This window comes from Puccinia triticina, chromosome 10A, assembly GCF_026914185.1.
Source record: "Puccinia triticina chromosome 10A, complete sequence".
In the NCBI taxonomy this organism is placed as follows: domain Eukaryota; kingdom Fungi; phylum Basidiomycota; class Pucciniomycetes; order Pucciniales; family Pucciniaceae; genus Puccinia; species Puccinia triticina.
Window position 1 is genome coordinate 4,561,294 of NC_070567.1, and position 139,801 is coordinate 4,701,094.

Here is a 139,801-nt window from a genome sequence, read left to right on the forward strand (position 1 = left end):
TAAAAACTCATACCCGCTGTTCAACGCGCTGTCGTTTCAATAGATTGGGAGACAGGTTTGTCTCAATTTGACTTGGCTGGACAAGTCCATGGAGCCTCCTGAGGTGTTCAATCATTGATTTAGTGCTACCAGTGGGGTCTTGTTTGATTGTTTTTTCACAGGTAGCTCCGTTTTTCTTCTTGCTTGCCACTTGACACTGGACTTGATGCTGGTTCAGAACTTTGAAATGCGTCCAGACCCAGCTCTTCTGGGTCTTATTTGAATCGGGGGGGTCAGGTTGGGTTGAGGCGTCTTCCATTTTGACATCCATTTCTTGAATCTTCTATCTTCTTCTGGTTGGGCAGTGGTGGTGAGGTGTTACGGGTATACCCGCGGGAAAGCAGGGTATACCCTTGTCCCGCATGATCCCGTGGGGCATACCCGATACCCGCGGATATTCCCACGGGGATGCCTACGGGCGGGGTAAAAATGGCCCCATACCCCGCGGGTTCCAGCGCTATTCCACAGTTGTTCCGCTTATGCTTATACACATGCTTGTAGCGCGGCCATGGTGCATTGTGGGTCTCATCACTGTCAAACTGCTCCACCCGGTTAGGTTTACTTTGCAAAAAAACAACAAAGTCCCCTTGTGGCAAGGTAAGCCCTGATTACCCCCGACTCAACCAGCAGCACCATCGCCTCCAGCACGCCCGGATCACACACCCAGCCAGCAGCAGCAGCAGCCCCCAGCCAACCACTGCCCAACGTTACCCACTCCCACAGCCCTTGTCTGGCTCGCCCGGGGAGTCCTGCCAATGACGACACCCCCCAGCCAGCCAATCAACTTCTTCTGGACATGGGTGCACATTTTATCCATCCCCACCCACTTTCCGGCCGTACACCTCTTCCGCCAGCGCGAAGAGCTTCGCTTGGCTGACAAAGAATTTTTGTGGGCGTCCAGAGGTTTGAGCTCGGGTCGGGAAGCAAGGAAGGCTTGACCAACCGGGCCGTTTTGCGCAACTGAGTTCTGCGGGCCTTATTGGAGCTCAGATGGAGATGGTCAGCAACTTTCTTAGCCTTCCCCTGAGCAAGGGTGCCCATGATAGACATAATAGGTTTCTCGCCGACGGGACCGGGACCAAATGCGGGCGCCGAGGTGGTAAAGTTAGCTGTTCCAGTTCCAGCGGGAGGGGGAAGGGCAAAGCTGGAGGCGGAGACGGGCAGGTTGGAAATGCATCAATATTCACCAACCGCTTGGCTTCTCTGATCTCCTTTGTTGCCTCAATCCCATCCTTCACTGGTAATTGCAAGTCCATCTACAATCGTCCGGAAAAAAAATCCTTCTGAGGTTAAAATTAAAGCATGTCCAGATTAGGATGGATGGATTACGGACCAGGACAAGATGGAAGCTCCTAGTCCTCCACTCCTCCACTGCTTCTTGACTGTTCATAGCAATGTCGAATTTGACGGACTTTTTGCGCATAAAGGTGGTGAGGATAGTCTGACTGATCCTATTATCTGTAGAAGATATTGACACAAGTCTTAAATATCTGCCCAGATCGTGTGTGCTGCTGTGATGGCGGGCAAGCCAAGCTTGCTGCTGGCTGTGCGTCTTGCTCTTTTCTTTCCTGGGGGGCTGACAGCCTTTTTCCTCTGTGATATCCTTCATTCTTGTTTTTTCACTCCGCTGCTCTCTCTCTCTCTCTGCATGCTTTCCTTTTTTGTGATTGTTATTTTTTCTCAAATTGCACGGCCAAGTGATTGCAATGCAGCAGCTTGGGACCCTGGTGGTACAACTTTATGACATGATCTCCGACAGATTTAGTATGTATGGTGCCCCTTCCTCCGCGAGTGGATACCACAGTGAAGCTCAGGGTGTTGTTACACCCACCAAGGATCCACTTGGAGCCAACCATTTGAACCATGGTGGGGCTGCCGTGGCCCGGGTTTCTTGTTTGTATCACGAGGAGTCCTCGCTGTGCCCACGGAAAGCCCAAGGCTTTTGTGGATTCGTCGAGGTGATCCCGTGGATACCCCCCCGGATCAAACTGGTGGTGAGCACGTGGGCGTGTGGACCAGGAGCCGCTGGTCCGCCCGCTGCACGGGTTCATCGTGGAATCCTCGTGGGTTCCGAGTGATGTCCTCGTGGAGGTACTCCCCGGGTGTACATAGACACTTCATTGGTGTTTACTGAACGTTTTGGCTGAGATGGTGAGCACAACGAGTACAGCAGCAAAGCCAGTTTGATTGAATTCAAAGTTGATTGGAATGACTTCAACTGAACAATAACACAATATGTAGTAATACTCATAGGATGTTCATGAACGAGTACAAAAGAAGGAGAATTCAAGGAGAATGAAGAGATGGGACTAAAACTAAGATTTTGCTTTATTTGAGCCCGCCTTAGGCTTGCTTGAACGAGCTTTCTGGGAAGTTTTAGTTGACTTATTTTTGTCCTTATGTCCGAGTTTATTGAGAGCGGATTTGAAAGGTTTTAGAGTAGCCTGAAGCTCTTGTTTTTTAGATTTTTGAGAACTTAGGATTTTAATCTTCAACTTATTTTGTTTTTTGAGCAGCCTCCTTTCGACTCGTAACTGATTCGCAGATTTGATCCGTTTACGTTCGTCCTTGTCTAGATTGGCGAGTTCTTGAGATTGATCTGGGCCTTTATAACTCGTCTCGATCTCTTTGCTCAAGTCGATCCGCGGTCTGTTGTGTGAATTTTTAGCACCAGACGATGAGGTACTCTGATTGGTAGGGTTTGCTTTCCCCCTTTTATCCGAGCGGTTTGCTGTCGCTGGCTCTCTTGTCCTCTTCAATGCCGATGACTGTCCGCTCGATAGATACTTTTGAAGCCGCACTTTTCGCTTACCAATCGTGAAGCTACCTTCAGGTAAAGCTAGCATTTCTTCCACTGCATCTTGTGTCTGACCGGTCAAAGCAGAGAATCAGCTCTCTGTTGACGTGATCAAGTAAGATTGAAGACTGACTCTCAATAAAACATATGCAAAGCCTTTGGTAAGCGAAGTAGCTTTATCCCTGACCACGCGTACTCTTTCGACCCAAGTAGTTGCCCCATCTGGTGATCCCTTTTTCTCTTCCAAGAGTCGATTCTCGACTGCTTTCCGAATCGAGTCTTCCTCTTCAGCGAAATCCAAACCGCCGATAAACAACGTTCGACGTTGTTCTTTGTAATCGATTGAATGGCCCGGTTTAGTAGAATTCTTGGAGGGCGGTTGAGAGGCGATGTCGCAGCGAAGAACTCGGTCCATGAACGTTGTCCCATCGCTTTTGGTGGCTATCAGTTTAGCCAATTCGATGGCTGACAAATCGTCTGATCCTTGCGAGCTGGTAGGAGGAGGAGCAATGACAACGTATGCCAGACATGACTTGGCCTCAGGATGAATGTTGCCAGTCACGTAGCCGATCTTTCGCTTCTGAGCATCCGTCAGTAGCTTGACCGGTGGCGCAGTTGTTTCGGTCGGCTCCAGTGGCTTGGCCCCTCGACGACCAGCACTCCCGCCCATGGCATCATCGAAAGATGGCCGCGAGCTAGCTTGGGCTTCTTGCCAGCTCTTCGAGCGCTTGGTCCCATGATCGCTTTTCGGAGGTTCGCTTCGTATGGGCGTCGCTAGAGGAATTCCACGAAAGCGGATCGATTCAATCCGAGCCTGCGTCCCTAATCCAGTCTCTTCTTTCAATGGATTCAAAAGATGTTCCGATAGGGCACGAGAGGCTGACTGAAAATTGATTCCGGAGCATATAAATCAGAACAATTTGTTTTCCGCTTTGGCCGTTTTGAAAAATTCAAAAATTACTAACTTTATTCCTAACACACTCGATATGTACATTTCCGACGAAGACTGTTCGAGTATTTTTTTGCTCAGATGTTTCAGGCGGATGACTCGATGTACTGGAAGTATGGGGGCTCTGGACTGACATGTCGGACAGCTTTCTTGTTTGACTTTTTTTTGAAGGAAATATGGTTGGCTGTCGACTCGGGTTCAGCCTCAGAGCAAACGAAGCGCAAGGAACCGGCATTGGTGCGTCCGCGCAGCCCTTAGGTCGCATATGCATGTGACTCGCAGGCAGTTTTCTTTTTGAATTTTGGCCTATGGCATGAATCAAGTTCTTTGTGAAAGAGGAGACACACAATTCTAACCCAACACAGCTCCGCAAAACACGCTTGTGTGATAAAGGAAACTGAGAGGATTTGGGAACATCTTGAGAAAAAAGTAAAAAAAAGGAAGAAGAGAAGGGGAGGAAGGGGGAGTCAACAAGGCAAAACCTCAGGGAATCAATCTGTGCCAATTGTTGAGGGTCTTGTCGAGCCGTTCCGCGTTGAAGCGGATTCTGGGATGTCGCAAATGTGCCCGGAGGGTCACCCATTGGCTTTTAACCTGTGGGCAGAAGTTGATGAAGTGGAAAACCGTTTCCCTAGCCCCACAGTTGGGGCAGAGTGGGTCAAAAATTCTAGCAATGCAGAATAAATGCTTTTTCAGTGCACAACAACCCAAAGCTAGTTGATTAATCAATGAACTGAAGGAAATGTAAGGAACCAAGGGAGTCAATTGTTTGGGGAGAAGACCAGCCATGAACTTTTGGTGAACCTTATTACAATTGCTTTTGGTCATAAGGGACTGCAAGGAGGAGGACTCCAATGCTTCCTTAGCCAATTGGTCTGCCAATTCATTTTCCAGGATATCATTGCGGCCGGGCCGCGGGTGTCAATTTAACTCACAGCACTGCAGTTGTACTTTCTGATTATGTGTGATTGGACAGTACAACTGTGGTGCATTCTTTGTGATTCTGGTGGGTACTTGGCACAGGTACCCCCCTGTTTTTTACCCCAAAATCTGGACACCCGCACCCACAAATGGGTACTTGGTGCCTTTGTTAGACCCCCCCCCCCACTACCAGGGGGGCGGGGATATGAGGCAGTATGAGGTGGCACCCAGGTACCTCCTGGTTTTATGTCCCAAAATGGGCACCCGGCACCTCCTGGCAGGTGCCGGCGGTGCCAGGTCCTAATGGTCATCTTTAATCCAAAGTGATAATGTAACATAATCTCACTCACAATAACAGATATCATAACTTAAATTTCTTTATCCATTTTTGAAAATTGGGTAACAGTACTCACCAGTTATTGGTGACTGGGGGGTAATGTAACTGAAAAAGTTATGTTGCAGGCAGATTTATCCAAATGGATAATTTATCTGCCCACCACTGGTTGATCCAAATTCAAAAAAGAGGTGAATACATCCTATAAGAGCATCCGCATCTGTGGCTAGATTAGCCTGGGCTAACTAGCTTGGATTCCGATTGGAATAGGCTAATCCAATCGGCCATCCGCATGGGTGGGGATTAGTGGGTCCAAGGCTGTTGGAGGTTATGTGTTTAGGTGCCTATATTTTATGTGTTTGGCACCTAAACACATAAAGTTCATGCTAACAAGCATGATGAATATTCATTTTGGGATTAGTCCCAGGATTAGGGGGGTCTAAATTTAGACCCCACTAGCTCCAAACGGAGCTCCGGGTTAAGTTGATCTCCGGTTGATCCAACCCAATGCGGGTGCGGGGTTGAACTAAGTGCCCTAATGCGGGCTAACTTAGTGCCCGGTGCGGATGGTCTAAAGGAGTATGCTTTGGCACACTCCTATAACAGAGTTTGCTTTGGCACACTCCTGTAACAGAGTGTGCTTTGGCACACTCCTGTAACAGAGTGTGCTTTGGCACACTCCTGTAACAGAGTGTGCTTTGGCACACTCCTGTAACAGAGTGTGCTTTGGCACACTCCTGTAACAGAGTGTGCTTTGGCACACTCCTGTAACAGAGTGTGCTTTGGCACACTCCTGTAACAGAGTGTGCTTTGGCACACTCCTGTAACAGAGTGTGCTTTGGCACACTCCTGTAACAGAGTGTGCTTTGGCACACTCCTGTAACAGAGTGTGCTTTGGCACACTCCTGTAACAGAGTGTGCTTTGGCACACTCCTGTAACAGAGTGTGCTTTGGCACACTCCTGTAACAGAGTGTGCTTTGGCACACTCCTGTAACAGAGTGTGCTTTGGCACACTCCTGTAACAGAGTGTGCTTTGGCACACTCCTGTAACAGAGTGTGCTTTGGCGCACTTCAATAAAGGAGTGGGCTTTGGGTCCAAGTGATCATTGCATAATGCACCCATTCAGATGAAAATATTGATTTAGCTTGGAGTGTTCACTTGTGTAAGTGTCCTTGCCCCAAGAAAGCCTTGGCTACATCTTGTCACTATTTTTAGGTGTGATTGATTAAAAGTTGATTAACAAGCTGATCCTTGTAATGGCTGCAGGCAAGGCCCAAGGTCTGCATCAATTCATATCTATGAAAGTACTAACATTTCAGGGTACATTCAATTTAAGGGCACAGAGCTATTGAAAAAAAAAAAATCAGGTGTGGACTGTAACAAAGAAAACCAAGAAGCACAACCTAAGAGAAACTGCACCACAACTTTAAAAATCGGAACTATCATAGCAAACATAATTTTGTAGCGAGTCCATAATCTTGATGATTACTTCAGATGAGACTTGTTCGCTAGAAATCGCCTTGTCGGACGTGGGGATTTTATGCGATGAAAATACCGGCGATTGACGAAGGAGTTCGGCTTCGTGGTGCATCTACGGGGGCCTGGGAGCCGGCTTCAGCCGTTCTCTCTGTGACGATGAAAAGTTTGTATCTCATTAACGCGGTGGGCATTGGACGGACGGCTGAAAGAAACATGGTACTTACCAAGCCATACACCAACTTTGGCAGAATGGGTCACCGGATGGGCCCACTCACCCGCATCCATTCCTATGTTTTTGCTCGTCGATGGCCCTACAGGCGCCACGTTGGTGGGGCGGGGATCCTCCTCGATTTGATGATTACTGAAAACCGAAAATCCGTCGATTCCAGCAGTGATATCGGCTAGTTGATCAGGATCCGTAGCCTTGCCCTTCCCTTTTCCTTTTCGCGCTATTGCCCTTTCGGTCCGACCGCTACTCTTTCGTGAGGTTGCAATAGCGAGTGCCGCACCGCGGCTTCCTCTCCCGCGCAGGCTACTGCCAGCTCTAGAGCGCGTGTTACGCGATGGTCCTTCGTTTGATCCTTGGAGTACCGTGTCGGCCAAGGTGCGCTGAGGGCCTAGGCCAAGTGGATCAGAAACTCGGCTGCGTTTGGGGGTAGGTGCGACACGAGAAGCTTCGTTTTCTTTTGTGGGTTGAGGGTTAACTGCTCTCTCAGATGTGGGGTGAGCTTTTGGTTCTGGTTGGGTCCCAGTGGCTTCTCCTTCAGGGACGTGGTCTTCGTCCATGGTTTTTTCACGAGTGCGCTTGACGTTGCCACCAAATCGGCGTTCGATGAAATTTGGATCTCCCTCGAATTCGCAAAACAAATCCTCTTCGCCGTGTTTCACCAACGCTTTTCCCTTCATCCAGGTCATGGAGCCGTTGAAGTAGGTAACTCTACTTTTGATGGGACCCAGGAAGTGTTGAAAGTCGATATCACGCCGACATCGCCCCATGAATGCATTGTGGGCATTGGTTGATTTCTGAATTTCAATTGAACAAAGAACAAGATGAGTGATAAGTGTTGAGTGTTGAATCGCATATGACAAAAGATTTAGACTCACCGATGACGACTTGGTGAAACCCATGATCGACAATCTACTGTTCTGAGGAATGCGAGGGATAAAACTCGGGGATAACCGTGGATAACTGTGCTGCCTTCTACACTTAAGTGATACGCTTTTTGAACAGCTCAGCTAAAGGCCAAGTTTGGCTACGATGATAAGCAAGATTGTTGGTGCTAAGAAGCCAGAATAGATGAGTTTGAAAAAACACGTTTAGGAAGTCGGAGATGCTACAGGATGCTACAGCTCTGCCACCTTTCTCTCTGTTTGGAGGAAAGCTTGGAAGGGGCAGGGATAGATCAAGCGGCCTGACGAACGACTGGCAGGTGCTCCTATGATATCGACAGCTGTCAGCCGGACAAACCCCGGCGAATTCGCAGGAAGACTCGTCCAGTCAGACTGCTGAACTTCCTGGGCAAGTCCAGACTATGTTACTTTTTAGCGGCTTATAGCAATTGGTGTACACAGAGGAAGCTGTACATACGCTTGGAGGCAGACGCGATGCCAATACAGTCACCTACGGTGGCGGTTTAAACCAGCCCATTGAGGCATGGACCACCCCAGAATCAACGGGGGATGTTTGGGCATGAAGTGTACATTCAGTGTGAAACCGCATACATACCACTCCGTCAAAGCCCTTTGTTATGATTCGCATTCGTTCGCTAGGTTTTCGGGTTAAATTTTGCCCCATCTGTGGGGCAAGGGAAACAGTTTTTCACCTCATGAACTTCTTCCCGAGTGCTCGAGTTCAGAGGAGGTCACTACGAAGACACTTGCGTCTTTTACGGATTCGTTTCAGGGCGGATAGACTCGACTTGGTCTTTGGCAATCGAAAAGCTGATGTGGCTTTGGCAAAATTCTTAATCGACTCAAACCGCTTTTCCGGACAACTTCCTCGATGATTCATCCTCCACACGGTTTCCCTTCATGATCCTCATTCCTTTGTTCCTTCTTTCCCCTCTCTGTTCCCATCCTATCATCACTCTCTTCCCCTTCCTTTCAAAGCACTAGCAGTCCTGTAGTTGTGCTAGTCGAAGTATTATGTACGCCACATGTCACGTAGATGTTACTTAGATTCATAGTGTGCAATGCCATAGGCCAAATTTCACTTTTTTTAAAAAAAGCCCGGGTTTGTGGGCAGGTTAGCTGATGAGGTTGCCTGCAAGTGGGCAAACACATTTGTTTGGTCAGTTTCAGGCTAAAGTGAGCTGAAATGAGTCAGAGACCGCCTTAGCCTGAGGCTAGATTTCAGGTTAAGGCTTGCTAAATTTAGCTGACCTTAGCCTGAAATCAAACCTGAGGCTTTTTGACCTGGGGTTAGCCCGGACCAATGTGATTGCCGTTTGGGTTAAGTTGCCCAAAATTGTCAACTTAACCCAACAAATGTGAATGCTCTTAGGCCTTTGAGATTGGTGGTCTCCAAAATCAGGTGGACAGTGCCAATTCCCCCAAGAAAACCAAGACCTAGTTGTATATAGACTTTTCTTATGTTCTGCCTGACTTGTTACACACATCTCTTCCTCAAAATCCCTTCCATCAGTTGCCTCCATAATTTGTCTTTGTCATCAGTATATTAATCCCAAGATTCCAGAGTCTGCAATACATTACAGATGAACAGATTATAATTTAAATATGCCTATCTCACTATGGAAACCCATGTTGTGGTACATGTTGAGTGAAAAATATGTATGTTGTACATAAATCACTAGCTTTCCCAATACCATATCACAAGGTGTCTGCTATAGAGAATGAAATTTGAGTCTTGGGTACCTGTTGGGACCTGGGTACCTGCTAGTTTTCTTGCCAAAACCAGTACCTCATACAGCACCAGGCACTGCTTGGCTGGTACCAGTGATAATTTTGGCAGGTACCAACCCCCTGCATTATTCTTTGTATTTTGCTCTGTGAAAATAAATCCCAAATTGCCTTTACCTTTCAGACATGAGTAACTACTTATTTATCTCCCTTATCAACAATGATATCATTCTTGTGTTGGTTTTCAAATGTACAGCAATGGCAGAAAAGCTTGCCAAGTTTTGTGGCTGAAATGATTTCTGTATTTTAGCCACAGGCCTGTACAGCCTCACTGTACAGGCAGTCAAAACCCGTTTGGGTGGCTGGTTTTGCTTGACATATTGGATGTAGGGACGGTGTGGTGGGCAAACCGGTAGCAAAAAGGAATTTTCAGTTCAAGAATCTCACCGGCTCCCCCCCCCCCCTCAAGATCAAGACTCTCAAGATCAAGACCCTCAAGACTCAAGTTGCTCATGCTGTCTCTTCCTATCATCCTCTTTTCCTCTTCCCCCTCTCTATTCTCTCCTCCTTCCCTTTCTTGGTCCTAACACAGCTTGTGCTGTGGGTTTTATTTCTTTGCTTTTGGTTTCTGATCTATTTCTTTTATTTCTTTGTCTGGTTTGTGTCATTTCTCTCTCCTTTCTTAGGCTGTGGTTTCCCCTTCTTTCTACTCTATTTTCTATCCTGTTGAGCTTTGTTGTTCTGTTCTGTTTTGATTCTGTTTCCTGTTTCCTTTTATGTTCTTGTCTATTTGGGTTGTGTTGTTTGCGCGCGCACGGCGCGCAAGGAGATGATGAAATTTATGTGACATGTTGTCTCCCCGAGTCCAAGTTCGCAGAACTTGGAGGAGGGGAGCGGCATGGCATTCTGATCCGCCATCTCGAGTCCGGAAGTCTAGAATCAGGAGTCAAGAGTCTTACGAATTCCCCTCCCCCTTCGACTAACCCTTCAACCATCCCAGAATCCTCAACAAAACCGCCGCCGAGAATCCAACCCTCGGCGAACTCTCAAAATCACCCAACCACAAGCTATCAAATTCGAATCCGTACGACTCCTTCGGGACCGATCCGAGAGGGCAGCTACCAGGCATCTTTTCCCCTCCCAGCGCTGCCGCCGGCCTAGCACCGAGCGGAGCTCCATAACGGGCAAGGGGCGAGGGGGGAAGGAGTGGTGAAGGGCCGGATCAAGGTAAAATCACTCCATGAATCCAATGGTGGGGCCCTCGAGGCCCCAAAGTGGAAAATAAAGAAACAATTTTTTTCTTCTGATGGCATTCCTGACGTACAGGAGCCATACAGGCTTTGAGGCTGAAATCAGCGGTCCAAAAGCTGGCCGCAAGCTTTTCTGCCATTGCTGTATGTAACTGTACTATCACAATACCTTTCACTTTAAAAAAAAAACTCAAGAAACTGCTGCCAGTTGACATGCAATATTACAAAGGCGCCTTTGTAATATTGCATGTAAACTCGCAGCAGTTTCTTGAGGCCCCATTTGGCTGCTGTGTTATACAACATAAATGGTCAAATTTATGACGCGCGACCCCCAAGGGTTTCAAAGTTTTGGTGGCGACAGGGGGCAAACTTTGGGTCGCGGCATCATAAATTTAGGCCCTGTTTGGCACCGATATAATCAGCAATATATTTCACAGATTATATTGGTGAAATACCAATGGTGTTTGGCGGAGCAATATATCCAATTTCCTGTAATTACATTACTACCCCTTGATATATCGGCAGCTCAGACCTGGCACACACATACATATCATACACCCTCTCCACCGGTCATGGAGAGGATTGACCGGTGCTCAATGTGTACACCACCTCTTGATGATCTCAATGACCAGTCAACCGGTCATTGAGAAGAAGGATACATACACCTTCTAATAGATGACAGGTCACACAAGTCATCCAGGTGTTGTATATTCCTTCTTGATGACCAGTCAACTGGTCATTGAGAGGTTGGGTTCCTCTGGATGACCGTTTGAACAGGCCATCCCAAAGCCTCTTGATGGCTTGTTTGACCAGTCACAGAGATCGACCGGTTGATCTCGTTGACCGGTCATTGAGATTGATCAAGAGGACTTCAACCTTTCAATGACCGGTTGACCGGTCATCAAAATGGTGAAATCCACCAGAGACCAGTTTAAAGAGGTCAAGTTTCCTGTTTTTGTTTTTGACAACCGGTTGAGCGGTCATCAAGAGGGAGAAGTTCCTGGCAGGGATGACTTTTTGGAATGGTCATCCCAAAGGTGTAAAATCTGCGTCGGACCGGGGTGAAGTGTACATAATAATTATTCCGCATGTACTGACAAACGCTAGCGATATATTAATTTAATTTTTATTTTGGGTGTAATAATCAGCATGTCACAGATTATATTGCTTGTGATTATTTCACTGTAGAGATGCAACGTTTGGACCCGGGCACCCGTTTGTATCCGGGTACCGCCTGTTTTTTTGGCCTAAAACGGACACCCGGACACGCCTGGGGACCCAGGGGGCGGTACCCGGGTACCATGTGCGGGTACCTGCGGGTACCATGTGCTAAAAAAGTACTACTGGGGGTTGATTTCATGCATACTATCATCCTAAATCACTCTACTACTACTATCTCTTTGAACTTTCTCTTCTTCTTTGACAAGTTGGCATTCTTGATCCCTTCATTCCACCAATTGAGAACCCCAGGTGGTATTTTCCCATTCTTGGAATAAAACGCAACCGTCATTCCTCTGCTCACCAATACTCCACTAAGTCGGTGCCTCTTTGCGGTGACATAGCATTGACCAAAACTAAACGCTCGCTCCACGTCAACCGATGTAGCTAAGTGAAACAGAAGTTCAAGTCGGAGTGAGTCAAAATAAAAAAAAATGGATGTAGAAAGAAAAAAAAAAAAACGGACAGACCTGGACAGCTTAATATATCAAGAGCCATATTCAAAAGCCCCCCAAAGTTGCTGCCCCTTGCCTTCTGTTTGAGCCACCACTCAACAGCGTTGACTGGGTTTAATTGATCTAAGATTATGTCCCCTGCAAGCCAATTATTGATGGGGTCAGATGGTGAATTAATTGCGCGCGCGGCCAATGCAGCCCCAAGTTGAGATATGAAACCGTTTTGGGGCTGGAAAGCAAGTCAGTCCCACCCATTTAGCTTGCAAGCAAGTCTAATTTTTGCTTACTGGGGCTATAGTAACCGCCGGGCTTGCATATACTTCTTCTTGAGGTTTATACTTGCTAACCCACAACTCTCGAGTGAGCCTGATCGCCTCGTCAATCCATTCTTGGCTCCAGCCAGCGACTTTAAAGTATTGATCTTTGAACAAGGGATGCAGGACTGAGGACACCAACAATATTATGAGTTTGAGCGTCAATCAAAAGAGAAAGCTGAGGGTTTGATTGGACTTACTCATTGCTATTTGGTACAGAGGCGAGCAGTCAGTTAAGGTGTAGTACTTGTTCGTAAGCTTCACACCAGCCCGGCAAGTGTTCCTCAAAGCAGGGGTGAACTTCTTCTGCAATATGATAGTTGAAAGATGTTCAGTAATCTGGTCAATAAACACTACCACATGGGATAACCGTGCCAAGCCGCCAGTTGATAATTGAAGAGTTATATCAAAAAACAGCTGTAATACAGCCACCAGATCGTTGGCCAACTTGATATCAGTGTTGCTGATTTGGGACGCCCAAGCAATACCGTACTTTTTATCACGCTGCCATTCATAACTGGATAGAGAGAATTCAGAAAATCTATGACATGATGATGGATATGAACTTGACTTACATTGTAGCATGACACCTAACAATCCCTTTGAGTTCCACCTTGCAGCTACATCTCGTTTGATATTGTGTGGTTTTTTACAGTTTTTCTCCTCGCACATTTCGATGAATAAGGATTTCGAGTTTGGTGATTTATTAAGCTTTTGGGTAGAGATGGCCCCGACGAACCCGTCGCGGGTACCTGCTATCCGCTGGCGGGTACCCGCCCATGGTTGGCGGGTACCCGCCAGCGTGTGCGTGTTCGGGTGCGGATGCTGGATTTCTGAGAGAAATCGAGCGGGTACCCGGGTATTCTAGCGGGTACCCGCTCTTGTTTGGGCAGGTGGCGGCTGCCACGACGACCGGAAGGACTGGGGAAGCCTTCCTTCCGGTCGAAGAGGTTCTGTAACCCCTTTGACCGGAAGGATTCCTTCCGGTCGAGTTGGTTTTGTAACCTCTTCAACTGGAAGGAAGGCCTTCCAGTTGAAGAGGTTATAAAACCTCTTTGACTGGAAAGGCCTTCCGGTTGAAGAGGTTACAAAACCACTTGGACCGGAAGGATTCCTTCCAGCCAAAGAGGTTAAACCTCTTCGACTGGAAGGAATCCTTCCGGTCAAAGGGGTTACAGAACCTCTTCGACTGGAAGGCCTTTCCAGTCAAAGAGGTTTTTTAACCTCTTTGAAGGCCCTGCAGTTGAAGAGGTTACAAAACCTCTTCGAGCGGAAGGATTCCTTCCGATCGATTTTGAGGGGCAGGTACCCGCCGGTACCCGCTCTGACTGCCCCAGGCGGTGCGGGTGTCAAACTTTTGGCAAAAAAGCGTGCGGGTACCCGCATCCGAACAGGTACCCGGGTTCACAGGGGCCATCTCTACTTTTGGGCAATTGATTGGAACTGGATTTAGCAAGATGATTAGTGCAAATCTATCATGGGAGTGGCAGAATCCATAGCTGACCTTGGCCAGAGTTTGCTGGCATGTTTTTGAGGTGTATCGATTGTCTTTGTCTTCATCGCTTACATCATCTATGTTGTCAAGATCCAACTCATCCTCGTCCGTGACATTGGCCACATCGGCAAAAATATTGGTTGAGTTCTCTTCTGCATCTCCTGAGTCAGATAAATCCTTGCTTCTGCGGTAACTGGAGGAGAGGTATAAATTTAGCCAAAGAATGCAGAAGAAAAAGAGATAAGCTTACAGTGCAATCTGCTTTCCAGCATCTTCTTCCCCGTCATCCGTCTTGCTGTCGGACATATCTTGAAATTTGTCACCCAGGTTTTTCATCCCAAATTTGCTGCTTCTCTTGGGTCCAAACGGTCTTAGTATTGCTTTGGCAATCAGATTCAGTACATGTGCAAAGCAGCGAATCCATTGGGCCTCTCCTTTGAAATTTGGCCACTTCAGCTTCTTTAACTCATTGATCATGACCATATTGTTTGATGCGTTATTGAAAACTATACCACATATCTGGACAATATATACTCATCAGCTTAGATTGATTGATTAATAAATGTACAGTAGCAAAAATGGAAACTTACCTTGTTTTCAATCTCAAACTTTTCAACAATCAATTGGACTGCTTCCGCCAAGTACTCGCCTGTGTGGCTCTGGGATAACTTGACAAAGTCAAGAGGCATTGCTTCAAAGTGGGGCTTACCGTCATCCCCATTGCAAAGCCGGTATATTAATACTCCAAGAATATCAAATCCGTTTGGAGATTGCCAAGCGTCAACACCGAGATACATTGCTCCAGTATGACTCTGAATATCAATCATATTCAAAGAGGTTAGCTGAAAAGAATCCAGACGCAATAAAAGGAAGAAGTAATGACTAACCTTCAGATCGGATTGCAAGTTTTCTTGAACGGCGGTGTATAGTTGATGAATTGACTTTGAAAGCAATTGACGGGGAGGTAAGTTCTTGACAACCGTTGGGTGCAAGAGACTCTTCAAGCTCGGGTCTTCAAATACGGAAAAAGGTCATGCCAACTCGGCACACCAAATCACACACATTTGTGTGACCTATTGAGGGGGGGCAAACAGTTATATATCATCTTGAGAGGGGGGGAAATCATTAAAACAGCTTACCTCACGCGGGATGATATCGCCAGTTCCCGTGATACCAAATGATGCAAGACTGCGGCTGCCATCAGCCTGGGTCTGTTGCTTCAAGCAGACCGCTGCATGTTTTAGGAGGTTGCTACAAGACGAGTCGGTCGTGGGTTGATTGATTTTGGTTCCACACCTGTGATGATGAACCCTTGTGAGCTAATAAGTAGATCCAAGCTTTCTGAATAGGAAAATAATCACATCTTACATGGATACGCAATCATTCGGCGACCATGCTTATCAAGCTGTTGGGATAAATGCGGAACATGGTAAGATGCGTAACTGGAAGTATTTGCGGTCTTGGCGATTTTTTGGGCTCGGGCTGTCATGTTTGCAAGGTCAGCGGAGTGGAATAAGGCAGAAGAAAAAAAGAGGTGAGGGCTTACTAAGTTCTTCTTGATCAGTCAGTGACCTTGAAACTTGGCTTCCACCTTCTTCCTCATTGACGGAATCCGGTGGGACTTGAAACTGCTCTTGATCTTTTGCTTCAACCTGTTTTGGATCATTTGGAGTGGGGGAAGGGTCAGAACTGGGGAGAGGGGAGGTATTTTGGGCCTTCTTGGGTGGACGGCGAGGCATCAAGGGCGGTTGGATGTGGGTGAATCTGGATATCCAGGTGTTGGATGTTGTGGAGGATATGTCTTTGCCCGACCTCCGTGACAATCCCCCTGCCCCCCAGCGGAGGGGGAGGGGGTTCCACAGCGGGTACCCGTGGCAAACCTGGGTACTGGCAAAAAAACACAAGGAAAACAGGCACCCGGACCCGTACTTGGCACCCGCAGAGGCGGTACCCGCCACCCCGATGAGTACCCGCCCGCGGGTGCTAGGTACCCGCCGCGGGTACCAATATTGAATCTCTATTTCACTGATTAGATTGGTGCCAAACGGGGCCTTAACCATTTATTACATAAAATGTGGCAGCCAGAAGGGGCCTGAGAGTTTTCTTTCCACATTTTTTGCATATGTGCTTTTGGCATTGCAACAGGCACAGCACACCACACCGGTCATTGAGAAGAAACAAATCTCTTGACAACTGGTTGGTGCCGTTCATCAAGATGATTCATCCCTCTCAATGATGGGTACAGACCGGGCATTGAGAGGAGTCAATCCCCTTGATGACTGGTGTGAGTACCCTATAACCCTTTTGATGATGGGACAGAATGGTGTGGTGATTTACATGGGTGGGCGTGGTAGAATGTCCACTCGGCACGGAAAGTGGTGCGCGGATGGAATGCATGGATTGGGAGGACGCGGATTGCAAACCATGGAATTTGGATCAGAGATTCAAACCAGAGCGGATAGGCAGTGGACTGTGGTGGACCAAACTTGTGGACTGATAGCAGTGGCGCGCCAGAACAGCCAAAGCGGGTGGAGCTGGGGTGGAGGTGTCGGTGAGAGACTGACTGGCGGTGGCTAGACAGAGGATGTGGGAGGTCAAGTGTTGGAGAGGAGGGGAGCCTGGGACAATGACATGCGTGAAAACGGACTAGTGCGGGAAAGTGTTGGATCTGTGGAATTGGGTGGGAACAGAGATGCGTGTGGAGGGAAGGAAGGGGGGAGGTTCACGGTTTCTCTTATCTTTTGCTTTTCTATCATCTTACTTACTACTCATCATTGTACTTATAACTTGCGGATGTACTAGATTATCAGAAGAGTTTTACGTGGACTTTTGCTTACGGGATTGTTATTGCAGACTTGTGCTTGCAAAGTGCGGAGCTTTGCCACTTGAGGATTATTACGCCATAGATCAGGCTCAATGCAGAGCACTGAAGGCTAGCCAAAAGTAGCAGTGCAGAGCCAAGACATTGATAACCACTCAGCCCGGACACATATATTCTTGAAGAAGGCAGTGAAGGGGTAATTTCTACCCACTAACCAGCTTTTATTCTCACAACAGTCATCAAGAGGGTTGAGTCCTCTCAATGACCAGTCTGAACCAGGAATTGAGAGGGATGAATCCTCTTGATCACCAGCCAGCCGCTCATCAAGAGGTTTACTTCCTAATGACTAGAGATGGCTCCAGCAAACCTGTCGCAGGTACCTGCTATCCGCTGGCGGGCTTTATCCACAATATAGTGGCGGGTGTTGACCATGGGTACCTGGTTTTTTGCCAAATTCCAGCACCCGCGGGCCAAATGGGTATCACTTGGCAATCCTTATTATTGAACAAAAATTTCACCCTAAAAAAGTTATGTAACCCAAAAGCTCCAAAACTCAAAAATAAAAAAAGTTCCTTTATGTTATGGGGCTGTTGATTTTTACAATTTCCTTTTTACAATGTGTGTACATTGTAAAACCATGAAATTGTAAAATTGCATACCAGCCAAAAATAAATTAAATTTGCAATTTAACCCTGGAAATCAGGGGCCTCAAAAAAACCCCTTGCAAAAATGGAATTGCAAAATAGGCCACAGAGGTATTTATTGTACACAATTACAAATTAATTCTTACCACCACTGGCCATTGTAAAAATGGCTATGGTAAAAGTACATATCCAAGCCCCAAAAAATCAAATTGCAGCTTCTTTTTTGCAATTTGAATAAAATTGCAAAAGAGGTATTGTAAAAGTACACATTCCACCTATTATATGTAAAATTGCAATGCCTTGAAAAAAAGGCCCCAAAGGCCTGAAAAAAAACAAGGCAACACATGATACATTAAGAGGTCAAAATCAGGGAAGGAGAGAGGAGAGAAAATAAGCCAAGAGGGAGGGGAATGGGGAACCACAAGCAGATAAGATCAAGGACAGGGGAAGGGGGGAACAGCAAAGAGATCATGAAACTTGACGTGAAGATCTGCGCGTCGGTACCTTTGACTTGACAGCGCTGATTTTTTCCCTGGCGGCAGCTGCCCTTCAAGCAGCCATGGCCTTCTGAGTGCCCGCGGCCTTCTGAGCAGCAACCACTTCGTCTGAGGGAGCGGAGTTCTGGCTTGGGGTGTCTTTGTGAGATGTGGCCGCAGGTCAATCGCTTGAACTCGAGGCCAGGTTTCCAAGGTCAATGAGGAGGGACTTCCTTGGATTCCCTGGGTTCTGGGCTTGAAACTTCACATTCTTGGCGGTGAAGTGAGCTTTCCAGTTGGCCGCCAAGCGGGCCGCAATGCGCTCCCAGTCCGCACCGCTCAACGGGGCCGGCTGAAATTTGCTGTTGGATATGATTGGCTTCCAAGGGCGACCACGTTTTTTGGCAGGCTTCTTGGGGGCCAACTCTGAAGAGGGGACATTGGGACCCAAGGCCAATGGAGCAGATGCTGCGGCAGGGTCCGGTAGCGAGTCTTGCGGAAGCGGAGGTGGCAACACTGTGGTGGAAGAGGAGGGGTGAGGGGCTCTTGAAGGCTGGCTCCGTCTGGTAGGGGCCTTGGAGGTAGCTCTTGCTGCTGGAGTCGGCTCAGGAGGGGGAGTCGGAATATATCGATTTGGTTGACTGTTGTTCAATTGGAGTCGTATCTTGATTGGTTCGGTGACAGGTTGGCTTGGTTGAGGTGACAAAACCGCTTGGAAGTCTGAATGCAATGACTCCTTGCTGGTAGATTCCTCATCTTCGCCACTGTGGTCTGAGAGATCTTTGCTCCAGTCTACAGAGCACGAAGGTGACAATATATTGTCACCAATGAACTTGGTAGACTTCCTTCTACTTATCACGGGCTTAGGCACAGGGTTGGCGAATGGAGCCGGTCCCGCAATGTCGTCACCCGTCATGTCGCCGTTGTAACTGATATTCAAGAAACGTTGCAAGTACTCAAAGGGGAACCCCAATGAGATTTTTGGGTTGATACGCCGGATCCTCTCATTGCTTTCTTTTACAAAGGTGGCCTCGTCGTCGGTCCATTGTTGAGAGTAGATTAGCCAGCTTGTGTTTGGATGTGCGCCACTGATACTTCCAGGCACCGGGTCGACCATCTGAGCATAGCCGGTGTTTTCTTGATTGTTGTGCAGCCAAACACCAGTGACGCCTTGAATATGCCGCAATACCTTGCCCCAGTAGTGATGGGCACCCCAGTATCCACGCGAGATTAAAGTGTATTCCCCCCCGGATACCGTTGTGGTGGCCAAAATGGTAGTCGGCTTCAGTTTCAATCTTCAAGATCAGCCCTCAAGAAAACCACCCTCAAGATCAAGATTCAAGGCTCAAGATTCAAATCTCAATATCACCTTCCCAAGTCCTCTCAGCTTCCCTTTTTTCCCCTCTTCCTATTTCTCACTTTCCTCTCTGTCTCCTCTTCTCTTTTTCTTGGTCCTAACACAGAACTACCTGTGGATTTATTCCTAGTTGTTTGTCTTTTCTGGTTTTGTTTCTTCCTTGTCTTCCTCAGCCATGTCCATTTCCATTCTTCCTGGTTCCTTTCTCATCTTCTTAATTTGTGGTCCTCATTGGTTTCATGTTTTCAGCTCTTGGTTTTATTTCTCTTCCTTTTTCTTCTTTGTGTTGTCTTTTTTCTTTTCTATCTCTCTGTTGTCTGTGGTGTGTGCGCGCGCATGGCGCGCAAGGAGATGATGACATGTCTGTGACAGGCCTCCAGGAATCCAAGTTCCTGGCGAACTTGGAGGATGGGAGGCCATAGCATTCTGTTCTGATCCAAGGCGGAGGCTATCAGCAATTGATTCTTTTCAATCCGATACTTCCCGATTCTGCGCACAAGCGCCCGATCCCTTTTCCCAAGACATTCCAACAAAACCGCCGGCGAAGATCAACTCTCCGCCGTACCTCAAAAACCACTTCCCAGCTATCACTTCGATTCTTTCGACTCTCTTTTCCGGACCACTCGAGAGGGCAGCCTCTTAGGCATCTTTTCCCCTCCCAGCGCTGCCGCCGGCCTAGCACCGGATGGAGCTCCATATTTGGTCCCCCGAGCCGGGATCGAACCAGCGACCTCAAGATTTACAGTCTCGCACTGTGGTTTTGAGGCGTTTGGCGGTTATAAATTTCCTTTTTTTTCCTTCTCCTTTTTGATTCCCATCCGTTCGAATCACAGAATCTTAGCTGAACCAGCTTGGATTCTTTTCCAAATCACTTCTCGAGGATTCGCGACACGAGGCACGGATTCCTTTGAGGCACTGACAGTGCCTCAGAGCCATCCCATCAATCCTCAGCAAACGATCTCGACCAATCGGCCTCCCCCCTTTTTTGAGTGGATTCCTTTGAGGCGCCGACAGTGCCTCAGAGCCATCTCTCATTCCTCGCCGCCCCACTTCGTCGCAGGAGCCGCTCTAGTCCTCGTTTTAAAGGATCAAGACGTTTCAGGCTCCCATTTCTTTATTTCTTTCTTTTTTTTTCTTTAGGTGTTCAGTCGCGTGGCACAGGAGTAGCAGAAGTAAGTCCCCTCTAATTAGTAGCACCTCCGAAGCACTACTTTTTTTGTCAAAGCATTATTGCCACCGCTGTGAGCCGCCCCTCGATTTCTGCTTGTTTCTCTCATCAGATTCACTCTCAAGATGGACGGCGTCACTGGGAATCCTCCTCGCGTGAGGATGGTCGAAATCAAACCTCAAAACAAGGCATTGAAGTTTTCGGGTTCGGAAGTCGAGCTGTTTCTTGATGACTACGAGCTAGCTGCAGAATTGGACGGCGCGTCTGATTTCGACAAGGCTCGTCAGATCGGCTCGTTTGTTGAGGATGGGGAAACTCGGACTATCCTGGCGACGCTCAATGGCTATAAGCCGCCCGATTGGTCGAAGCTCAAAGCCGCTATGCTGAGCTACTGGGTTGACGTCGACAAGGCTCTGTTCACCGAGAGAGACATCACCAGCCTGGTCGATACGTGGGCGAAGAAAGGAGGTGTTTCGTCGGTATCGGACTATCACTCGTTCCGCAAGGCTTGGGACCCAATTCAAGCCTACCTGGTCTCGAAGAGTCATGTCGAATCGGCCGAAGAGCTTAAGAAGCCTTTTTATCAGGCGTTTTCGGAGGGTTTCCAGGGCCGTATTCGGGATCAGCTCATAAAAGAAAATACTCTGATTGTGACACCCGATAATCGGGCTCGGTTGCCTTCTTTTAAGATTTTGCGAAGCGCTGTCGACACTGTCATGAAAGGACAGATATCTCTCACTTTCGAGGACACAAGAACGTCAGCCCCGGTGGCTTCTCCTTTCCAAGCCGCGAACGATGTGATGAAGAAGATGGGCGAGGATCAGCGCCCGAAGACAACTGATTCCGCGCCTAAACCCGAGCCGTCTATGGAGGAACTCGCCAAGCTTTTCAAAGCCTTCGAGCAGTACATGAAAGGAGAAGGCGGCAAGGTCTCGACGTCGACGGAGCGCCCACCGCTAGTGTGTTATTATTGACATCGGGAGCGCCACGGAACGGCTCGATGCCCGGAGCTCCAAAAGGACAAGGAGGCGGGTCTCGTCGAGCAACGAGGTACAAATTTCTTCCTTCCAAATGGGGCCCTGATTCCCTTCGACCGCAGTCGCCCGATTCGGCATGTAGTTGCTTCTTATCAGCCCTCCTCCTCTTCTGGGCCACCCAGGCCATCGACACCTACTCGCCAATCATCTGCTGCCGCTACGACCGAGTACAAGGCAAGCTGTGGGTCGTTGCAGCCGTGGTACCCCCCAGCGGTATCGTCCCAGTCATTCGCAGGGGTTTATGAGTCCGATCCGGCCGGAAGGAAGCGCCACGAGGACGCTCGACCATACAAGGCTCCTTTGGTACCAGCTAGTCAGTCGAAGCGCCCCCTTCGGAAGGTTCCGAGCGGAGTTGCCGATCCGCCGAGGGTCGAAGTAGAGGACGAACCTGAGCTGTTTGATCGCATCATGAACGATTCTAATCCCGAACCCCCTCTCCCCAAGGAGGGGCCTGCAAGACCGGTCACTCCTCCTAAGAACGCTGGCTCACAGCCTAAGGTGAGGTTTGAGCGCGACGTTAGCCGAGATCACCCAGACGCAGTGGATGGATTCATCAAGAAGATATTCGACCTGCCGGTTTCGACAACAGTGGCCGAGATTTGTTCTATTTCGCCGGCGGTCTCTGATGGAGTCAAGAAATGGGTTTCCCGGCGTCGCGTGGAGGTTGGCTCTGAAGATTTGAAGGTTAACTCCGGAACGCTGGCGGAAGGGATTGACCCTGAGGGCGCTTTCGATCCCAATCTCTACTCGTGTCCTCTTGGATATCTAAGCTGTAGCGTGGGCGATGGCGAAGCAATATCATCGCCCCTAGTGGACTCGGGGTCTCAACTCAATTTGATCTCCGACGCCTTAGCGGTTAAGTTGAATCTTACACCTCGGGTTAATTTCAGTTCGGCGGTCTACGGAATCAATAACCAGGCATGCGAATTGATTGGGATAGCGGAAGACGTTCCCATCCGAGTGGGACGCTCCATAGTGGGTTCCTGCCATTTTTGGATTACTCGGGCAAATGGGCCTTTCATCTTGGGCCGGCCCTTCCTGATGGATTTCAAAGCCACGCTGATGTTCTCCCCGACCGCTGGGGAGCGGATCATCCTCCCGGATTCTAGTGGACGAAACATCGAGGTAACACTCTGTCCGGTCGATAAAGGAAGGTGGGAGCGCGAGTTTCCCTCCCACGGTCGCAAAGGAGTGCTGGTCCATTGTGGCCGCCTCTGCGAGGACTCCGAGGAGGCCCCGCATTTTTTATGAGGGGCGTCGATCCACTCGCCGGCGGTCTTAATGTGGGGCCTCGACGTCCGACCGGCGGATCGACTCCTGCCCAAGAGGCCCATTCTCCTTTCTTCTATTCTGTTCCCTCTATATCCGTTTCACCTCAAGATTCATTAACGAAACACCAAATCCAAAAACATCAAGAAACTCCAGAAAACGCCAAAAATATCTTTTCGACTTGCTTCAATTCGCCGTCTCCACTTCTTTTCAAACCATTTTCTCCCGATCCCTCAAAAATGACCCGGCGGCTTCGCGAGGAGGCAAGCGCGGCGGAAGGTGTACAACATGGGTGTACCGCAGGGGCACAAAGTGTGAAAGTAAGTCCCCTCCAAGTATGCACCTCCTGGGTAGATGCTACCGCGATTTCAAAGACAACACCTTGGGCCACACTCGTGAGCGATTCGTCAGTTTCGTGTTCTTTTTCTTTTCCAGGTGGACCTTCATCCCACCCAATACCCCTCGCCACCGAGGAATTTCCTCCTTCTCCAACTTCGCATCAAGTTCACGTGTCTAGGGAGCAAGACGTTTCATCTCAAGATACTGGTTTCACGCTCTGCAACGAGGATAAACTAGTTTTGTCCTTTGTGACCCTCCGCGATGAGGTTAAACTAGGCCTGTCTGCAAGGACCCTCCGCAATGAGGCTAAACTTCCGAGCCTCTGCGACGAGGATAAACTAAAGACCCTCCGCAATGAGGTGAAACTATTTTCTTCAAATATGGACGTTTGGGTGGATGAGGTGGAAGAACCTGAGTTGCGGAGGGATCGGAGACTAAAAGTAAGTTCTCTCCGATTATGCACCTCCGGGCGTGATGCTCCAAATGTTGTCGAAGCTCTACCTCGCGCCACTGTCGTGAGCCGCTCCCCGCCTTCCGGATTTTCTTACGCAGATAAGGCCCCTTTTGAGGGTTTCTCGGAACTTCGGACGTGGGCGTTGCTCCAGTATGGTCTCGGCAGTCAGTCTCAAAAGGTGCTGTTGGATGCCTGGAAAGCGGGCGAGCATGTGGTCTTTGCCGCCAAGTACAAGCCAGTCTTGAGGAAGATCAAACCCGTCAATCAGCCGATGCCACAGGGTCTAAATCCCCCCCTCCGTCGACCCCCTCTTTCCCGCAATCCTTATCGGCCCTTGCCCCGCTCTTTGGCGGGACCATTTTGCCCCAAAGGCCGCGTCACTGAGGAACAGCTTCAGGTGGTAAATTTTGGTCCAAACGGCTGGCTTTGGCCGGACGAATTGAATCTCATCAAGAATGTGCTAGCCAAGCGTAACCAGGCCATTGCCTTCGACGAGTCTGAGCGCGGACTGCTGAAGGATTCGTATGGCCTCCCTTACATTATCCCGGTCATCGAACACAAACCCTGGCAGAAGAAGCGTATTCCTATACCTGCCGCTAAGCTAGACGAATACACCAGGATCCTTAGAGAGCGAGTCCGCAACGGCTTGTACGAGCAATCCACCTCGTCGTATTCAAGCCCCGTGTTCTGCGTCCTTAAGTCAAACGGGAAGCTCAGGATTGTCCACGATCTTCAACCTCTGAACAAAGTCACCATAAAGGACGCCGGAGTTCCTCCGGCTACCAAAGATTTTGTCGAGTCATTCTTGGGTTGCGTTTGCTATGGACTCGGAGATATCTTGGGCGGTTACAATGAACGCGCCCTTGACCCAATTTCGCGCCCCTTGACGACATTCGATATCCCTCTTGGCAGATTTCAGCTGACGCGCCTCCCGCAGGGTGCCACCAACTCTGTCGCTGTTTACCAAGCACAGATGATGTGGGTCCTGCAGGAAGAGATCCCGGATCACGCTGGTGTTTTCATCGATGATGGGGGCATCAAGGGCCCGGCTTCTGATTACAATAACAAGGCGCTGTCATGGCATCCAGGAGTACGGCGTTTCGTGTGGGAATATGCGATCACGCTGGAGCGCGTTCTCTTCCGGATTGAGGAGGCCGGGCTGACGGTGTCCGCCACAAAACTGGCAGCCTGCGTTCCCGCCCTGGAAATTGTGGGTCACGTCGTGTGCAAGGAGGGCCGGCGGATGGCTAAGAATAAGATCAACAAAATCTTAAGTTGGCCAACACCCTCGGACGCGACTGAAGTTTGCGGATTCCTTGGGGTGGTGGTGTACGTGCGGATTTTCATTCCATCTCTTTCTCAAATTTGTGTGCCTCTGCGTCGACTGACTCGCAAGGATGCGCAATTCGTCTGGACCGAGGATTGCAAGATCACGTTCCAGCAACTCAAAACACTCGTGGGAAGGGACATCGTGTTGAAGAAGGTGGCGTACGGACCCGACGCAGGAAAGCTCAAACTTGCTGTTGATTCCTGCTACCATGCTGCAGGGGCCGTTCTTACTCAACAAGATGACAGCGGCGTTGACCGACCGGCCCTCTACGAATCTCTGCTTTTCTCTGACGTGGAATCGCGCTATTCCCAGCCTAAACTGGAGCTTTGCGGCGTCGCTCGGATTCTCAAGAAGCTGCAGATTGTTTTGTGGGGTCAGCACTTCGAGCTTCTCGTTGACGCGCAGTCCCTCGTGCAGATGATCAACGCACCTAGTCTACCCAACGCCCCGATGACGCGCTGGGTGTCCTTTATTCATCTTTTCTCCTTTGACATTTCACACCGCCCGGGCAAATCTTTTACCATGCCGGACGGACTGTCTCGAAGACCTCAAGGCGACGGTGATTCCAACCCACCTTTGTCAGAGTTTGACAAGGAGGAACCTGCCATCCGGCCTATGTCGACTTTCTCGGTTGCTGCGTTGCCGCCTTATAACGGTTTTCAAGAAGGCTTCTGGCGGCAGTTGGAAGACTATCTGAAGACGTTGGTGCACCCCGTTGGGATGGATGCGGCGGCGTTTCAGGCGTTGAGGAGGAAAGCTTCCGATTTCTTTGTTCAGGCGGGTCGACTCATGAAGAGAGGCAGCCCGCTACCTAGGATCGTGATCACCATCCCGAGCATGCAGGATGATGTTCTTCAGCGTCTGCACGAAGACCTTGGCCATCGAGGTACGACTGAGACTTATCGCCAGGTCGCCGACCGCTTTTGGTGGCCGGCTTTGAAAAAGTCCGTTCATCTGTGGTGCCGCAGTTGCGAGGCCTGCCAGAAGAGAGGATTGCGGCGGCCGGTGGAAATGCGCTACCTGACTGGTGAAGACACTATATTCGGACAAGTCTCAATGGACGTCGTACACATCAAGGCGAGCGGGGCGAAATATCTCATTGTCGCGCGTGATGATTTCTCGGGCTGGGTAGAGGCCAAATTTCTCAACAACATCACTTCGGAGGCTGTCGCCGCCTTTCTGCAGGAGCACTGGACCATGCGGTATGGACTGGCGCGTGCTTACTCGACTGACGGCGGTTCGGAATTCGGCGGCGCCCTGGCAGAGATGCTGAGGTCTTTGCCGGGGCAACATCGGGTTTCAACTCCTTATTATCCGCAGGCTCAGGGAATGGTGGAGCGCGGGCATGCTCCTCTTAAGGCAGCTCTCATTAAATTGGCGGGCGAGTCAGGGAAAAATTGTCGGAAATTTCTCCCGCTCGTGTTGTTTGCTGACCGCATCTCAACCAAGCGTTCAACGGGCTATTCTCCTTATGAGTTGGTCTTCGGTCAGCGGGCAGCTCTTCCAATTGATCTGGATATCGATTCGTTCCTTGGGGTTGATTGGGAGGAGGTCCGTAGTACCTCCGACCTACTAGCGGCCCGTTCTCAACAACTGGAGCGCAGTGAGGACTCTTGGCAGCTTGCTCATCAACGGATGATGAAATCTCGGGCGGATGCCATTCGCTACTGGCAAGAGAAGAATCCCGAACGGTTGCGCGATCCCCTCTTGCCGGGCACTTTGGTTCTGGCCTACAATCGGTCGCTCGAGGTTCAATGGGGGCAGCTATTTGCTCACAAGTGGAACGGGCCTTACCGGATCGTCACGCAAGTCCAGGGCGGCTCATATGTCTTGGCGGAGCTTGATGGGACTGAGCTTAAGCGGCGATTCGCTGCGGATCAAGTCAAGGAGTATTTTCCTCGTGGGGGCATTGGTAACTCAAAGTAAGTTCCCCCTCCTCAGTATGCACCTTGGGTACCTACTACCGCATTTGTTGTAAGCCCTACTTTAGCCACTGTCGTGAGCCATGCGTGGGACCCTTTTGCTTTTTTTCTTTTAGTTGACGGCGAGGAACGGGGCAGTCTAGGGACAGACTGTAAATGGTGGGGTGATGTGGTGGCCAAAATGGTAGTCGGCTTCAGTTTCAATCTTCAAGATCAGCCCTCAAGAAAACCACCCTCAAGATCAAGATTCAAGCCTCAAGATCCTCAAGGCTCAAGATTCAAATCTCAATATCACCTTCCCAAGTCCTCTCAGCTTCCCTTTTTTCCCCTCTTCCTATTTCTCACTTTCCTCTCTGTCTCCTCTTCTCTTTTTCTTGGTCCTAACACAGAACTACCTGTGGATTTATTCCTAGTTGTTTGTCTTTTCTGGTTTTGTTTCTTCCTTGTCTTCCTCAGCCATGTCCATTTCCATTCTTCCTGGTTCCTTTCTCATCTTCTTAATTTGTGGTCCTCATTGGTTTCATGTTTTCAGCTCTTGGTTTTATTTCTCTTCCTTTTTCTTCTTTGTGTTGTCTTTTTTCTTTTCTATCTCTCTGTTGTCTGTGGTGTGTGCGCGCGCATGGCGCGCAAGGAGATGATGACATGTCTGTGACAGGCCTCCAGGAATCCAAGTTCCTGGCGAACTTGGAGGATGGGAGGCCATAGCATTCTGTTCTGATCCAAGGCGGAGGCTATCAGCAATTGATTCTTTTCGATCCGATACTTCCCGATTCTGCGCACGAGCGCCCAATCCCTTTTCCCAAGACATTCCAACAAAACCGCCGGCGAAGATCAACTCTCCGCCGTACCTCAAAAACCACTTCCCAGCTATCACTTCGATTCTTTCGACTCTCTTTTCCGGACCACTCGAGAGGGCAGCCTCTTAGGCATCTTTTCCCCTCCCAGCGCTGCCGCCGGCCTAGCACCGGATGGAGCTCCATGCCGTCAACTTGAAAGGCCAGCTCATCTGGGCCACAAATTCTGCCTGCTTTTGTTCATCGAGAATTGAAGTCAAGTCAATGTTGAAGTAGAGATGAGGAGGAGATTTCCCATTGGGGAAGGATAATGTAGACAATTCTTCCAAACAGCTTCCGGCAATATCATCTGGATTCTGAGGCTTACTGGGTCGGGATTTCTTACTCCTGGAGGTGTTGCAAGTCTGACATTAAAGAACAGAGGTACCCGCTAGCCCTGACAATGCCCAAAGTGTGATGAGCGCCCCCGCATCAGCATAGCCGATGCCGTTGCTGTCAAACATAGCTTGAGTTATCTTTAGCAAGGCCAATACGCGATCAGATCGGGGATGATTTATTGGCTTGCTGTGTTGCTTGCGGGGGCACGAAAAGACTCGATGTTCTTCCATTGCAAACAGTGTTTGCAAAGCTTCCGAGGAGTTGGCCTTTGGGTCCAGCAGGATTTCCATGAAGAAATCTGCTGACGAGTACTCCCCGGCGACGAAAGAGGTGGGATGTAGATTGCGAGCCGCTTCGAATAGCTGGTTTGACCCGCGAGTAAGGATTGTCTTCAATGATTTGTTCCCAACTAGCTCGTTTGTCGATCTGGAGGCGAAGTGGGAGAGAAGAATGTGGAAAAGGTCGTTTTTTTTGCCGCCCGGGGATCGCAGCCAAAGGGGCGTGTATACCGCATAGAAGGAATCCAAAAAAGCAGCCAGCCAGCATTGGTTTTGCCTGAGGGCGTTATTCGAGGCGGCGTAGGACGCATAAGTCGTATGCGCCGCCCGGTTGATGTTTTGGGAATTTCGCGGCCTTCCAAGCTTGGCCCGCTTGTTGGGACCATCCAGGAGAGCCTCAGTGGTGTCTGGTGGCCGGCCATCATTCATTGCTGCCCTCTGTTGCTTGGTTGGTTTGATCCAGCCAATCAATTGAGCTATGCTCTTCTGGTCCTTGGTGGTAATCCCATATCGGATCGGCACCCCACGCATCCTGAGGGAGTGATTGGTCTCCAAAGCTTTAACAAAGGCGTAAAGCTCAGAAAAGCCGGCCAACATGCTCTTTTTACCGGAACTACATGGAGAAACACAGTATTGTTAGATTGATCTAAGAGATAAAGTGCTGTAAAGCAGACAAGATAAGAAAAAAACGACTGACCTAAACATATAGTACACGCAATGCATGCTCTCCTGAGCATTTGTGGAGCTTGGAAGACCATCTTCGCCGTTGGGCGAGTCCTCGAGCATCTGGCAAGTCCTCGAGCATCTGGCAAGTCCTCGAGCATCTGGCGGCGGCTCGGAAACAGCATGGACTCGACGTCCGCCATCGTCCACCAGTCAAGCCACGCCTTGACCTTTGGGAACCAGCGTCGCATTTCGTTGATCTTTTCGTCGTGAGTAGGACCAGTTGGGTTGCATGGCTGCAACAATGCCAAACACTTAGCTTCAAAGAGCGCCTAGAGAGAGGGAATGCCCGGGTTAGCGTTCATCCAGCCTACAAGAGCAAGAAAGGGGAATAAAATCAGCAATCCTCACCTGCTCATCAGCCATTATGACCGCCCGGTTGCGCTTCACCCTTGTGATCGACTGTCGGAAGTGTTCCCAACACCCCTTGAGCCTGCGCTTGGCTTCCTCGGGGTCCGTTTCGCCAAATACTTCCATATAGGCCGCAATGAAACCCCTCTGCTGGGCTTTTGAAAAATCAACAATGCTTTGAGCAAGGCCCTCGCGTTTGTGTTGCAGGAGTGAGGGAATCAGGAATTGACGGAAAAGAATAGAGAAATGGATGGTGTACTATGCTTCGCTGAGCCCTCGGATCCAGCTCAGCTGGACTGGTATCCACCGACCGATGTTGTCGCAGTACATTGAGGTTGTAAGGAGATATCCGGAAGCAAAAAATCAGTAAGTTACGTCCGAGATCAAACCTCCTGAGTAGAGTTTCCTGCCCTCCTTGCTACGATCAAACAAGTGTTGTGACATCCAGTTTGTCTGGAACGTAATATGCTCTTTGCCACGCTTGCAAGCAATGGAGATGATATCCATTCCGTTCCTGCATTCAACAAAATAAATCGGATTCTCAGTGAGCAAATAATCCGAGTAAAAAGATAGTCAGGGGACTTACAATTGCCATTCAAACAAATTGTGCATGAATTTGCCGCCACCATCACTGCCCTTGCTGGATCCGAAATCCATTTGCTGAAGAATCTGTTGGCGAAGATGGCGCAGCCGGTCGGAGTTCCCCAGTGACTCATGAATGTTAACCACACTGGTGGTAGGTTCGCCTGGCGCTGTTATATTACCTATCTGATGGACCAAAAAAAAATGTCCAGTCCAGTGAGCAAGTGAAATGCCGATCCACAGGCGAAAGATTAGAGAAGGAAAGCAAATAAAGTTGAAATAGAAGATACAGACCTTGAGCTGGAGGGCAGTGGCCTTTGGGTTATTCTTGACGGTCTCTGTTAAGTCCTTTTTCGCCAATGGGTCGGGTTTCTTTGAGGAGGGCCATCAATGGTTGTGGAAGCCACGGTGTCGGAGGAGCCCCCAGCCGGTTTTTTTGTGATAGTCAAATCGGCAATGTGTATCTGAGCAACTTTCCCAATAAATCTTGCCTGAGCAACAACCTGCAAGTCCTTTGCAGGTTGGGTTACTGCACAATTGACCCAAAAAAGATCAGAACAGTGGTAGCCGCGGAACACATAGGGGACGCCTTGGATCCAACTGACCTGCTGAGGAACTCCTCTATTTTTCCATGGCCGGTCAGTGGGGGGCCCGCGTAATCACACCCGTCCTGATTGCACAGGAGAACACCAAGACAGTAAATTCGAATAACCCGCCACTCGTCCGACTTGGCGCCATTGCTGCTGCGCTTCGAGTAACCAACCGCTCCAAAGTTTGCAAACTCGCCGTTGATGGGGCGGACAAATACCGTCGATCCATTTGGGTATAGGGGATACCCCTGCCTGTCCAACACGCAGCCATGGTTGATGTAAGTTGAGAATCCCTGGTCCATGGCGACCGGGAATTGCCAGTTGGCAACGTCTTTGGGTTCTGCCAATGTCGGGTCTTCAGGGCCGCCAGATAGTTGAGGAGGGGGTATTTGCTGGAGGGTATCACTAGCTGGGTTGGAGAGGTTAGTACTAGGGGGAATGGATGGTGTGGAGGGTGTCGTGGTGGGGGGATCAGGGTCAATTGGCCGGGTGGGATGGAGGATTTGCATGGAGATTTTTTTCTTGCGGGGCATGGGGAAATGATTCCGATGACCAAATGCAAACAAATAAGCTTATTGCGGGTATCTGACGGGTATCTATATGGTTATCTCCTTATCTCCTGGTTAATATGCTGGGTATAATTTTATGTATCTCTATTAAGGTTGGTGAATAGAGTTGGCGGTGGGAAAGTGGGAATTAGTGGGGAGGGACCAATTGGTGATGTTGCGGCACCTAAACCCAGTTTTTGATGACGAACCGGTTGGTTTCGAGGTTGTTGCTGCGCTACTTCGGGCAGCGGTGATAAATGCTAGGCCTCCTTGGGTGAGATACTCAAGTATTAAGCTTAACGGAGGGAGCGTTGACGGTTATTCCGGAGGGATTGTGAAGATTGAGTTGCAAATTTATTTTTAGTTCACGGTGTATGTAGATTTACACGCTATGTAACAAGAGTTGTAACCTCACAGGTGGTAAAATTGCATGATATAGGGCTGCGGGGCCGGATTTACAAATTGAGGTTTACGGCGGGTCCATTTACAATGGGTGCTATGTAGCGCACAAATTGTAAAAATAATTTACAAATGGAATATATGCAATTTTACATTGTGTGGTGTTTGCAATGCACTGACATTGCAAAAATCATCCACCCCTTATGTTATGTTACTCAAAAACAAACAATGCTTTACCCAAAAGGCTAATTTGGATAACTAAAAGAAAATTATGGTATCCAATTAGCCCTTTGTAATGTACTGTAATGCAACTGCCCACTAAAAACTATTTTGATTAGCCTGTGTTAAAATGAATTAATCAGCCAGAAAAATTTTCAGCTCCAGAAAATTCATGGTATGAAATTTTATGTGGCTCAAAATATAATAAAATCTTCATTTCAACTTGGAGTATCTCCTTGTAATTACTAAATTTGAAGGTGGCACCAATAGAATTCTTTTGAAGTCCCAACAATAGTGTGGCACAGCTTCTTGTTTTGGAAAAAAGTAAAACCATAGCTTGGACAGATGCTCTGATTCAAAAAATCTTTCTGCTTGAATTATACATTGGTTCTGGCCAAGTTGCGTTGCTGGTGTATTGGTGTGTTCCTGTTGAGTTACAACTGAGTTACAGATGAGTTCTAGCTTAGTTATGGATACTTTATGTGTAGTTGCATACCATTTCATGTTTGATTATACATATGTGGTAGTAGACAATGTGCTGAGTATGAGAAAAAGGTCAGGCACTCCTTGGGGAGTGCCCCCTAAGCTTCCTTGGTGTACCATTGCTGCCAAGGGGTGCAAAATTCACACCTGGGGGCACCAAAAGTGAGCCAAGGTGTGGCACTGATGGGGGGGTTCTGTTGCACTCTCAGGAATTTCATCCATCTTAGTTACTACCCTCCCTTACCCAGTAAAAATTTCATACACTTGAATTGCTTACCATTGAGGCCAAAGAAGCCCATTCATACCATTTTTGTGACTATAATTTTGGGTTTCGCCAAAAACATCTTTGTACATTTTCTGGGTCCTGGCAAGTCCTTACTATTTATCTCTAATGGGGTAGGTTAGAAACCGCGTGATTGTACCACACCCTCCTCATCAATCAGTTTTTCAGATCTAGAACGGTGTTGCTTTCTGCATTTTGAAAAGAGAAAGACAAATTTCATGCTTAAGATAGGTTGCTTGTAGCCAGTTTATGTATCAGAAGGATATGAAGGGATCATTTTGTTTGAGAATGAAATATGTATTACTGTTTGGCAGCAGAGGATTGATTGAACACTGAAGTACAAACCCGGATCCAAGCAAACTTCAAAGGATGCTCTCTTGCCTCTGATTGGGGGACTTGGGGATGGAAGACTCTTGGAACAGAACAGCTGACGAAATGCATGCTGCAACAAGGGGTTTTCAAAGGTGAGAGTGGAGTATTTTATTGGTCAATCAATGTGCACGAGATGATGCTCTAGCAGCAACCGTGTTCTGTGTGTAGTGATTGAAAATGTCAGATTTGGAACTTGCGGACAGGATTGCAGATGTGAGCGGCATGAGAATTGGAGGATTGCACTCACGACCAGGAGGGGGAATGTTTTTTCTGCAGGTCACCGGTGATTTCTGGTCGCCAACGCCGCCGCAATGGACAGGAGAAGCACCTAATAGATGGATAGTTGCAGTAAGGATGATTGTCAAGAAAGGGAAAATATAAGGACCCCGGCAAGCCCCTATTAGACACCCTTGCGTAAATTGTTTCAAAATGATTTTTTTGGCAAAAATGATACTTACGTAAAACTGTGAAAATTGTTTCAAATGGACAGTTCTGGGAATTTTTTCTTCTGGGACATACTGACTTACCCTGTTTCAATCTGGTCTTCACTTCCAAGGGAAAAAATGACATAATTACATGTTTTTTTTCAATTTGTTTTTATGCTTAAAGGTGCAAACATAGTGTGCATACATCTTGGTTCCTCCCTGTCCTCTCCTGTTCCCATGTTACATTATAAGGGTTGAGGAAGGTCTGAAAGGCTTCTAAAAGTGATTTTTTGTTGAGTTTAATCAATACATCAGCAATGATAACCAGAATATCAATTTTGGACTTTTCTTATCCAAAACTCCCACAAATGGCTGCAGATGTTACTTACGTAACTTGTTTCAATCCACTATGCCAAAATTGAACATACTGACGCAGTTGGTTTCACACAGTTGATTCTCTCCAAAAAATCAAAACTACAGCTGTTTCAAAATGGAAAATTCCCGGGGTATCACGTAAGGGTGTCTAGTAGGGGCTTGCCAGGGTCCTAGGATATAGCGCATGTTGGCAGTGTTGTTGCTAGGGATTGGGGTCTTGATGACTTGCCAGATGAAAAATCTGTGACTTGGTTTGTTGGTTGTGCAGTCGGAAATGGGGCTGAACAAGGCAGATCAGAGTCGACCACTTCCTTTGGCCGGGGACGTGGGAAATGATTCTATCCAAAATTAACGCAGTCCCTCGATCCGATGAGGTCGCGGAGGTCGCGCGAACCTCAAACAAGTCCAAAGGGGAAGGCGCGAAGCGCCTCCACCAGAAGGATGTGGTATTTGTGATTTAGGACTGAGAGCAATGACCAAAAAGACCATTCCCCACAAATGTTGCTATAGCTCCTCAACCTCCCAAGAATGGAGGACTGGAGGACTTCTTGTTGGCTAAAACACTTGATCTGGAGGGAAAGGCTAAACCTTACTGGCTGGTGAAAAGTGATTGAGATCAAGTTTTCACCAGCACAAAAGGTCTAGTGCCTCCCGCTAAATCAAGCCATTTAGGCGACGGGAAGTCCTCCACTTCCCGTCATTTTTGAATAAATCTGGAATTTCAGATTTTGCAGGGAAATCTGAAATTTGGGACTCTGGATTGCTTTGGGGACCTAGATTTCCCTGCAAAATCTGAAATCTGGTGGCTCAGATCTGACTTTCCAGATTGTCAGGAAGTCCTCCAATCTACCAATATTTTTTTATAATCTGAAAGCTGTGCATCTTTTCTAATTTTTGATGCACTCATATCTGTGGTGACTGAAACCAACAATGTAATCAATAGAGAATACAAGCTCTGCAGCTTTTATCCTCTGCATAGACATGGTCTGAACCTAACTGGTTAGGTCATAACAGCTACCCCCTTGTACTCAAGATCATAAATACAACTAAGAGGAAAAAAGAAAAGAAAAAATGAAGAGACAAATTGAAGAGATAAAAACATCAAAACTCAACGGTAAATGCTGAACATGAAAGGAGGACATGCAGCATCAGGACTAATCATGAGCAAAAAAGTGAGAGAGAGTAAAAAAAATATCACTGCCCCGCAGGCCGCAAAAGAAAACTTCTTGTGCCGCGGAACAGCTCTGGTGGTAAAGGTTTTGTAAACACATCCGCCTTTTGGTCAGCTGTTGGGTTAGTGAGGTCAACTTCCTGTAGAGAGATTCATTAGTAATGTAGAAAGTGCAATCTGTTTGACGTGTCTTTTTGTTTGAGGTGTCATCTGTACCTACCTTCACTGCAGGTTGCTTATTGCAATGAAGATGACCTAAAAAATCCTCTTTAAGCACATCTTTCAACAGATTTTGGATCCAAAGTGTGTGCCTTGTTGTGGCTCCAAGCACCATGTACTCTGTGTGGCATGTGGAAGCCGCCACAGATGCCTGACGCCTCAAAACCCAGAGGAACGGACAGCCTAAAAACAGAATCAGATAGTTCAATCTGTCTGGCAATGAAATCCAGAGACATCTTGTTGTTTGGCAACAATACAGTTGGTGAAGGGGCCGGAGGTTTGGGAAGTATATCCCATGGTATGCTATCAACAAACCGGTAGCTGAAGAGACAAACTTGTTGTTATCTGGCAGGTAGAATAGCAAGCCTTTGCTATTCTTCAAGTGTGCCACAAAGTATGCCTTGTGCGCCCTGTTGTGACAACAGGGCGTACAAGATTACACTTCTCAACAGGCACATGGATAAATTCTTTTGAACCAAAAATCACAAAATTTTCAAAACTTGGCGGCCTGTCAAACAAAGCCTCATAAGGTGTTTTCCCTTTACTAGATTTTTTTGGAATTTTTTTCAAGACATGGTTTGCCCAAAGGAAGGCATAGCTCCAGAAATTTCTGGGCAGTAGAGCTGGAACTTTTGCACCCGCTGGCGGGTACCCGCCCCCCTTCAGCAGGTACCTGTGTGTCCTTGAAGATACCCAGGGCTGGTAGGGAGCTACTTCCTTTAATTTTTGATAAAATTCAACACCCTGAACCTACCTTGGTTACCTGCAAGGGAAAAAGTCACCTACTGAAGGGGGGCGGGTACCTGCCAGCGGGTGCAAAAGTGCCACCTGGACTGAGCGCTCCCCTTCCAATGCTCAAAATAACTCCTTTTCCAAAACAAATCTCCCTCGCAAAGAGATGGCCAACAGAGGCTTCAACAATTCTGCTTGCCAAGAGACTGCCACTGCCAACAGAGCCTTTGACAATTCTGACATGAATCTTCTCCAGAAACTCAGTCTTCCAATCCTCCTTGCGAAAAGACTGTAATCAGAGTTGGTGAAGGGCTAAGTTCTGTCAAGAACAGTAGAATGCGTCTGGACCCAAGCATTGTAGAGACATTGAAGGATCTTGAACTCAATCAGTTGCACCTAGGCATGGCAATTGGGTGGGTTCGGGCCACCCACGGGCAGCCTGTGTTGGGCAGCAGAATAAATGTGCGGGTCGGGCCGGGTCAATTTGTCTCAAATTGCCGCCCGCCCCGAACCCGTTTAGCTCGCGGGCAGCCTGTGGGCGACCTGCGGGCGGCCCGCGGGTCGCCACCAAATGACCTATAAACTCAGATATCTGAGGATTAATACCAATGCCAATATCCCTGGCATTGGAATGTGGCCTGTCTACAGGCCCCCAAAGACATTGAATTCAAATTGAGGATGCCAGAGGGTGCTACAGGGTCAAAAACTCAGCCCCTCATGGCTGAACGCTGAGCGGGGGGCTGCTGGGGCTGACAGGGGATCAGCCCAACGGGCACCTGGCGGGCTACCCGAACCCGCCCGGCTTCAGTTGCGGGTCTGCCGGGTCGGGCTGACTTCACAAATTTCCTCAATAAGCCAACCCAAGCCCGGCCTGAACCCGGCCGGGTTTGGGCGGCCCGCCGGCCGACCCGCCCGATTGGCATCCCTAGTTGCACCAAAAGGTCCACACCCACACGTGATACAAACGTCTCACCACTGATGATTGCCGTGTTCTCACCAACACTTACCACAGATACCAACACAAAGTCCACATAATCGCTGCAGAAAGACTGCTCAGACCTAATCCAGTATTGAAGCATCTTGGTAACCGGAGTCGTTTCAGAGGGCCAACAATGTACAATGAATTCTGTGAATACAACATTGAAGCTTGAAAATCTTTTTACAACTGTAAGTTCCCATTTAAATCACTCTTTTGGTTATCTCTGATTACAGTCACATCTGATTACTCATCTTACATTTATCCATCCAAATTCCAGACAATCTGAGTGATAAGTAAAAAAAGGCTGAATGCAGTCGCCTCTGGGCAATGCTTGATCAGGCTACGCAAAAAAAAATAAAGATATTGATTTCTTGGCAACATTATCAAATCTGTTTGGGCGTGATGATTGTAATGGACCTGACGGCAGGATTTCAGAAGCATCCCGTGAAAAAAAAAACAAGAAGAACCGTTTTTTCCGGCATGCCAAGAGTCAGACCAAACTCTGGAGCCAAAAGACCATACTTGATGTAAGTCCAATTTCCTTAACTTTCATCCAAATCACACTGACATCAATGATTCAGTTGAAGAACATTGGAAACTCACACAAGGTGGAGGGATTTCTGATTATGTACAAGCCCAAGGACACAGGAGGCGAAGACACCAGTGGTGGTAGCTTCATGGGGGAGCAGTTTGTCGATATGTTTTCGCACAATAAAAAGACTGACCTCAAGGCCAACTTCCTATTGTTTGCAGAAGGTCAGCAGGTGATTAGAAGAGCTACTGGAAAGCTGGCTCCTGTTACCAAACCCCGGAAGATCCGCAAACGCAAAATTGGAGCCACCAAAACTCCCTGGAATCTTGGTAAGTCATCTATCCACCCATCTATCTGCCTTTAATATTCCACTTATATATTTCATTCTCTTTGATATAGCAGGCAGTAAAAGTGAAAACTATGAAGCCGCTAAGGAGAAGTTAAACCTTGCTATATGTAAGTTTTCTCTCATCCCTCAATAAAAAGAATGTATGGTTCTTACTGAGTGGGGCTTTGATTCAGCCAAAGTCACCCATGGCTTGCATAAGCAATGGCCAGGAAAATCCACAGCGCCAACCTTGAAGAAGCTTGGGGTTACACTGCGTATCAAGGAAAACGACCACAAGATTGGTGTGAATCACTTTTGCGGCAAACCCGGGGCAATGAAAAATCATGAGCAGCTGCAACTGATCCTACACGCTTTTCACAATGACTTAGTCTTGCTCCCGGGGCCACCTGCTGCTGATGCCCCTGAGAATTTGGGCGCAGATCCTGATGATCCCACCACCAGTAAGGAAGCTGCTGAATCCAATCAAACCAACTCAAACAATGGCCGGGCAACAAAGGCAAAGGCGAAGAAGGGAGGGCAATCAAACCATGCAACCAAGGAGAAACAAAGTGAGTACGGCTGGATGTGTTGAGTGTCCGGGCAGAGAGGTATGGTTTCGGCACCGGAGGTGTGGTTTTGGGCAGGGTGAGTTGGGCAGTGGCTGAGTGTTATGTACTTGGTGGAGTGATGTGCGGGTGTTGATTATGTATGTTGTAAGACCTGTGATGGTCTGTTATGTAGGTGTTGGGTGCAGGTGATGAGCTAAGCAGGGGAAAGGGGAGGATGTGGGACTTGGGCAAGAATTTGGAGGCCAAAAACCTGGACATCCAGGTGTTGCTGGAGCCACAGGAAATTTGTTAGTTTTAGGCGGAGAGTAACCCCTCTACATACCATAGTCCGCCCCTGCCATGCTATGTATACTATAGTGTGGAGTAGTGGCCATAGGTGTGCATTCCTCACATTCCTATCCCGCTCACACCGGAAATCCTTTCCGGGAGTTCCAAATCTGACACTTTCAATCACTGCATACAGAAGTGGGAGGTTGCTGCTAGAGCATCATCCTGTGCACATCAATTTTCTGATACAATAATGTACCTAGCTTAACTAAGCCTCTCAAACGGAGGGTCCGGGGGACCCGGCCCAGAGGGCTCTCCGCAGGACAGGCTTACACCTAGTGTCAGAAGTCTGGCAGGGAAAGGAAGGATATTCAACCCCAAAATCACTAAATAATTATTAAAAAATCAGCAAAATATGTACAAAGAAAATGTCAGGTTGTGGTTCTGCTACTCTTAGCTTTATCATACCTGCTGGTGTCACTCATTCATGACCTGTCATTTACAGGTCTTACCCTCAATTAGGGATCTTCATGTGACACCAGTGGATGTTCTTTCACCCACCTGCAGCCATTCATATCCAAGCGTCCTTAGTACAGTGGTTAGTACACTTGACATGGATATAAGAGACATGGGTTCAACTCTCATAGGACACATAATATTTTATGGAGTTCCACAGAAAACTGAATAGACAGTTTCATTGGCAGTGCTGATGCGCACCCTCATTTGAAATTTTGAGCAAAAAGCTGTAAAACTTATTGAAGGAATCCATTTTGAAGGTCAAAGGAATCCTGAAGGATATTACATTGCTCTGAAGATCCATTTTTGGATTTTCTGATAATATGCACAATTGCATTTCCTATCTGCAACAAAATGCAACACTACATGTGTAGGATCTGCAGATATCTGCGGGTTTGCGGATCCAGGATCCACCAGGCATGATGGTTTTGCATCCTTAGTTTACATTTCTTCATGTTTTTTTATTTATTTTTAAAACATTAGTACAGTGCAAATGGTTTGGATTGAGGAGATGAGACCAGTGCCAAATGAAAGCTGAGGTCCAGAAGTATCTTTTGGCTCTGGGGCAGGTCCACAGGACCTGAGGGGGAGGCTGGCTGAGGCTTAATATTTTCCCTCCAGCCATTTGTGAATTCTTCCCCAGCCAAAATTTTGACATTACGCGCAAGTCCCTCCCTGCGGGAGGGGCCCCTTTGCGGCCAGCCACAGCAAGCCTCCCACCAGGGGAAACTTGTCTTAACTTAGATAAAGTACATTCTTGCCTTTGGAAGCCCCTCGTTCCTGCATGAAAAGCCGGCTGTTGTGTTCCAAGAGGCTTCCATCCCCAAGGTCCCCAATCAGAGGCGCGAGAAAGTTCGCTTGGATCCGGTTTTGTACAATACTATCCAATCACTGCTCTGCTGCCAAAAACTTATGCTTGATTGTCACTGCTCAGCCGAAATGATCCTTTCATATCATCTGTGTTATATGCAAATTGCCTGCAAGTGAGCTATTATGGTATTCAAAATTGCATATGCCACTTTACATAAAATCATAAAGCCAATTTTGGCTGGGAGATGTCAGCGTGCATAAAACTTCAAGTGACATCTCCCAGCCAAAATTGCAGTTGATGATTTCATGTAAAAAAATCTTATGCAATTTGGAACACCGTATATCTTAAGCATGGCATCAAATAGCCACTCTTGGACCCTGGAACGGGCGGCCAGAAGATAGCAACCAAAATGTATGAATGTTCCAAGCCACTTTGGCTCACAACCAAACGTGATATACTCAATCTGAAGAGATGGGCACATGGACGCTTAAAAGGAAAATGGGGGGTTCACGATTGAGATTTACAAAACTTTGGGACACATTTTAAGGCGTTTATGAACATTTTTCTTTTTAAAATTGCTTAGTTGCTCCAAGTGATCAGGCTCGTCTGCGGCTGTGCATGTACCCAAAACTTCAAAATGTAGCTCATCAAGGCCTTCAATTTGGCTCCAAAGTTCAATCAAATTCATCATGAACCCCCCTGATTGTACTGCTATCTTCTCCCGAACATGAGGCGAAAGTATGGAAGAAACGAAGAAAACCCTCTTCCAAAAATGTGTGAATCCCACGCTTTTTGACTTGATTTGCGTTGCTGTGTTCTGGCCGCGCGTTCCAGGGTCCTGCCGCTCTTCCGCCAGCCACAGGACAGTGCACAGATGGAGACCAGTCGTAGTGGAGTGCCAGCGCTCTCGAGCTGAGGGTCCTGGCCACGCGACTTCGCCACCCCATAGGGGAAGACACGGCAAGCTGCGGACACATGAGCCTCGTGTGCTCGAGACAGCTGGGCCCGCTGGACCTTGGCGCGAGCCATGGGCCCTCCCAGCCGGACCCACCGCCGTCGCAGACCGTGGGCTCGACCTACACTCCCTCCGGGGCTCACGCCCCGGCGGCAGGGTGGCGCCAGGGCGTCCGAGGCTGGAGTTACGCCCGGGCGGGGCGGCCCAGCGCCGATGCTCAAGGACGGCCGCATCGTCGCGCCGAGAAAGAAGAAAAGGATGGGGCTCGAGAAGCTGCCGTGGGGGCATGTGTGCACAGGGTGACAGAAGCTTGGGCCACGCGTGCTCGATGCCTGGCCGCCGGCGAGATCGGCCCCGGGAACGAAGCGGTGGCCGGTGTCCACTGTCCAGAGGGACTCAGCCGGAGCCCCCCTCTCACAGACGGAGACAACAACAAGACTGCCTTGCACTGCGCACCATCATCAACATTATACACGGTACTTAAGAGGTGGTCGAAGAAGGAAGGCCAGTATTAGTAGAGAGGAACGTATTATATATACAGATATGCTTTTTTTTGGCGGGGGGCTGTGGCAGGAGCAGCGAAAAACAGATCCAATGGAGAGAAGAAATTAGGCGAAAGTGGCGGACACGGCGGACGTGTGAGCGCAAAGAATACACGAGAAGAAGCGGCGGCGGGGGCATCCTGATTCTGGCGCTTGACCTGTCCGAACATTGGAGACAAGAGAGAGAGAGAGAGGACAGGATATTGTGGGTTTTATGGTGGTACAGGGGCCTAGCTAAGGGGGGGAGAATGGAGCGGCAGGCGGGAGGTATACGGGGCGAGCTGGGCGGCGAACTGCTTCATGAAGGAGACGTCCTCGGCGCCGAAGACCCTCTTGGGGTCGGCGGAGAAGCCGGCCAAGACGAAGCCGCCGGCGTTGGGCGCCGGTTCGGGCGCGACGGCGAGCAGGATGGCGGAGGCGTAGGGGACGGCGGGCGGGGAGGCGAGTCGGGGCTGGAAGCCGTCGCGCTCGGCCTCGTCCAGCGACGGGTTCTGGTACAGCAGCCCGCCCTCGCCCGCCCGCAGGACGCGCAGATGCAGGCCCGGGTCGAGCTCGGGGACCGGCAGGGGGATGTTGTGGCCCGAGAGGATCAGCGTCCGGCCGAGATCCTCGGCCTCCGCGTAGGGCTCGACGGCCATCAGATAGACGAGCGAGAGCTCCAAGGTCTCGGCGACCAGCTTGGTGGCCAGGTCGAACACCTTGCGCATCTTCGGCTTCACGGCCCCATGCACGTCCTCGAACAGGCCTGGGCGGGGCTTGGTGGGCGAGGTTGGGCTCGGGGTGGAGAGGGAGGGCGAGAGAGGGGGGGCGGTGGAGATGGAGCTGATGCTTCTCCACTTGCGAAAACTGGAGGAGAAGTGGGAGGAGGTGGGGCTCCGGAGTTGGGAGCCGGGGGAAGACAGCACCTCGGAGTCCTCGGACGCCTCTCCGTCGCTTCCCGAGCTGGCAACCCGCTTGAGCTCGTGGTCCCAGTCCTCTTGGGTGGCCGCCAGACGCTCGACCTTCTGCTTGATCTTGCTCGCAAACCAGCGCTCGATCTCTCGGCGGGCGTATTCGGAGATGTAGACGAGCTTCTTCTGGTCTTCCGAGCTGAACGCCTCCCGCGGCTTGAAGTCCAGGATACACAGGGTCCCGATCGGACAGGAGTTTTCTTCCGCTTCTTGGCTGCCATCCATGTTCGGGGCCATCAAGGGCACCCCGGCGTAGAACCTTGCCCCAAGATCATGGACCAAAGGCCCGTTCCCGAATCGCCAGTCTTTTTTTGCATCGAGCACTGTCATCCCCCGGCGACCACCGAGGATGGTGTGGGCACCTACGGGGAAACGAACTGTGTGAGTCTGAGGCTTACAGCTTGAAGATGATCAACCTACAGAAACTGATGTCCCGGGTCACGTCCCGCATTCCATCCATGCCTGCCTCTGCGGCCCCGGACTCGGCAAGAAACACCTGGCGATCATCGTCGAGGATCTAATGTACGTTGCACGACGGGGATGAGTATATACAAATGGAAGATGGCCGTCAGAGTACGAGGGACGGACAGATAGCATGCTTAGGGCGCTTCCGAAGATTTCCCGGCAGCGCTTGACGATATCTCGGAAGACGGGGTGTTGCTCGAGGGTCTCGGGGGGCAGCCTGCCGCTGCGGACGTCAGCGACGACGGTGCGGGGGTCGTGGAGATGGCGATCGGCGGCCGCGTCCTGCTGCCAGGGACGGACGTCGAGGCTTGGGGGCACCTTCCCCTGGGCGATGAGCCTGTCTGCAAGCGCGGCGCGGGCCTTGGCCTTCGCGGCGCCCTCGGCGCTCGGGTCGAACGGCTTCCCGCCCAGGAGGTCGAGCCGGTTGACCACCAGTTGGCGCACGGGCTCGTTCGGCGGGCGCGGTGCGGGATAGAACTCGAAGGAGGGGTCGTTCAGGTCTAGCGGCGGCAGGGGCGGGTTGAGGACATCGATCTCTTCCTGTGCGAGTCCGTGGGTCAGTCATAAGTAAGCCGTCTGGTGATGCAGAGTGATGCTACTGACATTGGCATAGCGACGGTTGTATTCCTCCCATGATTTGGGCTGCTGGTCTTGGGGACTGGCGGCACTGATGCGAGTTTTGAGGACGACGACGATCTTCTTGAGGTGTGTCTTGGTGGGGCTGGACTTGAGTCTCCAGGACCTGAAGATGGATGTGGGCTGGGTGGTGTTGCGGGAGACGATCTCGGTGGTGGTGAGGGTGTTCCGCCTGGGGTTGCCGGCGGTGTCGGGGTTGAGGCTGAAGGCCTTGAAGGCGATCCGCCTCAGCCGGGGGAACCGGGGCGGCTTGCGTGACCTCGGCTTTCGGAGTGTGCTCGCGGGGCAGTCCGCGTCGCCGAGCTCGACTGGACTGGCCGCGTTCTTCCAGAGGAGCTCCGGGGGCCGTGGGTCGTGGGCCCGAGTGCGCTGGCTGGGGCTGAAGAGCGAGGAGTAGGGCAGGCTGAGTCCGCGGGGACCCGCGGCGATGTGGGCCATGGCTGCTGGATGATGGTTGGGTGCTGGCTGTGCAGTTCTGAGTAAATAAATAAGTGTTTAAGTGTCCAGGGCGGAGTTCCCCTCGGCTCGGGCTGGGCTGCTGTGGCGGAGGGCGGGGGTGATCCTTCTCCGCCTGCGCTTCCGATTCCGAAGAGCACAGAAGAGCACCCACTGCGGCACACTCCACACACACACACTCACACACACACACACACACACATACGTCATCACCCACTCAGTAGCTCAGTAGCCACGCCCAATCATCTTCACCCTCGGGCTGGACTGCTCCTCACTCAACCTGGTCTATAGCTTGGATCCCCATCTTACACATGTTCAAACAAACTTCCTCTTGTGATATCTGCTTTTTTCTCTCTTCTAATTTCGGCCTTGCTAAAAAAACACGGGTTTTCCGCGAAAAAAAGCCCGACGACGTCCAAACTGCTGCAGATAACACGCGCCTTGTCGCGTTTACACGCCGTTTTTGAATTATGTCCGGCGTGTTTTTTATTATAAGCCTTTTCCAAAACTTCGAGTTACACTTTGAAGGGCGTAGAAATTCATGGTAATAACCATTTGTCATAAAAAATTCCCATTCAAAATCTGAATTTCCAGCTCACCTGGGTTTCTGACTAAATCAATGTAGGCTGTTCCCACTGGTTATTGGGATGTTTTGATAAGATGGTTTCCTACATCAAGAAATGTGTAGATCTTTATCCTGATCAAAAAAATGCATTGTCAAGGGATTTCATTGTGACACCTAGTGGTAACTGTGGTACATACTAATGGAATAACTAGCACCAGGGGGGGGGGGATGGTCACATTCTCCAGAGAGTGCCAGAGGGTAAGCTGTGCCTCAGTTTTAACTCAGTAATGTGCTGGCTTGATGTTATGTTCAACTGATATCAATCTCTGCTCTAGCAACGGTGAAACTGATACAATACGTGTATTTGTATCTGTATTGGCGGTACATAGTTTTGGAAAAGTGTGTATTGTATCTGATATCAGACACATCACAAATACATGTATTTCAATACAATACAGCATGTATTTCCCCTGATAAATGCTGTATTGTATTGTATTGGGCACCCAAATACACAGTTGTGGAAAACCATGTATTGTATCTGATACACCACGGGTGCACTAAAAGTTTTCTGATGGGGTCCAAAAATAATCTACAGGTTTTTGGAAATATTTAGGGAGATTGTTGGGAGAATATATTTCCAGTCCCTTTGTAAATATTTCCTCCAATTTTTTTTTTTGAAATGAAATATTTCCCACGATATCTAGGCAAAAGAAAATATTTCCTTGAACTTTATCCAAAAGTCACAGGAAATATTTTCTTTCCTCTGGAAGTTCAAGGAAATATTTCCTTGCACCTACAAAAGTCCCCAAAAATATTTTCCATGACTCTGGAAAGTTGAAATAAATATTTCCAGTAATTTTCACTCTTCATGCTGGGATAACTGGCCCAGTTCTCTCCCACAGAACACAACAGTTGGGTCTGATTGTGGTAAAAAACCTGCTGAAGTGCTGCAGGTTGCGCAGCTGCGACCATCTCCTTCCAAACGGAGTTTTGAATCGTGAGCCAAGCGCTCAGAGTCCTCCCGCTCCAGCAGTGCCCAAGAACTTCCATCTCCTTGCTTCTACCACCAGGTGATCTCTTTAGAGATCCGCCTTGCATCTTTCCAATTTTCCATTGGGCAGTCGACCGGTCGGAACACTTATTCAATCGTGCGGCCCTAACTTAACACAAGTCCCCCCTGGTGGGAGCGCTGTGGCTGGCGGCGAAGCCGCCCCTCCCGCAGGGAGGGACTTGTGCATTATCCCAAATTTTACGCGGGAGCAGAAAGTTCATTTGGCTGAGAGGTTTTTAAAAAATTTATAGCTCCTCCCCCAGCCTCTCCACCAATATGCCCTATCTGTACCCTATGCTACTTTTCTTTCTCTACATTTTGGTCTACTCAGATTTTTTCTATCTCAATCTGTTGACCTTTTCAAAAGATCAAAAATGCACAAGTCTTCCAAATGAGGCTCCACTTGTTTGGGACTCCAGGAGTTGTTTTTCTGGCTACAAGATAGATAAGTGGCTCAAATTCCTTGCAAGAACAGAACCTACAGCTCTGTGTATTCAGTTTTTCTATATTGGTTGGGATTTTTAGTGTAGCAGATCCTTTCTGCTCCTGCTTAAATCAAGACATAACTCATAAGCCTCTCCTGCGGAGAGCCCTCCGGGCGGGGTTCCCCGGACCCTCCGTTCAAGAGGCTTAGTTAAGCTAGGTGCGGCCCACACACAGCAATCTCCTCTCCGTCTCCGGCGGCGGCTACTGGCCTGCGCCCCTTGCGCTCCTCAGAAGCCGGCTACTCGCCTCCTCCTCATTCTCCATACCATCAGACACACTGACTGTCACTTACTTAGTAAGTCCCCCAAACACACCCACCCACCCACAGAGAGAGAGAGATTGCTCTTGACAAAGACGACGGGACTGATCACGCTCATATGGCGTGGTTGCAGCGCTTGGAGGCGATCCGATTCTACGCCGGCCCGTCTCTGAAAAACAAGCGCATCTCGCAATGGTCAATCATCGACAACCAGCTCGAGTTCCTCCGCCGCCAGGAGCCCATCTACCAACAAGCGTGCGTCCCCCACCCAAACCCGCCCTCTTCTCTCTCTGTGTGTGTCTACTAACCTCGCCCTACGGTTGGGTCCGGTCTGCAGGTTTTTCGGCCTGATGGTCGAGAAAGATAGCGAGCTGTTCGGCTCCGGCCAGGCTTACTTTAGGGACTTGGAAACCAACGTCGATTGGGAGATGCCCATCGACAACAACGCGCTGAACACCTCCACAAATCCTCATAACCCTGCACCCAATCTAAACATATGCATATCTCATCCGTGCTTCTCTCTGTTGACTGTCATATATAAAGTTCAATCAATATCATGCACCCTCCCTGAACACTTCCGCCAACGGAACGTGTCAAGCATCAAGTCCTCCCCTTCCTTTGGGTCCATCTGCTCGGCCTACCAATTGCCCGCGCTTCTGGTGGTGGTAGCAGCCCTCCATTTTACTTTCTGCCTGATTTGTCTTTCTTGTTGTAATCTCACCTCCCTGAAAACTGCCGCAAAATATTTTATGCAATAAATTTGGTTCTCTTGAATATCTTGTGCAACAAAATATGGATATCAGAATATTTCCCACAATAAAAAGGGTTTATCAGAATATTTTGTGCGATAAAATTTGGTTAACAAAATATTTTGCCGGATATATGGTGGGATTGGAGATATTTTCCCAAATATTTTGGATTTTTCATCAAGAATATCTTCAAAAAGATTGTAAAAACCACTCTGAGTGGTTTCTGAGATATTTTCAAAATATTTTGGGGGAAATATCCCGGAGAATATTTCCTAAATTTATGCAACATATTTCAGAAACCACTCAAAGTGGTTTCTGAGATATTCTCAAAATATCCCAAACGCGGATGCTGTGACTCGTTCCTGGCAACGTCCGTTCTGAATGAACTGGAAAATATTTCCAAGCTGGATTCAATCCGGCTTTGGAATATCTTTTTTCACCTGTGGTGTAACCAATGCATCCAAAACACATCTATTTCAATACAATACACACACAATACTGATACTTGTAAAGTATCAGTTTCACCGTTGGCTCTGGTCATGCTTGTTATATAATCTGCTGAGTTAGCACCACCACAGGAGGCTGTGGCAATCAAGATACTTGCAGGCATATTTTACTCTGTAACCATCAAACACATCAATTCTTGCAGCAGTGCAATAGGGGGTTTCAAACATGGTGCAGGTCCCAGTTCAGGAAACCCAATCCAGGAAAACAAAGTTCCTGCATGTTTTTTGGGTAAAATTGGGTCCATGTATGCAGGGTGTCTTGCAGTTGCACCAATTTCCTGAATTTGGTGTTTCTGAAACAGGACCTGCAGCATGTTTGAAACCCCCTAATTCATGCTTAGTCATACAGATTGCACAAAGTACTCCTTCCCAAGTACTCAGCACCTGCAGGATAGTACTTTCAGGCTTACAAGTACTCATCTACAAGTGCCAGGTGCAGGTGCCAGGATCTTGGGCTGAACAACAGGCAAGTATTGGGTAGAAGTACTTGCCATACATCTGTGACCCACAGGTTTTCTGTTTGCAGCACATTGTTACTGTTGGATTACATGTGATACAACAATACAACAACTTCTGTGCTGCAAGTCAAATGGACCTCTGAGGCTCTGGCTGGAGGAATTCCAATGATTGCACAGCTCTGACTGGGGGAATGCCTCCAATCACAGGTTGCCTCCTCCATTGTAGGGATTCCTCCTGTCAAAAAGGTGTGCTGCCTCTTTGAATGGAGGAATCCCTCTGGCTGAGGTGGCATACCCCCTTGGCTGGAGTGATTCCTGTTGAAGAGCGAGGTACATCTCTTTGACCAGAGGAATACCTCTGGTCAAGTAGGCGTACATACCTCTTTGAGCAAAGGAATACCTGCGGTCAACACCGCAAGCGCTGCGCTACACGCAGCGGGTTTGGGCCCGCTTCACAAGCACTTTTAATAGCGGGTGGACCGCTACGCTTTTTGCTAATGGTTCTGTGAGAATAAACTCACTTATTTTATGCAGCCCGTAGCGGTTTTTTTGCTACGCTGGCCGCTAAAATAGCGGGAAGCTGCTTCGCTGAGTGCTAAATAGCGGGAAAACCGCTGAAATAGCGAGTTATGCTCGCTAAACGCGCTGAGCGCTGGAAAAGCGGAAACAATGCTGCTCTGGGCGCTGAAAAGTGGAAATTTTTGCTGATCTCACTCTTCAGCACACCAAGGCGCAGGCGTGCTGGACCCCATCCACAGCAAAGAGGGTCTTGGCTCCCAATAGCGCTGCGGCACAGTGCAATATGAGCACTATTTTCAGCGGAAATTTGCTTAAAGCATAGCAAGAAGCAAGTTCAGCGGCCAAAAGCGTAGCGTCTTAGTGCGCTATTCGCGCTATTTTGGCGAAAAGCCGCTAACAGCATTAAAAAAGAGGCTCCAGCCGCTATACCGCTTTCGCTGCGCTAATTCGTAGCAAAAGCGGGACAAAATTGCTGCGCTACGCGGAGGTCTTATTTGGCGTAGTGGTATTTTTGCTGTGCTACCACTGTAAATAGCGGTTCCCTGCTAACGCTATTGCTAATTGGCCCTGGATATAGCGGGTAGCTGCTGCGCTGCGCTGATTTGCTGCTTTTTGTAGTGTAGCACAGCGCTTAGGGTGTTGCTGTGGTCAAGGAGGTGTACATACCTCTCAATTCCTCCTGTTGGATTTATGTACAACTCTTCCACCGGAGGAATCCTTGTGTTCAATGAGGCTTACACACCTCTGACTGTAGGAATTAATCCCTCCTGTCGGATTTCTGTACACCTTGTTTACCAGAGTAATCCCTCCTGTCAAAGAGGTGAGTCCACTAGGGAGCTGGATATGTGAGATATGTGACCAGCTTGCCCGGAGGATCTACCTTGCCAAGCTGGATAAGCTCGCCAAGACAAGGGATCACTCCTAAGAGGCCCTCTCAGCCAAGCAGGCCGGGAAGATGCCTCTTGGCCAGCTGACATGCCAGTCTGCTGGGATGACTCCTACCAGTGAGCTGGATACATATGAATCTTGCTTGCCTGCCAAGAGGAATTTCCCCAGTGAATGTATCCAGCTTGGTGAGGGAGGTCCTCCTGGCGGGCTGGAGACCTCCCTTGCCAAGCTGGATATCACCAGGGGAGATTTTGACGCACTCTCCAGAGAGTGCCATACTGTACCCTTTTTACGTAACTGTGCTGGATGCCTTGGATGAAAGTAGTGTAAGAATTAATGAAAAATTCTGAAACTGATCCTGGATTCATGCATAAACCATCCAGAAGTCATGCAGAAGTCAACTGGAAAACAACTGGAATGATGTTGAAACCACTAAGACACAATGGCCACAATCAAATCATAATTCAATTTGAACTGTTTGTTAATTGAGATGAATTATTGGGGTTCAATTCATGTTATTTATATGCGCATGAAGTTGGTCATTGGAGGACTTCCCGTCATTTTTGAATAAATCTGGAATTTCAGATTTTGCAGGGAAATTTGGAATTTGGGACTCTTTGGGGACCTAGATTTCCCTGCAAAATCTGAAATCTGGCGGCTCAGATCTGACTTTCCAGATTGACAGGAAGTCCTCCATTGTTTTCACTTTGCTAATGTAACTGTCATGTGCCCGTGTGTAAGTTTGTTACAAATTGCAGGTTGGGCCTCCCGCAGATCAACAACATTTACACCCCTGTTAGAATGATGTGGAAGGCCCATCTGAATTGCAATGTAGTAACCGCTGCACTGCGCTAGAAAAAGCGTAAATTTAGCAGGGTACTGCTTCATCCTGAGGGGTGGCAGCATTAGCGCAAATCCGCTACGCCATTATTGTGTTTTGAATTTCTTTTAACATGATTTAAAACTGTTTTTGAAAACCGGTGCACTACTGCTGAAGCGCAGCAATTCAGCGCTATGTGGGTGCTTTTTTTAGCGCGCTACAAACCACCGTTTTTTCCTGGGAAAACAAAAAGCGGTTAGCGCAGCAATATGACTGCTGCGCGTAGCGGCTAGCGCAGCGGCACAAAGACCGCTGCGCTAACCGCTTCGCTACGCTAAACGCAGCGCAGCGGTTACAATGTTGTGAATTGGCATATTTCCCTAAAGAAGGCCGGTATCATCTAGAATTGAGCCAAATAAGGATGAAAGTAGGGTGAAAATATTAGTCAAGTCAAGCTTGGAGGTGTGTGGTCCCAGATTTCAGATAGACATCCTGGCTACTTAGCATGTATAAGCTTGTGAGCTGTTTTTGTGTTTGTTTGTTTTCCAATGTCTCCATGCACATGCATGTGAGTTTTTTTCCACTTTGCCAATGTCACCTTTGTGCACGCGCGTACATTAGGGTGACACATCACTGGAGGGGCCTTTCACAGCTCCATGACAAGTAAAAACTGGTCAGAAAGCCATGAAATCCCCCGCAAGTCACATTGACGTTGTTTAGAACCCCTTTGACATAGAGAAATTTATCAACAGAAATTCACCATAAATGAGTAATAATTGGGCATTGATTAACTATGATTTCATGACAGATTTTAATTAAGTTATCCTTAGAAAATTAAATGGTTCTATACAAAATTGCATAAGGTCCTGTGATAATTCCACATCACTTCTGACACACTATTCCTAATCCACATCTGACTCACATCAGACCCAGAAAAACATAAAATTAGATTCTGGCAACCTCTGGAGAGTGCATCAAAGTCTCCCCTGGTGTATATATATATATACACAGCTTGCCAAGAAGACTGCTCTCAGAGAGTTGGATACTTATGTATACAGCTTGCCAAAGGGGAGTCCTCCCAGCAAGCTGGATACTATGTATCCAGCTCACTGGGAGGAGTCCTCTCAGCAAGCTGGATACTATGTATCCAGCTCACTGGGAGGAGTCCTCTCAGCAAGCTGGATACTATGTATCCAGCTCACTGGGAGGAGTCCTCTCAGCAAGCTGGATATATATATATATATATATATATATATACATATATATATCCAGCTTGGCAAGGAATGTTGTTTCTCATGTCCACCCTCAGGTTTGGGTGAACCTGAGGGTGGAAATGGACCTTTGTGACATTGCACAACTATGTCACAGGTGCAAATGTTTCATCTCAGGGGGTCTGCCTCAGTGCCTCTGATGGCCAAGTTGTACCAGCCATCACAAGGAGTTCAGACTGCCCTTGATGGCCAAGATGTGCCAACCACTGAAGGGAGTGTGTACTCCCTTGAACCCTTCAATGGCTGGTATTCCTACGGCTTGGCCATCAGAGGCAGACTCTCTTTGACAGCCGGGTTGTACCATCCATTGAAGGGCGTATGCACTCTTTTTGATGGCTGGTGAAACTTGGCCATCCAAGGGCTTCAATGGCCGAGTTGCACCAGCCATTGAACAGGATGTGTACTCCCTTCAATTGCCAGTACAACCCTGCCCTTGATTATCTGATAGCCAAGTTTTACCAGCAATTGCAAGGAGTTCAGACTCCCTTTGATGGCTGAGCAGTACCCGCCTTTGAAGGGAGTACACACTCACTTCAATGGTTGGCACATCTTGGCCATCTAAGGGAGCATGGTATCAATGGTGCAACAAATGCAATACATGTATTGTATAGGCATATACATTGTATTGTATTTATTTTGGAATACAAAATGTCTTGGTGTATTTGAATTGCATTGGTCACCCAATCCAATACAACACATTTCAAAAAAAAAATGTATTGACCATGCCAATCCACAAAATATTACATTTGGGGAGGGCAATACATTATTCAAAAAATACATTGTATTGTATTAGATAAAAAATATAATACAAATACTATGTATATGCTATACAAAACAAAACAATACATGCCATCTACAAATAAATGTATAGTATTTGTTGCACCGTTGATGTTATTGGCCATCAAGGAAAATGTGTACTTGTCTCAATTGCCCGTACAACTTGGCTATAACAGGGAGTGCATACCCTCTTTGATGATTGGTCTAACCCGGCCATCAAAGGCAGCACACAGTCCCTTTAATGGCTGAGTTGTACCAGCCATCAAAGGGGATGTGTACTCCCTCTGATTGCGGGGTTAGACCCACCATCTAAGGGGGTACACACTCCCTTGGATGATTGGCACAACTTGACCATTGAAGGGAGATTCCCTTTGAAAGCCAAATTGTACCAGCCATCAAAGGGAGCAAGCACACCCTTCAATGGCTGGTACAGCTTGAATGTTGAAGGGAGTGTGTACTCCTCTCAAGGATTGTACCAGCCATTGGGAACCTCCCTTCAATGGCCGGTGCAACCTGGCTGTTGAAGGAGTTTCCCTGTGATAGCCGAGGTGGGTGATGAGGTTATACATCCTTGTTGCCAAAACACTTACTTCTACCCTCTGAAGGCTTGAGCAGCTGTCATCTTGTCCACTGCAAGGTTTGGTCAAACATTGTGGCGGACAAGGGTGCAGGTTGGCCCTTATTTTTGAGCATTTATCAAGGCACACCCCTTTATGTGGGCACAACCACACACACACCCTTCAAAAAAGGTTGACTGGCCTGCCTGAAAGGAATCCCTCCAAAGGGGCAATTCACCCTTCCATCTCAAAACTGTTGCATCTGGTTTCCTGCCCACCTATGACCTTGGAGTTGTAGCAGGGAGTGAATTGGGACAAAATCCCAACTTACACAATATTAGACTGTTTTTTGGTCAACAAAAAATAAGCATTTTTACTTCACGATAATTGACAGAAGGTCTCTGTTGCAAGCATTAGATTTCCCATAAAATCAAATCTGGCAGGTGCTTGTAACACTGTGACCCCGCGCCCTGCGGACTCACAGATTGTGACCCCGCATCTTGCGAGCTTGCAGGAACAATCACAAGGAAGTCACGGAACCTTTTAAAAAAATAATCAAGGATAGAATTCTGAAAATTAAAAATTTTGTTCATATAGTCTATTGATTTACCTCTAAAGTTTTGTGACTTTTTTGAACCTCCCCCTGGTTGGATACACTAACAATCAACCGCTGACCAGGAAGACTCAGACATACCATCTGAAATAACCAGTTTGCCCAGGATCATAACAGTGGCTAATCAGCACAGATATTGGAGTGATGAGAGGAAGGAGAGTGGTGGGGATGACTTGAGAGATATGTAAGTGTGGGGATGCGACTGCTGTGCTTGCTGCGTCTCCCCTGGGTGCGGCGCATGAGCTCCGATATGGCTGGACCCAGCTGCGGCCATCGCCCACCAAGAAAAGCCCTGCGCCAAAATGTCCAGTTTCCTACTTCCATCGACACTCGCCTCAGTCTCACGAAGGATTCTCACCAGCACCTCCAAGCCCAGGCCATTCTCAACCCTCAATCCCCATCGCCATCGTTTCCCAGCCTTCACATCCAACCCTCTTCCCCAACGAGCCCCTTCTATCTCGCTCTCCCAGCATACCAGACCCTCCGGCCCTCCGACTCTCCGCGACCGATGCCGGCTAGCATTCTCTCGGGCGAACTCCAGTCTATCCACGAACCCAGCGCTCCTCCTGTCCCCGCCGATCATCTCGAAACATCTTCTCTTCGTCGCCGGACTCGTCTTCACGATCGTCGTCGTCGGAGGCTACACTCGGCTGACCGAATCAGGCCTATCTATCACCGAATGGAACCTCGTCAGCGGCATCCTCCCGCCGTTGAACGCCGAGGACTGGGAGAAGGAATTCGCAAAGTACCGGGCCACACCTGAATTCAAGCTGCTGAACCATGCGATCGGGATAGAAGAGTTCAAGAAGATTTTCTTTTGGGAATGGGCGCACCGAATCATGGGCCGACTCATCGGGCTGAGTTTCCTCCTGCCCATCCCGATCTTCATCCGCTTCGGTTGGATCAGAACGAAGAAGACGGGATGGTCTCTGGCGGGTATCGGTAGCTTGATCGGCTTACAAGGTGGCCTGGGCTGGTACATGGTCCAAAGCGGCTTGGATCAGAAAGAACTTGATCAGAGAGATGGTGTCCCCCGGGTCTCTCAGTATCGTCTGGCCGCCCATCTTCTCATGGCTTTCACCGTATATTCCGCTTGTATCAGACTCGCAGGCGGCCTCTGGCGTGATTGGAAAGTCGCCGTCCTTGATCGCCCTCTCTTCCATCACCTCAATCGTCTCCAGATTTCTTCTGCAATCGAGTCTATTCAACTCCTCAATGATAAGCTTCCCACTCGAGCTCGTTTCTTCATCGGCTCTCTCACTGGTCTCATCTTCCTAACCGCTGGATCTGGTCAGTTTCAATCGCGCTCAACATGGAAGAGAATCTTCTGATGACGGAAAAGGGAAAAAAGGTTGATCTAACTTGTTTTTGTCTTTTCTTTCAACACCAAACGAAATTTGGGAAATAGGCGCTTTTGTTGCAGGTCTAGATGCAGGACTAGTCTACAACACCTTCCCCAAAATGGGTGACCGATGGATCCCACCACAGGAAGAGCTATTTTCGGAGCTATATACGAACCGAGGCAAGCTGCAGGGCGCTGTGACTACCGAAGAAAGTGGAGGAGTAACCGACCTGAGTTGGATGCGGAACATGTTTGAGAATCCGACGACGGTCCAATTCAACCATCGCGTACTCGGCTCGCTAACGTTTATCAGTAGTCTGAGTTGGGCGGCTTTTATCGAGAAGAACAAGCATCTTGTCCCACGCTCAACCCTCAACCTTAGCAGGCTCATCGCCCTCGTTGCCTCTAATCAGGTCGGCCTTGGCATCGCTACCTTGGTCTACTTGGTCCCAACCAACCTCGCCCTACTCCATCAGGCTAACTCCCTACTCCTCTTGTCAGTCAGTCTTCTGGCCGGACTTTCCCTCCGTAGACCCGGTGCTCTAGCGCTCAAATCTGTCTACAAACACTCTCAAGCCCTTCTTCATAAAACTAAACCAATTTGAGCCTCACCCTCAACCACTTTGTGTCTTGTACAACACCTACATACTTGCATATACATACACAGTGCACTCCCGGCCAATCTAGATTTTGCTTCGTCTTGCTTAACACCCCTCGGATTTTTTTTCAAAAAAATACATCCATACTTTCTCTCCTTTCCCTTTGGCATTGCATGTTAACTTACAACCCCTACTCAATCTTCACTCTCCACATAGTGTGTCCATACATTCCTGAATTTGTATCCCTTTACAGCGGAACTTAACAGATGGCTGCTCCGCTCCCAGAAGCGCGAGCTTGCTCACGCCCGACATGGCAGACACTTTCCTCTGATCTACATTGCACGTAACAAATGCAGGTGGGATTCCATGTACGTACCAGATACGCAGAGAATACATAGAAATTCAATTAAACAAATCTGCTTCACTTATTGATGTCGGATTCAGCCCAGCCAAGACAAGTCTACAAGAACTCTTGCCGATCCAACTGTAATCAACAAGACCTGATATCAATACGGTGATCTCTGCGGAATAGCAAAACCAGCAGGTTGCATGCCAATATTGGTTATTCACCACTTGAAAAGAACATAAAAAAATACTTGACAGCTTTGGCCCGAGCGCTTGAAAAACAGCAAATTTTATCCAAATATCTGGTTGAGATGTTCTTTCAAGGGGAAGTGGAAATGAATGTGATAAATTGGGTGCTTCGAGAGACATTTAATCTGGATGCAAGCCAACCAATATTCCATATTGAAAAGAATAATATCGGTGTGATGTGTTTTCCTTGGTGATGATAAGTGGCATCTTGGGCTTGATCGGGAGGCTTGTATTTGTGGAACTTTGTTTTCATTGTGTCTGTTGTTAGAATTTTGCAGCTTGTTCAACTTGGTCAGACTCATCTGAAACCACCGACTCTGATTATCAAAAGTCCTATGAAAATTCCGGCATCAAATGGCAAAGGAAAAGATGTGTTTTAAGAAATGTGACGCTAGGTCAAGTGAGAGGGTAGATCTCTATGGAATGCAGCGTAAAAATTGTAGGTAGATTACTTTATTGTAACAGTTATAGATAAAGAACTCAATAAAAGTAATACACTTTTTGAAAGAAAAAATATAACAACGGTTAGTTCAACTAGCTGATAGAAGGATAAGAATATTTGTAATGAAAAAATACCTCAAAGGATGAACCGCAGACAAGCGGAAATCTTGACACAACTACAACAACGGTGACGAGTAAACAGCAGGAATGATCACAACAAAAACAGCCTGCCCAGAGACTGTTTCTAGCTCCTCCTGGATGCTTAAAGTTGGCGAGTGTTGTTATTGAGTCTTCAATTTGGAATTGAACTGGGAAAGAAGGTGAAAGACTTCGAGTCTAAATCGGATCAACGATTTGTTTGACGAGGATGTTAGCGAGTAAGAAGAGGGAAGATTAGAGTTGTCGGCGGATAAGAATGGAATAGAGTTTTGCCGGAGATGCGGGGAAGATGTGCGGGAAACAATTGATCGACACGATGTCCGATGTACACGTCATATGCATAATGTGATGCATAGACTTAAACAACGAATTGAATAATGTCCGAGTTTAAACGCGACATGCAGCTCAGGGACAACGCAAACACCAATTGCGGAGAGCTGATGAGGATTTTTTATTTGTTATAACTAGCTGGTTTCAGTGAACACAACTGACACAATTGCAGTCAATTTGCGGTGGTGATATTTGACAAGAGTAAAAAAAACAAAGTGGGGAAAAAATCCAGGTCCGACTCCAAGCATGAACACCAAAAATGAGGTCTCCACACTTATGGAGATGGGTAACTTTGAATAAAAGACTCTGATTGTTGGTTTGAATGCAAGTAAACATCTAATGGCCATTTCGTATGAATTTGATGAGTTTTTTCTCGTGACTCAGAAGATTATCATAATAATGATCAATAAACATATAAATCATGCCAATGGGAGAATCGGCGCTTTTGTTCTTGATTTGGTTGAGTGCATGATAAAAGAAAGCCAGGATTGCCACCCTCTTATGAGCCGATATGGAGTCGAAACTGTTTCCAATAGAATGTATGTAATCGAAAACTGCTTTATCGCCTTCGAGAAGTTTCCTTGCCATCTCGGGAAAGTTTTTCTTAAAGGTTTCCCATTCGCCTGGGCAGTGAGAGTTCAATGATGGCCAAAAGTCAATACCAATGGGTTCAGTTCATGTGTGCGTCAGTGCTAAAGAGCTACAAACCTAGTTCTGGTCCAAATCCTTCATCCGGATTAAGGAGTGCTAATTTGGGACACATGGTTCAGTGAAAAAGGTACAACAAGTGGCATGGAATACCAGGAAGAGATATTTAATGGTAAAACGAACCATGTTCCCATGTTAAATAATTTTGGGGCCCAAAGTCCGTGTGCTTGCCGAGAATATGCCAAGCATACGATTTCATTGCCGATGTATAAGGGATAAGTACCGGTCGTTCTGCGGACCTCACCTGAAGGCTGTAAAGGCCAAACAAGGCAGATACGGCTTTGTGTGGTCTGTCGAAGGATGCTGTTGCTGGATGTTCGCGCAGAGTATAAGCAACGACTCCCAGCCACTCCTTGGCTTGAGCGTCCGTGACAAAGAGATTACGTCTATCCAGTATGTTTTTGAACACAAGGTCTATCAAGTGAGTTTGATAATGAAGTGGAGCATCCGAGCGCCATATTTCCGTGATGAAAATCCTGCGTGGGTCATCTGCGGGCAATTTTTCATGACTGATCGTGACTGAGCCAAGTGCAAATTATTAGCTTCAAGCATAAAATTGAATTCAGTTTTCAACGAAAGAACTTACTTTTGGTATACCATGTACCGACTGTTGGGGAAAATGAGCCAACCAGGCCACACAAGGAGAATCGGAGAAGACCAAATTGGGGAGAACAGGGGGGCAGAAAGAGTGCAAAAAAGAATCAGCAATCATTTTCCTACTTTCACTTACTCGCATGTACATTTGAAGATATGGATCATTACTAACGCTGCTTCGCAGTCTTGTGATCCACATGAGTCATTAATGCATCGCTTCTAGATATTTTGGGATGTAATGCTAGAAAGAGAGGCATGGCAAGAAAATATGAGTATCAGCAAGGTTCTTGACAGTCCAGGATGTCTGATGAACAATCTTGAGGCTTACGTTGAAGTTCTTCTGGGGATCCGTATCATAAAAAAACAAATCATGTCTCAGTTCTTGTTTTAGGAGTACATTGAAAGACTGGTCATAGAGTTTTTGTGATGCGAAGAGAAGTGAGGGAGTATGTATTGGAGGGGTTATGGTATGAGAGGGGTTATTTTACATACGGTGAGCATCAGGAAAAATCCTTGGCTTGCGTTCTTCGAGATATTGATTGATACACGGTTCTACAGGCGGAATCCAACATTCAGGTTCACCTGCTGGAACTCTGAACCCCCATGTTAGCTCCGAGAAACTGCCAGCCGCCGGGAAATCGCGGACTCCCTCCGAGGAACTGCCAACTCCCTCCCAGGAACTGCCAACTCTCTCCCAGGAACTGCCAACTCCCTCCGAGGAACTGTCAGCCGAGGAGAAAACGCGGACTCTGTGCATTCCTTGGGTGCCATCTGCCAGTTGACAGATAAAAACTGAAAGGCGTATTGCGCTAGACGCAGTAAATCGCATCTTCTGACGCTAAAGAGTGACGAAAGGCGTAATGATGGATTGGATGGCTGTTGTTGAGAGCGGGCGGAAGGGGGGATCTTTAAAGCCCATTTCCAAGATTATGTTTTGTTTGGGAGTAAGCTGACATCGCGTCATGAGCTCTCAGGAGCAATGGGCCTGACTTGTTTCAAGCTTGCAAAGCAATCGCACTTGGCGTCAACACGTGACAATGCCGACTTTCGAAATGTAATCCACGGGGACCGTGTTACAATAACACAATTCTGCCTGTTCTTCTCCTGATAATTGTTTATCCCTCCAACTTGACACGATGGTCCCTCATGAAAACAGATGGAGGATGCCATCCCGTAGGGAGCCGCTTCAAGCCATCGGATGAAACTTCCGGGAACTTGGTTAACTTGGGATAATCCCTTGTGCCAGCTACTTCTCTGATTCTTCTGTTCCTTTGGTCTGGGTTTCAATCTAAAATCGTGAGACTGAAGAACCAGTTACAAAAAGGCTACTAAATCGCGTTTTACTAGAAAAAAGGTCGCGTGTTCAGAACCATACGGAAGAGCTACTGCCCAGGCTTTTTTGTAATAGGCAGCTTGTGTATTTTATGTATTTGAAACCGATGCCCTAGCTCATGACCCGGACAATTGGAGTCAAGCGAGACAGAGCGAGACTGGTGCTCAGTTTCAGAAGAATTGTAACATTCTTATCGGGGCGAGCCATGGCAATAGCTGGTGCCATGGTTTGCATGGGTCGCAGTGTGCTTCCCCGGCCGGAAAACAATTTCCGAAGGTCTCCGTCGGCGTCTGTTTTACAGTTCTTCCTGTTTTGATAATAGCTGGTGCCATGGTTTGCATGGGTCGCAGCGTGCTTCCCCGGCCGGAAAACAATTTCCGAAGGTCTCCGTCGGCGTCTGTTTTAAAGTTCTTCCTTGATCCATAAGTCGGAGCGAGGGGCGTCTCAGATAACTGATCGCAAGTAGATTAGGAGCGAAGAAACCGGCGTGGAACGGTTCGGATGGAGCTGGCGTCTGCAGCGTCTAGACGAAAGGGCCCCAGAGTCTTTGGCCCGCTGACATGTGTACGTGTGTTAAGCTTGAGCTAGGATGGAGTTTTTACGAGACCGCACATACCTTTCTATGGTTATGTACTGAGACAAAATCGTTAAAGCTAAACTCAACTTTTCTTTTCATCTCAATAGCACAAGGTGGTCAGGAGTTGTTCTCATTTGATCCTAGCATGTCAAAAGGAAAAGAAAGAAAATGAAAAAATGGAGACATGGGAATCTCTACAACTGAGAGTTTTGAAAAGAGTCATGACCAGAAAAGATGATAGAGAAAGTGCTAGAGACAATGAAAAAGTAGAGAAAATGATAAAATGATAAAGCAATTACGGAGTAGATGGAACAAAATCAAGATATTCGGTGGATATGTAGATACATACAATTTCAAGAACGGCTGGCTTTCAAAGACGATTTCCCAAATGTTGCATTTTGTTTAGAAAACGATTCTTGTTTACGTTTTTTGTTTCTAAGTTTAGATTCAGATCTAGAAATTTTCCTTTTAGCGCTTGATTCGGGTTGGTTAACAGCCTAAATAGGAAAAAAAGACAAAATTGAGTTGGTATTATTCCGCATGAAGAGATTGCGAAGAATGGACTAACCTTCAAAGCGATCAATTTCTTTCTGGCCTGTCGTTTCTCGATCGCAATGGTTCGAAGTTGACCATAAACTTGAGAGAACTTATTTGTTCCAACTTTATCTCTCAGGAACTCTTGAATTTCCTTGGCCAGATTTTGCAGTTCCTCTGTCGATGCAATAAATATGAAAATGGTTTGAGATTGATATACTACAAATAGGGCTTAGAAGCGGGTACATACGCATTTGAGGGTCCTTTATGTTAGAATCTTCGATTATCCGGAAGATTGGAATCATCAATGGCCGAAGGATTCCGGACAAATCTTCAACAGAGAGATGATTGATTAAGGCGGCAAAACATCTCAATACGGAAGCTGCCTCAAGAGACCATTGACCCTGCAATAACATGAATTAGTACGCGTGAAACTTGGGGAGTGGTGGCGGAAGAGTTTGGGCAAAGACTTACTGCATCACTTGAATATACACTAGGACGCTTCGCATGGGCGATACTTGCTTGCCGACTCAGCCTCTTGATCAGGCGAATAAATTCAGCTCCTGGGCCTTTGACAGTTTGATTTTCATGCTCATCATCCTCTTCCTCTGCAGAATCGGAATGATCATCTTCATCGACCTCTTCGTTGTCGGGGTTGGGTTGAGATTTCAAAGAGATTTCGGTTTGATCGGCCGGGGAAGATCTTTCCGAGGTAGGATCCACACTTGATCCCGGGGCATCCGGCTTGAGACGTTGATGTAATGTCTTGAGTAGGAAGAAAAGGTTTTTGACGATCTGCAAGGCCAAGGCATCATCTAAGTGTTGACTACGAAGCTGCAGACTAGATTTCTGAGCGATGGCGAGCAAGTTATCTGTTTGAAATAGCCAAAGTTTTTCATCCACGCCAGAGGAGAGTAAGGTGCCGATCAACCTGGCTGCGGACGAGCGTACCCAAGCATGAGGAAACAATAAGAGCTTCTGGATCGCACTCCATTCGGAGAACTTGTTTTGAGGCGTCGGGTGACACACGAGGCTGGAATCAATGTTGTAAAGTTTAGAAAGTGCTTGGAGAGAATAATAAACTGTTTGCCAATCTAATCCAGTCGATTCAGATGTGACATCGCTTTCCTCTTCCACGAAGTCTACTGCGATTTTCTCGAGTATATCACAGATCACAGAATGCACTTTTGCAAGTCTCATTTTATCTTCAGCTCCTCGGACTTCGACCACGACGCCTATAAGTTGTAGTGCCGTTCTGCGTAGCTCCACTGGCCCGTTTTTATTTTGACTCCAAGTCAGTAACATATCCAAGTACTTTCCGGTCTTCTGGAGTTCGATCCGTCGACAGATGACTTTCAAAACCTCGATTGCCATTTCTTTGCATTTGACTGAATTCTCATTGGCTACTCTCATCACCAGAGACACGAAGAACAGATCGGAATTCTGAGAGACCAGTGCACTACTAAACTTCATGTTGATAGCATTGAGAATTTCGAGAACTGATTGACGTCCACTCTCATGCTGGTAGGCGAGATTTTTCACGAGGAATTGAAGGGAGCCAGAAAGTCTACCTTTACCCTGAGGATAATCCAGTAAAAATTGCAAAAAAATTGATCGACAAATCTCTCGAACCTGGTTGGATTGAGCGGTAACCAGCAATCTGAGGATCTGGTCCATTAAATCGTAGAGTTCGGGAGCCATGAATTTCTTGCTCATGATTCCTCTCAACAGTGCAAATAACGTGGTTTGACGATCGGGATCCTCGAGGTCAGGAACAATCATCTTCAACAGGTCTGTTAGCTGTTTTTCCGTTAATTCCACTTTTTTACAATCTCTAATGACCGTGCCCAAGGATTTAAGCGCCACCTGGGAAATCTCGGACTGAGATGTTCCAATGTGATTAACGACCGAGAGCATTTGGCGGACGATTATAGTGGCGGACCTCTCGACCTCAGGGAGGGGGAGCTTGATTAGAATACTCATCACTTTAAGGCCTCGAGCTAGGACATCGGTGTTATGGGTATAAAGAGTGTTACCGACCACGCTAACTAGCTTATCAATCATTGGAAGGTATTGAGGACTGTGCAGGTCAAAAACAGCTCGACGATAGACCGTGTTGAAAAGATCGAGACCCAGGCTGACAAAGTGATGAGCATTGGCAGCGTAATGACCGTCGTAATTTTTCGACTTCGTCGATAGGACAACTCGATGATCAGTGGGGTTGATGACGTATGACTTCTTCTTTTGAGTTTTATCTTTCAAGTATTCAACGTTCTCAGAAATTAGACTGCTTGCCAAATTCAAGATCTTTGATGCATCGAATTTCTCTTTGTTCGCTACGATGCCGGCGCAGATCCGATGAAAACATTCATCGACCTGTTTCAGAGCTTTTGTGGCTCCCGTAGTCTCCAATACTTGTTGAAAGGAAATCAAGATATCCGTCAAGATATCAGAATTAGCCAGACTGCTTATAATCATTTGAAGACTTTCCAACGACCGAGAGGTTTTGGTTTCGTTAAATTTTGTCTTTGCCTTGAGTTCCTTGGATTGCCGGTCTCTCCATGGTTGCCCAAACAGATCATCAATCACTATATACATTAGTATTTTGGAAGCCTGCGAGTCAATTTCGATTTTTTTCGATGATTCGCTAGTCCGAGAAAGAATGGTATATGTCGTGTGGGCTAAAATATGCAACTGTGGTCCTCGAAGCAGCACTGCCTTCAAATCCTTCAAAACTTGCGCAAGGAACGATGCTGGCAATAGGGTGACAATATTTCCTACAGTGGCTCTAGCTGATTGACGCGTTTCTTGATGAGTAGACTTGAGAATATTAGATAGGGATGAAATGATGCCTGATATCGCATTTTGACTGGCACTTTCCGGAAGGAATGTAGCCACAAGTGCCACGCCTTCCCCGATCATAATCCTCAGACTCTCGTCTGGTCCATCCTCTTTCTGCTGTTCCATAAACTTGATCAACGAGGGGATCAATTTGGCCGAAACAAAACCATGGGCGTGCTCTGGAGCAGACGTGAGGTTTCTTGTGCCAGCCGGGTCTGATTTATCGTGAAGATTGAAATGGAAACTTTTCATGATCGAAACGACGACTCGGACCGTTACTTTGTTGACCGTTGTGGGTTTATGGATGAGTTTAACATAAAACTGCAATACTGAGTTATATGCCGACCAGTTCAAACCTTTGGTGATCCGACCTATCGTCCGAATCGCCTCATTCACTAGGTCGGGATCACTTCTCGAAGAATCTGTTGGTAGGAAGATATGTGCGAGGAGGGGAAGAAAAATATCCAATAGACATTTGCTGTTCAGGCGACCAGCTTCTACTTCATCACCCAGCCGTCTGAGGGCTCGAATCCTTCGGTGAACTTGAATGTGATAGATGTTGAGGAAAAAATTAGCTTCCTTGTCCCCGTCGACCAACAAGCACCGCATCTCTTCAAGTTCAGAGACGGTAGGGAATTGCTTCGCGACCGCACAAGCGAAAACAGTCAGAGCTTCTTGCCGAATTATTTCGAGCTTTGAGCTCAGCACTTTCTTAAGGCCGGGAAGCATGACTAATTTCAAGGTCTTTTGAACTCCATCATCTAGATTAGATTCAGCGAGTGCCAAGAAGGTACATAGAGCTGAAGCGGCACTTCCTCGTAAACTCAATTCATCAGGGTCTCGGATCTGAAATAATGAGTGCTGAATGAGTAGTTCCCATTCCTTTGGAGTCAGCGCTGCGCTCGATTTGTCATCGGGACTGTTTAGTTGAGAGAATGCATTTAATCTTCTTTCAAAGTCCGGCTCGTCGATTCGCTTTGTGGAAAAGCTATTCAAGTCTTGCAAAAGCTTGATGACTCTCGGGCTGATCGAGTGGGTGGAATGATGACAAATTGAATCAACCGCGCGAACCAGGGAAATTCTGCCCTTTCGACTCATAACAGTTCCCAGCAGCTTCGATAGAGTGTTGAAGGATGAAGTCGAAGAGGCCACCTGGGGAGCTGTCGACAAAAACCCAGATAAAAGATGGAGCAAATCGGCTTGGATATGCTCTGGGACTATGACTTGATTCTTGAGAAGGAGAGGCAAGATGAGTTCGCAAAATCTTTCGGAATGGGTAGTCTCGTTGATATACGGTGAGATTGTAGACAAGAGGGAAATCTGTTGTCGCGAGATGGACGTGGTCAAGGAACTTGAGTGCGATGCCTTTCTCAACAATTCAGCCAGGTTAGGAAGCAAAACATCGAAGTAGGGTTTAAGGTACTGCTCTGCTGTAAGTTCATCCGGATGCGACTCGAGATTGCGCAAGATGTTTTCAAGGATTGCAATCACTGTTTTGACGACAGGGGCCTTGACGTTTGCAACTGCTAGTGTTTGGTAAACGGAGGTAAGGACTTGCGAGTTGTAATGAATTAACAGCGGCATCAAATCTTTCCGACTAGACCAAGTAAGAAAAATCTCTAGAAGAGCAGAGGGAGCTTGAGCAGTTTCTGCGGCAAAAGTGGGTAGTCTCGGATTGATGAGCACGTCGAACATTGAATTGATCCACTTGTCGAACGGAAAACTTGGTGGTGACAGCTGGAAAAAATCGTTCAGACGGTGTAAAGTTTGGACTCGAACTTTTTTGAGCTGACTCTCTAAAAAGACGCGTTGCGAGTGCGCATCGTTGACCAAAGTTTGTAGGTGCGATTGGCTGTGCTGAACAACTTGCATTATCTGGTTCAGCAAATCCTCCCACCGATGCACAAGCTGACGGCCCAATGTTTTCATCACGTCTCCAAGCAGAGATAAAAAGCCCAATTGCCTTTTGACCGCGGAAGCTGACAGACTTTGAGAATTGTCGGAAGATGCGAGTGGCCGGAGCATCAGTTCGATGAGTAGGTCTATCTCTTGAGTCGAGCATCCTTTGAAGGCGGAAAGAATCGCTGATTTCTTCAGACTTTTGGTGTGAGAGGACGAGGAACGACCAGGAGAAACAACCAAGGCTCCGAAAAGAATGCGAGTGAAGACCGAAATGACCTCATCTCGTTCATGATCAGGCAAAACATTATCTTCAATTGCGTGAGCCATTTTCAGCAGGGTGTCCCGGAATTGGGACGAGTCTAAGAGATTCCGAAAATCATCCTGGTGTCGCAAAAGACTGCTATCCTGCCATGTTAACACGCATTCCAAAGACAAGCTGCGTAGGTCTGAGTCTGGATCAGCTAATAGATCATAAAATGCGGCCCGTAATTCCTGGGCGCGATGGAAAGCCTTCGGATTGGTGAATTTAGAGAACATCCGAAGCCAATTACGTAACCGACTTCTGGCCGATCTACCCAAGAGATGTCCTTGTTCTAGATCCTCATCTTTCGCTTGGCAATAGGTAAAGAAAGCCTCAATGATCAGTCTGTTGTGTTTTTCGGCGATCACGCGATTTCGAGATAAGAGATCCACCAAATGGGCTTCGTAGCTTTGAATGTCAAGGCGAGAATCCAGGGATTGATGCTAAGAAAGTATGCCAGTCGGTCAGATTAGGATGACAGAAGTAGGTCAAGTGCACGAAGACAATGCATACCTCGGATGCAGCCATAAGAGTAAGACTCCGAAAGTCGGAAGAAAAACGATCTATCAATTTGTCCAAGTGAGTGCACCTGAACTCTGGTTGATCCGTAAAAGTTGAGATAGATAAATCATTTTGGTCCCCGATGGTGTGACTGATGGTTTGTACTCGAGGAGTAAAGTAAATCTCTGAGGCATCCCGAAGACACTGATCGAGTTGACTCCAAACCAATGTCCAAAAGTTAGCTTGATGCTTTCCATTTAGATTTGTCAGTGCCTGAATGGATTCCTCCCAAACTGGCTGGAAATGTACTTTCAGTTGCGCTGCACGAAAAAAATCAAGTGTTAGATTAGCAGCCCCCCAACATGTGGTAACGCTGACAAAAGCTCTTACCGATCAGAACACGTTGTGTTATGTCGACAACATGGGATAATGAGACTGATTCGCCATTCGCCTGAGCCATAGTCGCCAATTTGCGAATATGCATCTGGCGTATTCGAGCATTTTCAACCAGCAGCGGAGTGTCTTCAACCTTCAAGCACTGCTTCAACGTGGCTTCCAAAGGTGATTCGGCTGGCGAAGAAGCCAATAATATCTCTAGCGCAAGATGGCGGATAACATGGCTTTCGGATAATAAAGCAGCTTTCAGCGGCTGATACATAGACTCAAATGGTACAGAAATGGAAGAGCTAAAGCCCAAATATTAAAGCAATCAGAACGAGCCAACAAACTGAAGATAAAAATAGAAGAACCGACCAATTTTGGACATCCTTACAGATGTCCCGGACAGTGTTCAAAATCCCTCGATGCCACCCCCAGACTTGTACGATAAATGGCAGACGATCTAGTAGTATGAGACGTAAACGAGACTCTTGTTTGGAAAAGAGGCGGCGCGCCACGTTGATCATTGTGGATAACAGCATGGTTCGGTTGATTGGAGCACCGGATTCATAGTCGGAAATGTATTTTCTTCGAAGGCCCACGGACATATCTTCATCAGATGAAAGTGATATCGCGAGAACTCGCTGGCACCATTCTTCAATCTGAGTTTGGTCGACTGTCATATGTTCAGTGGGTAAGATCGATGAGATGGAAATCCAATCATAGCATTCTTGGAGGGACATCGTCGGTTGGGGTGGTTGTTCGAGGGCTGTGTTGGGCGATGATAAGTGGAAGTTTAAAATATGATCGAGGATGACCTTTGTCGCCTCTTCCACTTTATTGGATATCACGTCAAAAGCCTTGCCGAACAATTTAGCATTTCGGGTGGATAGCAGATCAGACAGAAGGCTTGCGGTAGACTCTGATGATGAATGTAAAGTTGAATCCGAGAGTTGGCTTGGGATAATGGTGAGTAGTTTGGGTAAGAAAAAGTCGTCGAACAATGGCCAGTTCAATCGATGGAGGGATGATGCCAGCTTGAAAACATATTCGATAGAGAGGGGTCGACGTTGAAGTTCAAATAACTTGTCCAGTACGTTGCGGTTCTCCGGCGCCCTGAGAAATTCTGAGTGGTCTTTGATTGAACTTAACAAATTCAAAGACATCAGCGCAGTAGTGGAACTCAGCGAGCTTGTGTGTTTAAATTTTTTGTCGGAAAGTAAATCAAGCATAGAGCAGAGTATCTTGAGGAGGGTTGGCTTTTTCGTGGCTGCATCGGGAGCAAAAAATTTAGCATGTACGTTATGCAGCATAGAAATGAAGAGACCCGAAACTTTCTGCTGAGCTTACAAGATAATCTGGAACCATTTCTAACACCGGACACTGTTACCAGACAATGGATGGATGTTTCCAGCGCCACTAAGCTGTTCTCGGCAATATTCGGGGCACCTTGAGAGTTTATTCCAGTTAGCCTCTCTGTTGCTCTGGTGGTAAGTGAGTCTAGAAGTGGCTCAAAATATTCGGCAGTGGTGTGATGGATTATCGAGATTAATAAAGAGCTTAGAACACTTGGGATCAGGGCGGGTTGCCGAGAAGCGTTGTGATGTGCTGCAAGGCTCATTTCGACCACCTGCGAATCGGCGGCGACTACGATAGCCGAGGCACGAGAGTGTAAGCGATGATCGACAGACTGCATGCCAGCGGGATATTAGCAAAGCTGATAAGTGGGCTCAATTGTAAGATGAGCTTACTTTACATGTCTCCCCTAGGGCCAAACAGATCCCCTCGGCAAAAACACGAGCACCACCGTGCTCTTCGCCGAGCAAGGACCGCACAGTAGTCCCCCTGCGAGCCGCCTGGATCTTTTGCTTCCTTGGTTGTAGATTATCATGCTTTGCAATCTCATCGCTTTCGATCGTATTCAAATCTTTCAGCATCAATCTAATCAGAGGCTCTGAGATCCCCTTTTTACGAAGCAGGTAAGAAAACGAGGTCGCCACGAGTCTCCGAGTTGAAGGCGTAGTCGACTTGAGCACCTGATGGACGAGTTGATTCAACTGGAATTCTTTAGGGCCATCAGGAGTCAGGTCATCCGGTGGTTTCGTCTCATCGTTTTGATCAGCTTCGTTGAATTCGGGTAAATCGATATCCGCGTTTTCTGCGTTTATTGGTTTGTTGGGTTCTATAAGAGACTTGTTAAGTTCATCGAGGAGGTCCTCTTCAGCCTGATCCACATCATCTTCAAGATCCGAGTCGGATTCTTCGGCATCGGGCGACTCATCATCCACTTTGTCAAGATCCTGATAGTTCGGCAATGGCGCACCGAGCGCATTTCGGACCAGTTTCCAGATACTTTTGAGTCTTTGAAAGTTTTCCTCGGATTCATTGTCGGCAGATTGTGAGGATGGGGTGAGGTCCTTCGCTAACGTTTTGAAAAGGTGAACGATGACTTCGGAGGCTTTGGACAATGCGATCGGCTCAACATCAGCCAAGTTGATGAAGTAAAGTAGTGTAATCAGTAGTTCTTCGAATGGACATCGACCAACGTTTTCAGGTATCTTTGAGGGCGTGAGCAATGAGGTTGAAAGATCTAAGATCAAGGGCACGAATAAATCTAGGACGCTGGTTGCAACGAGATCGACGGCTTCTTTCGCTTGAATCAGACGCCGTTTCCTTTCTTTCTCGAGGTCCGAGGACTGGCTCCTCTTGGTTTTCCCCGAAAGTTTTATTTCTGATGGAGACTGATCGGCGGAGGTGGGCGATTCGGACACGATCAGGGCTTCACAGCAGGCATGCACGACTTGTTCTTGATGGTAAATTAGTAACGGCAAGCTCCGAGTGAGGGGCTCGATAATCCTGTGAAGTCGTTTGAATGGGTTAGATAGATTGTCGAGTGAGGCGGTCTGTAAAGCGGATGTGAAGTGACATTCGTGTTCCTTCTTTTCCTCCAATTCCAAGGCAAGCGCAGTATGAGAAGACACGAGGTTGGATACGCTGGGTTTCAATTTCTTGGATTTTGATGCCGCCGATGCAAACTAATCCGAGAAGACACAAAATCAGCACACAATATATATTCAATCATTTGGGCTACTGACCCTGAACCTCGTATCAATGAATTCATCTCTGGGCCTCTTGGCAGGAGTAGTATCCTTGTTGGTCGACGTCGATGGCAATACTGGAAACTGCTGGCTTCGTGCGCCCAGGCTTTGCTTGGGCATGCTGGTGGCGATTGAATATCCGAACGTTGCACCAGCTTTGTGTTATCGTTTTGACCGTTCTGAGGCGATTCGGGCATACAGTGGTGGAAAGTTTCAGTCAGCCAATATTGCATAATCCAAATTGCATACCATTCAAAATCACAGAAACCCCACCAGACAAACTTGACCACCTGATAGCCTGGTGAGCGGGCACGCAGCCATGGGTCACAAAAAAACCCAATATGTATATACAGTGTACCATAGCCTACCATAGCGGTTGAGAAATTGATTCCTGTGCAGGTGTCATTTAAACATTTATTCTTGCAAGAAGCCCCGTTCACATTGGGAAATTTAATTATTTGTGCTTGTGGTCAGGGGACCCTTGATCTTAAATTCTATAATGCCCTGTCTTTGATAAATGGTGCATTAATGTTCTTGAAAAAAAAACATCTGAACTCACATATTTTGATGTAGCCCTGCCTCCCTGCCACACAATGACACATATGGGCTGTGCTGTAGGTCAACACTGGCATTTCTTTCTAGAGATGGCCATTTTGCACCCGCTGGCGGGTACCTGCCACCTTTCAGTATGCAACTGTGTGCCCTGGCAGGTACCCAGGGCTGTTGTGAAGTGAATTCCTTGAATTGTTACTAGGATTAAACATCCCACACCGCCATGGGTACTTTAAAGGGCTTACAGTTGCCTTGTGAAAGGTGGCGGGTACCCGCCAGCGGGTGCAAAATGGCCATCTCTATTTCTTTCTGCTTTCAACTCCTCATACCTTTAAAAGGCTTCCTGATCAACATCTCTTGAACTATCCTTTGCTTGCCACTGAAAGAATTAGGGTCAAAGACGTAAGACAAATGAGGATGAGGGTTTTTGAGTGGAATCTATGGTCACAAATTCACAATGAAGGGGGCACAATGTGGTCAAACTCAGATCAGGAGGAGAACCAATGATGTATATTTCTTGTACATATGGAGTATTGTTGAAATTCCATCTTCTCCGGTCTCTCTTTTCTTCCCTTTCCCTCCCTTCACTGTCACTTGTTTTCTCTTGCTCCAGATTGCATATCCAAATTTCACCTTCTGACCTGTCCCACAATCTAGCCCCTCCATTGTAATAGCTGATGTAACCCTGGCTTAGACAGAAATAAAAATCATCTGCTTTCTGCGCGCATTTCCCTGAGGTCTCTAGAGAATACAACCTCCTGTAGTGTGAGCGCTTTTCCGCCACGCAAGCTAGCAGCTTTTGGCCCTCTTTGAGGGCTTCCTTGGCCCCCTTTTGTTCTTTCCCTCAGAGCCCCTCTGGGTTATTTTTCCTCGGGTCCTTCCTCTTCTCCTCAACCTCCGGTCAAAGCTTCAACAAGTATATATATGGATGTTTTGATAATGAATAAGGCCCCGTTTGGCACTGATATAAGTATAGGTGATATAATTGCTGATTAATTCAATAAAAAATAGAAAATTCAACATAAAGCCTCCAAATTTTTTTTGTAGGCAACCTAGAGTGCTGGTCTCTTCAACTTTGTAATCAGATTCAACTGATTCAGCCATCTTCAGCACCATAATACCATTGTATCACTTTTGACCAATATGAAGCAATATAATGGTATTATGGTGCTGAAGATGTCTGGATAAGTTGATTCTGGGTTCACAGTTGAAGAGACCAGCACTGTAGGTTGCCTACAAAAAATTTGAGGCTTTATGTTGAATATCCTATTTTCTGTTGAATTAATCAGCAATTATATCACCTATATTTATATCAGTGCCAAACAGGGCCTAAGAAAATAAGAATGAACTACATATTTATACTGAATGAAGTCAGAGGGAGACATGGATTTGAATATGAAATAGTAATCAAGGCTATTCCGCAGGGTTCTAGACTACAAGAGTCCAACAAGAGGCAGCCATAAATCCTAAGATCAGATCAAATAATCAGGCTACAATCTTAGTAAGCATTAACATCAGATCAATTTGAATTTTGTTGGAAGTATGTAATAGAGAAGAGACTAACTGCAACAGCCACTGTTCTAGGGCCTTACAAGGACCAGATATTTCCCACAAAATTCACTCAAATTTTTTCACATACAATCAAACACAAGATTCAACAAAACTTGCAAGCACAATGTCAAGAAACAGGAACAAACCTACCTCAAAGCCTCTTTCACAAAAGTACCACTCCAGAAGGTAGGTGATGGTTTTTGTATTCCTAGGCTTCATAAATTGACTTGAATGTGAATGCATGTTTATTGGCCAAAATGAATAGGTCGATTATGGTATTCAAAATTGCATATGTCACTATTTACATAAAATCATAAAACCAATTTTGGCTGGGAGATGTCAGCATGCATAAAACTTAAAGTGACATCTCCAGCCAAAATTGCAGTTTATGATTTTATGTAAAAAAATCTTATGCAATTTTGAATACCATAGATCTTCTACTTTCCTGCAGTATTGAATGCATTACAATACGGGGCTTTGAACATGATTCAGGTCCCAGTTCAGGAAACCCACTCAGCAAAACAAATTCCCTGTAACAAGGATTTTCCATCTAGTTTTGCAGTAAAATTAGGTTCCAGTCTTCAGTTTCTCTTGCAGGAGTGATGATTTGCTCAATTGGGTGCTCCTGAAAAAGGACCTGTACCATGATTGAAACCCCCATTTTCCTCCCCAGATACTTGAGCCAATTCACGGATATTCTTGGAAGAGACTCGACAAGGGAATCTGCTTTATTGTGGCAAGCCAACACTGCTGCCCAAGCCGTCAGGACTGTTGGATTGATCCACGCGCCAAGCCAACCATGCTGGCCTGGGCCCTGCGCATTGGGATGGTTGGCCTGGCCTTCCTGTCAGGAAGGGCGTTTCGGCGTCAATTGAACTCGGTCAGACAGGTCAGCCTGGCCCTCTCAAAAGTCTGACATCAAGCTGGGTTGGCCCAACCATAATCCCATGCGGGGGCAAAACAACATTGGCCTTGTTCTATAAGTGGAGCCGTAGTGTGGCTTTCACAAACCCAGCACATCCACACAGTTCCCACAAAAAAACCGATGTATGTACAAGGTCCACAGTCAACAAGAAAGAAAACGATGAAGGCAGGGGACAAGTGGGCGAGATAACAGTGAAATACTGAGGGTAGCTTCCAAACCAATTCATTCAACTAGAATTACTGATTAAGATCTAACATTTGGAAGATCAAGAGCGGAAAGAAAACAAAGAAAGTCACAAGAAATCGTTGGACCCCACATTAATAAGTAGGATTGAAGCCTTGATTTGTTTTGCAAGAGATTAGAAGCAACTTCTATGGATTGAGGAAAAATAAGAAGAAAAGTTTTGACGATGGTCCGGATGTGGGGTTTTCTAACAAAGGTCGCAGAGGAATTGATTATATAGAAAAGGTGGACTTGGTTTGGTTTTCGACTCCAGTTTTTCCGCAAGAAACTTCGAACGAGCCTTGATTACCATCGATGGTGATCGTAATCGTTGCTCGGTCGCCTTCTTGTACGTTCGTGAGATCCACATGGGCAACAGCAGAGGTGGGTTTGACGACCAAGGTCCGCTCGGGTTCTTCTTCTTCATCGTCCTCGTCATCTTCGTCGGCACCATCCTTCTTGCCAGCCCCGTTTTGGGCCTGGGGGATATCCGTCTTGATGTACGACTCTCCTTGCCAGAGATCGAGCGGCAAGGTGCTGGCCTTTCCGGGACTGATCTTAGGAATGATAAAGACCTTCTTGACAGGAAGGGGGGTCAAGGCACCCAACAGAGTGATAAACCGTTTTCCATCCACCACGTCGGGCGCCGATGCCTCAGCCGGTAGTAATAAGCCGAGCGGCTGGGAAATACATTTTACCTGAAGGCAGTTAGTCGACAGGGACGGTTTGAAAGCAGAGGTGAACTCCGGCGAGTCGAGAGGATAGCGCTTGACGATCAAGTCAGCTTGAAGTACACTGCCAATGGCGACAGCTTCGTCGTTTTCGATCGAAAAGTCCACATTCACGTTGGGGTGTAATGCGTAGATGAGCTTCTCCTTAATTGCTGGTAGCTTTGTCGAGCCCCCTACAAGGATGGCCTGAAAGATAATAAAAGGGTGATGATTTTAAGTGAATACACGTGATTGGTGAGTATGATTTATCCCCTATACAGAGAGGCGGGTACGAACCTGAGTGATTTCCTCCTTTTGTAATTTACTGTTAGCCAATGTGTCCGACACCAGCTTCATGATCTGGGAGTATGATTTGCTCAACAGCAGATCGCATCGCATCCGGTTAATGCTTCCACTGAAATCGTACCCATCAAATAAGCTGTCAACGCTACAGTTGGCTGAATTCGAGGCCGATAGCGTCTTCTTGGTGACCTCGGTAGCGAGTCGCAGCTTGATCGCAGACTTGTGGTTTTTCTCATCCAAGATGTTGAGAGTCGTTTTATTCTTCTTGTTGAATTCCTTGACGAAATGATCCATCAAGAGCTCCTCGAAATGATTTCCTCCCAAGTGTAAATCAGTGGAGCTGGCCAACGACATCACTAATCCATTCCGACGAGACATCACCGTCGCGGTTGTAGAGGAACCACCGACATCTAAGACGAGGAGGTTAGCATCTCCGCTCGGTTTGCCCGATCTTGTGTTTCCGAAGTCAGCGGCAAGAGCAGTCGCACTAGCTTCTGTGATGAATTGAAGGACCTTCACACCCAATTTATCTTCTACTATCGCTCGCAGGGCTTCGGTTTGCTTGGAACCAAACCCCTCGGAGACGGAAAGAACGGCGGCATCAGGTTTGCGACCGATAAAGTCTTGAGCATACTTTAACAAAGTCTCCAGATATCTGGTGGCAATATCGGCGACCGTCAGGACTTGCTCGGCGGATTCATCGTTGCTTTCTTCCCCGACACAAGGTTTGATCAGATAAGCAGGTTGGCCATCTTTGTTGATGACCGGCGCGGAGTTAAACAAAGCTTCGGTCTGGGTAGACTTGACTTCATCGTAGCTAGAAGTGAATAGGAGAAACGACGGCGTCAGTGACAGGATTGGAATACCATACCACATGAGCCTACGGTTTCATTGGCTGGCAAACCTTTTGCCCAACAAGTTTCGAAAACCAACGATCGTATTGGCTTGGTTTCGGATTAATTGCAATCGAGCTGGATTGCCGACATACTTCGAATAAGTGATGATAAAGTAGAATTGAGTTCAATTGCCTTGATTGGCGAATGTATTTTTGTTTGCTGAGCAAATGGTGTACTTACTGTTTCACTCCCGGAGAAGGATATCACGCTAGGTATCTGTCGCTCCCCATCATCGTTGGCGATGCAATCGGCGGTGCCGTCCTGAAATCGGCCGGCAGGTCGTCAGCCACAGGAGCTCAGAACGAAGATAGAATAAAAAACGGGCCTGAAAACTCACCTTGTTGATCAAAGCAATGCTACTTGCCGTTTGCCCGAAGTTAATTCCCACGATAGCTGGCCCGAGTGGCTTGGATGGAAGTGCTTCGAGCGGGGTTCCTGGTTGCTGAGGAGTATTGACCTTCGAAGGCACTTTCGAGTTGGCCTTGGAGGTCTGCTGGGACTTCTTCTGGTTCTTTTTTGGCGGCATCGTCGGCGTGTTTTGGAGTCGATTAGATGACACGTAAGAGGGATCTAGAAGGATGGCTCGTAGAAGGTGGTCTTGCTGTCTCTTTTTTCTGCCCGCGTGCAAATCACGATCGACCCGCCAGTCCAGACCACAGTACGCAGCGGCAACCGCGGCGCAGTATTAACGCATCCGAAAAGTACCACCCGGGTCCCGGGGGTCAGGGACGGGGCTCGGGTGGTCGGGATGAATGGGCGGGCTTGCAAGGCTACTTGGACGGGCTTGAGCCTTCGCTATTTTTGGGCCCGACCTCGACCTGTTAATTACACCTTGAGCAGGCTGAGCTGGCAGGCCACCTCCACTCACAAGACGCATCAGCCACAAATAATCTGGACACCCCCGGTTCCCATTGCTCCGCATCGGTGGTCACTCCTCGCCCAGCACCATCTGCTTCCTCGTCACTCTCGAAGACATGTCGTTCAGTCTGGATGAATGTATCGAGAAACTCCTCACGAAACAACTGCTGGTCGAGGCCTTGATCAAAGGTTTTTATCCATCCTCAAACAAACTTTCACTTCTTAAATGCTGACCAGATCTTTTGCCTTTTTTGTATCGTAGAAATATGCGAGAAAACAAAAGAGCTCTTGATGAGGGAAAGCAATGTCGTTCACATCTCTGCACCTGTGACGGTCGTAGGTGACATACATGGGTAAGCTATCATGTTTCTTTCTCTCTCACCTGGTACACCCTTTGATGAAATAAATGTACAGCAATGATATTGAACCACGTCTAACCTCAATTAATGGTCAAGTTTATGCTGCATGTTGTTGACGGATTATCATTTGATTTATTAAGACAGTTTTACGACTTGATCGAAATCTTTCGGATCGGAGGATTTTGTCCAGATACTAATTATTTATTCCTGGGTAATTCCTCACTTCTTCATTCTATCCTACTCTCCATCTTGATGATATTTTTGCTCTTTATCTTAATTGGAAAATTGCTGCAGGTGACTACGTTGATCGGGGACTCTTCAGTGTAGAAACGATCTCACTATTAACTTGCCTGAAGCTTCGATATCCGGACCGAGTTCAACTAATCAGAGGGAATCATGAATCGAGAGCCGTCACTCAAGTTGAATAAATTTCATTCTGGTCCCCATCTCTTCCCGCTTGCGGTCTTACGAGTCTCATTGGCTCACATATTCGCAAATTCTCTCTCTCATGAAGACGTATGGTTTCTATGCAGAATGTGTCAGGAAATACGGCAGCCCAAGCGTGTGGACTTACTTCACAGATATGTTTGATTTCTTAACGCTGTCGGTGGTAATTGAAGATCGGATATTTTGTGTGCATGGTGGTCAGTATTTGTCTGACCATTTCCAACACAGCCGCACCTGTTGCATGATCAAAGCACTTATAACAATTTTTTACCATGTCATGCATCCATGGGCTGAATCCATGAACAGGTTTATCGCCCTCCATTCACTGCATCGACCAAATCAAAGTCATTGATCGGTTTCGAGGTGCGATGATTTCTTATCTGGTCTTCTTGGCTGCGAAGGAAAACCACATTATTGTACTAAGCGTGTCACTCAATCCACAGAAATTCCTCACGAGGGACCGATGGCAGATTTGGTCTGGTCGGATCCCGATCCAGATAAGGAGGATTTTGCTATTTCACCCAGGTCAGAGCTCCTGATTTACCTCAACAATGCTATTCAGTGCCAACAGAATTTAACAATACGATGCGATGATTTCGATCAATTCAGAGGTGCTGGGTATACTTTTGGGGCACAAGTAGTGAAAAAGTTCCTAACAATCAACGACATGCACCACATCCTACGAGCACACCAGCTATGCATGGAAGGCTTTTCGGTGCTGTATGATGACAGATTATCGACAGTCTGGAGCGCACCGAACTACTGTTATCGATGTGGGAACATGGCCTCGATCTTGGAAATCGGGCCGGATGGCCACAAACACTTTAATGTCTTCGATGCCGCACCTGAAAACGAGCGCGATGGTCCCCAGCAGCAGATGCAACTTCAACAACAACAGCAGCAGCTTCAGATGCAGCATCAACAGAATAACGGAGGACAGGATACCGCAATGTCTAATCCTTATATGCTACCTCAGGTGGAATACGTAAGTTTGTTCTCCTTTCGTTCGTGGTCCGTGTATATCTACTCAGGAATGTTGGTAGTCTGACTCGTCTCCGAAATATTCTTGTCTTTCTCTCATCATTTTCAAATGATGGCCTCGATGTTGGAACACTCACACACCCACACATTTCTCAGTTTTTGTAAAACAGAATCCATTAATGATATAGAGAATGGCCATGATGTTATCAGTTGTATTATTGTTCTGTTTATGTATATATATCTTTGAGTGTTCACTGGGCTTTCTTTTTTCTTGAGTGCTGAAAAAAATGAGGGAGAACAAGAAAGATCAATGGGGAAAGTGCTGTTATATCTTGTCTGAATATTAATTTGTTATAAAGACATTAAGATTGGATTAATCAATTGGCCTGGGTTTAGAATACCTAACATTTGTAACTTTCCCCTGCAACATAAAATACATGGATGTGCTTCTCACTTGACACAAGTCCTGCCATTTCAGAAGGCAAGCGGCTAGGCCCAAAGTGCCTCAGCGCAGGTGCTCTATGAAAGAGGGACTTACAAATCATCCCCACTTTTTGGCTGTATCAGTTTAACCCTTTTGGCTGGCAGCTTTTTTCAATTTCCTCTCACATCCAAGCAATTTAGATGTTCTTTGAAGAAATAAAAATAGGGCCTTGAATCGACTCCCAACATTTTGACTTCCGACCCCCAAAAGTTGCTGACATCCGGAGGACTGTATTTTGACGTCTTGCCCGGGTCCATCGGACCAAAAATTGACCCGGGGCCATTGTGGGAGTCGGAAGTCAAATTCATGTACATTGTTTGGGATTCAGAACCCCAATTTTCCAAAAATTGGCAAAAATAAATCAATAAATGATAACTTCTCACTGCGGCGCCCAAAGCCTGCCAAAATTTTACAGTGGTGAAAAAAATCTCTGAAGAGAACATGCTGAGCTGTATGGCATTAGCACACCTCTTGAAAGGGGTGTGCTACTGTCACTGTGAAAAAAACTCGAGAAAGTGCTGTCAGTTGACATGCGCAATCCAGGGCAAGACTTCCAGGACATCCACTTTCATTCCGTGATTAATCACAGGGCAGCTCAGCTAGCTCAGTATTTGCATGCGCCAAGCTCCTGAGCCGTACTGGTGCTCATTTGTCATCAACAAGGGGATGTATTTCCATACACATAATACAAGCCCTTGGGGGGAATTCCACCAGGTCAACCAGAATATGCCCCCATGTCAACTAGTAGTAATCCCTCCCGTCCTAGGCGGGGTTGACCAGGCTAGATGAAAGGGCACTCATGTTGACCAGCCCATGTCGACCTATCAGTTGACTGGGAGAGATGCCTCCCGGTTGACTATTGTATGAACCTGTTGACCGGGAGGGATCCCTCCCAGACGGCTGATACATAGAACAGTTGTTCGGGAGGGATCCCTACCGTTTGACTGATATAGGCAATATTTGTCCGGGAGGCATCCCTCCCGGTCAAGAGGTTCATACAATAGTTGACCGGGAGGGATCCCTCCTGGAGGACTGATATATGTATCAGTCCTCTGTGAGGGATCCCTCCCGGATGACAGGTTCATACAATAGTTGACTGGGAGGGATGCCTCCTGGACGACTGATACATTCCTCCGGGAGGCATCCCTCCCGGTTGACTGTTCTATGTATTAGCCGACTGGGAGGGATCCCTCCCAGTCACCTATTGTATGAAGCAGTCAACCGGGAGGGATATCTTCCGGTCGACTATTCTATTTATCAGTCAACCGGGAGGGATGCCTCCCGGACAACTTTTCCATGTATTAGTTGACTGGGAGGGATCCCTCCCAGTCGACTATCCTATGTCTTTGTTGGACAGGAGGGATCCCTCCAAGTCAAGTAATGTATGAAGCAGTCAGGAGGGATCCCTCTTGGTCAACATGGGTGGATTTTGCCTAGTCGGTCGGCTGGGGGGATTCCTCCTGCTTGACAAAGGTGCTGACATGTACCTAGGTGCTACTGCCTTGTCAGCTGAGCAGCTCAAAAGTGAGTGCACGAAGTTAAGGTGCAGCTGGTGTGGCCAAGTAGAGTCTTAAAATACTGCTTAGCCTGGGCTGTTGAGTAACTTCCAAATATTCCAGGTTGCACCACCCTGGGATTTGTTTTGTATCAGGCTTGTTTCAAGGGGGACTGAACTCCAGTATACTGCATGTCAACTGACACCACTTTATTAAGTTTTTTTTCATAGTGTGTGCACCTATTTTGGCAGGTGTCCTACTAAGGAACACCACCAAAAGCATAGCCATGGTGCCCCAAAGGGTCCCAAAATTTATAGCGCACAGATTAAGCTCTTAAAGCAATATGATGAGCTGCATGGCATCAGCACACCTTGGGAAAGGGGTGTGCTACTGTGCCCCCATTTTGGCAGGTGTCCTGCTAGGGAACACCACCAAAACCTTAGCCTTGGTGCCCCAAAGGGTCCCCAAATTTTACAGCACACTTTTCATTGCATTCATTTTCTTATGTGAATCTCTCCAGTTTTCTGTTTATTTGCTTGACCTTTTTTTGTGTGTGAGTTTTGTGTTGTTTGTGTTGTGTAGAGATTAGGGATGATGTCAGAGTCTTCAATCCTTTTGTTGCACTTGAGCTATGGACTGGCTGTACTGATTTGAGCACCGCAATGAGCAAAACGTGGTCTTGGTTTCCTGGAAGTACAATCAAAAAGGGAAGCAGATCAAAGAGAAATATAAAAATGGGTTTTGTTCATTATGTACTTGCTCTACATTCTTTCTCAGATCTCGAATTGCATGAGAAGTTTGAATGTTTAGATTTTTGTTTGCATATTTCTCACAATTTTGGAGCATCAAATTTCAGCCGCTTTTTCCTCTCTTGTTTCATTTCCTCTCTTGTTTCATTTCCTCTCTAGAATCATTGATAAAGTAGCTTACCAAAAAAATAAACTAAGCAGAAGGCAGAGTGACATAAATACAGAGATAGATAGAGATACATGCTTTTTTACTTATTTTTTTCTGTGGTGGGGTGGGGGGGGGGGGGTGGGTGGAGCACTATTTGCTTAAAGATACAACACAAGCAAACTAGCCAATAACCAATAAGAAATAATGCCACAAAACTTTATGAAGAACGGAACAGTGTTTTTGCTGCTTAAATCCTGTAGAAAACAACAGACGAATAAACGAACTAAACAAAGAAAAAGACGAATGAATGTCACCATTTCGCATGAGTTGAGGAGTAGTGTTGGTGAGGCTGTGACTGTTGATTCTGTTGGTTCTGCTGGTTTTGCTGCTGAATGTGATGGCCTGGAATGGGAGGATTAGAAAACTGATCTAGCTGTTGTTTATGATGGCTTTGATGGTGATGGTGTTGTTGATAGTGGTGATGAGGCGAGAGTTGGTGATGGTTGTGGATAGGATGATTGGCGGGGACAGCGGGCTGGAGGCTTGAAGGAAGCTCGGGCAGACGATGAGCAGCCAACGGGTGGTGCTGACCGTTCTCAAACCTGGCGGCCGTCCCACTCGGGGCCGAGCCGGGATGGTTCTGTCGATTAACCTCGCTGAAGAAGTCGTCCAGGTTTAACCGGCTTTCGCCCGCCGTGTTGGCGGTGCTGTAGTGGCTTGAATCATCGCGTGCGTTGATGTTCTTATTGTGGTCAGCTGGATGGCCACGAGTCGAAGTTGTGGGCAACATCGAAAATTGGTGGAAAGGGTCTGAATGTCCAATCACCTGGGCGTGGGGTGGGGCAGACTGATTGAACTGGGAAAACTCGGTTGGGTACTCCGAGATGGAGGAATTGTAATTTGGCATCTGTGTGTGATGTTGATGCTGTTGGGACTGCGGCTGATGAGAGGAGTAGGACTGAGCGGAAAGCGGGACAGGCGGCGAATGGGGATTAATCAAAGGGCCCGGCGCGGGCCAAGAGGCATGGTTCAGGGATTGTTGTCGACCAGCTAATTGATCCGGCGATTCGTTTACGGGCAGCTCAGATTGGTTGAGCTTTTCTGGCCCATTTTCTATCTGGCCCGTCCCTGAGAAGTTGGTAAGCTCAGCGGGCTAGAAAAAGGAACACACGTCAGCGTCGGACCAGCAAGAACTGGATCATTGTTACGTATGAAATTGATGAATTTGCCTGATGATAGGGCCCCTGTACCCAACTATAGTTTAAAAGATTTGGCTTGTTGACCGAGAACCAACTGATCGTTCCGGTGGGTGGAGGAGATCCCCAAGTAGCCATCAAACATTGCAAGATACCTAGACCTCGTTTGATCATCCTCAATTTGCTGTTCTGCAAAAATTTGCACAAGTTTTGTAATTCGATTTTGATCAGACTCGAGAATTCGCCCTTGGGATCGTAGAGGAAATCCAATGCGAGCGAAAACGCGGCTCTGGTTGATGAAAAAGATAATTAGCACAATCTCGCGATGATAATGATAAGAATTGCTTACTCGATAACCATCACGTTTCCGTAGATGTAATCAGGGCTAAAATTACCAAGATTCCTTAAATCCAAAAGTAGCACTTCGAGCACAAAACAGTGTGGAGAAGGATCAGCTATCCAGTTCGATGGAGGGTTGATGTCAAGAAAATCAGCTTACAAGAATGATCAACCACAGCTGACCGGTGATAGGGATGTTTAGTTTCGAATCCAGGAATATCTTGACCCTTTTTAATGAAGTGCAAGGGACTATGAAGTTTGACAAGCAAATAATGATACCTCATGTCTGCGTGATGATCGAGGGCCGAGATCATCAGCACGGGGAAATTCAAAGAGATGAATCATGAGCACTGACAGAAGAAGATTGCATCTCTTCGTGCTTTGGAGCATTGGGGCAGCCGGGCTCGGTCGATACAATGTCCGTTTATAGTGTGTAGTTTATAAGAGTCGGGAAGATGGAATTCCAGGAGGACCAGGTCACGATGCGCTTGGTGGATGTCATTGATTGTCGGCAATGGGGTCCTTTGCAGCGGTAATCGGGAGATCTGGAGAGGGGATAACGACATATGAGCTACTAAACCTGTTTAGAAGATGATAGAAAAGGGCTAATGAATCTGACCTCGTTGCCAACGTAGCCGAGCAGTAGACGAGGTTTGATGCCTGTGGCCGGGGTTGAAGTTGTACAGCCTTGCTCGCATCCCTCATGCGTTTCATCAGGAAAAGCACTAGTGCTAAGTGCGGGCAAGAAGACGTCGACAGCCTCAAGCCCGCTGATAGACGACATGCGACCGGTAAGGCCGCTATAGAGACCGTCGATCGATAAAAGCGCCCACCAGACCATCCGCCTCTCTCTTGCAATCGTCGGGTTCACATGCACTGTGCCCATCGGATCTCGGTGCGACGGGTCTCGATGTAAAGACAAGTCAAAGGCCAATTGGATCGCTTTGGATTTCAGATCAAAGAGAGTTGGCAGGTCATCAATCCCGCCGACGATTTCGTCGAACCATGCAACCTCGAGCAAGATGATCAAACACCTGACTGATTCCAGCAGCGGGTTGGCTTCGAAATCTGGTTACACGACACGGCATCAACCGCGGGTGAGCCTTTCTGAAACAACGGGTGCATGAAAAGAAGGCGGACAGTAGGAAAGTTACGGACCACCACATTTCAAACAAGCCACACTCATATCGAGCCACATTTTAGACTGCTCGAGACGATCGGAAGGGTCGACGGGCAGGTTGAGTTCAATGGAAGATTGGGATGACAGCTTGATGATAGACGATCGAGCAATGGCAAATGCGGTTCCCATAATGATGAAGTTGGCTTGAAAGCCCTTTTCCAACTCGGACCCAGCGGCAGGGGATGTATACAAGCTTTCAAGGGCAGTCGTGTAGGCCTCGGCATTGAAGCAGGCATGGTACCACCCAAACTCTTTCATGTACGTCGCCAGAAGGACTGCTGATTGCTCCCGGGTCGGCAATCGATTCCGCAGCTCAGAGTAGTGACTCTGGTTGAATTGGTTGCTGAAATACGTCGATAATCCGCTGGATGCATAGAAATTCGTGTTTGGAGCTGGCGGTAGATTTTGGTCTAACTGACACTGACGACGGACCTGGTTCAAGAGAGTCAACGGATCGGGGTTAGACAAGATAGATCTTGTTAGTAGTCCAGCTTCGTACGCAACAGATGTACCTTTTGGATGATCGGGAATTCTTGGCTGAACTCGGATGGGACCACTCTGGAAGTCAAGAAGCTTGATAGCATACTGGCAAGGTTGAATTCTGAATCAGACACCATCAAAAACACTTCAGAAATCTTTCCATTTTTTGACCGGATGTCATTGAACATGACAAGGGTGAAATACCATCCATATCTATTGCCAATTGATGAGTAATATCGTTGGTGCCCAGTGGGGGGCTAGTCCCGGCGGGTGGGTGATTGAAGACGAGGGTGATCGCATGTTCCAAGTCGTCGAGCTGTTGACGTAGGACCTTGAGCTCTTCGGATGACACCTGATTCGTAGCTTCGTCTTCTTCATCCAACACACGGCTGTCAAGTCAAGAGAAATCGGTCAGATCGCCCGTCAGAAAGTAGTAAAATCGGCTTGTTGTACTGACGTGGGTTGGGCACCAGAGTAATCGCATAAATCGGCTTCACCTCTCAGTTTGCAAACCGCACAGGGCTTCAACGAGTCACATTTCTGTTTCCGTTTCCTGAGGATCAGAGAGCGGAAGGATGAATGGCAACTTCCGGGGCATGGAAGATTACCTACGGCGTACTGACCTACACTGGTGCGATCGAAGCATGTGCATATATACATCACGATGTTAGTCATGGATGGAAGATAAATCCTAGTAAATATGTATGCTACTCACCTGGGCACACGTCCTGGGTACTCGTTTCCTGGTTTGCTTTGGCTTGGTGAGTTGGACTTCCTTCGGCATGGCTGCTATTCGGGGGACGGAGGTTGTAGAATGTGCTTGGGAGGGCAGGTTGAGGGAAGTCGGTTAATTTGGCGAGATTGGGATTTGCGAAGTGTGTAAATTGAGATATCCTTTCGGAGTTGCTCCGGGGGGGCCCGAGCGGAGTACCCACGGGGCCACCCGAGAGTCGCGGGGCTTGGATCCAGTCGTCCCAGTGGACGCGTCGCTCCACAGTCCCACTACCCTTTCCCCTCCAACCGACGCCCACCATGTCGAGCCATATCCACCCCGCCTCAGCATTCCCCCAGGGACCTGGCCTGGCCGCCAAGAAGCCGACTACCCCCGGATCGAAAGCCACTCTGTCCCTGGCCAAACCAAGTAAGGCGTGCAGCACAGTTGACATGAACCAGCTTTCCCCGCATGTTTCCAAGCAGGCCCCTCCTTCCCCTCCCACCTCCACGCCCACCCAAGCGCCCCCCGCCAGTCCCCGCAAAAGAAAATCTGTCGTCTTCAACGACCAGCCACTGCGTAGCGCCCGGAGTATCCCAAACCACCGCTCTCGAGCCCGCACAATCGCCTCTATTCCTCGCACCACAACCGATGCCCCGCACCTTGCCCCCGTCCAGCCGACCCTGTTCTCATCACGCGCCTATGCCGATCAGCAGAAGCGCGCCCGGCTCTCTCTCGCTGCCCCTCACCCGAACTTCCTCACATCTCCTGGCCCCTCCCACAACCGTGAAGCCAACCTGAGACGACTCGAATCAACTGGCTCGCCGCTTGGCGCTAAGGCCGAGTCTAAAAAGAAACTCTCTCGCTTTTATTACAACCCGTCTTTCCTCCAGGAAGTCCCTCGCCGCCCGAAGAGTCCCACACTCGCCATCTCAGCTGGCTCGAAGCAAACTGCTCGTCGCAACTCCCACCCGATGCTCGCCGAAAAGGATCAGTCGCGTTTAGAGGACTCTGACGAATCTTCTGACTCTGATGAGGAGGTTGCTTTGACACTCATCAACGACACTTTCGATCTCCGGAGAACGTCCTCTTGTTCGCGACTTCAGAAACTTCGGAACGAGGTGGATGATGAATCAGGCGACGAAATCGCGGAGCTACGCCCTATTTTAAAGAAAACGCGTGGACGGATCTTGCTGGCAGAATCAGTACAGCAAGCCACTGCCGAGAACGGTCGACGCAGGCTTTCACTTGATCCAGCTCCACTGCTGTCTTACCGTCAAGTGATTGCTGCCGTGACATCTAAAGCCTCGCATAAAACGAGTCCCAGCTTCCCCGCCCACGCGTCAACCAGCGCGTTGCCAGCAGCAAATGTAGCCGATTCTTCCGCATCCAACCAGTCAGCCGACTCGCTGCAAAGCTGTTCGGAGACTTCAAATACCAATCTTCTGAACGGTTCTACCGTTGATGCCGATTTGCCCACAGATCGCTCGGATTCCCAAGGTGATAACCTCCCCTCGGAAGCTAGCAGCTCAGTTGACAGTGACGCGATCGAGGCCTGCCTACTCTCATCCGCCCGGAGCTGCTTGGTCACTCTTCAAGCTTCCCTTCTTCCTCCACCCGATGAAATGCGCCTAGACCCCGTCTCCCCCTTGGCGAAACTGGCAAGCCCTGAGAAACACAAGTTGAGCAAAATGGGCACTCTGGACGGCAGCCCACGGGAGCCTCGGGGCGTCCTGCCACGCGCTCCTACCTGTAACCCTCGCCTTGAGCCACCCAAGCCTCAACCTCGGACTCGTGGGCGACAGAGGCTCAGGGCCCGCCCCAAATCTACCGACTCTCGGAGTACACCAACCACATCGGGACCGCTTCGCACCCCTGAATCTAGCCCCATGCGACAGTCACAATCCCTTCCACAAGTAACGATCACCTTAAGAGAAGTGGAAGATGCTTACATCTCCCTACATGACCATCTGGACGCCTTCTTCAAGCATTGGCAAGAAACTGGACCACCTTCGGACGAGGACCAACAGTCACGGCTAGGGCCACTCTTCGCAGATGATGTTGGCACTGCTCTCATGAAATGTCTCGTGAGGGAAGTTGAAAATCTGTGCAGACACGATGATACCACCTCAGCTCAACCGCAGACCACATCGGACAGCAATCCAGCCACTCCAGATTTGAGGGACGAGATTTCGCGGATGATCGTTCACTCAGCCGGCAAACCTTCGTCATCAAACGATGCTTCTGCGCCTCCGCCTGCAGCCGTCAATAAGTCTGGGGCCTCAACCAATGAAATCAGAAGACGGGTTGCTGAAATTGAGACCGGTCAAGCTGCGCTGCGATGTATTGCCATCCTGTGGAGCTGGCCTAGTTGCATGGTACATTTTGATGGTCAGTTGCTTTATGCCAACACACCTTTAAGCGTCACCACTCATCCCCATTATTTGTGTTACTTTTGTCGCAGATTCCCATACTCAGCGTCTATTAGCGCTCCTAATTCAAATACCGAAATCTTCCGTCCTCCGCCGAAAGAAGAATCTCATTGCCGTTGGACTCATGAATAACATCTTCAAGCTTCAAAGACTGAAACGCGCCACGCTCGAGCCTCACGTTAGCTGTGTGGTCGATGCTATCGCAAGTACATTGTATCTGTCTGCTGGAAAAAGCGGAGACAAAGGCCAAAAGGTGTTGTGCTTGGGCCTGTCAGCTTTGCAGCAACTTACAACCCAGGTTCCTCAACAGATGGTACCGAAGATCAGCAAGTTTCTCGAGCCTTTCTTAGCATCCTTGATGGCTCCCGATTCTTCAATGTTGAGGCATCATGCCATCGCTGGTTTGGGTGCATTGATCAATTGCACCAAACAGGAATGGGATGTCCCGGCGAAACCCCCGGCTCGGGTTCAAATTCACGAACTTCGTACCTCGACTGACGCTTTGCTTAAGCTCCAGCAAGGAAGGAAGGAAGCTTTCAGAGAGAAACTTTCCACATTCGTACTGGTAAGCCTTTCTTGTGAATTGACCGTCCAATAACGGGCAACTTACGAGAAATTGCTTTTCAAATCGTTCCCAAGGCTTTTTACAATGACAAAAACACTTTCTTGCGTTGGCACCTACTCGCCAAACAAATCAAACGTTCCCTCAGAGCGGGCGACGTCGGTTGGGTGATAAGTGTGATGGCAACTATGATTGCCTTACTCGGCAAACGGATCAGAAAATTAGACCCGCCTCTGACCCAAGTCTTCATGCCGCTCATCAACGTGAGTGCCGTTTGCTAGGCGGCGCAGGTCCAGCCGATTGCTCATGCGGGTTGTCCCTGTTTCCGTTCCCACAGCATCTGGTAAGAGATAGCCGAACGCAACACCTGACATCTCAGCTTTGGGATTATTACATCCATGTCATGTTGCAATGGAGCATCGACCATCGCACCAATAACTGCGAAGAATTTTGGGCGCTTAACCCGACGCAACTCACCTTTTTCTTGCAGTTATTCCGCGGCACCTTCTCTGTTCCAGCCAAAACTTTGCCCAGTCCGAAAGCAGCTCCATCCAATCCTTCCCTTGGCGCTAGCGGCATTTCTGATCAATACCAAAGCTTACTTCAGCCGAACAAGGACGCTGCCGGGCCCGAACCGCGAACCAATCCGGCCGTTTCAGATACCAGTTTTCAAGCAGCAGCCTTGCCCGAGAATGGCCAATGCCAGTCTGTAGACGTCGCTCATTCATCTTCCCATCACATCCTACTTTGCGCGTACCTCTATGGGGCCATCGGATTTATCAAGCAATATCAGGCTCACCCACCGATGTTTTGTAGCCCGCCTTCTGAGTTGCTAGCCCTGACGGATACCTGTTCGAGGTTCCAATATCTAGATATCGTTTGGGATCAGATGATCGAACCCTTTCTGCCCACCATTCTCACCGGACCACATGATGAGCAGAGGCTACATGTCTATGACGTCTTGGCCGCTTTATGCAGATATGACTCCTCCGATTCGCCAACAGAAACCAATTGGACTCCTGATCGATTGGTCCATCCTGCCTACCATCAGCCGCCCACTAAGCCCGAATCGTCCACCGAGATCTGCCTGGAAGAATTCTCTAATGCGGCGCTCTCCTCGGCCGTGGTTCCGGTCGAAATTCCAGCTCTTGACCCGCTGTGGATTTGCTCTCGATACGACAAGGTTCTACCGATGATCGCTTCCTCTATCAGCTCAATCCAGTATATCAAGAACCTCAATTCAACTCAATGGGTGAAGCACCCCTCTACTGGATCCCAAGATTCCAAACGAGTCGGGCCGAGGAGTATGTTCAGGCTCTGGCAAGAGCTTATGAAATCCATTGGGTCGGTCTATCAAGCCTGTGATTGGATATTTGAAACTGAGCTCTCGGCGTCCCTCTCCGCTATTGGCGATACACTGGAACATGCGATCCAAACTCCAGCTCCTCTCGCATTACGCGACGAGAGGGAGCCCCACCATTCCCCCAACATTTCTATCTTTCTGTTTCGCCATCTTTATTGCATCCTCAAGCATGGCTTGGGTCCGGAGATCATGAACCGCAGGCTAATCGTGATCAATGGAAGTGGATCCCCCGACAAGCCTCGAAAAATCAGCCTTTCTTTTAAGATTCTATCATTTGTTTTCACCTCTTCAGCTGCCGGTGAGATTGCGAACGCATTGGGTCCCGAGGATTGGCTGGAGTATTGCGCCTTGGCTCAGGTTATTGTCGATGATTTCATTTCTGCACAGAAGGTGGTTGGCTTCAACGAAAAGCTCCACGATCTCGTCAACGACCTGTCGGAGGTTCTACAAGCTTGTACACAAGACCGGCTGAAATCGCTATTCGGAAAGATTTCGATGAAGATTGTAATTGAGCTCATGAAGATCACCGAGCCCGGAGTTTTGTTGGACGAACCATCTTTGAAACCAGCCGCTGCTATTATGATTGATGCATCCTTCCAAAGCTTGCAGGATGGAGGGGACGTTGAGCAAGATACCAGGAAAAAGTTCATTGAGGTCTTTAATGAATTTCTCTCGCGGCTAACTCAGGGTAGTCTCAAAATCATGCTTGATAGCTGCCAAATAAGACTTTCGGCATATCTTAACGATGAACGGAATGATGATAGGCAGCTGGTTAGTTCATCGATTTTAATCTTATGATGAGATTGTTGTGTTTTGATGATGTGTTTGCTTCTTTTTTCACCCAACTTGAACAGCTTTACCATACATTGCTTTCCAAACTTCAGAACGTCGACCTCGCACTCTTAATGCCCCCCATTGAACTCTCTGCCTTGGTCCTTTCTCCATTCCGAAACCAGTCAAGCTCCTCGACATTCTCTTCGAAACAATTCATTCATTTCGCTACAACGTCCGCCCATGCTTACATTGGAGATCAGGAAAATATTGTCCAAGCCGTGAAGGATTTCACCCCAGTTTCTCTACCCTCTCGCCCTGTCACCCCCGTCAAAGCTTCTGATCATACCCGCTGTAGTCCATTGTCGGTGGCGCTCCCCAACGACACTAAATCACCCTCGCCAACTTCAGAGACAATGTGCGGAATGCAGGACTCAAGCAGCATTCGTGAATGCGTTCCGGATCACCCGAGTGCTACGACTGGGCCTCGCAACCCCCTCAATAATGAAAGCCAAATCTCACCATCAGCCCGGGAAAACTCAAAGGATGAAACTGTCCGAGATTCTTCTCCTGAGCCTTTGGACAAGTCAGATGCGGAAATGATCATAGAATCCCCAGCAAAACTCGTCCCCCTAGAGCGTTCCGATCCCCTCTCCCCAGAGTCACCCCGCTCCTCAGGGGAAGACCCCGCTGGTTCACCGGCGAAGGATAACCCAGCCTCTGCCGAACAAATTGCAAAAACTGACAAGGCTTCTGACAAAGGTGTGTTTTTCTTCGCTCGGCCCACTGATTCTGCACTAGCTTAGCATTTTGACCACTTTTTAATAGTTCAAGCTGTCAACGAGCAATCGCAGACCCCCGAGTTAAGGTTACCAGAGAAGCCCACTGACACGACTAGTCTACCGAAGGCATTGAACTCTAAGCCTGTGGACGCGCCAATAGATCGCCCAGATGCCAAGTCGATCGAAAAATCGAGCGCTACTTTACTCTCACACGCAAAAACTCCACAGGCGCCCTCGGAGATTCGGCCGTCTATTGAGGGTTATTTGCAGCAGCTTGATCCGCGCCTCTCGGTTGACCCTATACTTGAAGGTCAGTTTTCCCAGTGACCCAATCCTCCCTTTTTGTGTTCTGCTCAGCTCATCAATACCGTTTCGTCTACAGCTCCGTGCCTCCCACCTCCACCGTCCGAGACCTCTGCAGCATGTCCCACTCACGCGACAAAACCTCCGGCTGACAGCTCATCGCAATCAAAGCATCTTGATGTTCGAGATCCGGCCCTGTTCGGGCCGCTACTACAAAGTCAAAGATTGTCTGACAGAGCTCAAGATGGAGGAAGCCCAAGGGCTCTCCAAGCTGGTTTCAAAGAAACCAGCGCATTCCACTGTCCCTCCTCACCACCTGGCAAACAATTTTCGGGGTGGGCCATATACATCGCAGGGGCTTGTGGTCAGGTAGATGCTTGCATCAACCCAGACCTCTCAGACTCGAAGACACCACTGATCCGACTTGGTGAGCAACTGATCATCTTCATCCATTGACTTTGCGCCCATGTTTATGTCTGGCTTTTTTGAATTCCATCCAGACGAAATGTCGAAGCCGTTTTTCCAATTATCAATTAATCAACCAGGACCACATGCCCCAACCGGACGGTCGGCATTCCAACTGAATGTTAAAAACATCAACTCCAACGCCTGCTTAAAATCAAGTATAATTCCCAGTCCCTGTGCATCGTCCTCTGCACAACCTTACACCCCGAAGTCGTTCTTGCATCCGGCCGAAGCTCATGACCGCCAAATTTCCCCTCTCACAACCAGCCTGGGTGCGTTAGACACTCTCGCTCCTTTTGCTAAGCGTCAAGGAGGGAAAAATCTTTCCTTCGGCCCTCCACAATTAGCATCCCTTGAACCTGCTCGAAGCGCGAGGGAGATGTTGCAGAACATGACTACCCGCAAGCCGCAGGAGAGCTCCAAGACACAAGTTCAGGCTGGTTCGAATCCGGACCCATCATCTCAGACCGATGAGGGCTCGCCTGATGCCCCCGAAATTTCTAGCAAATCTGTGCTGCTGTCCAAACGGAAACGAGATGAGCCCCACTCGAATCTCGCCGACAAACTCGACCATCCCTCGCAAGCTACTAGTACTTTTGCCGCGGTTGATCTGGTCTCCAGAAGCCAACCCGTAGAGTCAGGCACTCGAGCCGATAATCCTGCTCCCGGCAGGTTGCTGTCACCATCGTCTTCGACCAGGAAATTGATGTCTCAAACGACTTCGACCAGGAAGTCGCCAGTTCGACACTTACTACCATCGATATCTGCATCGAATGAGGATAGCAGCTCTCCACCCCCTCGTAAAAAGACTAAATGCAGCGAAAGCTCAGTGGCCCCGCCAATCGAGATCAGCGACGAAGCGAGCAATGTCCCGAAGCAGGCTATTTCAAGCTCGTCCCCTGTTGCACGCCCTCAAGCTGATGAGGTTCAGTCTGAAGTCGCAGAGACCAGTCTAGCCCCACTTGATTCGACCAATTCAGACTCGCCTCGACCTTCGACAAAGAGAAGAGGAAGGAGGAGTGACTGCGAGGTGAGAATTTATTGCCACTCCCTCTGCCTAGCTCTCTAAAACGTTTCCCTAATTATCGGTTGGTTTTATAGATCCTACTGGAATGCGCATCTTCCAGTCAACTGGGCAGGATTACTAAAACTGCCTCCGAGATACTCGTTTCGCGAGCTCGGGTTACGCGTGCATCTTCACGCCGATTGAGCTCGGATGAAAGACTATCTAATTGAATATTATGCCGATTCTCACGTTTTTAATTCATTTGGACGCCGCAGTTTTCACATCCGCTGTACTCGCATATATATATTGTATATTTCTCCCCCATAAGTTTCTTGAATCATTAATTTTCTCATGATGTTGGAATGTAAGAACGATGAACACTTTGCCGCAATTATTCCACAGCCTCCAGCATACTTGACACGCCGATCAGGTGGTCAAGCTTGCAGTCCTCAGCCCATTTTCCTCCGCTGGAGCAGCTCAGGCGGATTGAGACTGATGGACCGCGGGCATCTAGGCCCGGAGTTCTAACCCTGCGAACTCAGCCGGCCTCACCGGGCAAGCTCAGAAGTGGGAGAACTATTCGGCCGGACTTGACAACCCATCTGGCATCGTCTGCCGGCCCGGCGCTTTGATCCCCCTTGTCAAGGAGACACTGCACGTTTCCCAGCAACAGTGCATGCCAACGAACCTTTATGTGGAACATTACGGTACGGGCACCGCATACATAGAATTGTATGCCAAGCCATAGCGGCGCTGGCGTCCAGCCTTGGCCGAATCCCAAGTGTCTGACACATAAAATCCCTCCGCCGGATCTCGCGATTTCGTCAACAAACAGCACAGTCACCTCCGTCATGGTCAGCTTCAAGCTCGCCGAGCTCGTGTTTTCGGTCGCTATTCTCGGCCGCCTTGTGGCGATGATTGGGGGCCAAACGAAGCCCAACATCCCCCAGAATGTCGGCCCACCGCCGACTGCGCCTGTCCGCCATGCCACGGTCGACATCCAATGCGGGAACAACTACGGCACGTACCCAATGGGCAAGGGCTGGGTCTGTGAGCCTCCGGCGACTTCCCTCAGGCCGGTTCTCCTTCGTCTGTGGCTGACCGTCTTCGCTTGCAGCGTGCACAAATTACGGCGCAATGCAGTACCGGTGCAAGGAAGACACGTGTTACGTGGGACTGGACCGGAAAAAGTGCAAGTCGCTCTCACTCAGCAACATCCCTCTGCAGGAAAGCAAGACTGATCTGGTGGCCGCGAGCCTCGCCAACCGTGCAGTGGCCAGCAAGGAGCTCTTCTTCTACGACTGCCAACGGCTAGGCATTGTAGAGCTTCTCCCGCAGATACTGGTCGTGAGATACAAAGCGGCGAATCTGGCCGGGGCCATCGGTCAGTCCTCCAGACCACCTGCAACAGTCCTCATGGCCACTGACCCCACGCTATCAACACCCAGAAATCATGGATTCAGATGGCCAGGAATACAGCTGCCGATGGACCAAGCCCACGGATCCGGCCAACGTCCGCGTTTGTGAGTCCGACACTCGCTGCGCTCTTCCCCTGGAAATATCGCCGGATCTGACCCTTCTTTGCAGCTTGCTCGTATTGCGAGGAGCGCCAATTCCTGCTTCCGACCCCCCCTCGAAGAAGCGAGCTGTAGGGAAAAATAAGCAGGTCAAAACACGCCCAAAAGATGTATCAAGATGTAAATACATATACTACGCCGATGTCTGGGTTTACTTTGCGCGAGGACGCTGTTGGTAGCGCCGACTTGGCAAGTTGCCGGTTCGGTCCGACACGGAACCGGCACTCGAAACAACCCGCACAGCTACTTCTCACACACGCTCAATCTTAGGAACGTTATCATTCTCCTCATGCATGTCCAGATAGTCTTGTCTTCTTGTGAAATTTATGTAAATAAGGAAGTACATTCAGAGGAGTGAGCGTCTCCAAGTCAAGCTGTTTGACCACAAGAATCAGCGCCATGACCACCAACCGATGCTTGATGATCTGTGGTTCCAACGCGACTTCTGTCTCGTGGGCCTTCCCTTGGCTAGCCGGTGGAGGAGTATGCAGTGACAACTCTGGAGCGTAGCTTCAAGCTTGCCTGCGAACCCGGCCGATCATCGGTCCTTTTTTGCGTTGCCACGCCCAGTTATGTATAAGCACTTTTGTTCACCGAGCTCCCCCGGCGAATGCCACTGGCCATGGATCTACGAGGCAGTGTTAACGAATGCACACCCATGAAGGGGTAATACGCCCCAGTGCTCTGAGACACCAAGAATTTAGTGTTTCTATCATGTCAAAGTAATTGCATTGTCACCGAAAGGGGTTCTAGCTCATCGGTAGAGCGCTCGCTTAGCATTTCACTAAGTATCGTGCGAGAGGTACAGGATTCGACTCCCTGGTACTCCATTCTTTTTGGCCCTATCCCCTCGACCCATACAACATGGCACGACCCGCTTTTAAGTGCTTGCAGAACAACGAAAATAACACGAGAGCTTCTTGGTGAGGGCAAAAAGGCAACGAGACCGAGTGCTCCGTTGCGAGCTTAACTAAGCCTCTCTGAGGAGGCGCGAAGCGTCTCCGAAGGAGAGGCTTACAGCAGTTCCGAGAAAGCTTGCGTTTCCGGACCTGCGATTCTGCCCCCCGAACTCGACTTCAACTTCAGCCACATCCCCCCTGTATTCTGGACAGCCCGGGTTATACAGGGCTGTGGGGCCTGACTGGGCAGCCTGGTGCCCTGTCATGCCACACGGGCGCAGGGCAGTGGAGCACCGCTGGACTCGAAATTTGACGAGGAGTCCAACGGTGCCACTCTCCAAAGCTAAAAGCTAGCTATCACAAAGATAGCTTTTGCAACGAATGCATGTCCCTGTATGGCAACGGCCATACAGGAGGCAATACAGGTGGCTGAAGTCGAGTTTGGGGGGCAAAATCGCAGGTCCAGAAGCGCAAGCTTTCTCGGAACTGCTGTATGACTAAAGTCCCATGCTTGGCCTGAGGCTGACGGGGTTTTGCAGAGAAAATTGTGTTTTTTGAAATTACATCTCTTTTTACTCCCCTCTTTCGGCTTCAATTTCCATGCCTCATGTGCCAGTTTGTAGGCCTTGATCTTAGCTATCTTGTACAAGTTTTTTCAAGTAAATCCATTCATCACTGACCGCTCAGCAGCCATTCTTGCGAGGGCTCTTCTTGAGCAATGTGAACAAGCCATCGGATCATCCAAAGGTCGCCGTTGGACATGCTCTCACGGGTTCGTTTGGTATTAACTTAAAAATGACTGGTCTCTCAAAGAGTGCCATCCCATGCAGGCAGCTTGCAGTAGAGATGTCCAACCTTATTTTCATGTGTTTAGGCCGGACGCACTATCCGGTCAACACCAGGCCGGATAGGCTCTAAAGTGGGGTTTTTTACATCAATTTCTCTTTGAGGGGATGGGGGTAGGTATTGTGCTGAATACATGATATTATGTAGAAATGAAAGCTGATTCTAATGGTACTCGAGGCTGTGAAGAAATCAGAAGGGTATACGGTGATAGGTGGGTTTGAAGGGAATTTTGGACAAATGGCTGGGCAGCCTTAAGCCAAATTTGGGACATTAGGCACAAGTCCCTCCCGCAAGTGGGAGGGTGCTTGCACCCCGCGAGCACAAGGAGGGACTTGTGTTAAGTTCGGCTCTGTTGGTGCTTCTCATCCTCTTGAGCCCCAGCATCCCCACGAACTTAACTAAGTCCCTCCCCTGCCTGAGGCTTTGCTGGAGGGACTTATGACTAATCTGCACTTCTCGCCTGAGAGATATTTTTTGATTTGGTGGTGTTTTCATTTGATCCACCAAATCTCAACCCTGACCATCCCCAACCTTCTAAGTTTTTGGTGGATGGTACGCCTGCATCTGCCCCTCCTTCTGATACAATTTCAGACTCCCTCGCCTGCATCTTCACCCTCATATATTTTTTTCAAAACAACCATTTCCTCCAAATTCTTGCAGGTTCCACCGGATCAGAAAATAATCGCCCGTGCGCCGTCATCTCAAGGTCCATTCACCCATACAACTTTATAAAAGCACGTGCGTCCCTTTTTTTTCACCAATTCTCGCTCCTTGGCCCCAATCAAAGATTACTTAGCGCTGATCATCCACCTCCTCCACCAATCAGAATCCTGGTTTCATTCCGACGCATACATTGAATCCAATTGCCTCGCCGCGCAAAAATGTGTCTGGATAACCTACCCCGTCTTCCGCACTTGGAGGATAAACTGAAGCTTTTTGACAAGGTATTGCACGCTTATCACCTTGACCCAAAGAAGTTTTTGCAGGCTTATCTTACACATGAAGATCTGAAAATAAAATAAAATCGTCGGTTGTGGGGAGCGCCAATTGGATGGCCAACAACAATGGCCATTTTGAATGCAATCAAGGATCTCGTTTGGTTCACTTCTGTAGGAAAATCTTGTTGGAATCAGTACATTCTATCCAAGGTGGGTCTCTCTTATCATTCTATCTTGGCTTGGTTCTCTTTAGATGACAAGGTTCTGAAACATTTTTTTTTGTTGAGCAGGCGCAAGCAATCCTTGAAGCTGAAGGTGGAGGACGCGGACGAGGAAATTACTTTAATGCTAGAAAAATAACAGCAGAATTTTTCTCAGACAAATCAAAGGCCACTCATACGGAAAACTGGTCACAGAGGATATGCCGTTCCTCTACAATCTCATCCTGCACAAAGTACAAAGGCATCGACCAGCACCTTCTCCAGCTGTCGAAACCACAGCTACATCAAGTCAATCAAGAGACAATTGTCCCAATCAGACTCAGACACCGGCAAGAGATTCAGAGTCAGGCTTGGAATCCGACTTGAAATCCGAGACCGATACAGCACCAGCGGCATCCCAGAGAGAAACCCTGCTAGCCAAAAAAACCGCTCTCAAAGAGATTGAAGACTGCAAATCACCCTTTGACCTCACTAATTGACCCCATGTTATTGCCTCAACTGTCTGCTCAATTGTTGCCTTTGCGGCCAACCAACGGGACAATGCCCTCCAGATGCAGAACTCTGTTGTATTGCTTGCGTGTGGCATAACTGAAAGGGTCAGCGCCTATCTTAACTATATCGACTTGGCATTGTCTTGTCAAACAGCTCACCGCGCAATCAGTTCTCTTGGCAGAATCGCAGAAAGCAAGGTTGCCAGGCAAATGACCAGCCAGAAATCGCCAATGACCCCAATCATATGCCTGGACAACCCCGGCTTTGAAGAATCTGTCCACAAAAAATCGATTGAGAAGACCACACAGATGTTCCACGGCACCTGGGGCTACCTTCACGTCCCCGATGCGCAATTGATCAGCCAGTTTGACCCTGAAGATTTCTCTCTGGAGCGTTACCAGAAGGCCATCGAAGACTCCGCAGATATGAGGGTCCAACCCTCCTGGTTTCTCCCAGATAACGACGGCAGCTTACATTTCCAAGAAGTCCTTAAGTCGCAGATCACAAACGTCCTGCTGAAATACATTGCAACTCCAGCAGATAAGAAACAGACGTTATGCAAAGTTCCGCCTCCGATTGACCAGATAGCCATCAAGAAACCTGAATTCTCAATGTTTAAATTGATGATTGCCTCGGACAATTCCACCGAGGGAGTCGGCGAGGCCTTGGAAGGATTCCTACATCCAACAAATTTGACCTCGGAGGAGTTCTACTCTTGACTCCAAGTACTTGAGGGCAATCTAGCAACATGTATAAATCTTGAAAGCCTCAGAGCTCAGCGGAAACCCAGCGATCACGTTCAAGACAATCTCTCTGGTTTCTTTTCGCTTCTGGGGGCATCTCATGTTCTCTGGAATTTTGCCCAGGCCATATTCCTTCTTCATTTTGGAAACCCATTGGACTCGCAAGACTTAGGCGCTTGGCATACACTGTTGTCTCTGGGAATCCAGTCGGAGCAACCAACAACCAAAAAAGATTTCACTTTGATGCTCACACACATGACTAAATGTCATGAAGCAACAATTGTATATTGTCTATTGTAAGTGTATCATTTCTCAGCTTCTCTTCTTTGATTATCACTAGCTAATGAATTATTTGGGTCCAGGACCGTGATGAATCTCCCCAAGGCCTTACTACCACAGGAAAAGGTCGAGATGTCTTCACAAAGAATCAACGAGATTGTTGATTTGTGCTACAACCAGTTTTTCTCGCCGGCGGCTTTGAAGACGGATTCGCCTGGCCTCAAGAACGTTCTCCTCCGGCTCCGAGATTTTGCTTCAATAATCAAATGTGACCAGGCGATGCGGGCTGGGGATATTGGACGAGTCCTCAACATGTGGAAATACTGGACGGTGATGGCTCACGGTATCAAGGGTCTCAACAACTACGCCATCTATTTGCCCAGGATGATAATCCTGTTGACAAAGGTGCTTCCGAAAGGTCTTGCAACCACTTTGCTACATTCCCTACTGATTAACCCAAGCGGAAGACCGAACCATTTTGTTGCCAAAGATTTTTTCTTGGAAAACAACAATTTCTGGCTTAAATATTTTTACAATCACAGTGGGATCGGGACGGAAATTTCCCGCCTGAAGGATGTTTTCTCACTCATTATACCTATTGTGAGCTCTCCCAATTCCACCATCAACCTTTTGTTTGCATACAACTAATGTTTATGTTTTGCTCATTTGCGTTCTTCAAATTTATGTTTTGCTCATTTGCGTTCTTCAAACTTCTTTTAGCTGCACGAGCTGGTGCAAGGCATCAAGGGGGATTCTGGAAAGAATGTAGTTTACCAATCATGCAATCACAATCTAACGATGAATTCAATCAATAACTATCTGACAATGGCCCAACAATACAGTCTACTTTCCGCATCATCTGTGATCAAGTCAAAAATAATTGTCATTTACAAAGCCGGAGCTGTAGTCTTGCGTTGAGATTTCCAACAAAAGAAGAAAAAGCTGAACCAAATGCGACCATTGACAATCCTGCTATATCACACTCCAACCGGGCCGATCGAAGAAGCTAACTTGTTTGAAGAGGATGACGGGGATGACGGCAAAAATGAAACCTAATGTTTTGGCGGGAAGAAGGTGACCACGGACGGCGAAATTGAAACCTAAGGTTGTATCCATTCACTCTGCCATGCAACCAGTTTTTTTTGGAGTTTTCTCTCTTCTACTTGTTTGGCATTTTTTCTCTTTGTGGCTTCTGTCTTTTGTTGGGGCCTTTCCAGAGTTGCTTGATTCTTTGCTGAAATCTCTTGTTGCTTTGCTTCCTCAGCTTTCTGCGCTTCTAGTTCTAATTCATTCAAGGAATCCATATACCGTACGGTTTTAATGTAGTTGTTGATATTTTTGAGTAAGTTTGCCGTTTGACCATCAAGAGCCTCGCCACCAGACAAGTCTTCTAGCTGCTCTTTGGAAAAGCCACCACGAAAGCCAACAACAACTCTTTGTGCCTCAAAAATTCCAAAGTGCTCCTCAGGGTCAAACTCGGCGTGATCAGTCTCAATTTGACCTTGGTGGAACCGGGAAAATTTGTTGACTAAGAACTTGGCGAATTGTTTGAGCTCTTCAACCAATGGTTTTGTTCCCGTTTTGGCTTTAACAATCAACCAAGATGTGGATACCTTTGGAGCCTTTGGTGGTACCAGGACATCAATCAACAGCTCTCTGGAGGTGACATTTGGGCCGAAGCTTTCCACCGTGAGATGTTTGAAAGCCTCAAGCAATAACTTGCCACTTTTGGGGTCGCAGTTTGAACACAAACACTCGGTAAAGTTCTTTTCTTCCTCCCGTAATTTCTCGAGCTTGACATTTGGGTCTGCATTGTCTAATGGGATGTATCCTAGTCTGTGGACCAAGATAATTTCCAGTTAAAAAAAAGAGATTGTTGAATTGGATATGGTTCACAACGGTTGGAATCACAAGTTATCAAGGGACATTGCAATGCAAAGGCATACTGGGGTGAGGGCGAATGCATCCATTTGATTGTCGTCCGATTGTTTCAGTGGAGTTTTAAAATCACTGATCTCATTTTTGCCTGACCTCTGGTTGTTCTCAACAAACATTATACCCAGACCAGGATTGTTTTCGCCGCGACCACACCTCCCAATCATCTGGCAGATCGAAGAAGGGTTGACTTGGCCCACATGGACCACGCACCTCACCCGCTTCCAGTTCTGGCCCAATCCAAGGGCCATGGTGCACGAGATTATCAGGAATTTTCCATCTTCAAACCCGTCGATTATATCAGTTTTGTCAAGATTGCCGGCACATGAATGGTAACGGCATGTAAAAGAGCTTTCCGGGTCCAGGTGGGGCCTCCTCGAATCTCCCGAGACTTGTGTATTGCTCGGAGGACTTGCCAGGTGAGATTTCGTGTTGGAGCGTAGATGAGTGTGGGTGGAATTTGGTCATCTGGGTTTGTTTCCCTCGTCAAAAAGAGCCTTTTAAGGTCATCACATGATCCAAGCAACGATTTCATTGGAACACGGATGAGGCGAATTTCCGGACGGGTGAGTTCACCGCGAACTAGCTTCATGTTTTCTGGTAAGATTTTCAAGCTGTTCAATATCTTCTCAATTGCAATCGGTCTACAGGTTGCCAAGAGTAGAAGGATTGGTACACCATGTGCTGCAAGAAGTCGGGCCCCCAGGTCGCCATAGGAAGGCCGAAAAATACCGCGGTCTTGCAGTTTAAAGCGACAGCTGATTTTTTTTCCGAGTCCGCTGGCAACCAACCCCCACACGTATATCATGTGCGCTTCGTCCACAACAGTGAGGACTAGTTTAGATAGGAATCGGCGGTCAAAGAAGATGCTCCGGAACATTGCATTGTTCAACAGAACCTCTGGGCTCTAAATTCACAGTAAGATATCAGCTTGGGTCCAAATTTTCGAATGAACAAGCTAATAATGGCTCTAACCAGGTAGATAAACGCATAGTCTCCTCTTAGAACCTGTTTCTCAACGTCTGGCGTGAAGTTCATCTTGGTGAGATTCACCGCTTTGATATTCACATTCTTCTTCTCAAGCACCTGATTGTCAAATGTGCAGCCCGCAATTACAATGTAAGCATGATGCATCACAAAATGAACAAAAAAAGCCCCGTTAACTGACTTGGTTATCCCCCCACGAATCTAAAGGATTCAACACCAGAACAATTGGCTTCTTGTAGGCGGGAAAGAGACGGTAGCATACTTCGCCGATCCTTGTCTTGCCGAAACCGGTCCCAGCAAGTGTAAAGGTGTGTTTGCGACGGACCAGGCTGATCACAGTTTCCATTTGGACTGGCTTCAGCGGTTCCGAGTAGAATTTTGCCACAGTGAGACTACTATGATTGCATCGGACATGTTGTCGAATTCTTCGCGTAATGTCAGTTTAGATGTGGAGTTCTCTTCTTGGGACAGTTTGAGAGTGGCGAGGTTGTTATCATCCTCGTTGGTGGGATTCATGACCGATTGATGTTGTTTTCCAAAGGCGACGGGCTCTTCACCGAGGCAATGGTCTCTTTGAGGAGGTTATGGTGTTCTTCGCGGTTAAGTGATGGTGTTCTTCGCGGTTAAGTGATGGTGTTCTTCGCGGTTAAGTGATGGTGTTCTTCGCGGTTAAGTGATGGTGTTCTTCGCGGTTAAGTGATGGTGTTCTTCGCGGTTAAGTGATGGTGTTCTTCGCGGTGAAGTGATGGTGTTCTTGTCGATACAAGTCATCCTTTTTTTATCCGTGGTGATCAGTGGCTCAGTAGAGATCATTGATCATGTACATAAGCCTGATCAGGCTTGATAGCTTCGATCATATTGGGCCATTGCTTTATGGAAATACCAAATGAAATGAGAATGAAATGTAGTGATGTGCTCGACATCACAGTAATTGTGGTTTTTTATTCTGATCTTCAAGATATTTATGTTAGAGATAAATGAGCTAGATACATAGAATAAAAAATACATGATAATTTTACTGAGAAGGATGCCATTCAGAAAAAATGGGTCCTGTAAGGAGAGGTTGAGACTTGTTGGAGTACATAGTGAGGAATATAACCACGAGCGTGGTCAATTATCCGGATCTCTCACGCGAGAAGTGCGGATTTTAGTCATAAGTCCCTCCGGCAAAGCCTCAGGCGAGAGAGGGACTTAGTCAAGTTCGGCATCCCCACACCTTCTTTGCCATTCTTTGCCCAGCCTGCCCTCTCCTCCCAGCCTCTCCCCCCCCACACCACATATCCCCCCAAAGAGTTCCCAGTAATGGCCCAGAACACACACACATGCATACGTACACACAACGAAGCCCAGCACCATAGGAATACAGCAATACAGTACAAGAACAGTACAAGGCCGCGCGGGCCGGCCGCTCTGCGCGAGCGAGTCTGGGCGCGCCAGCGGCGACGCAAAACGAAGGAAGAAAGACGAAGCGAGTGGATGCAAGGAGGATGGCGTGTGGCCGGAAAGAAGTAGCGAATGTGGGGCCCGGGAGGGGGTTAGGCGGGCTCGGCGGGCTCGTCGCGCTCGTCGAAGGAGGCGAGCAGGGCGGGGCGGGCCCGGGGGCCGGGTCTGGCGGCCGGGGCTGTGGCGGCGGCGGCGGGGTCGAGGGCGAGGGAGGCCTGGAGCCTGGCGGCGGTGGCATCGATGGCGTCTGTATCGGGGACCTGGAACTGTTTGAGCCCCCCCACAGCCCATCAGCCTCTACACAAAGAAGGGAGGAGGAAGGAAGGACGCACGCCCTCGGCGGCCAAGTCCTGGAAGATCGCAGAGTCCACGCCCGACTTCATCAGCGCTAGCATCTTCGCCGCCGCCCCGCCCACGTCCGCCGTCCCTTGCAACGTCACCCGCTCCCGCTCGCCCCGGCCCCGCCGGACAGGCGCCCGGCTCGACGTGCCCGTCCGGATCTTCGCGAGGATGTCCTCCAGCACCGGGTCCGCGTCCGTCGCCTCTTTCGCCGCTTTTCGACTCTGCTCAATCTATACCCCCCCAAAGAAAAAAATCATCCTCAGTTTCTCAAAAGAAAAGAAAGAAGGATGTGGGTGTGTGTGTGTGTGTGGGTACCTCGAGCCGTTTCTGGCGGGCGTTGCGCGCCTCGCTCCATTTGCGGTTCTCGTCCCGGGCCTTGCGATAAGAAGTGACGAAAGTTTTGAAGATGCCGAAGAAAGCCATGGAGTTCATGAGCTTGCGCTCGTCGGTTTCCTCGCCGAAGTACATGAGGATCTGGATGTAGGAGTCCTGGGCGAGGGTGATCTGGTCCTTGAGGATGGCCAGCTTGGAGACCGCCTCCCGGACGAACTTCGGCATCCGCTGCTTGTACCCATCCGTCCCCACATTCTCGAGATCGAACTTGTTGTATAGCGCCAGCCGCGTCTTCTCCACCTCTTGCCGCAGCTCCTTGAAGTTCTTCACAATCGCCTGCAGATCAACTGTGTGTGTGTTTCCCCGTCCCGCTTCAGTTCTCCACCCCCACCCCAAAAAAAAAAGAAGGAAAGACTGACTTCGGTAGGCATTGGCCGGCTCAGCCAACTCCTCGAGAAAAGCAGCAACCTCAGGGAACGACTGGGAGACGGTTTTCTCGACGAAGTGGAGCAGAGTGAAGTCGCCCAGCTGGGCCGCCACCCCGCCGCCCTCCTCCGACGGCGTCGCTTTGGTGTCCACCAGCTTCAAATCTCCCAAAATGAGCGCCAAGCGTGGGAGAGAAGAGAAGGCAAGGGGGCGCACGTACCCGGTTGATGCTGCTGACCCGGAAGCCAAACGCGCCGCCTTGGAAGTTATTCCCATTCAAGAAGTTGCCCAACAACAGGATCAACTACCCCATCCGAGCGCCCCCAATCAGCCCGCGAGCATCTTCTCCCAAACAAAAAGAGAGAGAGACGCACATTGAGCAAGCCGGAGAAATGCTGGGCGTTCTGGAGCGCGACGGTGGCGGCGTTGAACTGGGAGGTGTTGGCGTCGAGGATGGAGAAGGCCTCGTCGAAGAGGGCCCTACAAAGCATGCCCTCGATGCGCAGCTGGAGGTTATCGAACTTGATGAGCTCGACGAGGAACCGGTCGGCGGCATGGAGCAGGGCCAGGTCTTCCTCCGAGTCCGTCTTGTGCCGGTTCAGCAGACCCACCTACCACACACTCCACTCATCAGTCTTTTTTCCCCACCGTGTCAACTTGGGTTGGAGGAGGGCCTACTTGGGTCGGGTCCGGGATCACCCCATTCAACTCGGTCAGGAACGTCTGCGTGCAGTACTCCTCGTCGAACCGCCGGATCTTCTCGATCACCGACGCCACCCGGACGCCCATATCCGGGTCGGCCCCGGGTTTCAACAGGATCATCTCTGCCATCATCCACCACAATCAGTCACCCCCCTTTTGTCTGTGTGTGTGTGTATAATGGGGATAAGAGCTTACCGATTCGTTGGCGCACACGAGGCTCCAACACGCTCTTCAACGCTTCCTTCTTCTTAGCCCCTAAACACACAAAACACACACACAGATCAGCGGCAACACAGCTTGCGAGAAAAGGGGGAGATTACCGCCGATAGCCTTGGCGACTTTGGCCTTGAAGTCCTTCTCGATCTCCATAAACACGCCGTCGTCCTTGAGGAGCTCGAGGAGCTTATTCTCGTCGATGAAGTGGGAGGCCCAGACGGTTTTGTCGATCGAGTCCTTGCCGATCTTCTCCCACTGGAGCTGCTTGAGCTTAGCGGAGGCATAGATGCCGAGCTCCTTGCGGTTCTTGCTGTTCATCAGCAGTCCGTTGCCGGGCGCCATCGGGATGCCCGGGCCCTTGAGCGCGGGCGGCGGGGGCGGGCCGGGCGGGGGCTTGGGCGCGCCTGGAGGCGGCTTCGGCGCCCCTAGGATCGCCGGCGGCGGCGGGGCGGGTGGGGGTGGAGGCGGGGGTGGGGGCGCGGGGGCGGTGGGCGAGGTGACTTTGACCACGTCGTGGCCGATCAAGCCCCGCAGAGTGTCCGTGTCAGATGGATGTAATTTGGGTGGTGGTGGAGGAGGAGGCGGCGGAGGAGGCGGCGGAGGGGGAGGAGGAGGAGGTGGTGGAGGTGGTGGAGGAGGAGGAGGAGCAGCGGCTGGCGGCTGGACGTTGATGACCAGCTGACCAGGCCCACCACCAGCAGCAGCCTCGTTCCCGGCGTCGCCATGGCCCGGAGCAGGAGTAGGGTTGGAAGTCCTGCGTGCGGATTTCTGGAGCCGCAGGATCTCGAGGTCGGGGGGGAGGTTAGCGATCGAGTTACGGGAGGAGGGGCTGAGGAGGAGCTTGTTGTTCCGATGGTCGGGGTCGTCGGGGGACTGTCGCTCGGCGGCGGCGTGGTTGTCGTCGTCGTCGTCTTCGGTGGACACGTATTTCATCGTCGAGCCCGAGGCCGAGCGCAGTTGGTGCATCTTGAGCTCGCCGAGATAGAGCGCCGGTTTGCGGCCGATCTGGGAGGGCACGGCGGGCCGGGTAGCGGCGGGCTTGATGGTGGCCTGGGAATCGGTGTAGCCAGGATAGTGTCTCAGGATCTCGGTCACGCCCGGCGAGGCCGGCGAGCCGAGCTCGCTGTCGGCGGCGGCCTCCTCGGACTTGGTCCGGACGGCCAGGTTCTGCTGGCTGCGCTTGGGCGTGATCCGGCGGGTGCTGTGGCGCGGCGAGCTGGCTTCGGAGATCGGCGAGAGCCCCGGGTCTTTGCCGGTCGCCCGCAGATAGTAGTCCGGCTCGTCGTCCGAGTCGGGATCCTCGAAGCGCGACTTGTCCACCGAGTCTTTGTTGGCCTGGTGGGTCGGCTTGAAGTTCTTCTGCTGCCTGGTCGGCGGCAGTGCGCCTCGGTCATCTCCTTCGTCGCCATCGCCTTCGTCGCCCGAGTTCTGCCGCCTCCTCCGCATCATCCCCCCCTTCTTCCCGTTGTTGCGCGTCGTCGAGCTGCCATTCTCGCCCACCTGGCTTCTCCCCTCGAGGGTCAGGATAGCCTTCTCCCTCTGCAGCTTCTTGTTCATGATATCCATCAGCTCGCGCCGATCGAGGATCCCGGTGTCATCCTGGACGACGTCCAGGTTCTTGGACTCCTTGAGCATCGTAAACAGCTCTCTGATCTGCAGATCCTGTTGGGTGAGCTGGGAGCGGTGCTGTTTCTCCATCTCGCCAATCCTCGACTGCAGGGCTTCGGTTGCCGTGCGGGAGATGTTGAGGGCGCGCTCGATCTGCTCGTTGGTCTGTTTGAGTTCTTTGACCTTGCTGTCCTGGTTGGCCATCAGTTCTTCCTCGAGCGTGTTCTTGTCGCGCTTCAAGCGCTCGGCCTGTCGCTTGGCCTCCTGGAGTTCAGACATCGTGTTCTGGAGCTGATCCTGGTCGGCAAACCTCGACATGACCGCGGCCACACTGACGCCGAGCATCGAGCTGAAGTCGCCCCCGCCGCCATCGTCGAGCGCTTTGCTGTCCAAGACGACGGAGGTGACGAGTTGGTCGATGAGCTGGTAGAACCGCACCTGGCCCTCGCCGTCCTCCTTGATCAGGAGGAGGTGCTGGAGCATCGAGATAAAGAACTCCTTGGCGCGCGAGCCGTCCAGGGTATCCAGGATGGTGTCGAACAGCTGCTGCGGGTTGGTCATGTCGTTGAGCAGCCTGTGGTTGAAGTTTTCGACCATCTCCTCCTCATCCTGGAGGGCTTCGACTTCGATCTGGTTCAGCTGGCGTTCGATCGAGTTGTGCTGGAACTTTCTGAGCTTGTCGGTGATCCGTTTGAGGCCGGAGCTATTCATCTGACTTCTGAGGTGGACTCGGACGGTGACGTCCTCGGGGATGCTGATGATCGAGGTGATCAGGAACAGGTTGGCCAGCGCATATTCGTTCAGTGCCCCGTCGAGACCCATGGGGCTGCTGCTGGCGGAGAGCGTGCTGCTGCTGCTACTGCTGTCGGCTGTGTACTGGTTGATGACTGATTGGGTGGCGCTGTGGCCTCTGAGGCTCCGGAGCTCGTCGCTCGCGCCGACCAGACTGCCCATCTTGCCTCGGCCGTCGATGACCTGCTCGAATGAGCCGAACCAGGCGTCGAAGCGGGCCATCGTCTCCCCGATCGTCTTCCCGCCCGTGGTTCTCATGTTTGCGAGCTGGTCGAGTCCTTTGAGGACGTGTGAGTGGCCCCGGGGTTTCTCCCAGTGGCACAGGAAGGTGAGGATATCCGCGACGGTCTTGCGGGTGGGCAGGTGGGGCGAGACGAGTGAGAAGAGGATCTGGTATATCGACTCGGGGTGTGAGATGGCATCGTTGGCGCCCTGTTTTGAGTTTAATAGGATCTTGAGGCATTTCAGGGTTTCGTACTCGGTGATCAGATCGGATTCCTTGCGGATGATCCCGGGGGCGTTGATCTTGTCGAGTGAGTTGGTGAGGACGATTTGGCCCTTGAGATGGATGAATTCCTGTAGCCAGCTAGTAATAGCAAGGGCTAGTGAGTGAGTGATTCAGAATTTTGTGGGGGGGGGGGGGGGGGGGGGGGGAGGAAGAGGACTTGCGTGATTTCATATGTCCTGAGTGCGACGGCCAGGGCAGCGACGACGCGGTGGTCTGCGGTGCGGTCCATGAATTTCTTGATGTACCACTCTGGCTCTTCGCGTTTGCCGCGGGTGGAGGAGGGCCCCGACTGGCGCCAGATGCCATGGCCTGGGGTCTTTGTGAGTTTGGAGGATGAGTTGTGGTGGCTGGTGGATGATGATGTTCCTGTGGGCTGTGTTCCGCCGAGCGAGGGGGATGGTTCGAGGGTGCGTTTGGCGGTGGGGGTTGAGTCGGCGTTGAGTCGTTTCTGGCGGGCGGTGGCCCATTCTGGGGATGGCGTGAAGATGTCGAGCAGGGAATCGATGATGAGTTTGGGGCGTTGGGTGGGGGACATGGAGAGTGAGTGAGTGAGTGAGTGAGAGAGTGAGTGCTACGGACCGGTGTATCGGTCGTTGTAGATGAGTGTCCATTTCTTGTCGATCGAGAAGTTGAGCATGCCCTGCTGGGCACTCGGCGGGAGTGCTGCAACGGGGCATCGGTCAGTTCGCATGGCAACGGAGGCGCGTTGGTTGGTTGGCTGGGTGCTTACAGGCCAGTTCTCTCCTGGTCATCATGTCGTCGAACATCTCGTTGACGATCTGTTCGGCCAGCTCGTCCCTGGGCCGGTGCAGCTCGAACTTGTCGAGTGCGGGGTCTGCGCGTGGCCAGAGATGCTGGTGGCTGGGCCGCTTCATAGTGGTGGCCTCATGGGCGGATGGTGGGCGTGGGTCTGTGATGAGGCTGTTGTGTCGTTTCTTGGTGGTGGTGGTGGTGTTGGAGAGCTGGTTGGGGTTGTATATGGTCAGTTTGTTTTTTCTGTTTCTGTTTCTGTGTGTGTTTACTGACCCGTTTCTCTGCGGTGTTGTGTTGGTGGCTGAGCAGGTCCTCCTGGGTGATGTAGTCGGTGGTCGTGCTGGGTGAGCTGGGTCTGCTGGGGTTGAGGCTTGCAGAGTGTCTGTGTTTTTTTGGGTGGCGGCTGAACATCTTGTGCTCGCTGGCTGGCTGGAGCCGAGCAGTGTGGACAGATGTACATAAATATGTGGCTAGCCAGCCCCCCCTCTGGTGTACATATATTTATGTATTCCTTTCAATGCAACAAACAACTACACTAGATGACAAACGGCTCCTTCTCCACCCCGCGCTCGCCAAGCACCGGGATTTCGGCGGGGTGCTCGGCCTGCTCGGCGAGGGCGGTGGAGGGGTGGAAGAGGTTGAAGAGCAGCATGCACAGGAACATGAGCACCGAGTCCAGCAGGATCGTGAAGATCTCCCTCTGCCGCAGCACCCCGCCCGGCCCCAGGAGATACTCCGCCAGCCGGAAGCCATCCCGCGCCAGGATCAGCCCACTGGCCACCACCACCAGCCGCAGGTGCCGCCGCCAGCTCGTATTCGCCGTCTCCGAGCCCATCGTCGGCCGCCGCCCCATCCGCACATAGAACACCAGCCCATGCACAACAAACAGCATGAACGTCCCCAGCTGGACCACAAGCCCCGCAACCACCACCCACCGCCCATCGCCCCTCCCCCGCACCCCAGCATCCAGCCCAGCGCCTAGTCACATATCAGCTTCGGAAAACACAGATCCTGATCATGCGGGGAAAGACAGCTCACCAATGGCTTGCAACACAAACGAGAGCAGATCGCCCGCCACAAACACCTTCGTCAGCCACCGCACTGGCACCGCCGAGTGCGCCTCGCCGCCCGTCAGCCGGACGATCCGGGTGTGGACCATGTACAGCGAGCCCGCGAAGAGCGTCGGGGCCAGCAGGAGCAGCAGCGTCTGGCCCACGTCCAGCCCCACGTGCCACCCGGAGACGCCGTCGTTGACCAGCAGCGCCCGGCTCACAAAGCCGATACACTCAACTGTCCCAAAAACACACACTTCAGAGCATGTCCGTCAAAAACTGCCCGGGGGCCCCCAAGCCGCCACTCACAGTACCCGCCCACCACGAACGGCAGGAAACACCACGTGCGCGTCTGGAACAGCTGCACCGTGTGCAGCACCACCGTGCAGAAAAACGCCACCGCGAAAAACACCTCCAGCTGCACCGACGGCTGGTATGCGAACAGCCGGTAGCGCCACAGCGGCCCGCCGACCATCTCGTGCTCCACTGGCATCGTCCACGCGTGTGTATATGTACGTATATCGGTCTCGGCTCGTGGCGGCCAGGGAATGTCGCGGAGGCGGGTACGCTCCAAGGTATGATCGGTGGAAGTTTTGGGAATAAAGTATTAGAGAGGCCCGGGGCGTGGAAACAGGGCCGCAGGAGACGATAGCAAGCGGAATAAGATGAGAGCGAGGGAGAAAAACCGCGTCGCGGATGGCGAGGCTATGTAAGGGGAGCGGCCGATGAGGACGCATGGGGAGTGTGCGTGGCTGTGTCCGAGTCCGACCGGGCACGGCCCGCGCGTCGTCCCAAACACATCCACACTCTCCCTCGAAGGGCCCAAAAGTAGTGTGGGGGGGCCGGCCGGGGCCCGGCGCAGGGGCTGTGCGGCCGTACTGGGGGGCCCAAACAGCAGCCCCGAAGGGGACACTGGCGCCCCGCCGCCGCGGAAAGGGCGGCGGCGGCGGGGAATGCATGTGTACACGCAGCGCACATCGCACATGGGCTCGTAAGATATTTGACGACGATATTGGATTCCGGAGAGACGAGATGAAGACAAGGGGTTTGGCGGATGAATCGCGACGAGTGCATGCAGTAATACATAAGGGCGGATGAGCGCAGATGAGGGACAAGTGGATGTAGAAAGACACGAGAGACAAAGACACTGAGTGCAGAGAAAGAAAGAGGGCTGGGGGGTCAGATGAGCGCCACTTTCTTCAAGAAACTGGCGACCACATGGTTTCCTTTCTGCGATTACAGCGAACGGATAGAGGGAGGTTCAGTGCGAAGGAGGCAAGGTGAAGAGAGAGAGAGAGAGGGGGGGGGGACGGACTTCGAGGTTGACCATCTTGATTCTTTCGTTCGGCAGATGGGCCGAGTCGGAGGCGGAGCCCATGGGGAGATGGATCGCTTTCGCATTGACTGTGGAGATGGACCCAATCAGCCCGGCCCGTCTTCGTCGCGCGAGCAGAGAATAGAGAGAGAGCAGGGGGCTGACACTCTTGTTCCAGAAACGGGATGCTCGGGATCGACCCGCCCTCGCGGATCCACAGCGGCTTGACGCCCCACTCCTCCTCGACGCATCCGGCGAGGGCCATCGAATGGACGTCCTCAGGATGGCCAAGCCACCAATCGGCGGTCTGGGTGATCTTCACCTGCACAACACCGGGCCGCACGGGTCAGCAACGAGCGTCGACTGTGGTTTTTTTGGGGGGGGGGGGGGGGGGGGGGGGGGTTACCTCGAGGGTGTTGCTGGACCGGAGATGCTGGAAGGCGGCTTCCAGGAACGAGACCAACGAGCGGCTGATCTCGTCCAGCGATTGGTCGGGCACGATCCGGATCGAGACCGCCGATTGGGCCGAGGCGGGGATCACCGTGGCGTGGGCCGGCCCGGTGACGTCGATCTTGTGGATGCTCAAGGACGGCTGCCGCCACCTAAGTGAAGAGACCCGTCAGATCGCATGGGCATCGGGCAGAGGGATGGCGAGCATACTTGGCAATCAGGTTTTCCCGGATGTTGGTGATCGGGGAATGCTTGAGGAGCTCGACGTTCGCGAAGCTGAGGGCCGGATAACCGTGTGGGCAGGAAAGAATCAGCTTGTGGGAGGGTCGGGATAAAAGATGGGAGAACAATACTTGGAGATATGTTCAACGATCCGATCATAGACTTTTTGCTCCTCGGGCCCGATGGGCCGGACGCCCTTGTAGAAGCCATCCAAACAGATCTTACCATCTTTGCCCACCAGGTCGCCCAAGATTCTCACGAGGTCCAACACGGGCTCATGGACAGCCCCGCCATGCATGCCCGAGTGCAAGTCGGGCTGCGAGCTAGTCACCTATCGGTCGTTCGCCAGAGGGCCTCTCAATCAGCGGGGAGAAGATGCCCACACCAGATCTTTCGGCACATACCTTGACCGTCGCATGGATCACGCCTCGGAGCCCAAACGTCATGCACGGAGTCTCGTCGTCCAGCCAGTAAGAATTACTACGGCAATGAGAGCGCATTCAGCAGCCGCTGGGACACGGAGAAAGGCGCAGCGGGAAGTCCAGCTTACCTGACCAACACGACGTCAATGTGGCCAATGAGTTCCTGAGCACCCGCAGCGATTCGCATGAGTCCTGAACCCAAACCCAACCCCTGAGTGGCAAGACTGACCTTGTTTTCCTTGACCGCTTTTTGGAAGCCGGCGCTCCCGGCCTCTTCCTCTCCCTCCACCAACATCACCACGTCGACGTCCAAGGATCTCTGATCTAGCAAAGCGGTAACTGCGTAAGCAACGGCCAAGGTGGGGCCCTAGAGTAGCCGCGCGAAAATACCGCGATGGATGGCGTAAGGAGTGAGTGGATAGAGTTTGGAGAACAGCGGTAGGAGAGTCAAGAGCCATCTACTTTGTTGTCCGTCACGCCTCGTCCATACAGCCAGCCGTTCTGGCCAGTCATCACAAATGCAGGCGCGGTCCAGTCCTTCTCGTCACCAGCTTGGACGACATCGTAGTGGCCATAATATAACACGCGCCGCCTGCGCGTCTGGGTAGTCGGCGATTCAGTCGATGATTTCCCCTTGAAAGTCGCTAGAACTAGTGGGTTCCGGCCAGGGTCACCGGGTAACTGTGTTGGTATTAAAAAAACTTAAGCTGGTTGACAAGCAGGCATGGGCTTCCATCTTTCAAGCCACTCACCAGCCGCGCGTCCGCCCTGTTGTGTGTTTTGTTTTTTTTGGACAGTGGCAACGCAAGTGAATAAAAATCAGATCCCGTTTCTGTGTGACTGTTGAAACCAAATGCCGAAAATGAGATTGCTGACCCCAATTTGACCAGCGTTGTCTTAAGGTAAAGGGCAGCCTGTCTGCATTCTTCACGATGTTCTTCATTGCTGATCGACCTGTAGGAAACAAACTGGCTGAGATGTCTGAACATCCGATCTGGGGTCGCGAGAAAATTGCAGTTTGAATCTCAGGCACGTCAAAGCATCTTGTGTGGGACGGCAGGAGAGCTGATCAGACTCCGGGGATGTGTTACCTTGGAAAGCCATCGCTGTTCCCGCTTGGTCCTTGATTTCCGCATCATCCGTTACTAGCCGGGGTACGCTTGCCTCTGTGTGGTATACATCCCAAATCTAAAAAGAGTCGTTCGCCCGTCAATTCGGCCCAATATGAGCAGTAAAGAGGGGAGCCTGATACCAACCTTGATGCAGTTGTCGCTCCCGCCTGTCAATAAAAGCCTCTTGCCTTGGTGCAGAACAAAGCATGAAGCTAGTGCACTCCCTTGGTGCGATTGCCATTTCAAAACCCTGTGAAAAGAAGAGTCCCATCTCTGCACATCCAAGTATCAGATTTTGAACATGGGTTTGACTATCTCTAAGAATTCGACCAAAATCATCAGTCCGGACTTACGATTATGACACCACTTGAGCAGCCTGAAAACAGCTCTCCATTGTCGAGTACCGTCAAGGTCAACACATCATCCGAGTCCTTGGAGCTCGGGTGAAGTTGATCAACAGATCCCCGATGGAAGAGGGTTCGGATACAGGTATAGGTATCGAGGTCCCAGATTTTAATCACTCCATCTTGGTAGCCTGAGTAGAGAGTTGAGCCGTAGGCGGCTAGGGTAAGCACTGCACCGAGATCTTCAGATGATTGGGGAGAAGCTGTGCTGGGCGCAAGATGAATGGACGACACCGCTGAGAGTATTTTGAAATTGGGATTCAGGGCGCCTGTTTGCGGATCAAGTGTCCATACCTTGATCGTCGAGTCACCCGCTAGTGTGGAAATCATCTCAGCATTTGGTGACTTACAAAGGGCAAACATACAAACAGACTCACATCCAGAAATGAGGAATAGTTGGTCGTTCAAGCAAATCAATAGAAGGCAGTATATGTAACCAAAGTGCGCGTATGTCACAGAATCCTTGTTGTTTATGAACAGCACTTCGCTCCCATCTTCCTTTTGATATCCGTCAGCACTGCAGATGTCTTCCAATGCATGATCACGTAGCTTGCCCTGAGATTCTGCAAATAGCTCGGGCGAGAGTATATGTAAGAGTGGCGATAGACTGTTGTTGCTTTCTCGTCGTCTGGCAGCCTTGAGTAGTTCAGATTGTGACATTGAATCGAAGAATTTGTGATGGACCGATCGAGCAAACTGCGGATTAGGTGAAAGGCCAGCTGGACTATGGAGATTGAGACCCTCCTGAGACAATGAGCCGGCCGGGATAGTATGGCTTCTGACGGGTGCGCTCAGGGAATGCTCCATGGGTGGAGCAGATGAGGTGGATCGCAATAAGGTGCTAGAGCCGCAGATAGAGTCTCCTGTTACCACCTCCGTCGTACGAGTAGTCATGGATTGAGGCAAGCAAATCCACTGTCCAGGAAACAAAACCACGTCCATTGCAGATTCGTCAGCATCAGGTCTTAGCTGAGAGTCTTGAGATTTGCTCACTTGGATTGATGTATCCTGACATCCCAAGTACAATATGCTCAGCTGATTGCACCACACCAGGCTCAACACATCACCGCAGCTGTCGATGGGCGGCTTGACGACGAAGAGGGCATTGCCAAAGCGGTTTGTGTCCCACACCCTGACCGTGTTGTCTCCCGAAGAGGAAAAGAGCAGCGACCGTTCGATGGAGATCGTCAGGCAGAGAACCGAAGATTGGTGGCCAACGAGGCGGGTAACGGGGAAAAATGTGTGCAACGACCAGACCTGTTGATAAAAGAAACCAGTCAGGAACTGTACATGTGTCATAAATCAAGTGCCGAGCAAAACCTCCGGCATGAGGGCACTGACATGAATATCACCAGATTGGCTTCCACCGAAGACATTCCCGGCCTGATAATCTGTGGCAAGGCTCAAGATAGATTCTTTGTCTTGGCTCGACAAGGTGGTCAGTAAGGCTAAGGATTCCATTGCAGACGAATTTCAAAACCGGACGATAGGAGCACGAAGGGGTAACGAGGCAGGTTGCCAGGTATCGCGGAAGCACCTGTGTTACATAGCAGAAATAAAGTACAAAATCGTAAGTTTCTCGACATCTGAGCACCACATGGAAAGAACATCAAACGTTTCACAGACTCACGGTCGTATCAGCTGGTCTTGATCGATGTTATACTTCGTCGGGGTCGGAAGTACCTCGTGGTGGCTGAGCTTGGCTGAGCCCGTAATCCGACGGATACCAGATCGAGAAATTGTAAAAGTATTCTGCAGCCTCCAACCTCGCATGCCTGCCTCTCGGAGTCTCGAGAACTGGCGCAGGCAGATTACATAATTCATGGCTGCGGGCCCCTCCTGCCCCTGGATCATCGCCCTCGTCTCCTGCAGAGTGCTCCTCTTGAATGGGAAAGATAAAACTTGAGGAGCCAAACAAGTCCATAAAAGCACTGTACCACGTGAGGCAAAGTTACTATCAGCTGCTACGATCACACCGCAAGCAAGCCATCGCTGATTGGCATTACCCCGTCGGGAAAATGGTCTGGATAACTTTCCATCAGGGAGCAGAAGGACAGATTTTCGTTGAGCTGCAAGTGATATGGAGTATCCACCTCAGTTCTCCGCACGCTTATCAGGTCGAGGAGTGCATATCATTTTGCTAAAGCGGCAATACAATGTAAATAAATAACTCTTAACCCATGCAAATTGTGCGTTGTTAATATCTTCAAAAGAGTCACTTAATAACAGGTGGCAGCGTGCAAGGTAAACTGTAACAACATGTTTGATGACAATCGGGTCCTTCCGATATGTAAAGCTTATCAGGGCTCCAACTACAACTCAGTTTCATCCCGAATAGATAAGCGCACATCACCGGTGACCGTCACCGGTAATACAGAGCCGATTTTGCCGGTCTGCGTCACCGTAGCTCTGCCGCGCATGTGATCAGAGGAGGTTTGCGCAGAATCCCGCACGCTCACATTTGTCAAGCTCTGCCGACAACTCTCCAGAGCACCCCGTTTCCGCAATAAGGCTATCGCCGGAAAAGACATTGGCTGCCAAGACGGAAGGATTAACCATCACCGAGAGCCCGCGTCAATAATACACTTTTTTTTACAGAGTTTGGCAACGCACTAGTACTACATATTTACGAAAAAAAAACTGTCCATCAGTTTCACAAAAAACTGGTACAGAAAAAAATGAGGGCCGACCTGAGGGAAAAAGAAATGCCTCAACAGTGAGTCGAACACTGGACCTTTTGCTAGCACATACTAGGCAAACGCTCTACCACTGGGCTACTGAGGCTGATAATTACGTAATTATGCCCCACCACACGTTACAGATCTACACCATTCTCCTTCGCCTTCAACAAGATAGCCATTTAGGCCGTGTTTTTTCGTTGTAATTTTTTTCTTATACATCTTTGGAAAAAGCATATCCATCCTGTGGAGTTTTTCATTGAATATTTGATTCATGGCAGCAGAGATACTGATGCTTGCAAAGCCGCCTGCTTCTGTCGAAACTGACTCCAGACTGCTGTCTTGTTTGTGATTCAGATGCAAAACACTGTTTTTTTGGCTTTAATTGGGCTATCCCCATTTCATGTAGAAGTCCCCGACCGGTGGCTCTGTTGGCATTTCATTTCTACGCATCTAATACTCATCTGGACGGGAGTAATTTTGGCCAGCAAGATCTACTGCAGCAGAATTCAAAGAAAAACTTGTGCCACTAAAATACATGTCCTGATCCGCTTGAGAAGTGCTGGGGGTACTAAATCAATTCAGTTCAGTAGAAAATCCCTTCAGAACACCCTATTCAATTCTCAGAAAAGAAAAAAGATGTGTTTTCTATGATGAGCAGACCTCATCTTTTTCGATGTTAGTCGAAGATTTCGGATGATGATGGTAATGATGACTATCGGACAAGATTTCATTCAAGGGTGCTGCAATCTCGAGCACCATATCCACAACACTGCTGACTCGTGCTTTAAAACTCTCTGAATCCGATTGGACCGCCTAAACCGTTTCATGGAGTTGAGTTATATTCCAAAGCGCGTTAACATATGAAAGAATGAAAGAAGAATCCAGAATTAGTTAGATACATGAAGCAGTGAAGCAAAGAAAACAGCAGGGCAAGCGAGCAGAGAAATACTGACAAAGTCATCCAAAGATATTTCAGCTCGAACTTCATCCAAATGAACTACGGCCCTGGGGTGTGAATGATCCTCATCGGCTTCTAGGAGCTTGACATCTCCAAAATAGACGCTAAGAAATCCGATAAGGCGATCAATTTTCGCCAGTAGAGAGTGAGCTTCACCGTCCTGCTCATCTTGGATAGAAGACATTGGTTTGATATCTTGCTTTTTGTCTTCTGGATGTGAGTTTGACTCGTGATCATGTGAGTGATGGTGGGGCGCTGACACTGCGATTGCCAATTCAGCAATTGGATAAGCGTTTTGGCTTCGGTTTTCAAATAACTGAATGGACTCAACGTTTGATGGATGCTGGACTTTGATCTATACCCAGCAGGAGAGCTAAGACCGAATCCGCAATCATGTCGTTATCTATGCTTCCGACCCATTCGAGCGACATCTGGTTGACCGTGACTTGTTTGATGTCGACGGTTTCCAAGACCTTCATCCCCAATCGCAAGATGAACAACAAATAATGAAAAGGGTTCAGTTGTAAGACAAACAAGTTTTAGAAAAAGAATGGAGAATCCCTCACCCGAAACGTCAAGACGCCCTCAGCATCGAGTCCCTCGATTATACCACCGTACATTCCATTCAAGTGCCACCGAACGGTTTCCCATCCGACGTTAATTATGAGTTTCTGCTTTTGGAGAATCGTGCTAGTCGAGAGTCCGGTATATTCCCTCAGATCGGCAGGTGAAAGCAAAGTGTACGCGGCATCTTTGGAAACTAAGATCCCAGAGAGGCTCGAGCCGGCCGAAGGGGTGGTTTCCTCGGCCAATGAGCCAATGGCCTAAATGGAGATTGACCATGAAGCAAAATCAGTTCGAACTTTTTTTCCTACACTCCTGGAGAACATATCCATATGCGAGAAAGTAAGACTTTGTGAGAAATGAACAATTAGTAAACACGGACTATCGACGCTTACCCGTGCAATCCTTGAGGCTTGGAATGTTAACCGAAGGGTTTCCACATTCCGTGGTGTATGGATTTGGATGTCACTCTTCTTCAAAGTGTACTTGTCTTTCAGAGCGTTCTTCAACCGAGTCATATTGTTCAATTCTCCGTGAACGAGAACCTAAACAGTGCGCAAGGTAATCTCAGAATTCGTATTGAATGCTTAACAAAAAAAAAAGTGGGCTTCACCAGGTGGCTGGGCATGATTGAATCAATGAATGCAGCGTTTTGGGTGTAATCCACGTGGGCCGAGAATGAAATGTAATGAACATCGAGTCGACGAGGAATTTTGTTTCCTTTCATTCCTATTATTTCATTGGGCTCTTTGAGCATCTCCTACGAACCGGGACTCAGACGATTGAGTTGCTACGATTGACTCGCACATGTGCCGACTTGTGAAATGTTGGAGCAGAAAATGACTCAACTCGTGCCATGGTCCCTTCAATCGAGTATCCTGTCACTAATAGGGCATTTCGACGATCTGGCGCCCATCGTTCCAAGAGTTCTCTACTTACACCACTTTGCATGAATCCTGGGCTTGCCATAACGACCTGTTAAAGTCCATCGCGCATGATCGCTTAGATTTATCGAAGTGACATGAGACGGAGGATGTGTGAGCTTATGGTACTTACACACGGCCCGCGGTCATCAAATTTGTCAATGGCTTTCAAGTTGGTAACATAGCCCTTTTTGAAGACACCTTTCCCTTCGCGATAGAATGTCCAGGGATTGATGCCTTGATTGAACTTGCGCTTGATATGATCATTCATTCCATGGATAAACGTTTGGTAAACCTTCATACATTTTGCGGCCAGATTGGAAATGTAGTATATCGGAATTTGGTTTAATTCGGGATGGTTGGCCCAGTGCTCGTCTAGAATCAGAAGGAGCTCTTGAGCCCTTCCCAGCGCAAAGACCGGCATCAACACTCGACCGCCTCGCTTGAGAATACTTTGAACCAGCGCTGGTTGACAGTTTCCAGAGGTCAGAAGGCAGTTCATGATTAATAATTTCACAGTCATTTTTTTCAAATAGTTTAGGTTTGGCAAGGAAAACGTCGACATACTTGTAAATCTTTCTTCTTTCTCGAATCTGGGTTCAAGGCTCTGCACCCCATAGGTCGATTCACAGATCATAACATCGGGCTTGTCATTCCAATTTGGGACCCGTGCAGGAATGAGATGACGATCTTCTTCAGTGGAGTAGTCCCCGGTATATAAAACCCTAATCCCGCTAATTTCAATTAAGAACATCGCTGCGCCGAGTACGTGCCCCGCTGGATACGAGGTAAATCTTAGGGATCCGAGGGAAATTTCTTGGTGATAGTCAATAGCATTGATCGACTGTGCATAGGGGGAAAAAAATCGCATAAATTTATTTTGATTTAAATGTGATTTATCATCAAATAAAGTACCCACATCATAAGAGGTGATCATCTGTTCTTCATTGAATAGTTCACTATCCGTGCCGATTGTACTGCAGTCAAAATTAGAACGCGTCAATGTGTTGCGACTTACGCTAGCCAAGTAGAAAACCATGAGGGCCGAGTAGATGGGTGGGGAACAGTCTAACCTCATCCTCACAAAATCTTGCATCAAAAACCTGTAGACAGCTTTTGTGGGGTGGGTCATGAACACCTGTCAAAAGTAGAGGCTTCATGAGATGATAAGTCGTTCGAAAATCAAATTCAAGCGCAGAAATATACCTTGCCGTGTCCTTCCTTGAAGTTCGTCTGATGCGGTGTAGATCAACACGGAAAGTAACGAAAGTGATGCCGTATTGTTTTTCAAACCGCGACAAGTAGTTTAAGTTGGTCCGGGGAACGTTCAGATGAAATCAGCGCGGAGTCGTCGAGACGGTAAGAGCAGTCAGAGTGGTGAAAGAGTATTTCAATGAGTGTGCTTTGCCATAGATGATTTTTGAGACATCAGTTGAAATGAGAAGGTAATATACCAGAGCAAGAAAAAAGACAGGGGATCGATCCTCACGTTTTCCATAATGTAAGTTAATGATGCGGCATGATCGAGATGAAAACTTGCGGTGTGGGAAAAGTGCACGCCGGGTCAAGAACAAGCTCGGGGTGAGGATCTCCTAGTCGGCAATGGCGCCGACTTGAAGAAATTCATGGTAGGGTGATGGGACTGACTGTGTGATTAGGATTGCGTCTACCGAGCTCCAGTCAATCTGGTTAAAAATTGTAAATCAAAGCAAATTTCTATCAGCAGGTGGTCTGGTGGAAATTCCTGAGATATGTGACATCATGGCAAACATACCTACCTCATCGATGAAAGGGAGGGCTGCCATTCCGCTAAAGGCTGGGTGAATACCAGTATCACAAACGACCGTCGTGGATTTGTACTCGATCACGCAACAACTTCGACCGACCTCTTGACCGGCGCCAAGCATGGTGATCTTCATCTCCTCGTCCAATCCCGAGACACTCTGGACGCCATGAGAGGTTGATATCTTGACATGAGGATTGGATGCCGGTTGGTTCTGACGTGCTGACATTGCGTTTTTTTGTTGGGAAGTGGTGAGTCGGCGGATGTTACGCGCCGCTGGACTCAGGATTGGAATGACGCCCTCGACCCCTCCCCCGCTCTCCCACCGCATACAACCCGAACGCATTCTGTCTCTCCGATGAGCGAATTTGGTCTAATTTTATCATTTGGCCCAAAAAGAAAAGCCTCGGGTCTTTGGATCGAAGGGAACGAGCACGCCACAAGCGAGTTCCCCCCAGGCCATGGAGCTCGAAGCAAGCTGAAGGGCGCTGTTTGTCGGCTAAAGATCTGGACTCGGCGCTTGCCGCTAACGGCCCTTCGAACCATCTTTTCGCGCAATCCATCCTGAGCTGAGTCAAGACGAGGAGCCTACAGTTTGAAAAACATCGATTGGAAATGTGTCTGCAAGAGTTCCTCCGAGTCCAGGTTAGCTTGCACTGGTGGCCTGTCAGCCTGCACCCGCCCACTATTAGCAGCTCAACCGCTGTCAATGAAGCTGCTTTCCCCGCGGAATTGCGATAGAGATGGTACTTGTTTTGGCCATACTCCTTGATTCCTTTAAGCCTTACTACCTTCGTCAATAATTTGATCAAGTGACATCCCTTGGGCAGCACTGGCTGAGTTACTGGCATGGCTTTACTTTAGGTTGCGAACACCTTTATGCATATTTACCGACTTCCTGCCTTCACGACAGGGACTCCGCGGCAGTTGTGTTCAGATTCGAGCAGGTGTGTTCACCACTAAACAGCCACTGAGACAGTGGTTTGGAAGTCTTCACCCTGGCCCCTGGGTCCCTGATGAGGCTCGATTTTAGCCTGCCGTTTTTCCGCACTGTGGATGTTTCCCTTCGCAACGCGCGTGTGTGAATTTCAGCAACTGACACATCTGTGGGAAGATGATGGAACCCTGGATTTAAGGGTTCTTCCTTGTGCATCCACAGCGAGTCCCGCGAGGCTCGAGGGGGTTCCAGTTGACAGTCAAAACTCAGTCAGCATGGATACTGCCTTCACTGGACTAGAGTCAGCTTTGCGAGTCTGGAGAGAGGATCAAACGCGGGGTAATCGAATCCACCCGATTCCAGACCGGGTCTGACCGGATTTCAGCTGGATTAACATATTTATTTAAATAAATACATATTTGCACACAAGAGTTAAGTGCATATGTATGCGCTTATACACAGTCGCGGGGCGACGTGGAGGCTGAGGTGGTGCGTGGCGCAGCGAGGCCGCTTAAACTTGTGGGTCGACAGCGCGCATGGACGACTGAGCTCAGGGTTAGGGTTCGCCTGAAATGGTATAAAAGCCCATCCGATTCCTGGGTCGCCCCGCCCCGGCCCGCACCCCACAATCTGCTCCAGAAGAACCTCCTCACCTGCCAAACTGGTCCTCCGTCCAGTTCCTTTCACACTTCGTCGCAGGTCAACCGAACCCAGGTGCCTTTGAGAACTGCTTGCCCCCTTTGACCTCACCCCCTTCTGGCGCAGCGCCTCTCATCCTAACACTGTCAACCCACCTCTGCCCTAGAACTTCATTGTCTCTCAAGCGGCCGTGCTATTGATACATCACCTGAGCCATCTCTCACCCCGGTTCGACCCCGACTACATACACATCCTCCTAGCTTGCCCCGCGCCCATTGCATTGGGCAGCCTTCGTCGTCTACGTACACCCTACCCGCACCCCCATACAGCCATAATCTCAAACCATGGCTCAGTCTACATTTGTCCTGCCCGGCCCACCCGCTTCTGCCTCCCTTCACCATAATGCTGGCTCCATCTCACCCGACCAGCAAAACCTGTCTCGGCCCAACGGACCAGAAGCTACCCAAACTTCTCATCATCCCGATGATCCCAAAGGTATTATCACCAATGTCCAAGGGATTGTGCCTACCCTTCAGTGAGTCATCGCTGATGAGATGAGAATCTCTCGTGTTGATCTGCTACATGGTCCGCTCTTGCACGGTTGAAAGTTGCTAATCTACTAGCTTTCGTGCTCCATCCCCACTTTCCTCGATACGATGTATAGAAACATTGTTGCCACGGTCAATCTTGAATGTCGGCTTGATCTCAAAACCATTGCTCTTCATGCCCGAAATGCGGAATATAATCCAAAGGTGCCTTTCAGTTGGTGTTGCCACCAAAGCCTGGTTTCATGTTAACACTCCCCGTGCCCCCTTCCAATAGCGTTTTGCTGCCGTCATCATGCGGATCCGAGAGCCCAAAACAACGGCATTGATCTTTGCTTCAGGAAAGATGGTGGTGACCGGCGCAAAGTCTGAAGACGACTCACGGCTAGCAGCTCGGAAGTATGCTCGGATTGTCCAGAAGCTTGGCTTCGAAGCCAAGTTCACCGAGTTCAAGATTCAAAACATTGTTGGAAGTTGCGACGTTCGCTTTCCAATTCGTTTGGAAGGTCTGGCCTACAACCACGGGCACTTCTCATCGTATGAGCCCGAGGTTAGTCATCTGTGGTTTACCTCTTGAATGAGTTCACTTGAGATCATCTGCTAAGCCCTTGGCGTACAGCTCTTTCCTGGGCTTATCTATCGCATGGTCAAGCCGAAGGTGGTTCTGCTAATATTCGTGTCCGGTAAAATCGTCTTGACTGGGGCTAAGGTTAGTCGTCTTTTGTCCAAGCACATGAACGATGAACTTCGAACTGATGCACTGCTTTGTTTTTGCAGGTGCGCGAGGAAATTTACCAAGCCTTTAACAACATCTATCCCGTCTTATCCGAGTTCCGCAAACCTTAGCCTCCGAGCCTTCTACAATTCTGACCAGAATTTCAAAAGACAATACACCGTTACCCAACACTCCTTCGTTCCGTACCTTTTTTCCCTGCACGTTTTCCGGTATTTCGCACCCTTCTTGTGCCAACGTTTCATCCTCAGGCTACTTGCCCTTCACATTTCAGCTCATTGGAGACCTTGTATTGCATACTTCTTTTGTTTCCACTTTTTTGTAATGCCTATTTGATAATAATCTGACAATAAAAAATGAAAATATCAAAAACAAGCGACTTCAAGAGACACACCAAGAGAAAATATCATGCACATTCCTTGATTACTCTTGACTCAACTTGGCACTTTGTGCTGGTCTTTGGTCAAATGCCTTGAACCACATCCTTGCTTTTTTCAAACATCAATTAGTCAAAATATGTCTCCATCCCCATCCCCAGATGATAGATCCACTGCCCCGACCTACCGGACTCAAGCAGCAGACTCTCCTCCAAGTGGTCATCCAACAAACTCTTGAAAAGATCAACTGAGTTGAAGGGAAAAGGACAATTGAAATTAACTTGGTTGAACACAAGAAATTGGAACCTCAAATCCTAGACAAGATACTCAAGCGACTAGATCATATAGAACAGAGATTGTTGGCCACAGCTCCTCAACCACCGGTAACCTGGGCTTCAGTAGTCCACATTAACAAAAAGAAAATAAATCTATCAAAAGGACAAAATCTCCATTCAATACCAACAAGTGCAGAAACTAAGAAATACAAGAAAGCTAGCTTTGTAAAACACAATTGCTCGGATTTACAGCATTGGACTCAATCCTGGCTCTGTAAATCACTTCTATGATCAATAATGCCTCCACATCACTTAACATATCACTCAAATCACAAATCATTGAAGCAGTTGGTATCACTCTACTCCCACGTAAAGATCTGAAGATCTAAGTAGTTAGTACCAAGAAAAAAGCTTGTTGGCTACTTACAAACAAGCAAATATGGACAGGACTAGTCTTCTCTGGAGCTCAAGATCTTTCCAACCAGATTTCTAGTGATTCTCCATGGGATGACAAACTTTAATCTGGCAATGTTATGAGCTGTAGCACGGGTGCTGCAGCACAGGACTCCATGTACATAGCTTACACAAGGCGGCACTCTCAAGGTTCAAGAGCCTGGAGATCCCTGGCTGCTCCTCATCCTGCAATCAACCATATAAGGCCCAGAACCCCAGAACCCAGACTTCCTCTTCCTCTCCACAGAACAGACCTTAACATATTGCAGGATCTAAATTACAAGACAAAGATGACAAACCAAACAGAACAACAGAACCCAGATCACCCCGCCTCCAAAAACTTGAATATTCCCACTCCGCTCCTAGAACCTTGAATATCCAACCCGGATGACTCCTCTGTTTCCAAAACCTTGAATATACTGACCCCGCCCCTAGAACCTCAAATATCCCGCTCCAACATCACTTGCTTTTCCATTTGGTTGTAAATATGTTCTGGGAGATTTCAAATACTTTATATAGTCAAGTTGGAGTGGTTATCAGCTTGACATCAAACCATTTCCAACACAAACTCAGAAAGATTCAGCATCAATTCAGCAAAAATTCAGCACAAAATTATGCATAAATTGGGGGTCAAGTTCTGCAATAGATCTTACAGGGTTCCTAAAGAGAGGGGTGATGGCACTTGCATGCAAGTGCTGAGCAAACTGCTGTGGTGTCAAAGCGGACCATCTCCGTATTTGATGGCTCGACATCCCAAGCGGTGTATGAGATCAATTCAGCTCTGAATGAAGAACCCCGCCTGTCAAAGTTCATCATCACCCGACTGAGAGATATGTACAACGGCATCCTTGGGATTCCATGGATCTGCAAACACGGACACCAAATTGACTAGACCACCCACACTCTCCGCTCTAATGATGGCACTTGGGTACTTGTTGGCAGGTACCCGCTACTTGTTGGCAAGTACTTGCTTGGGGTCACAAGTACCCGGCGGCGGGTGCCGGGTGCGGGTGCGGGTATTGGTTTTTTCACCAAGAAATCTGGCAAGTACTTGGTACAAGTACTTGCCTATACCTGCCAAGCTTGGTGGACTTGCACGTGGGCCAAGCACGCCTCAGCGCTTGTACTGTTTGATTATGTAATCCAACAGTACGAGCGCTGAGGCGTGCTTGGCCCGCGTGCGGGTACACGTGGGGGCAAAGGGCAGCGGGTACCCAGGTCCAATCGGTAACCTGATCTCTGACTCCTCAGTACCCTTGTCAACACCCCAACTCATACTCAGCATAAGACATGGGACGCCGCAAGCGACTTACATCCACTCAGTCATCAGCCTCTAGCATTCCTGAACCACTCCAAGGACGACCTCGCCAGAAAATCCAAACGGGAAAATCAGCCAATAGTAACATGGTTGCCGACTCTAATGATGAAGACGACCTTCCAGCTACTGAGGGTACTGATCATGACAACACCCAAAGTTCAAAGGCTCAATACCTTACTGATGAACAAGAGCTTGGTGAGTTGTTTTGAAATCGACTTCCGGAGAATCAAGCCGATGAAATAAACAGTGCACTGACTCAAACTCACCTCTTACAATATCTAGAAAAGGCACTGCGAGTGCACAAAAATGCTCTCAGCGCAACATATGGATACTTCAAGCCTCCCCAACTCTCTGATCAACTCGACAAACACCAACGTCGAATGCTTGCTTACCCGTGTATCAAGTGAGTGACTCTTGGTATCCCGATACCCCTTAGCTAAAAAAATACTGACTATCCAGTGATTATCAGGTGTGGAAGTCTCATTAGCCGCCCAATGTATGATTCCTCTCCCTCAAATCTCTCCAAGCATGTGGCAGGCTGCCTGAAAAAGCAAGCCACCGAGCAAAATCACAAACTAGGCTCAATGGGAGTATCTGGCACTGGCGATGTCGATCCACGAGAGGTAATACTGATCTTTTCCTATCCCTTTTAGTAATCCATAGACAAGACTGACCTGGACCATTCAATAGGTTCCCCAGCTTTGTGCTATTTGGTGTGCCAAAGCCGCCCGACCATTTTACGCTCTTGGCGAAGCTGCACACCTTGCGATCATGCACCCAACGGTTGTCAACAACCTACCCACTCGAAAGATGGTATCAAGCGACATAGGAAGGTTGTATAATGCAGTACAGGAGACCCTTAAGCAATCACTCCAAGTGAGTTTTGTTTTTGAACTGTTTTTTGGGGACCGTTTTCTTAATCGCCTGAAATCGCTTCAACTTTAGGAACACAAGGGTGCTCTATATCTAGGTCTTGATGCTTGGCAGTCGCCAAATGGGATCGATGTGTTAGGAATAGTTGTCTATCGCTTGGTTGAAGAAAATGGTAGCAGATTTGAATTAGAGGCAATGCCTCTTGATTTCATTATGTTAAAAGAACGTCACACCGGGGTTTATTTAGCTGAAACAGTCCGGCGTGTGGTGGAAAAGTTTGGTGTTCAGGACAAGGTAAATTTCCCATTTTTTCTCCTGTGATTGCTATTGTTTGCCTGCAACTCGGACCGTTTGTTTTTCTTACAGATCTTTGGCATTGTAACCAACAATGCTTCAAACAACAATACAATGATTGAGGAGATTCAGAAATTCAAATGGCCTCGATTCAAAGGCGCGGCGCATTGGATTCGTTGTTTTGCCCATATCCTGAACCTCATCGCTCAGGTTATCTTACGGCCGTTTGGGAGCCACAAACAAAATAAAACTAACAGGTTATCTAACATAGAAGAATCTGAATCCGATGGTGACGAATCGGTATCTGATCAGGAGATTGGAAGGTAGGTCTTTTGGTCTACTCCCTTGATAGGAGTAAAATGCCTCAATGACTGATATCCTGCCATAGTTTACTTCAAGAATCTGGGGAGTCCGATTCTGAAGACGAAGAGGGAATGCTTGCCGAAGACCTTATTGATAGCAATGAGATTGAATTGGAGACCGAGGATGTTAATGAGTTGAGCGATGAAGACGAATCGGACCGATACACTTCTGATTCATGCAAACAGGCGCTGGCCAAGGTGAGCAACTGATCCTCGCTTGTTGTTACTAACCTACAGTACAACTGAAAACTAACTGTTCCTTACTGAAAAACCACAGTTCCGAGCCATTGCTCAAAAGTTGAACAAATCACCAAACTCGAAGGCCCTTTTCAGGGAATACTGTCAGGAGCACAATTGTGCAAAGCCGCATAACATCGAGCGAGATGTGAGGACTTGGTGGAACTCCACCTTAGGGCAATTGAAAAGTATCATCCGATGTTCGGCAGCCATGTGAGTTTTTTCCATCTCACTCAACATGGAAAATTCTATTCCTAACATCATGTATGCTCAAGTCTGGATTGGCAGAAAGACAAGCGACACGGAACGGCACGTAAATTCCATATTCACAAGCACGATCTGGACTTAGCAGGCGACCTCGCGGATATCCTTCAGCCTTTCTATGAAATCACACTCCAAGTCCGCTCCAACCACTCCGACATTGCAACTGTCTCCACAGTTTCTTCCACTCCAAAAACATACTCAACAGAGGGCCAAGGGCCCATGATGGGGAAAGCTAGGATTTTTAACAAGGGGGTGTGTGTTTTACTGCCCCCGCAATGTGAGTTCAAGAGACTACCCTCATCTATACTCCCTGCCAGTCATTGAGAGAGCTCTCAATGACTGCTGCCAGTCATTGATAGAGCTCTTGATGACCAGTATAGAACTTCATTTGTAGCTTGAAATGTTCTTGATGGTTGGTATATATAGCTGGTCATTGATAGCTTTTGATGCTCTTGATGAATGGGCACAAATTAAAACAGGGCAGCCAATCATTGATAGCTTGTATTCCTCTTGTCATTGATTACTGTTTTGATGGCGGTGTGTAGCTGTTCTAGGGTTGGTGAGTTTGGAGGGGGGACAGTCCATGAGGAGTTTCTATTGAGTTGCTAGTGGGTGCCAGATTCAGCAACCCAATGCTGATTTTTACCTCCAGAGGCAAAATAGAAACTGATTTGCCACCCGGGGTATTTGGGTTTGTGTTGGTAAACATGGGATAGCAAACTGGTTTACCTCCCCAGGTGGAGATGCTTTTAGATTGAAGAAAACTAACCAATTGTTATCTTTCTCAAACCCAGACCTAAAAGTCTTGCAGAACATATCAGCTCACTAGTATCTGAATAGGTCAGATTTAACAAGAAAAGAACTAAAACCTTTCTAATGTTCTTTTCTTTAAAATCAACTTTCATTTACCAATATTGATCAGAAAAGGTTGAACCTAGGCAAGAAATTGTGGCACTCTCTAGAGAGTGCCAGAGCGTAACTTTATCATTGAAATGGTCTGAAGTAAGTTCAATTTCAATGGGTAAATTGTGTTCAACTGTTTTTGTGAACTCATGGACAGCTATTTTATGAGATTATGATGATTTAATGTGCTGAGGATTCTCGTATCATCATGAGTCACTCTTCATGAATTGGAGTTCAACTTGAGTCTATCTTACTCATAAGGTTGGATTCCTTTATCTTTCATGTTTTTATTTGCCAGGAAAGGCCAATGACTGATGCTCAGTTCCCTCTTCATAAGCATTGAATTTGTTCTGTCAACAGAGATAATCTATAATAAATATGTTCAGATGGGTGTGTTGTGCATGTCACACAATATGTTGATCACTCATCTAAGTTGTTTTGTGATGAAGTGTATATACAGCTGTATGAAGGCTTCTGATATTGGCTTCTCTTCCATTTTCTGGGAGGGTTGGCTTCCTTCAACAATGTTGCTGCCAAGTCCATGTGTAAAACACTTCTTAGCCAGCTTGCTTTCTGGGACCAATCACATGTGCAAGAATTGTTTATGCCACCAGATCATGATTCCTTGCAGACATTGTAGTGGCCCCTCTCGTGGCCAGCTAGCCAGGAGCATCACCGCCGCCAGGATGATCATCAAGACTCAACTCCCATCAAGATTTCACTCTCAAGACATCAAGATCCTCAAGACCCTCAAAACCCTCTCCCCATCTCTCCTCATCTTCCACCCTTTCTCTTTCACACTCCTTTCTTCTATACTCCTTTCCCCTTTTCCTTTTTCATCCTTCCGTCTCACCTTTTTCTTCTCTCTTTCCCAGTCCCCTTCAGTTTTCTTGGTCCTAACACAGCATCTGCTGTGGATTTATCCTGTGTTTTGTTTGTGATTTCCATTTCATCTTATTCTTCCTCTCTGGTCCTGGTTGTTCTCTTTCTTTCTCATCTTTCTGCTTCCTCCTTTCTTTTGTGTTGTGTTTTCTTTGTTCTTTGTTCTCTTCTTTCTTTCTCTCTGCTGTTTTGTTGTGTGTGTGTGTGCGCGCGTAGCGCGCGGAGGATGTGATGAAATGTATGTGACATGTCACCCGGAGTCCAAGTTCAGCTCGAACTTGGATGATGGGTGGCCATGGCATTCTGATCCCCAGAAGACGGTCCATCAAGAGTTTATTGATCATATTTTCTGAGTTCAAACTTTGGAGCTTGGCTCCCCGCATCCCTTTCATCCAGATCCGCATCCATCTCCTCTGTTCCTTCTGAAGATCACCTTCCTCCTCATTCCAAACATCAACAACCGCCGCCGAGGATCCAAACCCCCGGCGAACATCTCAAAACCACCTCCAACCAAAGCTATCCTCAATCTTTTCCGCGCTCATCTCTACGGACCACCGCCACAAGGGCAGCATAAACAGCAACAATCCCCTCACACGACTGCCGCCGCCTAGTACGGACAGGAGTCCCTCAACATGCACTGTAAACATGGATGTACATGATGTGAAATGGCTTCTGGGGACCTCCAAGCAAGTTTTACCTGCCCGCTGTGAGGCTGAGTGCACCGGGCTACTCCTGTCATGAGCCCACTGGACCTTAAAAAGTGATAGGACTCCAATGGTCCAGCTCTCACACTGTGATTGGTTGGACATCAAGGGTGAGTTTGATGCTATAGCTATGGGTTAGTTTTTCAAATTCCCAGTTTAATCTCCCGCCTTCTGCAATACACAGTCTGGTGTCAAAAGACTTTCTGGCTGCCTGTGCCAAGATTCAAATGATCATGATGATCTTTATTTCACAATGCAAGGTAAAAACAAAGGAATTTCAATCACAGAATGCCATGATTTGTGCACAGCAGGAGGATCATCCGACCTGTCCAAGAATTTTACAGAACACAATAGTTAAATAACTGCCTGTATTCCCACTCCTCTCAAATGTACCTTACTTCTGACTAAAGTTCATGGCTTAGCTACAACAGAGTGAAAACTGAGCTGCCCCAAAATGAATGATGATCTGTCCTAGAGTGAGAAATGAGATGCACAAGAGTGATTACTGAGCTGATCCAGTGTGAACACTAAGCTTTACCAGAGTGAACACTGAGCTTTGTTGGAATCCTGTCTCAGACTCCACTCATCCCTAAAATTCCTTCATATTCACAATTCAACACTCCACACTGGCCATTACATAGGAGAATCTTGCATTTCAACTGTTTCCAGTTGCTCAAGTTTCTGTAAAGCCCCCCTACTGTAGAGGGCTTCACACGAGTGGCCTCAGGGGCCGTGACCCCCTCGCGCGTCCGTACTCATAGCCCGTAGCTCACACTTCCCTAGTCCGGCAGAGATCTTGATCTCTCCCGGCTAGGTAAGTGGTTATCCATTGTTTCTCCTTATCTCTTCCTTCTCTCCTATCTCCCTCATGAAGTTGTACTTACGAGAGATCTTGATCTCTCCCGGCTAGATTTGTCCCCTCCTATCTGCAATACAGACCCGTGAACTAGAATCTCGTCTCGAGGTTCTCCTCTGTGCCCCACTCAACGGACAGTGAAGGACTCCCCCAATTGGAGTCCTTACAGTTTCCCTTTCAGTGTAAAGTGCTGCCTTTAGAGCATCTGTAATGGACTCACTAAACCATCTCTTGCAACTTCATTGTTGGTGAAAATAAGGTTGATTGAATGATTTCAAACTACAAAGTAGGAAAAGTCTTCCAGCAATGGTAAATCAGATTCTCCTTAAGCATTGCATGTGCTGTTTGGATTCGGATTGGTTGGTGTCGTGCCAATTTAATGGCTAATCCCTTCAATCTATATTGGTGTGAGACATCTGTTGTGAATCTCAGGGCTCTCATCACTTTCTGAGTTTTGTATTACCCTCATCATCTTGACAGCTTGTTGAGAAAGCATGCACTGGTACAGCTGTGAAATCCTCTGGTCACACCTGTCAAAAACTACTAATATGTATTTACAAGGGCCCATTTGAGTTTTTCCTCCATGAGAATTGTTACAGATCATGTATATGAAAATTATGAAAATTATGGACTTCCAACATGTTTTGATGAGTAGTATGTAGATCCACCATTTTATGCATATGTGTGAAGGCCAACCTACTCGGCTTATCTCAATTGGCAAGGTAGCCTAGCATAAGCAAGAGGAGGAAAGGATTATTCTCGTAGAAACTCTAATGAGAATAACCTTTAACACGATGGGATAAAGGATGTTACTTCTATTTTGATAAAATGTAAAGAACAAGAATATCGAGATAAAGAAAAGAGGAAAGAGGAACAAAGACGAAGAGAGAAACGAGAATATAACAAAACTCTCGGAACAATATTTCTAAAACAACTGAGTATTAATTCGTAAATAAAAACTCACAATTGTTAAGCGCATGATTCATCAATCAGATGACATCATTTCTCTTGATTATCTAAACATCAGTTAATATAATTTAAAATAATAACGACCGATAAGCCAGTCGTTACAAATTGGACTGACCTTATACTCACAAGTCTCCCAAAACTGTATTAGTAATTTTCGCCTTCTTCTTCTTACCCAATCCAAACAATTCACCATGAGTTTTTCGAAATTTTTCAATTGTAGATCTCAAGCGTTCAGGAATATGAGACTCAGTAATCCAAGTATCTTCTCCTGTTGTCGCATTTTTCCAAGAGATCAAATATTCATACTTACCTTTCCTAAACTCCCGCGCATCCAAAATCGACCTAATAGCACTCCAATCTACAACTTGATCATCAGTATAGTACTTATCCTTAATACCTTCATTCAAACCTCTATTTATCAAACTATTTGGCCCGAAATATCTAACCACCAACGAAACATTAAACACTGGATGTAGCTTTGGGTATTCCTTCTGTATATTTAAATGAACTGCATTAGTTCCAACCATTTTTTCTACCTGAAAAGGTCCAATATAACGATAATCCAATTTTGAATTTAGACGCCGAGTTTTTATGAATTTCCTCAGCAACAATACCCATTCGCCTTCCTTATAAATCGGCGCAGGCTTCCGCTTCAGATTATAATATTTCGCCTGTTTTATCCTTGCCAAGTCCAAACACTCCATTGCTGTTTCCTGTGTCTCCTGCAAATCAGTAATAAAAGTATCCAAATCCTTGCGACCGCGAGATTCGGTTAAAATGTTAAACTTGGGATGATGACCGTAAGTGAAAAAGAAAGGAGAAATCTTCAAGCTTGCCGAATCTAAATTATTTATGGCGAATTCTGCCATATCCAACGCTTTATCCCAGTCATCCTGGTAATAAGAACAATAATGCCGCAAGTAGTCTCCTAATACTTGATTCATCCTTTCGGTCTGACCATCCGTCTGCGGATGATATGCCGGGGACAAGGAGCTCCTAATATTCAATGCCGTCATTAGAGATTTCCAAAACTCACTCACAAACGTAGCACCCCTATCCGACACGATGCGCTCCGGCAGCCCATGTAATCTAAATATATTTTTTCGAAACAGGTTTGCCAAAACTGCCGACGAAGAAGCTTCCTTGCAAGGAATAAAGTGTGTCAACTTACTTAACAGATCTATTACTACTAAAATAGAATCAAACCCCCCCGAAAGGGGTAACTTAGTGATCATATCCATACCGATCATACTCCAAGGCTTCGCATCTGCTACTAAAGATACCAATTTACCATCCGCTGGTTGTCGCCGAGCCTTCACTCTTTGACATGAATCACAAGTCTTAATGTAACTGATCACTGACGCTTTAACCCGTGGCCAAGAAAAAGTCCGAGTAAGAATTGATAGAGTTCGCGCAATCCCTGGATGTCCCACAGTCGGTGAATTGTGATACATACCCAAAATCCTGACGCGAAGAGACGACGGGACTAGAATTCTATCTTGATACCATATCACACCATCAACAGCCGAAACACCCTTCAAATTCAAATCTTCATTAGTATAATGTTTAGAAAAATAATCCAACAAACTTTCATTCGGTCGTTGAAAACCCATGTCATGAACCCCATGAAAACCTACAGTCGCACCCCCATCCGCTAAATCTATTTCTTCACACAATACTAATTTCCTGGAAATGGTTTCAGACTCTAGAATTGCCGACCGCGAACCTACAAAGTCCTCTCTCCGACTTGGTCCGTCCGCTGGATTCTTCGCACCCGAAATATGATAAATTAACATATTAAAAGCATCCAAAAATCCCGCCCAACGAGCTTGCTTTGGTGAAAGATATTCGGACTTACTTCGCGCACTGCGAAAAGCTCTTCGCGCACTGTGCAGTGCGCAAAGTTTGCAAACACTTCGCGCACTGCGCGTGAAGGGCGCAACTTTTTCAAATTATTTTTTGACCAATCAATAGACAAGCTTATTGTTGTCCTCTGTGAATTTATTTGGAGTTTTTTGAAGCTTCCTTGTATGCTTAAAAATCCCACCAATGGAAAAAACAAGTACAGCCATTTGGGGACCTGGAATTCATATTCCCACAGGCCAAAAAATACAAATAATTTAGTGAATCATATTAAATATGTATTTAAAAGTTTTAGAGCTTTTTGGCCACTTTGTACAAGGACAAGGCTTCCAAAAACCAGTAACTTTTTCTCAAGATATGCCAAAATGCGCCAGTAAGTGGTGAACTTTCTAATTTTTGAAAGCCTTATTCTTGCACAAAGTGGCCAAAAAATTCTAAAAAGTTTGAATTCATATGTATCATGATTCACTAAATTATTTGGATTTTCTTACTCGTGGGAATATGGATTCCAGGTCCCCAAGTGACTGTACTTGTTCATTTTATTGGTGGAATTTTTAAGCATACAGAGAAGCTTCAAAAAACTCCAAATAAATTCACAGAGGACAATGATAAGCTTTTCTATTGATTGGTCAAAAAATAATTTGAAAAAGTTGCGCCCTTCACGCGCAGTGCGCGAAGTGTTTGCAAACTTCGCGCACTGCACAGTGCGCGAAGAGCTTTTTGCAGTGCGCGAAGTAATTCCGTTTTCAATTATCAATTCATGTTCAAAATACCTTAATATTTATATCATGGGCGGCTCAAGTAGAGATATGGTGAAAAATCTCTTTTCTGAATCGAATTATTTGGATATTATGGATGGAAGTGAGTAAAGATTGCAATCATTCATTTCAATATATTTCCAGATATTCAATTGGCTTTCTCTTTCTTCTTTTTTGATATTGATTCTCAAAGTTCTAAGTGAGGATCAAGAAAGAAAAGTCCCCCATGAGATTTTAAAAGGCCATAACATGTTTTACTTGGATTTAATTAAGGATCCAGTTCCTCAAACTGCTGATCAATACAACATCATTTGAGCTCAAACTGAAAATGAATTTGGGGTGCTGATGAAGACGGTTTTTGATGGCAATAGTCTTCTGAATACATTGGAAGACTTGAGAAAATCTTCTCAAATAACTCGCCCAGATGAACTTCAGTTTAGAGGCAAACAGCGCAAAACTTTTCCCAGCACTCTGGTCCAAGAAATTGAAGATCCACTCATCTCAATGCACAAACAATCTCCAGAAGAAGTTACTACTTATAATAAAGATTCAAAATACAATTTACAAATATTATCAGTGAATCCAATTCTTGCTGATGCTTACAATATTCTTGGAAAGATCCAGGAAATTCCTCAATCAAGCCGTACATTTCTTGACAACTACAAGCATAAATTTCTCACCACACTGATAGACTGGGTTGAGAATGTTATGTTGGCAGCTTGATTGTATGGTTCTCACAATTTGGATGATCAGATCTATCTCATGACATCTTTATACTAGCATTCTCCATATCAAGTCTTTATTCTGATTCCTCCACTTTCTTATGCCCTCATGGAGGCCTGCCATTTGTTTGCCATCAGAATATTGTTTTTTTTTTTTCTTGTTTGGGGGAGTCTTTTTTTTTTTTTTTGAGTTCTTTTTTCTGATTGGATTTGATATATTGTTTTCCTGGTTAATATTTACATTTTTATCTGAAATTCAGATTGTTGACTGGCCTGTTGGATGATAAAGGCTCTCCCCAGGGGGAGGTTGAAAAGTTTACATGCATAAAGGAAGGTAACATGTTTGTGAAAGGAAGGAGGGGAAGAGTGAGAACAAGTGAAATTCCAAGAAAGTCCTATGCTGGTTCAAAAACTCCTTTTGGGATGGTTGGCAGTTCTTTGAGGGGTAAATGACAAGTAAGATATTAAGTTAAGTAATACTTATGTTACAGGTGGTTTGAAGGACCTGCCTGTCAGACTGTGTCTCTAAAGTGAAAACAGGACACAATAAATGGGAAGGCAATGAATGTATTTCTTGGGATAAAGAACTACAAACAGAAAGAAGGAAAGAGAGAGAGAAAGAGAAAGATATGATCTCAAGGTGGTCTATCTTATCTTTGTAAGAGGATCCTCAAAGTCAACTTGAACAACCTGAAAAATTTGTAAGGACAGCTGTGCCAGACCAACAGGGGCTACAGCCTCCGCGCACACCAAGGAAACGGTGGGGGGACACAGAATATTAAACTAAACTGCTCTGATTTTTAGACAAATTCTAGGTTTAACAGAGGAACCTTTGATCTTTGTGTAGTTGAGTAAAAAGAGAAGGAAAAGAAACAGTCAAGAGACACAGAGTTTCACTCTGAGATAATCAAGGTTCAAAGAAAAGGTATACTTACTGTCAATATCCTAGGCGCCTGTGAGGGTAGGTTTACTGGGAGTGTGGTATCCTCTTTGGGGTGATCCTGGGTTATCTGGGGGTGTGGTTCTGTTTGTCTGAAGTCTGTGGATCCTCCAGCTGCATGGGGGATCCTGAATTCAAAAAACTTTCAAAGCTTGCTGACATAATCACACATGTACATGTGGTTTGGAGCGCTCAGGTGCACACGGTGCTGCTGCGTAGATAATGTTGACCGGTACCCAGCACCCGCTGTGGTGGTCATACTGGTAGAGGCCCACAAGAGCATCAAAATCATCAAGTCAGAAAGATCAGCAATCTCACCAGCAAAACCCTTCAGCCTTAAGATTCTCAAGATCCCTCAAGATTCATCCTCAATATGATCCCTTCCCTCACTTTCTCACAACCTCAAGATTCTGGATCCCTCCCAGTTTCTCTTTTCCTTTCTTGTTCCTAACACATGTACTATGTGGGTTTATTATGATGTTTTATTTCTTCACTTTATCCTGTTTGGTTTCCTCTTTAAGCTTTGTTTATTCTTTTCTTCTGCTTGTTGTTTGTTGGTTTTTTTTTTCTTTTCTTTCCTGGTGGTTTTGTTTTGTAGTTAGGGATGTGATGACATGTCACTCCCCAGAGTCCAAGTTTGAGTTTGAACTTGGAGGATGGGACGACATGGGACTTGCTCTGATCCAAGAGAAATTCCATCACCTTTTTTCTGATCCGCTGGCAGTATCCCCAGCACTATACCTGATCCTTCATCCCTGATCCCCTTATCATCATCATCTGATCCTCAACAAACCAACCACCGCCGACGGTATTCTATCCCCGTCGTCTCTCAAAAATCCCCCCCCCCCCCCAACGCTATCACTTTTTGATCCACATCTCATTTGCCGGACCACCTCGAGGGCAGCCTCAACAGCACCCATCCCCTCAACGCTCTGCCTACTGCCTGGCACGGTAGGAGTTCCACACCGCGAGCAGGTACCGCCCGCACCTGCCCCACACCCGCCAGGCAGTGCCAGGTGCCTGTTTTTTGTCAAAAAGCAGTGCGGTACCCAGATACCGCCCCCAAGTACCACTCATCCCCGGTTGGGGGACCAGGTAGCCCGGCCCAGGGCCACCTTTGGCCAGCCATCAAAAGTGTGTTCAGAACCAAAAAATTCTCTCCATGGCCGGCCATTCAGCCATTGAGAGCAGCTCAGATGGCCACTGATACAGCAGGCCATTGCAAGAGGTGTATGTACTTCTCTCAACAACCGGTCAAAGCCGGTTGTTGAGAGGAGTAACTCCTCTCAATGACCAGCTGCTAGAGAGTACATGCTCCTCTCTAGCTGGTTGCCGAGAGGAAATGTGTACTCCTCTATAGCTGGTTGTCAAGAGGAGTACATTCATACTTCTCTATGGCTGGTCGTCAAGAGGATTACATGCTCCTCTTGATGACCAGCTAGAGATGAGTACAGATGCTCCTCTCTAGCTGGTCACACCAGTCATTGAGAGGAGCCAGCAGTCTTACCGGCTATCCAAGCATACACTGCTCTTGATACCTGGCACTGACCGGCCATCAAGGGACTGTGTGAATGTCCTCTTGATGACTGGTCTTTGCCATCCATCAAGAGAGGGGCTTGGGAGTAAGTTTTGATGAAAAAAAAAACCAGCGGGTACTGCTGGTACCTGCCAAAAAGACTGCTGGTACCCGCCAGGCGGTTCCGGGTGCCCTTTTTTAGAAAAAAACACATGGGTACCGGCGGTGTAAATTATACCCGGGTCTGTTTTGAAATTCTCTACTGCTGCGCATGTGTGTCACCAACCACAAACTCTATGAAGGAGCAGAGATGATAATGCAAAGTGATCAGTGGACACTAGGGTCAAAATTTCTTGAGAAATGAGAATCTGAAGACAAAACATCCTTAAGTCTTAAGTTCAAAAAGATAAGAACACATTTATGTATAAAATGGAGATAAAAGGCAGTTTTAGGTCAACTGTGTTGACTCAAAGGCTGACACTGCCCCTCTGTTGTACCACACAAGAATTCTGACAACAAAATTTATTTATTGTTGTGGCCAAACCTTGACAGAAAAAACTTTGTGCAGTAGTATCTATCAGACCTAGCTCAGTGAAATGTGTACCACAAAACCCCTATATAATTTCTACAGCAGATGGTTCCAAGGAATCAGTGAAGTTCCAGGATGTTTAGGTATTTACAGCATTGTGATGCTCCTTTTTAGTTTGGAGGATATATACTTTGTTAAGATCACACTGATTGTGAGACTACTAGCTGAGATCACAGGTGATGTATGTACATGAAACTTTAAAGTGAGATGTGTGTTCTATTTACAATTGCCTGGGGGGCATGCTGAAACTGAGGAGGGAAAACATGCTCCTTATATAGTAAAATGTGAGGGATTTTTGCTGGCGGGAAAGTCAGTTGAGGGATTTATGCTGGCATGACTTCTCCTTTGGGGGATTTTTGCTGCATGGAAGCTTCTAATGAGGGATTTTAGCTGGTGAGCCATGTGATAAGCGTGTGATCCAACATGTGACCATACAGGGTTACATGTGTGCACCTGTATAAATGTCAGAGTAGGTCTCTAGAGTGACCGTACTCTGAATAAAAAGGAGGTTGTTGTACAACCAAGCTTGGCTCTACGGAGCAAGAATACAAGCAGCTAAAACTCGACTCTACCGATGACGGGAGGAGGAGCCACACCTCTTATAGTAAGAGGGGCCTGGGTAGAGCTTTGCCGTACCGGAATCCAACGGATCCACTCAAAAGGGTAGTTATATAATAGAGATGAAGGAAACCCGGCTAGCTTACCTGACCAGAGATGGAAGCGGATCCGATGTGAGCGAGCTAGTTCCGGAGGGAGTGGGTTGAGAGGATGCTAGGATGAGAGACGGAGACGATGAGGTAAGGGTGGTAGTAGTGAAAGGGTGGTGGTCGGGTTAGTACTGGAAAGGCCCCAATTGTTGATGATGATCAACAATGTGGTTGGGCTTGGTACCAATTAACTCTGGGGAACTCGCTTCAGGCGAGAGCCCCATACTATATAGGAGGAGAGGTCCTTGACCTCATCTTCCAGCCTCTTCTTGCCCGCTGTTAAGCGGGCATATAAAATCAAGTAGCGCACGACTTCTGGGTAAGTCTTGGCCGTACGCACTGCTTTCTGGCTGACTTGCCCGGCAGTTACATGGATCCTGCCAACAGAGACACCTTTGAGTCTCTTTGTTGGCTCTCCGCGCTGTCTGAGTTAGCGGAGGGCTGACAATAAACTACACCCTAACTATCTACTTCTACCTGATTCTATACTATGTACTACCAAATATAATTCTATAGTATTTGATTATCCCACTTTCTTAAATCCACCAAAACGTGGATCCGTAGATCTAAGTTTTGGAGTGTTTTTTTTAACCAAAAAATCTACAAATATTCCACGCAGCTTGAAAAATCCCCGAAGACCCAAAGGTCCTATGGATGACCCTCCAGTGGTGCGGCAGCAACGTGCAAAAAAGGGTTGGTTGTTAAATTAGTCCAGGGAGAGCCTAACCAAGCAGTTAGGGTGTGAGCCTGAGTCTCTATAGTGACAGCAGGACACAAGAAATGGGGGGCAATAGTTGGATTTCTTGGGATAAAGAAAATACAACTATAAGAGAGAGAGAGAAATAGAAAAGAGAAAACAGAGCAGGATCAAGATGAAGAGAAGTACTAGGTTATTCTAGTGGGAATGCACGTCCACTGGCAATGCTACTCTTCAGAAGAGTGCTGCTAATCTGTGCTAAGAAGTGCTACAGCTTCCTCTCAGGAGGGTATCTGGATTAGATAAGTTTAATCCAGCCAAAATTTTTTAGCTTCCTTCTGGATAGTCAAGGTTCTTAAAGGGAAACCTGAGGGACAGCCCTGAACCTAGATTTTGAGGCAAAGGCCAAATGATAAGAAGGGACAGCCCTGTGATCAAGATAGAGGCAAAGTCCAGTAGATTTGAAGGGACAGCCCTGTGATTAAGAAGAAGATAAAACCAGCAGAAAAGAGAAGATCAAGCAAGACACAGAGTTTTACCTCTGAGATAAACAAGGTTCAGTGAAAAAGGTTACTTACTGTC

At 48.2% G+C, this 139,801-nt stretch overlaps 19 protein-coding genes across 19 annotated transcripts; 7 read left to right on the top strand and 12 right to left on the bottom strand.

The window, feature by feature from the left end:
* Positions 1–848: 848 nt before the first annotated feature.
* On the bottom strand, positions 849–1,462 carry PtA15_10A436 (uncharacterized protein; the record flags this gene model as incomplete). The annotated part of the gene is made up of 4 exons (XM_053160611.1): positions 849–912; positions 983–1,183; positions 1,231–1,295; positions 1,373–1,462. 4 exons carry the CDS (start codon positions 1,460–1,462, stop codon positions 849–851), a joined length of 420 nt encoding a protein of 139 aa, XP_053024568.1.
* Positions 1,463–2,354: 892 nt separating this feature from the next.
* On the bottom strand, positions 2,355–6,368 carry PtA15_10A437 (uncharacterized protein; the record flags this gene model as incomplete). The annotated part of the gene is made up of 4 exons (XM_053160612.1): positions 2,355–2,906; positions 2,970–3,719; positions 3,802–3,892; positions 6,355–6,368. The coding sequence occupies 4 exons, from the start codon at positions 6,366–6,368 to the stop codon at positions 2,355–2,357; spliced, it is 1,407 nt and encodes a 468-aa protein (XP_053024569.1).
* Positions 6,369–6,580: 212 nt separating this feature from the next.
* Positions 6,581–7,649, bottom strand: PtA15_10A438 (uncharacterized protein; the record flags this gene model as incomplete). The annotated part of the gene is made up of 3 exons (XM_053160613.1): positions 6,581–6,669; positions 6,746–7,544; positions 7,626–7,649. The coding sequence occupies 3 exons, from the start codon at positions 7,647–7,649 to the stop codon at positions 6,581–6,583; spliced, it is 912 nt and encodes a 303-aa protein (XP_053024570.1).
* Positions 7,650–40,828: 33,179 nt separating this feature from the next.
* On the top strand, positions 40,829–41,323 carry PtA15_10A439 (uncharacterized protein; the record flags this gene model as incomplete). Its single annotated transcript, XM_053160614.1, has 1 exon — positions 40,829–41,323. One exon carries the CDS (start codon positions 40,829–40,831, stop codon positions 41,321–41,323), a length of 495 nt encoding a protein of 164 aa, XP_053024571.1.
* Positions 41,324–41,580: 257 nt separating this feature from the next.
* On the bottom strand, positions 41,581–43,839 carry PtA15_10A440 (uncharacterized protein; the record flags this gene model as incomplete). Its single annotated transcript, XM_053160616.1, has 4 exons — positions 41,581–42,662; positions 42,721–42,817; positions 42,889–43,305; positions 43,369–43,839. The coding sequence occupies 4 exons, from the start codon at positions 43,837–43,839 to the stop codon at positions 41,581–41,583; spliced, it is 2,067 nt and encodes a 688-aa protein (XP_053024572.1).
* Positions 43,840–46,336: 2,497 nt separating this feature from the next.
* On the top strand, positions 46,337–46,933 carry PtA15_10A441 (uncharacterized protein; the record flags this gene model as incomplete). The annotated part of the gene is made up of 3 exons (XM_053160617.1): positions 46,337–46,473; positions 46,556–46,748; positions 46,817–46,933. The coding sequence occupies 3 exons, from the start codon at positions 46,337–46,339 to the stop codon at positions 46,931–46,933; spliced, it is 447 nt and encodes a 148-aa protein (XP_053024573.1).
* A 6,745-nt stretch (positions 46,934–53,678) lies between these two features.
* Positions 53,679–55,323, top strand: PtA15_10A442 (uncharacterized protein; the record flags this gene model as incomplete). Its single annotated transcript, XM_053160618.1, has 2 exons — positions 53,679–54,666; positions 54,785–55,323. 2 exons carry the CDS (start codon positions 53,679–53,681, stop codon positions 55,321–55,323), a joined length of 1,527 nt encoding a protein of 508 aa, XP_053024574.1.
* Positions 55,324–57,177: 1,854 nt separating this feature from the next.
* On the bottom strand, positions 57,178–58,972 carry PtA15_10A443 (uncharacterized protein; the record flags this gene model as incomplete). Its single annotated transcript, XM_053160619.1, has 7 exons — positions 57,178–57,464; positions 57,550–57,588; positions 57,673–58,068; positions 58,136–58,156; positions 58,316–58,384; positions 58,472–58,483; positions 58,636–58,972. The coding sequence occupies 7 exons, from the start codon at positions 58,970–58,972 to the stop codon at positions 57,178–57,180; spliced, it is 1,161 nt and encodes a 386-aa protein (XP_053024575.1).
* Positions 58,973–60,406: 1,434 nt separating this feature from the next.
* On the bottom strand, positions 60,407–69,728 carry PtA15_10A444 (uncharacterized protein; the record flags this gene model as incomplete). The annotated part of the gene is made up of 10 exons (XM_053160620.1): positions 60,407–60,550; positions 60,622–60,764; positions 60,838–60,991; positions 61,062–66,074; positions 66,145–66,452; positions 66,523–66,818; positions 66,886–67,780; positions 67,861–68,200; positions 68,262–69,545; positions 69,606–69,728. The coding sequence occupies 10 exons, from the start codon at positions 69,726–69,728 to the stop codon at positions 60,407–60,409; spliced, it is 8,700 nt and encodes a 2,899-aa protein (XP_053024576.1).
* A 3,363-nt stretch (positions 69,729–73,091) lies between these two features.
* On the bottom strand, positions 73,092–75,293 carry PtA15_10A445 (uncharacterized protein; the record flags this gene model as incomplete). The annotated part of the gene is made up of 5 exons (XM_053160621.1): positions 73,092–73,775; positions 73,866–74,688; positions 74,776–74,858; positions 74,948–75,028; positions 75,105–75,293. 5 exons carry the CDS (start codon positions 75,291–75,293, stop codon positions 73,092–73,094), a joined length of 1,860 nt encoding a protein of 619 aa, XP_053024577.1.
* A 448-nt stretch (positions 75,294–75,741) lies between these two features.
* PtA15_10A446 (uncharacterized protein) lies at positions 75,742–77,577 on the top strand (the record flags this gene model as incomplete). The annotated part of the gene is made up of 9 exons (XM_053160622.1): positions 75,742–75,814; positions 75,888–75,978; positions 76,125–76,195; positions 76,279–76,403; positions 76,499–76,628; positions 76,738–76,794; positions 76,875–76,956; positions 77,041–77,416; positions 77,569–77,577. The coding sequence occupies 9 exons, from the start codon at positions 75,742–75,744 to the stop codon at positions 77,575–77,577; spliced, it is 1,014 nt and encodes a 337-aa protein (XP_053024578.1).
* Positions 77,578–80,599: 3,022 nt separating this feature from the next.
* On the bottom strand, positions 80,600–84,268 carry PtA15_10A447 (uncharacterized protein; the record flags this gene model as incomplete). The annotated part of the gene is made up of 13 exons (XM_053160623.1): positions 80,600–80,677; positions 80,819–81,442; positions 81,519–81,774; positions 81,835–81,907; positions 81,985–82,110; positions 82,180–82,369; positions 82,444–82,892; positions 82,983–83,436; positions 83,517–83,605; positions 83,689–83,873; positions 83,942–84,037; positions 84,104–84,112; positions 84,210–84,268. 13 exons carry the CDS (start codon positions 84,266–84,268, stop codon positions 80,600–80,602), a joined length of 2,688 nt encoding a protein of 895 aa, XP_053024579.1.
* Positions 84,269–84,516: 248 nt separating this feature from the next.
* On the top strand, positions 84,517–92,110 carry PtA15_10A448 (uncharacterized protein; the record flags this gene model as incomplete). The annotated part of the gene is made up of 9 exons (XM_053160624.1): positions 84,517–86,587; positions 86,661–87,193; positions 87,268–87,453; positions 87,528–89,324; positions 89,408–90,086; positions 90,153–90,416; positions 90,489–90,836; positions 90,910–91,904; positions 91,976–92,110. The coding sequence occupies 9 exons, from the start codon at positions 84,517–84,519 to the stop codon at positions 92,108–92,110; spliced, it is 7,008 nt and encodes a 2,335-aa protein (XP_053024580.1).
* A 621-nt stretch (positions 92,111–92,731) lies between these two features.
* Positions 92,732–93,532, top strand: PtA15_10A449 (uncharacterized protein; the record flags this gene model as incomplete). Its single annotated transcript, XM_053160625.1, has 4 exons — positions 92,732–92,930; positions 92,998–93,264; positions 93,329–93,403; positions 93,468–93,532. The coding sequence occupies 4 exons, from the start codon at positions 92,732–92,734 to the stop codon at positions 93,530–93,532; spliced, it is 606 nt and encodes a 201-aa protein (XP_053024581.1).
* Positions 93,533–102,530: 8,998 nt separating this feature from the next.
* PtA15_10A450 (uncharacterized protein) lies at positions 102,531–108,042 on the bottom strand (the record flags this gene model as incomplete). The annotated part of the gene is made up of 15 exons (XM_053160627.1): positions 102,531–102,812; positions 102,898–103,262; positions 103,335–103,497; positions 103,562–103,645; positions 103,716–103,952; positions 104,020–104,165; positions 104,239–104,298; positions 104,364–104,759; positions 104,943–105,088; positions 105,182–106,621; positions 106,745–107,235; positions 107,325–107,476; positions 107,552–107,635; positions 107,747–107,830; positions 107,898–108,042. The coding sequence occupies 15 exons, from the start codon at positions 108,040–108,042 to the stop codon at positions 102,531–102,533; spliced, it is 4,275 nt and encodes a 1,424-aa protein (XP_053024582.1).
* Positions 108,043–108,455: 413 nt separating this feature from the next.
* On the bottom strand, positions 108,456–109,709 carry PtA15_10A451 (uncharacterized protein; the record flags this gene model as incomplete). Its single annotated transcript, XM_053160628.1, has 3 exons — positions 108,456–108,824; positions 109,005–109,210; positions 109,295–109,709. The coding sequence occupies 3 exons, from the start codon at positions 109,707–109,709 to the stop codon at positions 108,456–108,458; spliced, it is 990 nt and encodes a 329-aa protein (XP_053024583.1).
* Positions 109,710–110,151: 442 nt separating this feature from the next.
* On the bottom strand, positions 110,152–114,721 carry PtA15_10A452 (uncharacterized protein; the record flags this gene model as incomplete). Its single annotated transcript, XM_053160629.1, has 20 exons — positions 110,152–110,202; positions 110,288–110,376; positions 110,453–110,609; positions 110,694–110,889; positions 110,948–111,013; positions 111,091–111,290; positions 111,364–111,439; positions 111,510–111,544; positions 111,611–111,748; positions 111,844–112,062; positions 112,134–112,149; positions 112,258–112,375; positions 112,473–112,569; positions 112,638–112,766; positions 112,847–113,211; positions 113,275–113,812; positions 113,891–114,154; positions 114,239–114,318; positions 114,394–114,434; positions 114,528–114,721. 20 exons carry the CDS (start codon positions 114,719–114,721, stop codon positions 110,152–110,154), a joined length of 3,069 nt encoding a protein of 1,022 aa, XP_053024584.1.
* Positions 114,722–116,223: 1,502 nt separating this feature from the next.
* On the bottom strand, positions 116,224–120,137 carry PtA15_10A453 (uncharacterized protein; the record flags this gene model as incomplete). Its single annotated transcript, XM_053160630.1, has 15 exons — positions 116,224–116,391; positions 116,532–116,797; positions 116,868–117,009; positions 117,103–117,360; positions 117,496–117,645; positions 117,714–117,860; positions 117,950–118,075; positions 118,157–118,488; positions 118,591–118,867; positions 118,943–119,000; positions 119,097–119,161; positions 119,230–119,256; positions 119,513–119,558; positions 119,671–119,708; positions 119,802–120,137. 15 exons carry the CDS (start codon positions 120,135–120,137, stop codon positions 116,224–116,226), a joined length of 2,436 nt encoding a protein of 811 aa, XP_053024585.1.
* Positions 120,138–121,726: 1,589 nt separating this feature from the next.
* Positions 121,727–122,773, top strand: PtA15_10A454 (uncharacterized protein; the record flags this gene model as incomplete). Its single annotated transcript, XM_053160631.1, has 5 exons — positions 121,727–121,917; positions 122,047–122,134; positions 122,205–122,477; positions 122,547–122,636; positions 122,705–122,773. The coding sequence occupies 5 exons, from the start codon at positions 121,727–121,729 to the stop codon at positions 122,771–122,773; spliced, it is 711 nt and encodes a 236-aa protein (XP_053024586.1).
* Positions 122,774–139,801: the final 17,028 nt, after the last annotated feature.